This window comes from Armigeres subalbatus, chromosome 2 (assembly GCF_024139115.2).
Source record: "Armigeres subalbatus isolate Guangzhou_Male chromosome 2, GZ_Asu_2, whole genome shotgun sequence".
In the NCBI taxonomy this organism is placed as follows: Eukaryota; Metazoa; Arthropoda; class Insecta; order Diptera; family Culicidae; genus Armigeres; species Armigeres subalbatus.
In genome coordinates, this window is record NC_085140.1 from 389,735,330 (window position 1) to 389,879,508 (window position 144,179).

Here is a 144,179-nt window from a genome sequence, read left to right on the forward strand (position 1 = left end):
GCAATGAGGATTGCATACGGGGTTGTGGTACACACAGAGAAAGAATCTAGAAAGAAGATCCTCGGATCGCGTAATGGATGGCAGATGAGGATTAGCCTTGAAGGAAATTCCCATCTGTATTTGTAGATGACCTAATCCAACAATAGCTCCGAAAATTTTGCCCTGCTATGAGGCAGATTAAATTGGAAGCCGCCGATTAGTTTCGTGAAGCCCAGCAATTGAGTCATACGACAAAAATTAAAAGGGAAAGTTAGCCTAAAAACTTTGGTATTATATAAGCGAACTATTAGAGTGAGGTGAGATAAGACTGAGTACATCAAAGATATATGTTAATGAAATCCAATTTATAGAACTATCGAATTGTCGGAAATTTTTCTTAAAAGTTAATCTAAAGTGCGAGGAGTGAAACACGTATAGGTAAGCCTTTTTGATGCCTACTTGATCCAATGGCAATAAAACTAATATCGTTGCGGGATAGCTTCCCTTCAACGAAGGGTTTTTTTCTTGGGTTTAGGCCCCTAGGGCTTGAGGCTCGGACTGGTATCTTGTCCGGAATCACCGATCTCACCAATATCCGGTGAGTAGATGAGAAGTCCTTCACCGATGAGCAGTGCTGCAGTAGACTCGAGGCTCATCGTTCGAGAGATCGAGCCCATAACTTTGGCAGCATCAGTGTCTCTCGGTCATCTCTCGGTAAGTGGTACTCTCTAAGTGGTACTCTATCTTGACAAACCATCTACCCTTCGGTCGACGCCGACTCAAACAAGGCGTGGTGGGTATCTCTCGTCGTTTCGACCTCAGTGCACGAGAACTCACTACTCTACGGACCGTTCCAACCGGCTCCCATAAGGCATCGTTAGAGAGCGTCACACATCGTGAAAGAGAGTCGCACTTGCTGAAGCCTCAGGATAGATTCTGAACCAAGAGTCTCGCCCTCTCGATTTTCCGCTAACCTGGCGCACCATCATCCATTTATATCTCGGTGAGCCACCGGGGTACCCATCTCAAGACACAGAGAGAGGAACTCACACTAGTTGTCGCCGCTGGACAGTTCCACAGCAGGGTACACCTCCATCGCGACGCTTCGTCACCGATTTTGGGTTGCCGTGAGAGATCGCGTCACAGAGGCCCGTGACAGCGAGACCAACCAATTTGTTGCATGCGGTGCATCACATTTGCAGTTCGATCTGTCGCAACGACGCACAGTGGGACCAATCCCAAAAAAGACGGTCAAAAATGTTAGAAGTGAATAAAATGGTCTAGCAGGCTACATATTATGATATTTCATTGAATGGGTGGTTCATCTTCTCGGCATCACCGACCCGTATGCTAGAGATCCACTACCGGAACGAGAGGTGGGGCACCAGTCGTCGCAAGCACGCTAACGTTCTCAAAGACAACGTGCTTGCACCAACTGGTGCCTCATCAAATATCAATGGCTGGTGCCGCCAGTGTAGAGTTCTATTTCTATGAGCACTTTCACAGGTATTAACTGCTACCTTTAATTACCGATTTCTGCCACCTCACAGCAGTGCTAACGGAAAAATGTATTCCATTATTAGAAATTGTGAACATATAGAATGGATCGTCCCTACACAAACTAAAGCTGTAGAGGCGCAAATCGTTTCTTGATATTACGGTTCATGTGAAAAACTCATGATCTGTTTACAGAGTAAGTATGGAAAATAAGACGTAGGGGTCAAATAAAATACTCTCCCTGCATTGCGACTAAACATGACATGACTTGATAGTTTGTCCTACTTCCTTTAACAATATTTTCAAAATCTCAGAGCGCAAGTGCCTGTAAAAACTCATGATCATATTTAATTTCCCTAATTAAAGTATGCGTAAGACGAGAACAAATTGTACTAGGGGGTCGTACACATATTACATATGCCCTTATGGGGGAGGGTGATCTGTCGTTTTACCTATAAATAAAAAATCATTTGTATGTAAGAAATCTTACATGAAGGGAGGGATGTTGAAAAAAACAGAAATAACGCTTACGTAATAAGTGTACGACCCCTAGACAATTTTCAGCTGATGTCGCACCATTGTATTGGGGCAAATGAGAAGTAGAAGGAGAAGGGAAAACGTATTGTGCGTTGCTTTTTATCAAAATTGATTGGCAAGACCGAAACGACCACTGTCAGTAAAACCGAAATAACTGAGCGGGCGGAGGGTGGCGGAGCCTAATTTCTGCAGGATTGGATTCCTGACAAAAAAATGAAACAACAGTGTGAATTTCATTGATGGGTACCGATGGGTACCTTTTTGAATTTCACAATGAATACAGCAAGAAGATAATACAATAATAATTTCATACATAATAAAGACCGAGTACTTTCTGCGCGATCAAAAATAATTTACGAACGTATATGCGTGGCTTTATTAGTTTTTGGACTACACTTTGTGATGGTGCCAAATATAATAGGTTTGGGTGATGTATACGTTGTGGCCAACATAATGAAGCAGTAAGATAAATGTTAGAAGATTTAACAGAATAAAAAATCGACAACATGCTCAACTTGTATTGACTGTAAAGGTAAGATCCACCCGAATAAAACGACTCAAAACTATGTTAACATCATCGTCAAGTATTCTACTAACAACCCATGACTCAAGTTATCAATTTGGATCATTTTGAAAAAATGGTTTTTGACCGTCTTTTTGAAGATTGGTCCTTCTGTTCGACGTCCAACGTAAAAACAAAGCTTGCAAGTAAGTGATTAGGAGCTTTGAGCTCAAAGTAGAATCCTTCCAAAGATTGTAAACCTCCTTAGACCTAAAATACAATTGTTTCTTCGCGAAAGTGTGATCTGTTTTCATGATTAGTTTTTTTAAAATCTGAGATCTTCGTTCTAATTCTTAGTTCGATTAGCTTCCGTTTGGATGGTCAAAGAATCACGAGTGTTTGAGCCACTTTAGAAAACTCGCCCAAAGATAGGGTCTCAAAGCCGGATCTATAGAAAGCGTCAGCAGTCTCTCTAACCCGGGAGTGGCGCTTAAGCTGCTGTACGTTGTGTGCAGGAGACGAACGTTTCACTTTTATTACACCGATATTATTACCGCAGTAACTCAACAGTTTGGTAGTCGTTGAGAGAAGTCCGTGGAGTAAAATTTCTTGTCTTGCTCAATTTTCAAAGACACGGGCGAACCGGTTTCGATCTCGAATGTCATCCGCTTCCGATTGTGCGTAAGAACTGAAGAACTGACTGAACCGTTGGTTGGTTATGACATCATACAAATTTTCTTTCCTTGCATTCCCTAAACCGAGATTTTTTTGGTGCCCCATAACAAACTTTATTAACATCAATATAAAAGCATGGGGATACAAATTTATAAAAGGGACTCAAACGCAATTCAATTTTCTGACCCGCAGCATCTACCAACATTTGCATCTCGCATTGAAAAATTAAAAAGATAAGTCATTTTGTGCTTTGCTCGTTCGGAATTCGATTCGGAACGGTATCCCTCCTTGATAGTTCAAGGAGATTTCTTCTGACTAACCTTCTACGACAAAAACAACTCACAAACAATCAAGCCGTTTTGCCGTTATGAGATTAAAACAAGGGTTGTTCGGTGCGGGAAAATTGAATCCACCTTCTGGGCGGTGTGGGTCGTTTGGCGATGACACCGATTTCTACTTTGATGGAACCTCTGTATTGACCAGTGGGATGATCTTTCAGAGCCATCAGTACCATAACCGCTTCCGTAATTTGCGGTGCAACGATGAAACCATGCAGACCGTACGAATTTTGTATTTCCACTACTTGCATGAATGAAGTTGTCTTTCGTCCATGCGGTACGTGGCTCGTTAGTTTGAGCACAGCTCATAAGAGACAACTTCATCTTTTATGACTCTTTCCATTTCCTGTTTCATGATAATGAAATAATGATATTTCATGACTTATACTATGTTCGCACAGGGCTTTCTTGGTGGAATCTCTTTCGTCGATAATTTGAATAACGGGTTATACAGTGGGCAATGCGAATGATAAGACATGCTGACTTTTGACAGAAGTTGAGGTTAAAATTAATCCCAATTCCTGCTTAATTTTTCATTCTAAAAAGAACTCGCTTAAAAACTCGACAAGGTATTTTCCAGAATAACCGGAAAACAAACAAATGTACTCAATTGTCATAAGACGAGTTTGTACAATCCCATTTAATTCCACCACTTAATTGTACATTGACAGATACGTATTTCGACCTCAACAGTAAGGTCGTCTTCAGTGTCTCGTACTTGACTCGACTTGTAACAAATGTAACCGAATCAAAGTGAACTGAGCAGATATGAGATTCATGGGAAGTGATGATACTAGACTTCCGGAAGATGGAATTTTCCCGAAATCCTGGACAAGGATTTTCTTAGATTTAAAGAAGTGAAAATCTGGGAGCGGAATTCTTGTAAATCGGAATACCACAAATTTTTGACTTTATTAACTACTAGTCGACCCGGCAGACGTTGTCCTGCATAGTAGGCGGAAATGCGCGTTGTGAACTGCCCATGGGAAATTTCAATACGAATCTTAATTTTAATTTTTCACGATGTACTCAACCTTACTCGTGATTTATGCGTGAGGAAATATCATATAAACCCGTCGGAAACTATAATGAACGTAACTGCTGAAGGAATGAAGAAAATCCATCCAGCCGTTTTCGAGTTATGCGGATACGAACACAGACCATTTCATTTTTTATATATAAGAGAAGATGTATAAGACAAAAACTTCCGGGGAGGATTTCACCAAAAGTCTTTAAAACAACGTACAGATCATATGGTTTAATGTTATCGAAAGCAGAATAATATATCACCGATTTTATGATTATTATTTCTTATACTGTCAATGCTTTCGTGTAAGGGAGATCCCAAAATATGCCATCTGAAAAATCAATATCAACCACTACAGAAGTCCACTCCACAAAACCAATTCACTGTCATAATCGCATCATAATTTATTATCCAAGCAGCGGTAAGTGTCGATAGCACAATGCGAAACCGGCAAAAAGCGGAACCATTACGAGCAGAGAATCCCTTTTTCAACTTTCATTCCGTCGCAGCCATCAGGAGACATCGAGAGCATTTATCCCGTGAACGCGTGTTTACTCCGTAAAAACACTTCAGCCATGGTTTGGGGCCTCTAAAGCCAGCAGCCGAAAAACAACACCCGATCTTACCGGAAACGAACGGTTGCGGCAAAAAAGCCCCCCATCCCGGAAATAGAAAATAGAACGAGGAGCACAAAAGAGGATATACTTTCTATGACCAACGACGACGATGACTGCAAACGGCATAAACACCTCTTCGTCGTCGTCGTCGTCGCCGCCGTTGGGTTAAGCCTTCTTTCCCAGCAGCAAATTGCTATCTATATGGAGTGAAGACCGACTTGCAAGAAAGCGAACCGATCGAACGGAGAATGGAATTTCCGGCTCTCCATGCCCAGATTCAGGCTTTTCTTGAGATGGGTCGGTTTTGATTAGGGGTATGCGATGTGGGATCTTGGCCCTAGAAGGAATACGAGTAACCGTAGATCGAGCAACCAGACTCGGGGGAAATTTGAATGAAAAAAAACTCAGGCATATGTGGGTGGTTCACCGACAAGACATGGGAATTTCGAAAGCCTGTACATCAAATTCAAAACACGTGGACAAAAACGTTTTGACAAAAATCGCAAATAAAATTCGTAGCAAAGGGGTCTTACTCGCCAGGCTCCGCAGGTTTGCAAAAAAAAGGTGTGAAAAGTGGTCGCGTGTCTTTTCAAATGACACTTTTTTCATTTCTTTTTCAAATAGTAACATTAACTATTCCACAAGTTTAAATAACTATTTATTAGTTCTATTTAAATTGAACGTAGATAAAAGTGTATTTCTGGACCTGGGACAAATAGTTAAGTACTACATAAAAATAATACAAAAACAATTGGTGAAAACAATATTATCATTCGCAGCACAATTATGTTTATTGTGAGATACAAATTAATTGCAACAATATATTGATTCATATTACTCGACATCTAACGATTCTTGGATAAAACGACTTTAATTTTGGTACATCAGAAATCCAATCATTCGGAATATCACCTACCGTTAGAGTTAGTAAATGAAATCATGGAAGGCGGATGGGGGTCCTGTGTGTGATAGTACAGAAGATAAATGATTATTTCGAACTAATAGAAATTTATGTGTTCCAGAGCTGATAAATAATATCGCCACTGCTGAAAACTATCTTCGAATGCATGCGGGGATGATGCATGCAGGTGCAGAAGACTGGTAGCGATAAGACGATTTTCCTTCCATTTTGGTTTCGGATTACGTACCACGTTTCAACGCAATTACCGGTAAAATAGGTTCTAAGTGAATGAAAATAGTTAATAATGAATCAAGTTGAGGATGCATGGGAGGTTAAATATATACAGAAGACGAAGGTGTCTGAATCAGTGACCACCTAAATGCGATCTAGCGACAGGTGATACATGTTTGAGTCAAGACGCTTAATTTTCCAGAGGATTTTTCTGAATCCGCTCTTTTTCTTTAACAACAATAACACAGGCTATGCTTGACTTTCTCAAAATTTCGGCTAAATGAGCAAGATTCGATGCGAGCGAGAGAGATCAATTGCAGTAGAACAGTTTCGGGATAAATATTGCAGGTTGAAATGATTATTAAGTTTTATTTGATTTGAAGAATATTTATTGAAATACGTTTTCATACAGTCTCTAAAACAACTGAACCTGATTAGAACTGCCATCCATTCATTTCAGCAGCTCTATAATACATCCGTACAATATTTGAATGCTTACAATGTTTGAATCAATTCTAATATTGTACTGCGTTTGCTTCAATCAAATATTCCATTAAACCCGACTAGTTCTGGCGGATGGATAAAGAGCGCTGGATAGTAGCAATCATCTATATTCATGCGTTTATTTACTGGAAACATCCAATAAATCTGCTCCATATGCGCTCCATTATAGTTTGAAATTTCCATCCCCCCAGTGCAATGAATGCACCATACCGGGCGGCCGTTGGACAGCAGCGAGCTTTTTGGACTTTTTGACGGTAATGGTGGCTGTTTGATCGTAGAACAATTCCAAACCAAACATAAGTGCGATTATTTGGGCCGGCAGGACCCAATTGGTGAGTCTCGGAAAAGGCATTCATCTCTTTATTGCATTCCAGCAAAATCTAGTTATAAGGGTACTGCGCGGCAGCATTGTGTGGAATCATGTGCTTTGACTGTCAAATGTCCAGTTTTGGTTGATTTGCACATTAGGGTGCCTCGAATTGAAGGAGGTGAACACGTTCCCCGGCATGGCGGAGTTGGCTTCCTACTAAGCGCCCAGGCACAATCTGCGCTAATGAAGTGGGAACCTATAAGTGAAAGGATAATCGTTGCCAGATTTAAAACACGGGTCCGAAACCTTACTATAATCCAATGTTATGCGCCAACCGATGCTGCCGATCTTCAAGACAAAGAAGTGGGCTTCTACAGCCAACTCAATGCCGTTGTAGATCGAATTTCGAAGCGTGATATCAAGATCTGTATTCGCGACTTCAATGCGAAGATCGGATCCGACATTCGAACCATGGTGAGAGGGGATCGCTCTTCCCTCATCGACCGGTTCACAAGGTCACGTGGATCTCCTATGACGGCTTTACAGAAAATCAAATGGACCACATCTGCATCAGCCGAAAATGGAAAGAAAGCCTTTTTAATGTACGGAATAAACTTAGTGCCGATATCGCGTCTAATCATCACCTCTTCATCGGCGAAATACGTTTGCGCATTGTGCGGATTCGTCGGCAGGAGGAAAGAGTTGGACGATGGGTCAACACACACACTGGAAGGTGCCACTGTGAAACGTTCCTTCGTTGAAGAACTGGAGACGCGTGCTGCAGATATTCCGGAAGGTGGCAGCGTGGAAGACTAATGGGCCGCCATCAAGAATGCCTGCATCGCCACCAGTGAGAACAATCTGGGCGAACTGCGCACCCAGAGAAAACAATGGATCACCGATGAGACCTGGAGGAAGATGGAGGAGCGAAGAGAAGCCAAAGCCGAGATAGAGCGATCAACAACCAGAGGAGCCAAAGTCAACGATACTCGGCTCTGGAGAAGGAAGTAAAACGCTCGTGTAAAGCGAGCGTGTCTGGACTTTCTGGACGACGAAGGAGAGAGAGCCGCAGAAACTGGGGACATTCGCCTCTTCTACGATATATCACGACGCTCATGCGGGGCGAAGATGAATGCAACGATGCCTGTGAAAGACACGAATGATCCGTTGTTGACCGACCTAACTGATCCGACGTATATCCGACGACGATCCGACGTATAACACGCGTCAATACCGAAGCTCCATCACTGCTAGAGATTCAAACAGCCATCCGAAGCATGAAATCGAATAAAGTTCCAGGGGCCGATCGCATATCATCCGAGATGCTCAAAGCTGACCCTATGACATCCACTCAGCTACTGCATAGTTTATTTCGTAATATCTGAGACACCGCAATTTTTTCGGTCGACTGTATGCAAGGTTTCTTAGTGTAGGTGCCTAAAAAAGGTGACCTGACTGTATGTGATAACTGGCGATGAATTATGTTGCTGTGTACCGTTCTCAAAGCTCTATGCAAAGTTATCCTAGGCCAGATTCAGGAGAAAATTGGTGCGACTCTCCGGCTGCAGCAGCCCGAATTCCTTGCCGAAGATCCTGAGTGGACCATATTGTCACGCTCCGTATCATTTTTGGACAGGTTAACGAATTCCAAGAGTCCCTTTACTTGGTATTCATTGACTACGAAAAAGCTTTCGGAATCTGTGTCAAAAGATCGAAGGTCAAAAGGTCGAAGGACAAAAAGTCGAAAGGACAAAAAGTCGAAGGGTCAAAAGGTCGAAAGGACAAAAGGTCGAATGGACAAAAGGTCGATGGGTCAAAATGTCGAATATGTATCACAACGTCGAAGGTCAAAAGGTCGAAAGAACAAAAAGACAAGAAATGAGATGATAGTTGTGAATAGTGACAAGTGAGCATTGATGAATGAGAAGTGAAAAGTGTGAAGTGAAAAGTAAGAAGTGAAAAAGGAAGAAATAAGAAGTAAAAAGTGATAAGTGAGAAATGTGATGCGAGAAGTGAAGAACGCAGAAGTATAAAGTGAGATGTAAATATTGTAGATCCAATTAAAAACCGAACTGAGCTCTCGCGACAATCGCATTTTCTCCCATTTCCGAACGTCGCGACTGCATCGCGAGTGGTGCGTATGATGGCGCGAGGCTATGGCAGAGATGCGCACTACTCGCGATGCAGTTGCGACATCCGGAAATGGGCGAAAATGCGATTGTCGCGAGAGCTCAGTTCGGTTTTCAACTGGACCTACAATTAGAAGTGGAAAGGAAGAAAGAAGAAAGTAGGAAATATAAATAGTATGAAAGAGAAAGAAAGAAACAAAAAACAGAAGAGGAAAAAAAGTAAAGAAAGAAAGAAGGAGGAAGATGGAAAAAGAAAAAAATAAGGATGGGAAGGAAAGAAGGAAGAAAAAAAATGAAAATAGAAAAAGGGAGAAAAAAGGAAGGAAGAAGAAGGAGAGAAGACAAAATGAAGCAAAACAAAAGAAAGAAGGAGGAAGCAAGTAACAGGAAAAGAGAAGAAAGATGGAAGAAATGAGAAACAAAGAAAAGAGAAATAAGGATTAAAAATAAAATAAGGAAAACCCAAGAAACAATTGTTGTTTGAAGAAATGTCTCTTACAGCTACGCTATTCAGCTGTATGTTTATTTATAATTGATTTATTGCATTTGATACTACTATACCAACCTTGTTCGCCCAAAAATGGAGAATCTATTCAACAACAGTAGTTGTATAAGCATGTTGAAATAAATGTTTAAGCTATCACCTTGCCTCGATTGTTCAACTGCAAAAACAATAAAAGAGCTACAACAACATTAATTAAACGCTTGTTAAGCAAAGCGTATTATCCGAACTAATAAAGCGTTTGTTCAATGTTTTACAAATAAGGCTGTTTGATATACTGTTGATTGTGTAATATAGAAGATTGGAGGAAACTATTATTCAACATTAGTTTGAGAAATAACGTTGGTTTTGGTGGCTATAATACTTCTCAATTGTTGTAAGGAATATCTCAAATAAAGCTTATTACAAGTTTACACAACAAGCATTTTTTTATAAAAATGTTAAAAGAGGACTAATTCTTACGGATAATTTTTATCTTGATATTATTTTATGGCTTTCATGAACTATCGATTTTTCAACTAATTAATTTATAGAACTGTGACTTGTTTTTTAACATCAACTAGCCATTACTACAGCTATCACAATCTCGAACGATGTGAGTCTCGAACCCAGGACCCTTCGATTGACATCCGCCTGCTTATCCGCTGCTCCATGCAATGTCATATAAATCGACCATGTTAAATGTAGTTATAAATTATTTAATAACAAATTAAACAATTTATTGCACAAACATTGAATAAACATCATTTGAACATGTTTATTAAATAGAATGTACATGACAACAATATTGTTGAAAACGTTTGCACAGCAACGTTTATACAAACTCAGATAAGCATCGAATGTAGTTGCCCCGATTGCAGTTTTAGAATCGTTGAATAATGAATTCTGAAACAACCTGCTTCCAATAGTTAATCCGTGCGCGCATCTGTTGCCCATCATTGTCTTAACATCAACAACAAACAGTGCGGTGCAGTAATAAAAAAAAATGAGCAAAAGTATCAAAAGTTAATTTATTGTAGATTTCATTCTTGTTGTGGAGACAATTGAGGCCGGCAGTCTTTTTGAGGTAATTGCACAGGGCCTTCTTCTTCTTCTTCTTCAATGGCTCTACATTCCAACTGGAACTTGGCCTGCTTTTCAACTATTCTATTACCATTTCCTCAGTTATTACTTGAAAACTTTTCTATGCCGGCCATTGCATGAGTATGTATATTGCGTTGCAAGTACAATGGATACACTGTGCCCAGGGAGTCAAGAATGTTTCCGAAAAAATCCAAGACCGGACCGAGAATCGAACTCGCGATCTCCGGATTGACAATTCTACGCCTTTTCTCGCAAGGCTACTGGAGACCCATCATTGCAAAGGGCCCCCACGATTGAATTTTGAGAAGGTTTACAATTTGGTTCTTTATATTGATAAGGTATCGATGTATTGTCTCGCGTTATTCGGTCTGAAAGTATGCTTTTTAGTATAATTTTATAGTATTAAGCAAAAACAAGCTTTATACCAATCGTAGGATCTGGTACAGCTTTGAGTTCTGCGAATGTCGCTGCATTTTCCACTGGTTTGTGTTGTATTTGTAGCGTCCTACACAACAACTCGCTTTAATTTTCGGTGATATGTACCACTCTTTTTAAACTTTTTGAAAGATTTATCCATTTTCACAAAAATTCAATGCACAGTGACATCCGCACAGCCAGATACGACATAATTGATTTTGTCAATAATGATGAATCAACAGCAATTATGTTGTGTTGAACAACATTTGAAAGAACATCACTATAAATAAATAAGTAAGTTATTTTAACAGTTATCATACAGTAAACTTATTTCACAATTAATCAACATGTTTGGTTCAAAGGCTTACAATCTAATATAAGACACATTACTTCATTGAATTGTACAACTTCGGCAGCGGTGTTGAATAACAAATTCTAACAAATGTTATTAAGCATCACATAAACATGTTATTCAATATCAACTTGATTACACAAAATAAGATTTATTTTGGTGGAATAAAATATATTTACAGTGAATAATACAACTGTACTTCACACTGCTAGGGAAATTTTAGAGCAACATTTGTTAAACTTTTATTCGATGCTTTATTCAAATAACAACAAAACAGGGAACTAATGCAGTGAGTTCAATCAGTACAACATTTATTAAACAACTTCTTAAACATGCTTTATTGTTCAACTACCATCGCTTCTATCCAACAATTGTTCAACAAGCTTGTTGATTTATGTCTCTGAATTGTTTCTTGGGAAGAAAGGATGGAAGAAATGCGGAAGAAAGAAGAGAGAAATAAGGAAGAAGGAAGGAATAAAGAAGAAATAAAGAAGAAAGATGGAAGAAATAAGGAACAAAAAAGAGGGAATTAAGGAAAAAACCCAGATTAATCCACCTAGCGGTGATGGTGCCTTTCTCGTTCGTTCAAAAGGTTTAGAAAAATCTAAAATAACACTAATATGTGGATTGGTCTCATTTTTCATATTTGTTTATATGCATAAAAAAAATTCTCGCCAAACGCAATTTGTTGCAAACAAATCGGATGAGCATAAGAGCAAAAAATGGCATTTTATTTTGTAGTTTCGCCATAACTTTTGACCCAATTGTACGATCCGGCCAAGTTTCTATAGGAAACAATGGGACAAGATTCTGCGTCGAATGAAATCTGTTGCGAGCGACATGAGAAGCACACATATTGCACATCAATCACAGTAACTTATATATGACCGGATTCAGTCACAATATGGTTACTGCACTGCAACCAGATTTGTTGAACTTGTGTTGCTTGGGGAATAGATGAAGTCTAAGTGCTAAAAAAGTGAGCTAGACTTTTTTGAACTCTTTTTCTCAATAAATGGTAATTTTAACATAACTTCTAAGCCTATAGTCCGATCTGGCCAATTTTCAATAAGAAACAATGAGACATTCTGCGTCGAATACAATTTAATGCGAGCAAAACGGTTGAGGAAAAGTGCCTAATAAATGAGTGACATTTTTTTTAGCGATTTTCCCATAAAAAACCCAGATTAATCCACCTAGCGGTGATGGTGCCTTTCTCGACCTTCGTAAAATGTGTGTGCTTGAAAAAAGATGAGCTAGTGGCTAGGAGTAAAAAAGACAAATTTCTTTGTCCGTTCTATGAAAATCAGATTATTTATGGCAAAGATATTGTAGATCTAGCAAAGATATTGTAGATATTGTAGTTGAAAACCGAAAATCATATTTTGTCCCATTTCCGGATGTCGCAACTGCATCGCGAGTGGTGCCCGACTATGGCACAGTTGCGCACTACTCGCGATGCAGTTGCAACATCCGGAAATGCGAGAAAATGCGATTTCGCGGGACCTCGGTTCGGTTTTCAGCTTGATCTACAATATGCTAATAAGAATTTCGACATTTTTGTTTCCTTTTCCAATCTTTTTGACGTACATAACCCTGTTTTATTTCACCCAGTCATATATTTTAAGGATATCACTTTTGGATGTTAGTTGAACTGAAGCTCCGACTATACAAAAAGAAAACGAAAATGTCATTCCCATCACGCGAGCGGAGGGCAATATTTGTTATGATATAAATCTCATGACCGTCTTCCCGAGCAACACAAGACGGACACAAATGGTTGCAGCAACTTCAATATGACTAAATCAGGTCACATATGAGTTGCAGTAACTTATGTGAAACATGTGTGCTACTAGGGTTTCTGCCAAACTCCCGTATGAAGTGGGAGAGACAGAGACATCATCTCAGTTCGTCGAGCTGAATCGATTGGTATATAACTCTCCAGGCCTTCTGTAAAAGTTTGGTTTTTGGAGCGAACATACAGCCTTTTCGTATAAAAAGGCTAAAATGGTGTTTCGGCCATAACTTCCGATCCCATAGTCCGATCTAGCCAATTTTCAATAGGAAACAATGGGACAGGATTCTGCGTCGAATGCAATTTGTTGCGAGCAAATCGGTTGAGAATAAGTGCCCGAAAAATGAGTGACATTTCTTACGCAATATTTTTTGTATGAATTTGTATTTTGGCCATAACTCTCGATCCCATAGTCCGATCTGACCAATTTCAAATAGGAAACAATGGGACAGGATTCTGCGTCGAATGCAACTTGTTACGAGCAAATCGGTTGAGGATAAGTGTCCGAAAAATGAGTGACATTTTTTACGCGATATTTTCGTATGAATTTGTATTTTGGTCATAACTTTTGATCCCATAGGCCGATCTGGCCAATTTCAAATAGAAAACAATGGGACAAAATTCTGCGTCGAATGCAACTCGTTGCGAGCAAATCGGTTGAGGATAAGTGCCCGAAAAATGAGTGACATTTTTTACGCGATTTTTTCGTATGAATTTGTATTTTGGCCATAACTTTTGATCCCATAGTCCGATCCGGCCAATTTCAAATAGGAAACAATGGGACAGCATTCTGCGTCGAATGCAACTTGTTGCAAGCAAATCGGTTGAGGATAAGTGTCCGAAAAATGAGTGACATTTTTTACGCGATTTTTTCGTAGGATTTTGTATTTTGGCCATTACTTTCGATCCCATAGTTCGATCTGGCCAATTTTAAATAGGAAACAATGGGACAGGATTCTGCGACGAATGCAACTTGTTGCGAGCAAATCGGTTGAGAATAAGTGCCCGAAAAATGAGTGACATTTTTACGCGATTTTTTTGTATGATTTTGTATTTTGGCCATAACTTTTGATCCCATAATCCGATCTGGCCAATTTCAAATAGGAAACAATGGGACAGGATTCTGCGTCGAATGCAACTTGTTGCGAGCAAATCGGTTGAGGATAAGTGTCCGAAAAATGAGTGACATTTTTTACGCGATTTTTTTGTATGAATTTGTATTTTGGCCATAACTCTCGATCCCATAGTTCGATCTGGCCAATTTCAAATAGGAAACAATGGGACAGGATTCTGCGTCGAATGCAACTTGTTGCGAGCAAATCGGTTGAGGATAAGTGCCCGAAAAATGAGTGACATTTTGTTGAGTAGTTTTGCGCACACACACACACATACACACACACATACACACACACACACACACACACACAGACATCACCTCAATTCGTCGAACTGAGTCGATTGGTATATAACACTATGGGTCTCCGGGCCTTCTATAAAAAGTTTGTTTTTGGAGCGATCATATAGCCTTTACCGTATACTTAGTATACGAGAAAGGCAAAAAGGTATAATTTTCGATCCCATAGTCCGATCTGGCCAATTTCAAATAGAAAACAATGGGATAGGATTCTACGTCGAATGCAACTTGTTGCGAGCAAATCGGTTGAGGATAAGTGCCCGAAAAATGAGTGACATATTTTACGCGATTTTTTCTTATGAATTTGTATTTTGGCCATAACTTTCGATCCCATAGTCCGATCTGGCCAATTTCAAATAGGAAACAATGGGATAGGATTCTGCGTTCAATGCAACTTGTTGCAAGCAAATCGGTTGAGGATAAGTGCCCGAAAAATGAGTGACATATTTTACGCGATTTTTTCTTATGAATTTGTATTTTGGCCATAACTTTCGATCCCATAGTCCGATCTAGCCAATTTCAAATAAGAAACAATGAGACAGGATTCTGCGTCGAATGCATTTTGTTGTGAGCAAATCGGTTAAGGATAAGTGCCCGAAAAATGAGTGACATTTTTTACGCGATTTTTTTGTATGAATTTGTATTTTGGCCATAACTTTCGATCCCATTGTCCGATCTGGCCAATTTCAAATAGGAAACAATGGGACAGAATTCTGCGTCGAATTTCATTTTGTTGCGAGCAAATCGGTTAAGGATAAGTGCCCGAAAAATGAGTGACATTTTTATAGTAGTTTTGCGCACACACACACACACACAGACATCACCTCAATTCGTCGAACTGAGTCGATTGGTATATAACACTATGGGTCTCCGGGCCTTCTATAAAAAGTTTGTTTTTGGAGCGATCATATAGCCTTTACCGTATACTTAGTATACGAGAAAGGCAAAAAAATGGTATAATTATCGATACCATAGTCCGATCTGGCCAATTTTCAATAGGAAACAATGGGACAGGATTCTACGTCGAATGCAACTCGTTACGAGCAAATCGGTTGAGGATAAGTGCCCGAAAAATGAGTGACATTTTTTACGCGATTTTTTCGTATGAATTTGTATTTTGGCCATAACTTTCGATCCCATAGTCCGATCTGGCCAATTTCAAATAGAAAACAATGGGACAGGATTCTGCGTCAAATGCAACTTATTACGAGCAAATCGGTTGAGGATAAGTGCCCGAAAAATGAGTGACATTTTTTACGCGATTTTTTCGTATGAATTTGTATTTTGGCCATAACTTTCGATCCCATAGTCCAATCTAGCCAATTTTAAATAGAAAACAATGGGACAGGATTCTGCGTCGAATGCAACTTGTTGCGAGTAAATCGGTTAAGGATAAGTGCCCGAAAAATGAGTGACATTTTTTGCGTCGTTTTGTGCGCACACACACACACACACACACACACACACACACACACACACACACACACACACAACTGTCAGAACTGCAGCGTAGATGGAGAAGTGACCAGCGAATAAGCGTAGTCTCGGGGGGAAATCCAGTGTGAGTCCAGTGAGCAGTGTTTGGCCTCGGGTCGTCGGGGCGCCAGCGAACCGGAAGTCTTCTGCCAACCGGAATCGTTGGACCGACCTCGGCACTCGAATTGCCAACCTGCTGAAGAAAGAAGAAGGAAGTGCTTCGGGTATGTAGGGCACCGCCAGTGCGGACGTCACCCACCACCGGAACTGTCGGACCACCTCTGCAACCCGAAGACGAAGACGGCGCAATGCGCGAAAGCGTCCCCTGCGATAGCCGCCGGTAGTCAGGGCACCATCAGTGCGAAAGTTTCCTTCACCGGAACTGGTGGACCACCCTCGACGCCGGGGAAGTCAGGAGGATTCGAGTCAGGAAGTTCGGTGCATGACCGTCGAGGGATCGAGAGTGGAGCAGTGGAGCAGTGGATTAGCCAGCCAGTCGGCGAACTAGCCTAAGCTAGGGGCCGGAATTTTAGAAGAAGTGCATGAGCACAGCCCCCCCCGAAGTAGTCGCAGCATCCCGTGGTCCCGGGGGATCGAGGCAAGGAAGATAAGGGACCCGGTTTATCCGGGAGGCACATTTTTAGCAGGTCGGGAGGAGCCCATCCCTGTTCGCCTTCGAGCATAGTGTGGATGCTCGAGGTGTCTGTCGCGCAGATTTTTGATGGCCTTTAACCCTTGTAAAAAAAAAAAAACACACACACACACACACACACACACACACACACACACACACACACACACACACACACACACACACACACACACACACACACACACACACACACACACACACACACACACACACACACACACACAGACATCACCTCAATTCGTCGAACTGAGTCGATTGGTATATAACACTATGGGTCTCCGGGCCTTCTATAAAAAGTTTGTTTTTGGAGCGATCATATAGCCTTTACGTATACTTAATATACGAGAAAGGCAAAAAGAAAGGAGGAAGAAAGAAGGATGAAACAAGGAAGAAAGGTAGATGGAAGAATGAAATAAGAGAGAAGAAAGAATGAAGGGTGAAAGAAAAAAGAAAGAGTAAAAGCAGGAAGAAATAAAAAAGAAAATAGGAAAGAAGGAAGAAAGGAGGAAAAAGATGAAAGAAAGTAGGAGGAAAGAAGAAAAAAGAAGAAAGTTTGAAGGTAGAAAGAATGAAGGAAGGAAGAAAAAGAAAAAAAAGAAAGTAAGAAAAAAGATAAAAGAAAAACGAAAGAAAGGAAGAAAGAAGGAAGAAAGAAGGAAGAAAAACAGGAAACAAAAAGGAAAAAGAGAAGAGAGAGATAGAAGAAAGAGAGAAGAAATAGGGAAGAAGGAGGAAATAAAGAAGAAAGTAAGTAGGAAGAAAGAAGGAAAAAAGAATGAAGAAATAAGGAAGAAAAAATGTGGACAGAAGGAAGACAGATGAAGGAAAAAAGAAAGCAGTTAGAAACGAAAAAAAGGAAAGAAGAAGGAAGAAAGCAGTAAGAAAGAAGAAAGGAGGAAAAAGAGTTGAAGGAAGGAAACATATGAAGTAAGAACGAAAAAAGAAGAAGGAAGAGAATAGAAGGAAAAAGGAAGAAGAAATAAGAAAGAAGGAAAAAAAAGAAAGACCTTTCGTCCTTTCGACCTTTTGTCCTTCGACCTTTTGACGCAGTTTTTTTGTTTCGACTTTTTGTCCCTTCGACCTTTTGACCCTTCGACCTTTTGTCCTTTCGACCTTTTGATCTTCGACCTGTCCTAGAAACATCGAGGCACAGTACGAGGCCTTCCTTTGCAGAGTGCTGCACAATGGGATCTTATTCGACTCCATCCGGGTCGTAGCTGGTGTGAGACAAGGATGTATTCTATCACCGTTACTGTTCCTCATCGTAATCGACGAGATTCAAATCGCGGGCTGCTATGGCAGCCTATAGCCATGGAGCACCTAATTTATTTATTACCAGACTTAGGCCGGAGTGGCCTGTGAAATACATAGAAGTCATTCAGTGCCAATAGTTCGAACGAGCCAGACGTGTGTGCTGAGTCTCATCCCGGATTGTGTTCGGTAGTGTAAAGGCTATTGTGTGGTGCGCTCCTACCTACGGATCTAAGGCGATCGCTGTCGGCGAGGGAAGTAGCTGCTTCTTGCGACGCCAGTGAGGCAGGCTATTGTTACTGCTGCTACCTACAGCAGCAGGGGCAGATAAGTGGCAAGGCTTTTTATTGTTCTCCCTTCTGTTTAATACAGAGTGGGACTGCTAAGAATTCATCAAATTAGTTTTTTTTTCTAATTTGCTATTAGTTTTAAGTTAGTATAAGCAAAATTATCCTTCCACCTTGCAGGGTGAGAATGGAGGCGGAGACTAGGGAAGGCAATGGGCCTGCTAAAGATGGAGCGCGCATTCGATTGTTCCATGCGGCTGGGCCTTGGGTTGTTTACTTTCGGTAGAAAGTAAAAAGCCTAGATTTTTCGGCATTAAACGAGATTTGACACGTCGTTTTCCGAAGCTTGATTTTAATCAGATCAACAGAAACAAATTACGCATCACCGCACCTGCATACAAGGTGGCAAATGAAATTGCTGGCGACAGGGCGTACAATGTTGAATATTTAGCTTATGTGCCCTCGCAGGAGGTAGAGATAGAAGGCGTAATCAACGCAGCGAGCTTGACTTGCAAGGATGTGCTTGCAGAGAAAGGTCGCCTAAAGAATGCCCTGCAATCTACCGTGGATATTCTGGACTGCAAGGAATTGCATTCAACAACCACGGTAGATGGCAAAAAGGTTTATTCCAAGTCAGGCTCGCTTCGGGTGACATTCACCGGTTCGATGCTTCCAAAATATGTCGATATAGAAAATATGTTGTTTCCGGTGCGTCTTTTTGTGCCAAGGGTATTTAACTGTACCAACTGCAAACAACTTGGTCACACTGCCGAGTTTTGTGACAACAAACCACGTTGTGGCTAATGTTCAGAAACATCGGGAGGAGTCCTGCCAGCAACAAGCAACAAAATGTGCTTATTGTAGTTTGAATCCTCCCCATGGTTTGCAAGAATGCCCATGTATACAAAAAGCGCACCCAAAAAGTGAAGCGCTCGTTGGTACAGCGCTCCAAGCAGTCGTATGCGGAAATGGTTAAAGCGCAAGACACATCCGCCACAGCCACTGCATCGACTGCTATTTCAGCCACCGTTCCGTGTAAGTGATGATTATTATGATTCCATATCAATTGACGAATTGGACTCTGACGTAGCCGATGATTCTGCGGAGGTACATGTGCCCGAAAAGAGGAAGCAACCGTCTTCCACGAGATCGAGCCGCAAGAGAAGAAAAATCATCCATAAAGCTTGGCAAAATCTGAAGGCAATGAGGATTTATTTAAAATCCCGAAGCAACCTGTCCCTACTGCTTCTTTTGATCCTAGTTGCAGTAAGACATTCCCGCCATTGCCAAAATCCGATGTTTTTCGAAAAAACATCCGGCTAGGAGAATCAACGAAAGAAAAAAACAAATTCGCACTTCTAGAAAAAGTATTCCGTCCAAGCGAGGATTGATCTCGGACCTTGTGACCGTTTTTTGAACTTGTTCAATATTCTGAATTCATTTAGGCCAATCATTGACCTCTTTATTCCAACAGTTGAAAGTTATCTGAAGCAATTGACTGTTTCATGGCCCCTTCTTGCAGAAATTGTATCTTTCGCTGGATAATACGGCCAATACCGAACATATAATCACTGTGCTGCAGTGGAACGTATGACGAATATAGAACGCCTATTTTCTCTGATTTGTGTGACGATTTCATTTTGAATATTTTGAACACTGGTGAAGTAACTCGAATAGGATCAAATGGTCAACAAAGCCGTATTGATCTGTCTTTATGTTCAAATTCACTACTATCATGATTGCACGTGGAAGGTAATTCAAGATCGCCATGGTAGTGACCATATGCCGACAGTTACCACAATTAAAAGTAGCTATCAACAATCTGAGCCAGTTAATGTTCCGTTCGACCTCACGAAAAACATTGACTGGCAAAAATTTGCATTTGCGGTAAAAATTGGTTTTGAATAAACTTTTCCACCTTTGGATGAATATCGATTCCTTACTGAGTTGATTCAAAAAAGCGCACTTGAAGCTCAGAAACGACGCGTCACAAGTACATCTGTCATAAGAAGACAAGCCACTCCTGGATGGGATGATGAATGTGCTAAGTTGTATTCTGAGAAATCTGATGCCTTCAAGGCCTTCCGTAAACACGGAAGGTCCGAGCTTTTTGAAGAGTATTCTCAAGGCTAAAAAACGTAGCTACTGGTGACGTTTTGTCGAGGGACTATCACGAGAAACCTCAATGACAACACTTTGTAAAATGGCCCGCAACATGCGGAGTCGCATTTCCACCAATGAGAGTGGAGAATACTCCAATCGATGGATATTAAGCTTCGCAAAAAAGGTCTGTCCGGATTCCGTACCAGCAGAACCGCTATTTCCGCTATTTCGAGAATCAGTCACTGATTCTGGTTCTTTGGGTGGACCATTCTCAATGGTGGAACTTTCAATGTCTCTTCTTTCATCGAATAACTCTGCTCCGGGATGCGATAATATCAAATTCAATCTTCTTAAAAACCTCCCAGATATCGCTAAAAGACGATTACTTGACCTGTACAGCTGTTTGATGGAGTACAACATTGTGCCACCTGAATGGCGAGAGGTGAAAGTAATAACTATTCAAAAGCCTGGGAAACCAGCGTCTAATCACAATTCATACCGACCGATTGCCATGCTATCATGCATGAGACAATTATTGGGAAAAAATGATCCTTTCAAGAGTCGACCATTAGGTCGAGCAAAATGCTGTGGCAGTACCACGAATATTTGAATTATTAATTTAAAGTTGTACAAATAGATTAATTCGAATTGAACTACCCCTTGTTTAGAGACCACTCACGTTGATGGTCATTTTTGAATTCACTCACGTGGAAGATTAGAGTTCATAGGTTCATTGGTTCACTTGTTCATGATCTGCATCATGAATTAAATGAGTTCACGATCTATTCCTGACGCCAAAGGTAAAGTCGTTAGCCAAATCAACATGTGCGAGACCGGGCATCGACCTGGGTTCAAGTATCGTTGACCCCAGCTCTGTAAAATAACATTCGGGTTGGGAAGCGAGATGGAAGATCTGGCTCTAAAGGTGGGGACGAAATGGTTTTCTGAATAATAAAAGGATTTGTATTCGGTATGATGATTTTAGATTTTTCGCGAAACCAATCAACTTCGTTGTTTTCGCGTAATTTCCGGCGACGAAGATCTGAAATTTCGCGCCTTGATCTGAGGATCTTAAAACTTGACTCTTTCACTTCGTTCTGGTCTGTGGAAGAGGCGAGAGCGGTCCAAGTTAAGTCCCGCGCCGTGGTTGTGAAGTTCAGGTGTGAACTAGTGAAAGCGTGAAGAAACCTTCGAGTTTTACCTAATTAGATTTTCTTTCCTAATTTCCCTCAAGTAGATAGGCAGAGTAGCTAAAGTAAAGTGCCTAAGTGCGTGCGTGCGACAGTTAAATTAGTGCGTGCGATTGCGTAGAATTTGGATGCGACAGTTAATACTGCTGATATGTGTGTGCTTAATGTGCCAGAGTTAACCCGTCTGTATGACGGCATTTTGAATTCCGTGACAGATCTGTGGCAAGAATTGCGAGGCCCGTCACACCATCTTTTTCTCCAGCGACTGTTTTCGACCCCGCAGTCCAGCTTCAAGGCATTTTCCCGGCGGTTCACGTGGCCGGCCGGAGAGGGCAGCGAACGCTATTTTCCGTGCCCTAGGCAGGGCTAGAGCAACGAGCTGTGGACTAACCGAGAGCAGAAGCCAAGTTAGTCGACCAACGTTCCGGTCGTCAACCGGAAACAGCTGCAAAAAAAGTTTTTCGGATCCGGATTCGAACCAACGACCCCAGCGTGCAAGGCGCGCACGGTAACCCCTACACCACCAAGTGAGCCGACCGCCGCGACAACTACACACGACAGCTAGAAGTCCACCGATGCACGCCCAGGAGGCGTCGATGGCATGAAGCACGACGGCAACGATCGAATAAGCGTTTTTTCAGAGTCCGCAGGAGTTAGACGGCTGCGTGTCGCACACGTGGCGACGGCCAACCGTAGGCGCGCCCGCCGAACCATGAGTACATGCATGTTTTCATAATTCCAAGCGCTTGGTGAAGTTTGCCCTAGCCCGAGTTAAACCGCTAGCGTGGCCACCGTTTCGACAGCCCTACCGCTCGTCTCGTTTATGCGTCGGTAGTCGGCAAAGTTAATTTGCACACCCCCAGTTATCAGTAGTCGCAACGCACGAATTCATCGCACAAGCTAGCTAGATAGAGGGAATTAGAGGAGTAGGCCTATAAGAGTATATAATCGGTAAAGAAGAGAAGAATAGAGGAAATGAAATGAAGAAGGAAATGGTTTTTTCTTTGTGAATGGTCGAAAATAAATGTTTAAACTGAAGCTAGGAAGTGTTTGAACAACTAGTCGAATGAGAGAAATCTAATGAGGTGAAGGGAGAAGGTTTTTTCACGTTTCGGTCGTTTTATTTTATTAGTTTAGGTCCATTTACTGGGATGGTTGGCCCGATTTCAACCACGGACAGCTTTTCATTCGGACGAGGCCGTTCGAAGGGTTTTTGAGTCGAGTTCCGGTGATGATAACGGCCGCGAAGGCAATAATCTTGTCGTCGGCGGAAATCATTAGTCCGAATACGGTTTTTTTTATTAAGCGACGTACAGTCGTAAAGTCCCCACGCTTCCCTGCCAGCCCACTCGTTTCCCTCCCAGTTACCTGGGAAAACTTGAACCCTCCCCTTAAAGGTCTCACAGGTCGGGCAACCCACAATCGCGGTAGATGGTCTCCTTTCGGGAGTGGCGCTTAAGCCATTTTTACTTGAACCCGGGAACTCGTGAGGCTGACGGGTTGCAATGCATTACTCTCAAATACTCAGTTTGGTTTTCAAAAAGGTAAAGGAACAAACGATTGTCTAGCGTTGCTTTCTTCAGATATACAACTAGCCTTTGCGCTCAAGGAGCAGTTGGCTTCAGTATTCTTGGACATTAAGGGCGCTTTTGATTCAGTTTCCATAGAAGTACTGTCAGACAATCTGCACAGTAATGGATTACCCGTTATTTTGAATAATTTCTTGTACAATTTGTTGTCAGAAAAACAAATGAACTTCACACTCGGCACTCTGACAACTTCCAGAAATAGCTACATGGGCCTTCCCCAAGGTTCGTGTTTAAGTCCCTTGCTTTATAATTTCTATGTTTTATTAGGCGAACGAAGAGCAAATATTAGTAAAAATATAATTAATTAGTACCTTAGATTCAGTTAACAAGACTCAAAACCTGTAAAAACACTTCCCGGAAAATTCGGGAAACTAATGTTCATATCCTGGGAATCGGGAATCCCGGGAAATTCCATTTCTCGGGAAATCCTTCCCGAGAATGGAAGCCCTAATACTCAGGGTTCGGAAGAAAATAATTCTAATACGGATTGACCACTTTCACGGATGTTTCGGATCTTCCACGCTTCCTCTTAAATACACACACTTTCAAAAATACATACATGCAATTGAACACCCTTTGGCCCAGTGACATAGTTTCAATATGAGAATGGGTACCCGGGTACCCCGTCACTCACATAAGGGTTAACAGAGCCCAATATCAAACCCCACCAGATCCTAGGCGGGTACCAGGCGTTTGACACACATCCAGGAATGACGAAGGTGTTTTACTTATTTAAACAATTTAAACCGTAAAGAAAGCGGAAATAAGAAATAATTTTTCTTATAATTATTGTCTTCCAAACCACATTCAAACTAGCTGCACCCTAAACGTGGTTCCACCCAGGGAAAGATGATATTGAATAAATCGATGCTTCACACCAGCCGAGCCCTAGCAAGCAGAGTGAAGGTGGCTTGCGCGTTTGTGATTTTGTTTGCATTTAATAAAACTATCGGCGATGCGACCGTCCTTGGCCGCCATAATCCTCTGCAACAGCGAATGCCAACATTCATTGGTGCTGAGAGCGTCCGTTGCTCTTGCATCAGGTAATTCCCTATTAGTTCAAAATGCAATCAATGCGGCTCTGCGGCATTGCACTCCGAGGAGTAATAATGCCCGAACGTTGAAATGGATAATACTTCGATGGTTTGAGCCCGTCAGTGTAGTTCAGTGCGATGCTTGCAGAAGCGCTCAAGTTAGAGAAAGCTGGGATTAAAGTTTTCCTGTGCTGGAATACGTCTTAGTGCTAATAAACTAGACATCACTTGACTATAGGTTTCTGTCTATTTTGAACAGCAGAGAACAACCAACTTTGTTGGCGTAAATATTTATACATGTATGTTGAGGTGTATGTGTGTTGTATGTATGTTGTATTGCTTAAGCTTGTGTATGTATGAGTGTTCGTAGCTCGTGTCTGCGCTAGTATGGGCGAGTGTGTTTTTGGCACATCAGTCACATCAGGGATCAGTCACATTAGGTTTAGTATACCGAGATTGTTGATAACTTTTTCTAAAACTACCGGTTCTTAAGAACCCCTACTAATGATCTGCCAAAACTCCTTTGTAAGTTTGCCAAAAATTATGAATTTTAGAATAGTAAGTAAAAAAATCATAATTACTATTACTGTTTTTAGTGATTACTGTTTTAGTGAAAGACATACTCAAACAATTTCAAAATATTTGGGAAATCTCAATTTAGTTTTATTCACATATTGTATGTATGCCAATGAGCATTCAATTGAACTGTTATTTTAAATAAAATTGTGTCAAACTGATGGAATGTTCAGTTGTTTAAATTCAAAGTATAGTTTTTACATGTTTCCATCACTTTTTACTTTCCGAAAAGAAGATGTATCATCTCTTATTCTATTGCACAGATTAAGTTAGATTCATACTAACTAACATACTACTTGCCCCACTTTCCTTTAAGTGCTTCACTTGGTGGTACATATACAGTTTCGTTTTTGTTTCCAAAGGGTTACTTACCCAACGAACGCCCTGTTCGCTGAGCTTTGGAGCTGATTATCAACGATTAGAATAAATTGCATTGTGTAATATGATAATAAGTATCGTGTAGTGTGCTTCGCATGGTGGCGTGGGTTGATCACGCTGCTATTGTTGGAACTGCGCGCTGAACGGAGGAAGCGAAGCATATTTCATTAGTGATCCACCGTAACCATTTTCCAGGGATTAGCCTAATCTGATATAGTTTCCGTTAGAGGTTTACAACTCATTCACCGAATCTCGCCAGGGTGCAGTGGGCACGGCGACGACGCACGGCAGTGGGTGGTGTTGATGGTCATCATTGGCAAACACCTACCGCTCGCTCTGGTTGGTGCCACGGCCAACCGGCGCGGCGTTGTCCAGTTAGGCTCAAACGTTAAATTGGAGGCCATTAGGACCGTGCCACCACTGAACCCAGTCTGATAGTAATATTACGGTGGTTCAACAATTTCGATTAAATCTCACGGCGAAATGCACAATTTCTGAATTTGGGTTTCCATCGGAACGAAATTGACCGGATGGTCAGCGCGGTATAATTGACGTGTGGATGATTTCATTCATTCTACAGCAATCGGTCGAGTTGTATGGTTTCGTGTATCGAGTATGCAGTGTTACATCAACAGATTGCATTGAAAAAATATTCAAATTGTTAACCCTCATTCAGTATACGTCTGGCGAGAGGGTTTAAAATAAACTTTAAAGCTGCATATCTCCGGCGTTTCTGAACCGATCTGTATAATACTTTCCCAGAATAATAGGATAGGTTCCTTGATTATGACTAGTGACTTAAATTTAAGATTGATCACTTGGTCACGGGGTTATTCCAAATTGTACTGGGTAGGTTTTTTTTACTGGTGAATATTGCCGACTGTATCTTTAGTCGATGCTGTTAATACTGCGATTGGTCAATTCTAGGATGTATAATACCGAACATGTTCTGCTAGGGATTATCCACCCTTCCGGTACCGGCATAAAGGCTATAAAGGACCATATCCCGCGATGGCCAAATTTAAGATAAAAATACAAATATGCCTTTCGACACCTACCGTATTATTTGGCGATCAGGGTTTCTAAATTGACTTCCGGGAATTGATATGACCCAATCTCAATCCGGAATCCAATTGATCCGGAATCAAGTTCCCGTGGACCATTTTTGCGAAAATTCTAAATATGGATTGCGACACATCATATGTTATTATTTTGCAAGCAGGGGCTCGAAAGCGACTTCCTGGAATTTATATGAGCTAACCTGGCTACATTGGCATGGTTTTACTGTATCCGAAATCCGGTCTCGGCGGACCACTTTTGCGAAAAATTCAAATATGGTTTGCGACACATCTAGGGCTTCCATTCTGGGAAACGATTTTCCGATTCCCGGGAAATACACATAAGTTTTGCGAATATTGAACTAAATTATTTTGCCATTTTTCAATCTTTTCTAGACAGGTGAGATGAATATTTTGTTTCAATCGTTTGTTCATTAAGCAGATTCAAAATCAAATTAACATATAAGTATCTGTGATGGAACTTCTTATTGTAAAAATCATTATTTATAAAGAGCTACGAATTCTTACTAGACCGCAGATATTTATTATTTATACATGGGCAATGGGCAGTAAGGGATTTTATAAGTATGCCCTATTATTGTCAGAGGGTTTTCATTAGACCTTCTATTTGGATTCAATTCTAGAACAGACTTATATTCCAAACATTCGTTTTTATTTTAATAAGGCCGTTACAAATATTTAATTACCTTTTTGTCCTATTGGTCTCCGAAAGGTCAAGGATATTAAAATGAAAAAAAATCAAAAAACCCCTCGGATTAGTTAAAGAATGTTTTGGAAATCCTCAAAATTATCCGAATTTTATGTTGCCCCCTCAAAATATTATTTTTTGGCCAAAAAAAATCGAGGCGGGGGGGAGACAAAATAGTTCTTAAATATTTGTATCGGCCTAATTGTCTGAAAGAATATTTCAGAAGCTTTTCCAAATCGTGATAAATTAGTGTTTAATTCTGGGCACATTAGTATGCTTACATATTTATCTTTTTGAACCTTCAAAACCGACAATGTGCATGAGTGCTTGTAATACAAATCAAACAGTAATCCACTCAAACTTGAGCAGAAGGTTGTTCGTAATGAAAAAAAAAATGAGATTCTGAATGGTTGATGTTTGAATCCTTCTGACAACAATAGAACGAAATCTTCCAAAGTCGTCTTTCCTCCCACATCAAGGCAAAATACGGTCATTATGCAAAAGTAGCGCATAGAAGAACTCATCTGAACACTGCTGATCTTACTCAGAGCAGGTGCTAATACTTCGACAACTTATACTATGACATGACGTTCATCATGGAGAAGGAGTTAACACTTTTCAAACTTAACGGAAAAAAGAGAAAAGTGTTCAATAACTCTTTGACCATATGATGGCAATGAGGTCACGACTAATTATTAAAAAAACGATTTTGAATTAGTTCGTATATTTTCGTATTTTCCGGGATCCCGGAAAATCCCGGGAAATTGCGGTTTTATTTCCCGTTTGCCGGGAAGTTGATTTCCGGGAAAATTGGAAGTCCTAACACATCATTTGTCATTATTTTGCGACCGAACAGATCGATAACATTTGGTAAGGTTCATGGCTCGGGAAAGGAAACTCATAATCGGTCAGTTCGAATCATTCCAACGCGAGGGACTTCAAGGCGAGAACTTCGGGCAATAACCGGGAAAATAACAGAGAACAGTGAGCCACGTGCTGGTTTAAAAATGGCACCACCGGAGCTTTCCACCGTCTAAGGCCTAGCGAAGGATCCGATTCGGACTTGTTTCTCGTTCTCCGTGCCCCAAAAAACGTTTCATCGATACCGTCACGAAAAGTGGTTAGGACGAATTAGCTAATGTCTCAGCCGATTTAGGAGATTTTGGTATCAATCGATCAACGAACTTTCTAAGATTTTGCATGACTTTTGTAAACAAATATTGTTTTCTGAATTCCACAGAAATTAAGCGTTTTTTTTTTCAAAACTAATTTCCTTATCTAACAGAGAAAGCTTATTCTGTAGGATACATAGGGTAAGACGGTATAATGCGCCTCACCTGGCCAAAACGCCCCCCTTTGATTTCTAGTAAACTATAACTAACTAAGGGTAAAAATCAGTTGGAACCTATAAATACTTGTAAAACCATCATACTATGTGAATGTGGGATTATTTTTGTATTACATAATGAAAATAATAACAAAATACAAAAAGTTACAGTTTTGATGTAACTTTTAATGTTTGTTTGCTCAATATTCTGGAGCGATTCTAGCATACTGTCCGGAAAACTTGCACTGGAACAATCAGTTGGGCAACAAAATAACCTTTCTCAGTGGTTAATATGATATAAAATTGCTTCCATTTTCAAAAATGTAACGATTTTCGAAAACATGTTTCACTGGCCAAAACGCCCCAGTGTAGGCAGGACAGTATGCCCTTACCAACTGTACACAAGCGCAGCGAGCCTGCAGCAGTTGCTTCAAAATTGTATGGACGATATTGAAATGTAATTCACACCTGCTTAAATGGACTTATGTTGGTTTTTTAATGTCAAGCACATAAGGATTTGTAACCTCTTCATTATGGGATTGATAAAATACTAATTAAGGGTTATGAAACGTGTTTGATTACGGTGGGGCGTATTGCCCAGGCACTTGTTGAAATCCATTTTTTCACGACTTTTCAAAAAAGCTTTATTACGTATTCTCAGTAATATTTTTACATGACTACTCACAGGTAATGGATTTGTGACTTGTTGAACTACCAAATAACACAAAGTTTGCATAAATTAAGTTGAAAAGTAAAAAGTTTTCATAGGTATTGCCTTAGGGGGGGGCATATTATACCGTCTTACCCTACCGTATTTTTTATCAGGAAATGCGTGGCTTAGCAGGAATTTGCCATCCAATGTTTGTTTACACAATAAGGTCCCGAACTGGCGAATTATTAAAAACAATGGGTTAAAAGCGCTAATCTATTGCAAAATTGAATTTCGCCAGGCACTGTCAAAATTAGGTAAACAAACTAATTCTGTATGTGCATCTCAAGCACAGACATCAAAATCATGCAACTTATGGGCTCTAATCGGGGACCTCCTCAGCCGTTGCGGTAAGATACGCGGCTTCAAAGCAAGACCATGCTGAGGGTGGCTGGGTTCGATTCCCGAAGCCATAGACAATTTTCAGATTGGAAATTGCCTCGACTTCCCTGACTAGCCTGACTAGTCCCTGATATACGAATGCAAAAGTGGTAACTTGGCTTAGAAACCTCGCGGTTAATAACAGTGGAAGTGCTTAATGAACACTAAGCTGCGAGGCTGCAATGCCCCAGTGAAGGATGTAATGCCAATGAAGAAGACGGGCTCTAATCCTCAGTTCAATCAAGATTTCTAGGTGGGCGAACACGAGGGCCGCAAAGTATTGTGATGACGATGACGCCGTCCCAGCAGAAAGCGGATCATCGAAAGGCCGTTACCAACAGCAGCAGCGCTCAAGAGAAAGTAGGTGGAGTTACTAAAAATGTATTCTAAATGATGGCATTCAGCCGGAAATCGTCGAGTGACTTTCGGTAAGCAGCAGTATTGAAGAGAGAAAAATTTACGCAAGATTCGGATTAAGATCTGAGGGAAGCTCTCTCGCGATAGAGCACTATTTTCGAACTAAAATGTCTATAACTCGAATTTGGGAAGGAATTTCGCTTATCCCAGCTGACAATCTCTTTAAAATTTATCAAGGAATGTTCCTTGAATATTTTGTGTACCCACCCACTCGGGGCGCACGGCAGGAAAGGAGCGAGAATGATCGATTGTGTATTCCTCCAGGAACTTCTCCAGATATTCCACCAGGAATTCCATCGGAAATCCGCTGGATAATCCTCCAGGAGAGCCTCCCAGTTTTCCAGGAATTCGTCCGGATCATCCAAGAATTCCTTCAGATATTCCTCCAGAAGTTCCTGCTGATATTTCTCCAGGAATTCCTCTGAATATTCCTCAAGGAATTCGCCCTAAAATTCCTTCATATATTCTCCCAGGAATTGCTTCGGAAATTCCTTTAGAAACTACTTCGGATATTCCTCCAGGAATTCCTTTGAATAAAAAAATATTTTAAGCTCTTTAAGTAACTTCGTTTAATTCGAATTATTTCGATATCTTTGCAGATACGTATTTCGACCACAACTGTGTGGTCGTCTTCAGTGTCTCGTACTTGACTCGACTTCATCAAAATATTCCTTCGGATATTTCTCCAAGAATTCGTACGAATATTCGTCCAAGAATTCGTACGAATATTCGTCCAAGAATTCATTCGGACAATTGTCTTATTTGTCTTATATTTCTCCAGAAAATAGTCCGGATATTCCACCAGGAACTTCATCGAATATTCCTCCGGATATTCCTCCAGGAACTCCTCCAGATATTCCACCAAGAATTCCTCCAGACATTCTTCCAGGAAATCTACTGGATATTCCTCCAGGAGTGCCTCCGAATTTTCCAGGAATTTGTCATCCAAGAATTCCTACAGATATTCCTTATTTGTCTTATGTGTCTTATTTGTCTTATTTGTCTTATGTGTCTTATTTGTCTAATTTGTCTTATTTGTTTTATTTGTCTTATTTGTCTTATTTGTTCTATTTGTCTTATTTGTCTTATTTGTCTTATTTGTCTTATTTGTCTTATTTGTCTTATTTGTCTTGGGTTTCGAAAAACCCAGAAAAATGATTACGTAATATGTATCTCTTTCGACCCTTTCATTTAAAACCTTCATACAATATAAAATGTTTTTAATCTTGTATGATATTTTCCAATGTTGTTCCGGAAAACGCATATGTTTCCATCTTCTTAAATCAGCAGGAGTTGGTTTATTTTGATCTTCTTAATCCGTGATTGGTCGACACCGCTGTTTTACTCCCGCCGATCCACTGCACGAGTAATAAATCTCTTCCCTACTGTTGCTAGTCCCTTTCGTTCTCTGGTTACTACAAATTCTCGAGCAATTGTAAACTTAAAATGATGGAATAAATTTGGCTACACTGACGGCTTCATTCTGGAGGGCTTAATCGTGCGATTTTCTCTCTCAAAGAGAGCTGCCATGTGCTTTTTTATCAGAAAACCTTCCCCTCAGACTTTAACGTTTGGTTGCTTTGAGTGATCAGAAAGGTGCATTGTGGACTGAAAATCGGTTCTTTTCAGCAACACCGTTCTATACTAGAGAAGGTAGAGCCGAGACAAATTATCTTCGAAGTGCAAATCATAACCGCTTTGCGACGGCAGAAAGTTAGAGTTGGTAGCAATAAAATCCCTTGTTGGAGGGAGACGCTGCAAACATTTATTCGCATGGATAGCGTCTATCGTGTTTCGGAATAAAATCTTTTTTTGTGTACGCGGTATGAAAATCCCTCTCTTCTGTTATCGCGGCTGGGGCTCTGAAAAGGGCCGTTTTGGGTGGAGCTACGTCCTCGTTCTCGTTCACTTGGAGCTGATGTACTTGGTGATGACTTTGCTTCCATCCGAGACTACATGCTTGGCCAACTCGCCCGGTAGCCGAAGGCTAACGGCGGTCTGAAAATGGTCGCGAAAACCGGACCACGACTTGCCAGTATCCGATTGCCACCAAACCGTTTTCTTGAATGTGCAAATTCTAATTTTTTGGCGTCAGTAGCAGCGCAAGTGCTCGTCGGAGGGAGACACTGCGAAACTTTATTTGCATGGATGGTGTACATTGTGTTTCAGCAGCATTTCACCATCATGGCGTAAGAGGCAGTCATGTGAAGTTTTCTTTCAAGATTCTGATTTTGGTTTCTTTATGTACGTGATTGGAAAAGCGCAATATTGAAATCAAAGCGATTAGCTGAGACGAATTCCCTTCAAAGTGCAAATCATAATTGCTTGACGGCAGAAAGTTGCCGCTGGTAGCAGAATCACAAGCGCAAGTCGGAGGTAGACGCTGCAAAAATTGATTTGCATGAATTGTTGTCTACCGCGTTTCAGCGTCAAATCATCGAAAGGGTGATGTTGACGACAGTAGCAGTCAAGTGAAATTTTCATTTAAGATTGTGAGACGCTGCAAAATTAAAACGCGGTTTACTATTTTCTGTAAACTGAACATCTTTCGGATGCTTTACTCATCTATGTATGCGTCATATAGGCCATAACTGTTGCGAATAGACATCGTTAAATTCCGGTTCTTCATTTTATTGCTCCTACCCAGTCAACACAAGATCGTATATGATGTCACATAAGATGCTAAAGTAGAGGCCATACCCGATCAGGAATCCATTACAAAATTATAACTCAATTCTATCAATGGTTGTTATTTAAAACAACGTGTGTTATAATTAGATAATTCGATAAAAATGTGTCTCCGGCCAGTTTTATTTCATATCAAAATTATAACAACATTAGTTATGTATATTTACACAAAATAATTGCCTACATTTTTTGATATTGGAAAAAAGCGGAGGTAATCACCTCCAGTATAACTTGAATCAATGTTCGATGTTAAGGTCTGAGGGAAGCTCTCTCGCGGTAGAGCGCTATTTTCGTACTAAAATGTCTATAACTCGGAATTGGGAACGAATTTCGCTTATCCCAACTGACAATCTCTTTGAAATTTATCAAGGAATGTTCCTACAAAATTTCATAGACCTACTATTTCCCAAATTTGAATTAAGCTCTAAATACTGAACTATTGTACAACTGAAATTTTCGCTTCTCAGTACCTCTCTCCGATGATTTGAGGCACTAAGGAACCGAATTTCGCAAAACCCAACTAACAAAAGTTTTGAATTTTTCCAACGATCATTTTGATGTAATAAAAAGTATATGTCACCGCAATAAATTTTGCAGGAAGCTCTTTTTACTTCAACCAAGTTTTTTAAATTCCATACAAAAGTTACCATTTCGGGAGAGCAGCCTACAGCATATTTTCTTGTGGCGCACGGCAGGAAAGGAGCGATGAGAGCGGTAGAAAGTCCGTCAACTTTGTATCTAGCGTGACACTAGAAAAAAGCGTATTCCTATTTGTGAACACGAGGATACCAAATATATAAATTGAAATCAAATATAGGAATTCGATGAGATAAACATTCGAAAATAAATAAAACAAATAAGACAAATAGAACAAATAAGCAAAATAAAAGAAATAAGACAAATAAGACAAATAAAGCAAATAAGACAAATAGGACAAATAAGATAAAGAAGACAAATTCCTACGATTCCCTCCAGGTATTCCTCCGGAAGTTCCTCCAGAAGTTACTCCGGAAGTTCCTCCGGGAATTCCTCCAAGAATTCCTCCAGGAAATCCTCCAGAAGTTCCTCCAGGAATTCCTCCTGGATCTCCTTCAGGAATTATTCCAGAAGTTCCTCCAGTAATTACTACGGAAGTTCCTCCAGTAATTCCTCCTGGAAGTCCTCCGGAAGTTTCAACAAAAATTCCTCTGGAAGTTCCTCCAGGAGTTCCTTCGGAAGTTCCTCCAGGAATTCGGAAGTTCCTCCAGGAATTCCTTCGGAAGTTTTTCCAGGAATTCCTTCAGAAGTTCTTCCAGGAATTTCTTCGGAAGTTTCTCCAGGAATTTCTCCGCAAGTTTATCCAGAAATTCTTTGGCAAGATCCTCCAGAAAATCTTTCGGAAGCTACTGCAGAAATTCCTTCGGAATTCCTCCTGGAATTCCTTCGGAAGTTCCTCCAGGAATTCCTTCGGAAGTTTCTCCAGGAATTCCTTCAGAAGTTCTTCCAGGAATTTCTTCGGAAGTTTCTCCAGGAATTTCTCCGCAAGTTTATCCAGAAATTCTTTGGCAAGATCCTCCAGAAATTCTTTCGGAAGTTACTGCAGAAATTCCTTCGGAAGTTCTTCCAGGAATTCCTTCAGAAGTTCCTCCAGAAATTCTTTCGGAAGATCCTCCAGAAATTCTTCCGGAAGTTACTGCAGAAATTCCTTCGGAAGTTTATCCAGAAATTCCTTTGGGAGTTTCTCCCGGAATTCCTTCGGAAGTTTCTCCAGGAATTCCTTCAGAAGTTTCTCCAGGAATTCCTTCGGAAGTTTCTCCAGAAATTCCTTCGGAAGTTTCTCCAGGAATTCCATCGGAAGATTCTCCAGGAATTCCTCCGGAAGTTACTCCAGGAATTCCTCCGAAAGTTCCTCCTGGAATTCCTCCGGAAGTTCCTCCAGTAATTCCTCCGAAAGTTCCTCCTGGAATTCCTTCGGAAGTTCCTCCAGAAATTCGGAAGTTCCTCCAGGAATTTCTTTGGAAGTTTCTCCAGGAATTCCTTCAAAAGTTCTTCCAGGAATTTCTAAGTTTCTCCAGGAATTCCTCCGCAAGTTTATCCAGAAAATCTTTGGCAAGATCCTCCAGAAATTCTTTTGGAAGCTACTGCAGAAATTCCTTCGGAATTCCTCCTGGAATTCCTTCGGAAGTTCCTCCAGGAATTCCTTCGGAAGTTTCTCAAGGAATTCCTTCATAAGTTCTTCCAGGAATTTCTCCGCAAGTTTATCCAGAAATTTTTTGGCAAGATCCTCCAGTAATTCTTTCGGAAGTTACTGCAGAAATTCTTTCGGAAGATCTTCCAGGAATTCCTTCAGAAGTTACTGCAGAAATTCCTTCGGAAGTTTATCCAGAAATTCCTTTGGGAGTTTCTCCCGGAATTCCTTCGAAAGTTTCTCCAGGAATTCCTTCAGAAGTTTCTCCAGGAATTCCTTCGGATGTTTCTCCAGAAATTCCTTCCGAAGTTTCTCCAGGAATGCCTTCGGAAGTTTCTCAAGGAATTCCTTCGGAAGTTTCTCCAGGAATTTCTTCGGAAGTTCCTCAAGGAATTCCTTCGGAAGTTCCTCCAGGGATTCCTTCGGAAGTTCCTCCAGGAATTCCTTCGGAAGTTCCTCCAGGAATTCCTTCGCAAGTTCCTCCAGGAATTCCTTCGGAAGTTCCTCCAGGAATTCCTTCGGAAGTTCCTCCAGGAATTTCTTCGGAAGTTCCTCCAGGAATTCCTTCGGAAGTTCCTCCAGGAATTCCTTCGGAAGTTCCTCCAGGAATTCCTTCGGAAGTTCCTCCAGGAATTCCTTCGGAAGTTCCTCCAGGAATTCCTTCGGAAGTTCCTCCAGGAATTCCTTCGGAAGTTCCTCCAGGAATTCCTTCGGAAGTTCCTCCAGGAATTCCTTCGGAAGTTCCTCCAGGAATTCCTTCGGAAGTTCCTCCAGGAATTCCTTCGGAAGTTCCTCCAGGAATTCCTTCGGAAGTTCCTCCAGGAATTCCTTCGGAAGTTCCTCCAGGAATTCCTTCGGAAGTTCCTCCAGGAATTCCTTCGGAAGTTCCTCCAGGAATTCCTTCGGAAGTTCCTCCAGGAATTCCTTCGGAAGTTCCTCCAGGAATTCCTTCGGAAGTTCCTCCAGGAATTCCTTCGGAAGTTCCTCCAGGAATTCCTTCGGAAGTTCCTCCAGGAATTCCTTCGGAAGTTCCTCCAGGAATTCCTTCAGAGGAACTTCTCAGAGGAATTCCTTCGGAAGTTCCTCCAGGAATTCCTTCGGAGGAGTTCCTCAGGAATTCCTGGAGGAACTCCTGGAGGAACTTCCGCAGAAATTCCTGGAGGAACTTCCAAACGAACTCCTGGAGTAACTTCCGGACGAATTCCTGGAGAAACTTCCGACGGAATTCCTGGAGGAACTTCCGACGGAATTCCTGGAGAAACTTCCGAACGAATTCCTGGAGGAACTTTCGAAGGAATTCTTGGAGGAACTTCCGGAGGAATTCCCGGAGGAACTTCCGGACGAATTCCTGGAAGAACTTTCGGACGAATTCCTGGAGGAACTACCGATGAAATTTCTGGAGGAACTTCCAGAGGAATTCCTAGAGGAACTTCCGCAGAAATTCCTGGAGGAACTTCCGAACGAACTCCTGGAGGAACTTCCGAACGAATTCCTGGAGGAACTTCCGGACGAATTCCTGAAGGAACTTCCGAACGAATTCCTGGAGGAACTTCCGGACGAATTCCTGGAGGAACTTCGGAGGAATTCCTGGAGGAACTTCCGGAGGAATTCCTGGAGGAACTTCCGGAGGAATTCCTGGAGGAACTTCCGGAGGAATTCCTGGAGGAACTTCCGGAGGAATTCCTGGAGGAACTTCCGGAGGAATTCCTGGAGGAACTTCCGGAGGAATTCCTGGAGGAACTTCCGGAGGAATTCCTGGAGGAACTTCCGGAGGAATTCCTGGAGGAACTTCCGGAGGAATTCCTGGAGGAACTTCCGGAGGAATTCCTGGAGAAACTTCCGGAGGAATTCCTGGAGGAACTTCCGGAGGAATTCCTGGAGGAATTCCTGGAGGAACTTCCGGAGGAATTCCTGGAGGAACTTCCGGAGGAATTCCTGGAGGAACTTCCGGAGGAATTCCTGGAGGAACTTCCGGAGGAATTCCTGGAGGAACTTCCGGAGGAATTCCTGGAGGAACTTCCGGAGGAATTCCTGGAGGAACTTCCGGAGGAATTCCTGGAGGAACTTCCGGAGGAATTCCTGGAGGAACTTCCGGAGGAATTCCTGGAGGAACTTCCGGAGGAATTCCTGGAGGAACTTCCGGAGGAATTCCTGGAGGAACTTCCGGAGGAATTCCTGGAGGAACTTCCGGAGGAATTCCTGGAGGAACTTCCGGAGGAATTCCTGGAGGAACTTCCGGAGGAATTCCTGGAGGAACTTCCGGAGGAATTCCTGGAGGAACTTCCGGAGGAATTCCTGGAGGAACTTCCGGAGGAATTCCTGGAGGAACTTCCGGAGGAATTCCTGGAGGAACTTCCGGAGGAATTCCTGGAGGAACTTCCGGAGGAATTCCTGGAGGAACTTCCGGAGGAATTCCTGGAGGAACTTCCGGAGGAATTCCTGGAGGAACTTCCGGAGGAATTCCTGGAGGAACGTCCGGAGGAATTCCTGGAGGAACTTCCGGAGGAATTCCTGGAGGAACTTCCGAGGAATTCCTGGAGGAACTTCCGGAGGAATTCCTGGAGGAACTTCCGGAGGAATTCCTGGAGGAACTTCCGGAGGAATTCCTGGAGGAACTTCCGGAGGAATTCCTGGAGGAACTTCCGGAGGAATTCCTGGAGGAACTTCCGGAGGAATTCCTGGAGGAACTTCGGAAGAATTCCTGGTGGAACTTCCGGAGGAATTCCTGGAGGAACTTCCGGAGGAATTCCTGGAGGAACTTCTGGAGGAATTCCTGGAGGAACTTCCGGAGGAATTCCTGGAGGAACTTCCGGAGGAATTCCTGGAGGAACTTCCGGAGGAATTCCTGGAGGAACTTCGGAGGAATTCCTGGAGGAACTTCCGGAGGAATTCCTGGAGGAACTTCCGGAGGAATTCCTGGAGGAACTTCCGGAGGAATTCCTGGAGGAACTTCCGGAGGAATTCCTGGAGGAACTTCCGGAGGAATTCCTGGAGGAACTTCCGTAGGAATTCCTGGAGGAACTTCCGGAGGAATTCCTGGAGGAACTTCCGGAGGAATTCCTGGAGGAATTCCTGGAGGAGCTTCCGGAGGAATTCCTGGAGGAACTTCCGGAGGAATTCCTGGAGGATTTTCCGAAGGTATTCCTGGAGGAACTTTCGGAGGTATTCCTGGAGGAACTTCCGGAGGAATTTCTGGATAAACTTCCGGAGGAATTTCTGGAGGAACTTCCGGAGGAATTCCTGGAGAAACTTCCGGAGGTATTCCTGGAGGAACTTCCGAAAGAATTCCTGGAGGAACTTCCGGAAGAATTCCTAGAGGAACTTTTGAAAGAATTCCTGGAGGAACTTTCAAAGACAATTCCTGGAGGAACTTTCAAGGAATTACTGGAGGAACTTTCAAGGAATTGCTGGAGGAACTTCCGAACGAATCCCTGGAGAAACTTCCGAAGGATTTCCTGGAGGAGCTTACTTTATGTTTCTTGTTAGTCTTATCTATCTTATTTGTCTTATTTGTCTTATTTGTCTTATTTGTCTTATTTGTCTTATTTGTCTTTTTTGTCTTATTTGTCTTATTTGTCTTATTTGTCTTATTTGTCTTATTTGTCTTATTTGTCTTATTTGTCTTATTTGTCTTATTTGTCTTATTTGTCTTATTTGTCTTTTGTCTTATTTGTCTTATTTGTCTTATTTGTCTTATTTGTCTTATTTGTCTTATTTGTCTTATTTGTCTTATTTGTCTTATTTGTCTTATTTGTCTTATTTGTCTTATTTGTCTTATTTGTCTTATTTGTCTTATTTGTCTTATTTGTCTTATTTGTCTTATTTGTCTTATTTGTCTTATTTGTCTTGTTGTCTTGTTGTCTTATTTGTCTTATTTGTCTTATTTGTCTTATTTGTCTTATTTGTCTTATTTGTCTTATTTGTCTTATTTGTCTTATTTGTCTTATTTGTCTTATTTGTCTTATTTGTCTTATTTGTCTTATTTGTCTTATTTGTCTTATTTGTCTTGTTGTCTTATTTGTCTTATTTGTCTTATTTGTCTTAATTGTCGTATTTGTTTGCATTTGTCTTATTTGTCTTGTCTTATTTGTCTTGTCTTATTTGTCTTATTTGTCTTATTTGTCTTATTTGTCTTGTTGTCTTATTTGTCTTATTTGTCTTATTTGTCTTATTTGTCTTATTTGTCTTATTTGTCTTATTTGTCTTATTTGTCTTATTTGTCTTATTTGTCTCATTTGTCTCTTATTTGTCTTATTTGTCTTTATTTGTCTTATTTGTCTTATTTGTCTTATTTGTCTTATTTGTCTTATTTGTCTTATTTGTCTTGTTGTCTTATTTGTCTTATTTGTCTTATTTGTCTTATTTGTCTTATTTGTCTTGTTGTCTTATTTGTCTTATTTGTCTTATTTGTCTTATTTGTCTTATTGTTGTTGTCTTATTTGTCTTATTTGTCTTATTTGTCTTATTTGTCTTATTTGTCTTATTTGTCTTGTTGTCTTATTTGTCTTATTTGTCTTATTTGTCTTATTTGTCTTATTTGTCTTATTTGTCTTATTTGTCTTATTTGTCTTATTTGTCTTATTTGTCTTATTTGTCTTATTTGTCTTATTTGTCTTATTTGTCTTATTTGTCTTATTTGTCTTATTTGTCTTATTTGTCTTATTTGTCTTATTTGGCTTATTTGTCTTACTTATATACCAGCACCACTGTTATCACCCAAATACTTTTCAAAGCTTGTGTGGAAACCTTGTACAGAAATCCTCCCGCGATATTTCCAATGTTGTTCTAGAAACGGCTCATGTTTTCATTTTCCAATTCCAGGCAATTACCATGAAAGTAGATTTTTGTACCTCATAACCATATCAACGGTTGTTATAATGTTGAAATGCAGGTAACAACCTCTGATATAATTATGTTACGGCTAGAGGGAATTTTGATTTATTTTTTGTTATTTTAACAACTAACCAGCCAATTTTATAACACATTTTGTTACATTATTTTTCTGAAATAAATATCTCCCCTTGTTATAATTTTGTTATGCATTCTTGATCGGGTAAAGGTACTTCCCCATATAACATGTACGTATAACGCCTCCACTTCAGCATCTTATGTTGCATCTTATATGATTTTGTGTTGTCTGGTTACGTTCATCCAAATAGGTATGCTTCCTATTTTTGTAAATTTGTTCATCAGTGGTTTGGGGCGATTCAAATATTACGTTTACTACATTTTGAGATTTCTAGACTCCTCTGTCACGCTTAGTTGTATTCCTAGCATATGTACTGTCTCTAACTTCCGGAGGAATTCCTGGAGGAACTTCCGGAGGAATTCCTGGAGGAACTTCCGGAGGAATTCCTGGAGGAACTTCCGGAGGAATTCCTGGAGGAACTTCCGGAGGAATTCCTGGAGGAACTTCCGGAGGAATTCCTGGAGGAACTTCCGGAGGAATTCCTGGAGGAACTTCCGGAGGAATTCCTGGAGGAACTTCCGGAGGAATTCCTGGAGGAACTTCCGGAGGAATTCCTGGAGGAACTTCCGGAGGAATTCCTGGAGGAACTTCCGGAGGAATTCCTGGAGGAATTCCTGGAGGAATTCCTGGAGGAGCTTCCGGAGGAATTCCTGGAGGAACTTCCGGAGGAATTCCTGGAGGATCTTCCGAAGGTATTCCTGGAGGAACTTCCGGAGGTATTCCTGGAGTAACTTCCGGAGGAATTTCTGGAGAAACTTCCGGAGGAATTTCTGGAGGAACTTCCGGAGGAATACCTGGAGAAACTTCCGGAGGTATTCCTGAAGGAACTTCCGAAGGAATTCCTGGAGGAACTTCCGAAAGAATTCCTGGAGGAACTTCGGAGGGAATTCCTGGAGGAACTTTCAAAGACAATTCCTGGAGGAACTTTCAAGGAATTGCTGGAGGAACTTCCGAACGAATCCCTGGAGAAACTTCCGAAGGATTTCCTGGAGGAGCTTACTTTATGTTTCTTGTTAGTCTTATCTATCTTATTTGTCTTATTTGTCTTATTTGTCCTATTTGTCTTCATTTCATTTCATTTATTTAGTCTACATCTATACAGATGACACTGAATCAACAATTTGACGCCACAATACACGGTTCGAGGCCGCATCTCTCCATCCTCGAATACGCCCCACGCTCGCCAAGTCATTCTGCACCTGGTCTGCCCATCTCGCTCGCTGCGCTCCACGTCGTCTCGTACCTGCCGGATCGGAAGCGAACACCATCTTTGCAGGGTTGCTGTCCGGCATTCTTGCAACATGCCCTGCCCATTGTACCCTTCCGGCTTTAGCTACCTTCTGGATACTGGGTTCGCCGTAGAGCTGGGCGAGCTCATGGTTCATTCTTCGCCGCCACACACCGTCTTCTTGTACACCGCCAAAGATGGTCCTAAGCACCCGTCTCTCGAATACTCCGAGTGCTTGCAAGTCCTCCTCGAGCATTGTCCATGTTTCATGTCCGTAGAGGACTACCGGTCTTATTAACGTCTTGTACATGACACATTTGGTGCGGTGGCGAATCTTTTTCGACCGCAGTTTCTTCTGAAGCCCGTAGTAGGCCCGACTTCCACAGATGATGCGCCTTCGTATTTCACGACTAACGTTGTTGTCAGCCGTTAGCAAGGATCCGAGGTAGACGAATTCCTCGACCACCTCGAAGGTATCCCCGTCTATCGTAACACTGCTTCCCAGGCGGACCCTGTCGCGCTCGGTTCCACCCACAAGCATGTACTTTGTCTTTGACGCATTCACCACCAGTCCAACTTTTGTTGCTTCACGTTTCAGGCGGGTGTACAGTTCTGCCACCTTTGCAAATGTTCGGCCGACAATGTCCATGTCATCCGCGAAGCAAATAAATTGACTGGATCTGTTGAAAATCGTACCCCGGCTGTTACACCCGGCTCTCCGCATGACACCTTCTAGCGCAATGTTGAACAACAGGCACGAAAGTCCATCACCTTGTCTTAGTCCCCGGCGCGATTCGAACGAACTGGAGTGTTCACCCGAGATCTTCACACAGTTTTGCACACCATCCACCGTTGCTTTGATCAGTCTGGTGAGCTTTCCAGGGAAGCTGTTCTCGTCCATAATTTTCCATAGCTCTACGCGGTCTATACTGTCGTATGCCGCCTTGAAATCAACGAACAGATGGTGCGTTGGGACCTGGTATTCACGGCATTTTTGAAGGATTTGCCGTACAGTAAAGATCTGGTCCGTTGTCGAGCGGCCGTCAACGAAGCCGGCTTGATAACTTCCCACGAACTCGTTCACTAATGGTGACAGACGACGGAAGATGATCTGGGATATCACTTTGTAGGCGGCATTAAGGATGGTGATCGCTCGAAAGTTCTCACACTCCAGTTTGTCGCCTTTCTTGTAGATGGGGCATATAACCCCTTCCTTCCACTCCTCCGGTAGCTGTTCGTTTTCCCAGATTCTGACTATCAGTTTGTGCAGGCAAGTGGCCAGCTTTTCCGGGCCCATCTTGATGAGCTCAGCTCCGATACCATCCTTACCAGCTGCTTTATTGGTCTTTAGCTGTTGAATTGCATCCTTAACTTCCCTCAAGGTGGGGGCTGGTTGGCTTCCATCGTCCGCTGAACTGTCGTAGTCATCTCCTCCGCTGCCTTGACTTTCATTGCCTGTACTCTCAGCGCCATTCAGATGTTCCTCGTAGTGCTGCTTCCACCTTTCGATCACCACACGTTCGTCCGTCAAGATGCTCCCATCCTTATCCCGGCACATTTCGGCTCGCGGCACGAAGCCTTTGCGGGATGCGTTGAGCTTCTGATAGAACTTTCGTGTATCTTGAGAACGGCACAGCTGTTCCATCTCCTCGCACTCCGCTTCTTCCAGGCGGCGTTTCTTCTCCTGAAAAAGGCGGGTCTGCTGTCTCCGCTTCCGTCTATAACGTTCCACGTTCTGCCGGGTACCTTGCTGCAGCGCGACCGCCCGCGCTGCGTCCTTCTCCTCCAGAATCTGTCTGCACTCTTCGTCGAACCAATCATTCCGTCGACTTCGACCCATATACCCGACGTTGTTCTCCGCTGCGTCGTTAATGGCTGCTTTGACTGTATTCCAGCAGTCCTCAAGAGGGGCCCCATCGAGCTCACCCTCTTCCGGCAACGCTGCCTCGAGATGCTGCGCGTATGCAGTGGCGACATCAGGTTGCTTCAGTCGCTCTAGGTCGTACCGCGGCGGTCGTCGGTACCGAACATTGTTGATGACGGATAGTTTTGGGCGCAGTTTAACCATCACCAGATAGTGGTCAGAGTCGATGTTAGCGCCACGATATGTCCTGACGTCGATAATGTCGGAGAAGTGCCGTCCATCAATCAGAACGTGGTCGATTTGTGATTCTGTCTGCAGTGGCGATCTCCAGGTGTACCGATACGGGAGGCTGTGTTGGAAGTAGGTGCTACGAATGGCCATATTCTTGGAGGCGGCGAAATCAATTAGTCGTAGGCCGTTTTCGTTCGTCAGCCGGTGAGCGCTGAACTTTCCAATAGTCGGTCTAAACTCCTCCTCTTGGCCAACCTGAGCGTTCAAATCTCCTATGATGATTTTGACGTCGTGGCTTGGGCAGCTGTCGTACTCACGTTCCAGCTGCGCGTAGAATGCGTCCTTATCATCATCAGTGCTTCCGGAGTGTGGGCTATGGACGTTGATTATGCTGAAGTTGAAGAACCGGCCTTTGATCCTCAACCTGCACATTCTTTCATTGATCGGCCACCACCCGATCACGCGCCTTTGCATATCGCCCATCACTATAAAAGCTGTTCCCAGCTCGTGTGTGTTGCCGCAGCTCTGGTAGATGGTATGATTACCTCTAAACGTTCGCACCATTGATCCCTTCCAACAAACCTCCTGCAGCGCTACGATGCCGAACCCACGGTCCTTGAGCACATCGGCGAGTATGCGTGTGCTCCCGATGAAGTTGAGAGATTTGCAGTTCCACGAACCGAGTTTCCAATCGCTAGTCCCTTTTCGTCGCAGTGGTCTTCGCCGATGGTTCCGGTCCGTACTCTCTTGTTGATTGTTCGTTGCTTATGATTTTTTAAAGGCTGGCTTGCAGGGCCTGACACCAAACCCCCTAAATTTCCGGAGGGCCATTCCTCCTTATTTCCGGTGGACCATGGTGCACAGTTTCACTTAGAGTCCCTCGCTGGCACTCGGACGATGATCAGCCGCATGGAGAACATGGAGAACAGACGCTGTTTTGAGCCGATCCTGACATGGAGAACAGACGCTCAATAAGATTTGCACCTCCGGAAGGAGCAAACCCCTTCCCTGTCAGCATACGACCATAGTTCCCACCGGGGTTGGTTACCCGATCTTCCCTAAGGTTGCTCGTATCCCGGCCAGCACCGCGGGGAGGTAGGGATAGGAGTTGCTGGGTAAGAGGCTAAGGACCGCGAGATGGGGTCTATTTTATTCCTTCAGGTACGCGAAGTACCAATGGTACGCTTTACCCAGCATTTGCCGTGCCGTGTCTTATTTGTCTTATTTGTCTTATTTGTCTTATTTGTCTTATTTGTCTTATTTGTCTTATTTGTCTTATTTGTCTTATTTGTCTTATTTGTCTTATTTGTCTTATTTGTCTTATTTGTCTTATTTGTCTTATTTGTCTTATTTGTCTTATTTGTCTTATTTGTCTTATTTGTCTTATTTGTCTTATTTGTCTTATTTGTCTTATTTGTCTTATTTGTCTTATTTGTCTTATTTGTCTTATTTGTCTTATTTGTCTTATTTGTCTTATTTGTCTTATTTGTCTTATTTGTCTTATTTGTCTTATTTGTCTTATTTGTCTTATTTGTCTTATTTGTCTTATTTGTCTTATTTGTCTTATTTGTCTTATTTGTCTTATTTGTCTTATTTGTCTTATTTGTCTTATTTGTCTTATTTGTCTTATTTGTCTTACTTATACCAGCACCACTGTTATCACCCAAATACTTTTCAAAGCTTGTGTGGAAACCTTGTACAGAAATCCTCCCACGATATTTCCAATGTTGTTCTAGAAACGGCTCATGTTTTCATTTTCCAATTCCAGGCAATTACCATGAAAGTAGATTTTTGTACCTCATAACCATATCAACGGTTGTTATAATGTTGAAATGCAGGTAACAACCTCTGATATAATTATGTTACGGCTGGAGGGATTATTTTTATTTATTTCTGTTATTTTAACAACTAAACAGCCAAATTTATAACAAATTTTGTTACAAAATTTACCTGAAATAAATATCTCCCCTTGTTATAATTTTGTTATGCATTCTTGATCGGGTAAAGGTACTTCCCCATATAACATGTACGTATAACGCCTCCACTTCAGCATCTTATGTTGCATCTTATACGATTTTGTGTTGTCTGGTTACGTTCATCCAAATAGGTATGCTTCTTATTTTTGTAAATTTGTTCATCAGTGGTTTGGGGCGATTCAAATATTACGTTTAATACATTTTGAGATTTCTAGACTCCTCTGTCACGCTTAGCTGTATTCCTAGCATATGTACTGTCTCTAAAATCTGTGACATTATTTTTGAACTACCAGTAAATTACTGAAAGATGTGACGAAATTAGCCATTATTTCTGCCTGTTGAGGGATATCAGTTTCATTGATAAACATTGAATCAACTACCTGAGAATACTACGTTCTGACAACAGTAACACGATCAATCGTGCACTAATCAATTCTCTAACCATCGATATTTTTTCAACTTCGCGTTCCAATCGGGCAAGGTGGCATGCCCATCAGTAACACGATGGTTCATGCACTCAGAAGTTCCCATTTAGAAAGAGGAAAGAAAAAATGGAAAAAAAATGAGCAAAGGAGGAAACAGAAGGAAAAAAGAGGAAAAACAAACATAAGGCTACAAAAATAAATAAGAAGGAGTAACTAGGGAAAAAATAAATGATTGAAGAAAAATTTATTTATTTTTTTTATTTATATCTATTTATATCTTCTTTTTGCCTTTCTCGTACAACGAAGTTGTACCGAAAGGCTATCATTTTACTCCGAAAACGAACTTTTTATAGAAGCCTCTGACGAACTGAGCACAAGTCTGTCTATCAGTGTGTATGTGTGTGCACAAAAGCTAAAAAAACATTAGACTTTTCGCATAGTAATATTTAATAAGGGTATGCGATAACACACTTTTTCCTAACGAAACGAAACGAAACGAAATTTAAAATGTCTATGTTGATTCGGATCGAAACGAAACGAAATATAGATTTACTTTCGAGACTTAGAAACGATACGAAATCAAGGTTCATTAATTTCGAAATTTTTCGAAACGAAACGAAATTTTATTTTATTTCCGCGGAATTTTTATTAAATTGGTTTTACATTATGTACGCAATTCTGATTTCACTTTTTCGAATTCAAATAGCTGTTTTGCGACCAATAGAGTTATAATATCAGAAGAGGCAGTCTGTGATAAATCGCCGCATTCTCGCCTCATGTGATTGATCGGCAAAAAGGCAATACCCCAGCATTTGTATTGAGCTACGTCAAAATTAGAAAATGAATGCTTCATTTTTTTATTTAGTGGGATACTCAATTATGTATCCACATCTGCCAGGCGTAAACGCAGATAGAGAACTGATATTACTAGACCAACATTTGAAAAGGGCGTAACAGCCAAAACTTATTTCTTCATATTCGTCCACATATATATATATATATAACATACTTTTCTCATTAGAAGAATCCTGTGCACCTTTCTAAAATGAATAAAGTTATGTATTTCAAATTAAATTTCACAGACCCATAGTCTTATATACAATCAGCTCGACGAATTGAGCTATTGTCTGTGTGTCTTTGGCAGATGAGAACAGTTGTTATGGTCAGTATGAGCTGAAAGCTTTGAGCTTTTAGCAGTTTTAAGGATCTTTCAACCCGTTCTGGTTTTTTTTTTTGCAAATTCCATGCGGAGATCTAGAAATACCCACAAATCTGCCATGTTCCTTACATTTTGTGCAAATAGTCAAAGAAGAGCTTATCTTGATTAACTGTACACATCGTCCCTTGGTAAGCGACTAAATATTTATTGTAAACGAAAATATTTTGAAAACAGGAAGACGAAGACTGTGTTTCAAATCAATCTAACGCAAGATCAATGTGCTACGTTTAATAAGCTTTTACAACACTATCGATTCCGCACTAAATAATTTTGTGCTCTTCGATGCAGACATTAGTTTTATCACTTCGCGTTCTCCAACACTAGCTGGCGTGATCAACATCAACACGGTAGAATGTTTTTACCGAATGTTTTAAAGCATTACTGATCAAACAAATTTCTGCTACGCGAGGAAGATTTTTTTCACTTCGTGTTCTCCCGGACTAGCTGCCGTCCCACGATCGATTCCGCATTCATATTGTGCAAATAGTAAGAAAATATCACCAAATTTAAATTTGAATCTTGGAAACACTGAAGACGTTTTATACAGGAAAACTACATACGTATTTGTCGACTAAGAATGGGGTTATGTAGTAAGCGTTAATAGAAAAATTTGTATAACCTAAAGTTTTGAAAACAATTTAAGGATTTCTTTCAGCGGCGCAGCCAAAATTTTTGATAATATAAGGTCTGATTCAAGTTTAAATTTGTTTCGAAATTCCGCGAAATTCCGTTAAATTTCGTTAGAAGCTTGCTTTTTCTAGCGAAATTTTTGCAATTTTACGAAACGAAACGAAATCAAGAAATCAGATTTCGCCATGCTCAAATTCCGCGAAATTCCGCGGAATTTCGTTTCGAACCACCTGAAACGAAATTTTTCGAAATACCGCATATGCTTAATATTTAACCGATTTTCTCGCAACAAGTTTTATTCGACAGGGTAAAAGAAATAAAGAAAATGGTACATCGAACCATGTAAGGCCCATATAAGATTGGTGTCTTAACTAAATGCAAGAAAGACACCACCAACGCTAGGTGGATTAATCTGGGTTTTTCTAACATGCTACTAAAAAAATCAAAAATTAGAAACAAATCAATAACCTTTTTATTGATTTGTTTCCCGTGGGATGAATATCGTAGCTATGAGATGAAGTCCAGGGGCAGTATCCCTATCTTATGAATTGTTCACCCTGAGAATCTTTCAACCTACCAAATATTGCTCACTCGATGCAATAAGTTTGGTAAAAAATAAGGCCAAAATAACAAGAAAGGTAAGGGAAAACGGATTCAAAGTTCGAAAACAGATGGAATAGCGACAATCACAGTGCCAAAAGGGGAATCTTTTAAGCACGATACAGAGCGATTGAAGTTCCGAATTGTCCAACACTGGATGATAAACAGGTCCTAGCATTGAGACTATAGAAGCAACAACTGTACCGACTCACCAGGCTCGAAAACCAAAAATTGCTCATGGTTAGACTATCGTCATAACAATAATCGGAGCCAGGAAATGCTGAAAATTTAAAATTAAATTATACCGTGTGCACCGCTAAATTGGTTCGTTTTTTTGCCTCCCATGTACCAGTTGAACGAATCGCCGGTCAATGGATTCCAATTCGAGTTCGCTGCACGGTTTATTTTTGCGTTTCGTTTTGTATGCCGTCATGAAAACCTCCATGGAATACGATCAGGAAAAACAATATTTGAATACGGGATTCGTGGAAGCGGTGGCAGTTGAATTTCTGTTTGCCAAAATATACGTATATTAGAAGCACTCTTGAAATTAAGCTCTTTTTGACATTTTTCTTTCCTTTGAGCTTCCTTGAAATTACAAAATTTTGGAAATGAAAATTAATTTTATTGATTCCCTGCTAAATTTCATTCTAAAGGATTGGCAGTTATTTGTTTAAATGTTGCACTGCATTGCATACATTTTCCGACCAAAAAAGGAAGGATGTTCATTTATTTATTACATTTCGCTAATAACGTGTAAAAACTTGTCTTTTCCATATAGCTTCTCGCATAGCGGTTTGGTGCTAAGAACTGAAAAGGTTGGTAGCAGGCTCTTGGAAGCGTTGGCTGAACTCAGCCCTTCGGGCCTTCTATGAAAACTTTTTAACGAGTTCTACCTCGACTGTATCGCATGTTTCAAGCAAATCAGCCATGTTCAGCCTGAAGAATTATATGCTAGGTGGGTGCATAAACACATATATAAAAACAGACACCTTAAATATTCTAACATTATTTATTATAATGAAATTAAAATCCCGAAGTTCACTTAGCGTACAAGAAAGGTAAAACGAACGAATTCAGATTTATTTCGATATATCAGTCTCTTTGAGGTACATTCGCTTCCACCCTGCTTTAAAAGCTGAAGGTGCTGTATGTCTTCACCTCCATGGTATTCAGAGTGCACTTTCCTGCATTTTCATCCATTTCCGATCATGATTTCCATTTTGCACCGATTTCTTCCACATCCGTTCCCACCGATGGCTTCCCGCTTGAAAAACTGTATCCCCAACACTCACCGTCAGCGGAACAAACATCAGAAAAACCAAACACTGTCGCTTTGCTCGCAGCGCACGGTTCGCTTCAGATGCAGCATTCTCAGCAGCGAAGAACGACAATAAAATATGAAAATCGTGTTTGATTTTCCCTTCGATGTCGATTTTTCATCAAAAATGTAAAAATTCGCGCCCGGCAAATCGCTCAGCTATATAAACATACAAATTTGTGTTTACTACCGCTTTTCCCGATTTCCGCATTCGAGGCACTCCGCATTTATGTGGGGTCTGGTGTCGGTGAGAGGTGAGGTGAGATTTTTTGTTGCGCAAATTTTGACGTTCCATTTCGAAACTAGTCGCACTGATGGAGTCGTTTGTGACATCAGTTTCGACATTCTGGCACCAGACTAGAAATAGTTTTTTTTGTCTATTTGGGAAATAGAACGACGAAAGACACGACCTATATATGCACCAAACAAGTAACTTTAACAGCTTTATGCAATTCGGACATCTGGCAAACGAGATGTTTATTAAAAATGAACGATCTGGCAATATGGGCTTAATTGATGCCATACTAATGAATAGTGCACTTTGACTATTGGGTACACTTAGTTTAAAGTGCGGCATATCTTATTGAACATTTTCTTAAAATAATTCTAAAAGTCAGCCTATGAATTTTATTTTAGCGCCCTTACGCCTAAAGCAGCTTATTAAAAAAAATGATCGTAGTGTGCTATGTTAAGAGACGGACATAAACTAGTTTTCACAACGCGCTGGTATTCAACATTTGAATGCCTCCATACGGTTTGAACCAAGATGAATACACCACTAGGTGTTCCAATCTGCCAAATTCACGATTCAGCCATCTTGGATTTTAGTATGGGAGAGCCAGCCGGTTTGTTTTCGTTTTGCACTGAAAATGAATTTTTCACCCCCGCCGTCTTCTCTCCCACAAACTTGACAGGTTGGAGCACCTACTACTATATTCATCTTGGTTTGAACGATATTCCGCTGGTGTTCATTTCATATTGAGCGAATGAAAATAATTTGTGATGTACGTGATACGTCTCTACCGATCGTCACTGGAGCGGCATAGATACCCTTTTCGAATATTGGGGGAGTGAAGCGATTAGATACGTGAATGCCAAAAAGCTGTTTTAGATTCGAGAGTGTTTGGAAGTTTTTACGATTGAATTTTGGCTTTTTTATATTTCACGATATATTTGGGTGTCCTGACAAAATGCGTCCCCAGATTTATCTGTGTGGTACGGACAGGCCTATAATATGAACGAGCAGAGGCGTTGCGTCCGCATGTGCAACCTGTGCACTGCACATGTGGCAATTTAATCCCCAACATTTAAACTCTCAATAGATTTCTTGTCTTTCTAATCCAAACATGTATTTGAATTATGTGCATATAATAGAAGTTTCATGCAAATTTGACTATTAGATATATTAACGGAAAATATGCATGATTTTTTTTATAGGCGGCATGTGATGTGAGGCAACCAAATGCTGCGATGGGGGCGCATTATATTTTTCTCTACGATACCGAACCGACCCACCGACACGACATGTGGTATCAACACTTTCAGCCGAGAATGCTTTGGCATGCATCATACACGCATTATTTTGTATGTGTGGAACATCTGCTCTCATCGCAATCGGCGATGTAGGGGAGAACGATCCAAAATGCACCCCTGGGGCAAAATCGCCTCACTCATAAAATCACTCATGGATTTGTAGTACATTTATGAACGAATATTACCATTACAATTGATAATTAGTTGTCCATCATTGAGCTCCATTGGAAGAATTGAGCAAAATCCCTTCAAATTCACTCAAATTTAACGATTTGCTATTCTTCCACATCCGTAAGATTGTAGCTCAATCCATTAAGAAAAAACAAACAACCATGCGTTTACCATCATTTTACATGCAATTGAGTCATTTTACACTACCATTCGGTCGTTTTACCCCAGGCCTATTTTTGTAACATTTTTAAAATGCGTTAGAAAGTCATGAAAACTTTATTGTTTTGAATAGGAGCTCATTGTGTAATGTAGCTGGGTTTGTAAATTTTCCACCTATACGTTGAAATGGTTGGGTATTTTTGTTTACATGGGCGAAAACATCGAAAAAGCTTAAGGGGTGCATTTTGGACCGTTCTCCCCTATAGGTAGTCAAAGCGTTCTTCGCAAGAAGTGCACGGTTTGGTGTCTATCGAGAACCCCTTCAAACAGCGCATGCGCGATTCGGTAAACAAAATCGAAAGAGAAGAGTAAAGCGCGCGCATTTCTGCTCCCTCAAAGCGTTCCATAACGAAAGTTCCGCGTTGAATAAACACCGCGAAGCAAAAGCGCTTTTGATATTTGATATTGAATTACATGGCCTGTTTACATATCCACTAAACCTGGCGACAATGTACTATCCGATAACACTAGCGCGACATTAGCTCAATTTAAACAGAAATTGTCATCTGCTAATAAGCGTTTGAAATAAAGCCTGTTTACAAATACGATTATTATATTCGACATTGAAGTAGCCGACAATATTAACATATTGCAGGTTGCAGTGGAATGTCAAAATGCATGCAATCTGGCTAGCAAATGTTGAGGAACATCTGAACATCTTGCAACCAGTGTTGTTGGCAATTAAAATAAAAATGTTTTTGAACTTCACAAAACATTTTTTTTTCAGTCTTGGAGAAGTCAAATAAAATCTTTGGTTTTTAGCCACGCTATATTCCAAGAAATGTTCAATTTTCAAAACATTAAAATACTCGTTTAAACAAGACAAATTTCACTTCAAAAGCATATTTTTTTATTGTCGTAGTTATACAATTAAGATCATTCCTGAAAGTCTGGCATCACTGTTTTTGGCGCACTTCGAATAAAAAAGCTCGACGAAAACAAACGCACAGCTTTCAGCTGACGTCTAATCGTCCTTCTCTTTCAAGCTCATAGGAAGGATAGGATTTGACACAAAAAAAGTTGACAGCTCGCTGCTTGTATTTTGGTCGGAAACTTCTTGCAAGATCTTTGCATTTCGCGTTTTGGAAGAAATGTGCAATAATGTAAACAGACATTTCTCGCGTGATTTTTGAAAACATCGTAAGTTCAAATGCGAGACTCTCTTTCATTACGCTCTCTTTTGCTAATATCTAGGCTAGTTTTAAATTTGTTGCAATATTTGCACCTCCGCACACTAGACAAAGCTATTTTCTTCAGATCGGTGCAGATCTTCTTATGAAAATCAAATACCGAAAATGAAACGGGTCAACTTTTTCAAAGAAATTTATTCCTGAAGGTTTTTTTTTTCGATAAATCCAATATATTTGGTTAGGGAGGGGCTAAGTCAAATGTCAATGGTCCACACAAATTTATGAAAATTTTTATGAGGAAATGTCCATGCTAAAAGACGGAAAATTGTTCGACATCTGTCCAGTCCAGAATATTGATCAAAGAAATAAATTGTAAATAAAATAATTATTAATTGAGAAGAGTTAAGGCTATGAACTTCATTGTTTATTGTATAGACTTTATTTTTCTGATATGACATGCTAATTACAAATTATTATTAGTAACTTTGCATGATTGATATAGTCCAATTTCCTTTTTTCTATTTAAAACTTCGTCTCATTTTAAGAAATAACTCAAATTAGAATTGAAAGTGCCAGCTCAACAATTTCTGAATAGATTATTTGTCACATTGGAAACGATTCTGATGATACATTTTTTTTTATTTTACGAACTAGGGTTACTGCTCCTGGACTTCATCTCATAGCTCCGATATTGGTCCTACGAAAAACAAAGCAATGAAAAGGTATTTGATTTGTTTATTATTTTCGTGATTTTTTTTAGCAGTGAGCATGCATGTTAGCAAAAAGAAGCGACAAAATTGGTGCCGTATTTCTTTGTTTCGCGATGAGATGAATATATGTACAGTGAGATTGAAAACGGAACAGTTCTCCTATCACTTTTAAGCTTAGTTTAGTTTGAGTGAATTCAGAAAATAAGAAGTTGCTAAGAACCAGCTAGATGTAACAAAATAAACAAAACTTATTGAGAAACGCGCTGGAAAATGATTCGTTTATCATTTTTGGTACCTTTTATGTGTTTTTCTCGGAATATTAAAAAAGTGCACAGGTTGAAGAATTGACCACGCGACGCCTCTGTGAACAAGCCTAGCATTTCTCTGTCCCTCAGTCCTAGGACAGGATGTGACAATTGAATTGCGACTGCTTTGTTGTTTCCTCAGTCGGTTGCTTGGACGAGGTGGTGACCAGTGCCTCCGATTTTTTTTTTGCAAAATTCGCCGAATAATATATGTAAAAATATCATGTTTTCTCGTTCATTTCTTCCATTATTATTCGTAATAAAAGATACTACGTACTATCTGAAAAAAGTTTTTACATGGAATGAGATGAGTTTTACAGTGAATTGAGTAAAAGTTGGTTAATAATGCTTCAAGTTGAGTGTTTTAAATTAGCATAACCCATGAGAATCATGCATACATAATTTGCAGTCTGTATAAGTTCATTTTACCCGAAAAATAAAAAACTTACTTTTGAATTTTGTGATAAAATTCAATTTAGAGTAGAGTGGGGCAAGAGTGCGCGTGGGGTAAGAGTACGTTTTTGATTTTTTGAAGTAATAAAAAAAGATAAACTAGCAGCACTGCATCAGTTTGACAGGTATTCTGGCCAACTATTATCATGTGTAATTGTAAACGATTTGAATAAACAACAAGGGAGATATGGAGTTAGATAACTTTTTGGTCATTTTGCTAAAAATAATTAGATTTCCGCAACTAGTATTTCATTACCATATATACGTTCAATCAGGTGAACATTATACCATTTCGATAACCTATTGTATACAGTACTTTATGGTACAGAACACCAATCCGGTTGGTTTTCCAAGAAGTCAAAACCATTACTCGAATAATTTTTGGGACTGTGGGGTAAAAGTACGCAGGAACCGGTGGGGCAAGAGTACGCATATGAATCTTCAAGTTATGATTTCAAACCCGTATCTCCGGCCGAAATAAGACTTCTTCCAGAGTGTTAAGATCCACAACTAAGAAAAAAGGGACAGAATTCGAAATTATCACAAGTTTTTAGGACAAGTTGAAGTAATTCGGTGTTAGAAAGGACTTAGCGAACAAAGCACTGAAGCGAAATAATGAAATTGTATTAGGACTTGTTGTACACCTAAACATAGTACGAAAACACAATTTCATCTAAATGATAATTTCATTTAATCAAAAGAAACATTCATAAATTACGCAACGTTTAGCTGAGAGGGGTTGCGAGATGTGTGACGATCCATATAATTTTTAGAGGATTCATACAAATAGTGTAAGATAGGGGGGGAGGGGTGATGAAATAGCCAAATTTTACGTTACGTGATTGGTGGACTTTCTTTAAGGAAAATGCCTTTGTATACGCCACGCGAAACCTGATATATATTTTTACCTCTGTAGTTTTTTGTATATTTAAAAACAATTGTTTTTCGTATGAAAGTGCACATTTTTAGGACCCCCTCCCCCTTTGAGAGTTACGTTATCTTTAAACATTCCCTAATGTATGCTCATTAAATATAAATTAAATGTTATTAACTCTTATTTGTGTTAATATATACTTAAAGCACATGATTGGATAAATGCGTACTCTTACCCCACCCGATGCGCACTTTTACCCCACCGGTGGGGTAAGAGTGCGTTTTTCACTTGTCTTGCAATAAGGGTTCTACTAAAACGAATCTCATTAAATTCAATATTTTTTCCACTGGGTAACATAAAGGAAGAGTGTATGAATCATCGACACAGATTTGATATGCAGAAGCTTGCTTCATAAGGGCCACATGATCGATTGAAAACTAAGTGCGTACTCTTGCCCCACTCTACTCTAATTACCCAGCAACACGGCCCAGTCTCAGTCACATGACAGATCATAGCAGCCATCGTAAAGGATACACATTTGCAGGCAGTCAATCCAAGATTCCTCACTAGTCGCGAGGGTAAGTATCGCGATCATGATGTGTGCTGAATTGAATTGCACTGCACATCTGGCGATCCTACCAGCAGTGTGTATCTCAATAACCAGTTTATAATGGAAGCTGTACCAGAAGCAGTAAACCAGGGGTGGCATTGTGCATCTCGATTCGAACGTAATTCTATCGAGTCGAGCGTGTTTGGCATCACGGGTTTCGATTCGATCTCGAAAACGACTCATCGTTCGAGTATGCTCGAGGAGGTACAAGAATAACGAGATGTTTTGGCATTATGGAAACTCGTTAGCACACTGAAAAACGACTCAAGTCGAATGAAAAACACTCGTCGCCTTTATAGCTTTCGAATGTGGTTCGAGAGTTATTTCTTGCTGAAAGTTTTTAATTATATTTGTTATTATTTCTCTACGGGAAGAGAATAAATGTTTTATTATTGTCTCTTAAGGAAAAGAATGTCATACCGCTTTTTATCGCTATTATCCTTCCAAAATCCTTCAAACGATATCGCCTAAATGCCACCTACCTGTATACCTACTTTTATAGTTTCCAGACAATATACAATCTTTAATCATCCCAAAATCCTCGTAAAAACGACTTCAACTAAAATCGGTTTTTTGAAGTTTTCACGTATTTTTTGACGATTTCGATAAATCGCGTGAAAAATCTATGAGGAAAATCTGCGTAAAAACGTGTATATTCCAAAATCTACGTAAAAATAGATGAGTTAAATAAAAAAAAACGCGCATGAGATGACCCAAGTGCATTTAACCAAAATACATGCAAACATCAAAGTAATTTATTTTCGAATCCTTCTTTAGCTTTAAATTATTTAGCTCAAATTTGGATCTATGGCATAAGCTAGAATAAACATAAAACTTATAATTTGTGTCGTAACAATATCTCAATTTACAAAATATGTCGTATCGGCATAATATTTTAATCGGTGCAATTGCTCAATAAATAATATTGTTTTTTAAAATCATTGAGCACAATTTGCTTGTTTATAAATTAACTGCCAATTCATGCCCTGAAGGATGCCTTTACAACAGGCAACATGCTGCACGCAGATGTAATTACTCTTATTCTCTCTGTTTACTCACATTCGCCATGCGCTGAAGGTTGTCTCTCCAGCGGGTGGCATACTAAACACGGAGACAACTATCTCTTATTCTCTCTGTTTACATTTCGTTTGAAAGAACATACTCGATTGAACTAGTACAGCACCATTCGAAATCTTGTACTGCGACTGAATGAAGTCGAACGAAATAGATAATGCCGCAATTTTTTCGAAACGAATCCAAAAACTCACGAATCGAGTGATTCGATTCGAGATGCGCAATGTCACCCCAGGTCTTTTCCACCTCTCCCTCACCAACGTTCGAGTGCAACGAATGGCGTCAAATAAAAGTTCAATATTCTAAATACTAGCCGTTTCAATTCAATATTCCCAATAATACTTTTTCGCACAGGAGCAGCCCGAAATATTAATGGAATGCTTACCAAAATTCACTTTTTTGAACCAGCAACTTGTTTGAAATAAACTCTTAGCATTAGGTACAATTTTTGCAGGAAAAATACAGGGCGGGATGTTTTCTAGGGTTTATAGGGCTTTTTAGATGTTTAGCCCAATATAAACCGGAATATCGAATCATTTCAACGTGTAGACAGAAAATTTATAAAATTAGCTACATGTCACCAAAGACTTATTATGCCACTATCATCTCCTTCTTAAAAAAACCTAAACTTTCTAAAGCAATTGAAATTTTAAAAAATGAGCGTGGGGTAGAACGCACAAAGGGTGGTGCAAAATAGTACACTTGCATGCGAAATTGATGGTGAACGCATGGGACTCAGTGTTGGTTCGATTCAAATCAAGCGTGAGTTGTTTGTAAACCTTATTTGAATGATCGAAACTTTTACGCTTGAGTTGGAAGAAACATACATTGTAGATTTTCAGTGAAAATCAAAGGATGTTCCCTCATTTTGCGCTGCATCTTGGTAATGGATATCTAATATGATTTGTAATGATAATATTTCATTGGAAATTAACTCTAAAAGATTATATGAGTGATTCTATGAGTTGAGACATTTTTCCCATAGGTGCGTTTTGCACTGTTCTCCCTCACACAGAAAACATATGCAAGAAAATGGGCTAGGAGAACCGAATGAATGCTGTCATCAGAGAAAAAGTGGAATCACAAAATTTTACCACGGCAAGATACAGCCGTAATTAAGTAATTCAAAATAAAATTATGAGCTGATTTGTTTTTGAAAATGATTTATTACATGAGATTAGAAATTCAATAGACCTCAAAAACAGCACGTTTTCCGGGATCAATTCGAGAAAAACGGCACGCTTTGGTAGTAGTAAACAAATAATAAGACTGATTTAGAAAATCGATTTTGCTTCATCACCAGATTGAAATCGATTAGGTACTATTCACTATTCGCCATTTCATCTGATATGTTCCCCCCTAAAAAAAAATCAATGAAAAGGAATTTGATTTGTTTATTATTTTTGTAAATTGTTCAGCAGTGAGTAGGCATGTTAGCTAAAAGAAGCGACGGGATTGATGTTGCATTTCTTTGTTTTGCGATGTTCAGTGAGATGGCAAACGGAACAGTTCCCCTAATTAATAGAGCGGTTAATAAAAATGCTCGTTGAGTGAAAGCTTTTTAGTATTTTTTTCAATATAGGGTTCTCTTTTTGTCAGCGCCTTTGTTGTCAAATGGAACATTTTCTGCAGAACGATTTTGCCACCTCGATGAAATACCAATGCACAATCGTCGAGTAATAGGTTTATTCCAAATAATTGCTTCAAATGGGATACATTTCTGGGTTATCAGCAGTGCAGCGCTTGCCAAAAACACATCACTTGGATTCTGTTTTAACGATTTTCTTTGTTATGTTGAAATTATTATTGTGTAGTCGGATCAGCAGGCTCAACGGGGTCCTCCTTAGCCTAGCGGTAATAAAGCAAGACCATTCTGAGGGTGGGTGGGTTCGATTCCCGGTGTCGGTCTAGGGTCTAGGCAATTTTCGATTTGGATGTATTGCATGTACCATCGTGTACATGCATGATATACGAATGCAAAAATGGTAACTTGGCTTAGAAACCTCGTGGTTAATAACGGTGGAAGTGCTTAATGAACACTAAGCAACGAGGCGGCAAAGTCGCAGTGGGGGATGTAATGCCAATAAGAAGAAGATGAATTAGATCAGCAGGTTGTTTAAATTCCCAGCACAACTTTAAACAGTTAGAAAAGATCTACAATAGTTAAAAACCTATCACATAAACTTCTACTAAAATATTTCAGAAAACATCGAGTACATCCTTTAAAAGCTACAATAAGTGCAGTTCTGACAGATTTTTAAAGGACGACAGATTTTAAGTTTCTTCGAAAAATTCCCTTAAATTATTCGTTAATTTCCTTAAATTTGATATCGATCATTCATTCAGAAATAAGTTAGCGAAATAATCCAAATGTGTGTAGTGAAATCTTTCAAAAATCCTTAATTAAATGTTTCTTGCGTAGATTGTTTCTGTCAAATCATTACTAATCTCTTCGGGTGTATAAATAGAAATTTCTTTAGTTCCTTTAATCATTAATACAGGCATTCCTCCGATGAGGATTCCTGAAAAAAATTGCGTCGAACGAGTTCTTGTGGAATTTCTTATCTAATATGGTCAAGATTCACGCAACTAATTAATTTTAAAATTTTACCAATAACTTAAAGCCTGTCCACGTAAAATTCGGACACTGAGACAATGTCCAACTGATTTGTAGATATTTTATTTCTTTGAACAAGAAGGAAAACCCGCTGAAAGAATAACATAAAGCGGAGAGATTCAACTGTCGTGTAAATTGATCTCCTCAGTGGTTTGTGAAAATTTTAAAAAATCGCATGAGATTATGGGTGTCCGAAATTTAACGTGGACAGGCTTTATATACTAGAATTTCTTTCAAAAATGCTTTCAGGAGTTCGGTCGCAAAATTCATTTAATTTATTTAGCTTACATCTAAACAGATAACACCGAATCGACCATTTGTCGCTGCGCTCCACGCCTTCTTGTGCCTGCCGGATCGAAAGCGAACGCCATTTTTGCAGGGTTGGCTTTTGCTACTTTTTGTTTTACTGAAAAAGTTGTGATTCATCCTTCGCCTCCATACACCGTCTTCTTGCACACCGTCGCAAAATGAAATCTCTTAAAGATGATCTTTTCCATCTAAATAATCTCGGAAAACCTTTCAGAATTCAACCCATCCATTCATCATTCCGGAATTCTTCACGGCATTTCTTCCCAAATTTGTGTAGGAATTCCAAAGAATTCGTTCCAGGAATTCCGGAGAGATGCTTCTAGCTATTTCGGGGAATTTCCTTCTCGAGAAATTCTAGCAGGCGTTTCATACAATTAGTTCCTCGCTTGTATTCTTGGAAATTCATGGATAAATTTCTGGAGGAGTTCCTGCATCAATTGCTGGTGGAATATTCCGACAGGTATTATTGGAGGAATTTCTCTGCGAAATTTACCCAAATATTCCTCCGGAAATTCCTGCATGTATTCCTTCGGGAATTTCTTCAGTAATTCATCGTAACATTTCGTCTGGAATTCTTCCAGAGAATCCTGCGATAGTTTATTTAGCTTTAGCGGAATGGCTTCAGGGATTTCTCCAGCAGTTCCTGAGAAAACTCTTGCAGTACTTGTTTAAGATTCACCCAACTGATTTCTATGAAAATTTCTCCAAAAATATATATTTATTCATTCCACCTGTATTACTGTTGGAGTTCTTAAGTAAATATTTTCTGGTGGATTTCTTTCAAGAATTCCTTCATGAATTCTGTCGCAAAATCGTCGATAAAATTTATCCAGGATTCTCTTTCTACTTTTACTACTTGATTACTTGATAGGCTACTGCTCTTCGATGAACCTACACCGAATGGAGTATCCTTCTCCACTGGACCAATCGCTTCCAGTCGCCCTGAACATTGAGCGCCCTCAGGTCCTCTTCAACTGCAAAAAGTCATCGTGTACGCGGCCTACGACGAAGCATGCGGCCTCTTCCGGGTTCACTACTAAATATTTTCTTCGCTTGACGTTCTTCCGGCATACGATCAACGTGTCCAGCCCACCGTGTTGTATAAGCTTAACAATATCCAGCCCTTAATACACCTGGTACAACTCGAGATTCATGTGACGCCGCCAGATACCGTTCTCCTGTTTACCGCCGAGTATTGTCCGCAGCACCTTACGCTCGAACACTCCGAAAGCTCTCCGATCAGCTTCCTTTAACGTCTATGCTTCATGGCCGTATAAAGCCATCGGAAGAATCATAGTAGTATACAGCGCGAATTTTGTCTTCGTTTGCAGACTACGGGGCTGGTTACGAAGTCTGTAATAAGCCTTAATTGCAGCTGTAATACGCCTTTTCACCTCGCGGGTAACATCATTATCGCCCGTCACTAATGTTACAAGATACACAAATTCTTTTACCACTTCAAATTTTTCACCATTCAACACCATTTCGCTACCACCACCACTAATGAACCCACGTTGATTGCCAGCGACCATGTACTTCGTTTTGGTGGTATTGATCGTGAGTCTAATCCTCGCTGTTTCCCTCTTAAAAGTCACAAAAGCCTCTTCCACGGCACGGCGATCAATCCATTATCGATATCCTCCGCAAATCCCAGAAGCATATGCGATCTTGTGATAATGATACCGCTTCTTTGCACACCAGCTCTCCTAATCGCTCCTTCGAGCGCTCTATTGGACAGTAGATTCAACAGTGCATCACCCTGCTTTAATCCTTCTAAGGTAACAAATGGCGTCATCCGCAACCTTTACACTTCATTTCGATCCGTCCAACGTTAAACGAATCAGCCGTATCAATTTCGCCGGAAAACCATGTTCAAGCATAATTTGCCACAATTCATTCCATTTCACTGAATCGTACACCGCCGTTAAATCAATAAACAGATGATGTGTTTGCAAATTGTACTCCCACTTGGCAGCCACTTCAATTTCATCTGTCAGCAAATTCCCTTCTTGGTCGTTGAACATGACGGGAGATGGCGCTGTTTTTCTCCGCACGCCATTGACAGACTCATAAAACCTCCGCATATCATTCTGCTCCATTTTTTCTTGCGCCTCGCTAATCACTTGTTCTTCATACTCTTTCTTCTTCCTGCGGTGGGTTCATTATTCGGCTGCTCTTGCTTCCTTGTACCGATCACTATTCGATCGAGTACCCGACACCAACATCCGGCTTCTGGCAACGTTCTTCCCGTCTGTCACTCTCTGGCACTACCACTTCTCGTGCAGTTGTGCTCACCACTCCATGGATCGACTCCCATAGATCGTTGATGTTGTCGCTAACGTTGATTGCACTTATCCGTTCGTCGAGCTTCTGGTGGTACTCAGCCGATACTCCTTCCGCCGACAATCGCTGGAAATTGTAACGCATCGTTCGCTATGATCATTCCTCTATATCGTTGACAACCGTGATCGAATTTTACTGACAACGAGGTAGTGATCAGAGTCAATGTTCGGTTTTCTGTCCGCACATCGATAACATCCGGGAAATGGCGCCCATCCACCAGAACATGGTCTATCTGGTTGCAAGTTTCACCATTTGGGTGTCTCCAGGTGTGCTTTCGGATATTCTTTCGTGTAAAATAGGTGCTACTGATGGTCATCCCTCTGACAGCAGCAAAATTCACTAGCCGTAGGCTGTTGTCATTGGTAGCGGAGTGAAGACTCTCCCTACCAATTATGGGATGGTAAAAGTCCTCTTTACCGATCTGAGCGTTCGCGTCTCCGATAAAAATTTTCACGTCATGCTTTGAGCACTCTCCATAGGCTTTATCAAGGCATTCATAAAACGTGTCCTTCACGTCGTTGGATTTATCGTTTGTCGGTGCGTAAACGTTGATTAGGCTGTAATTGAAGAATTTGCCCCGTATCCTCAACACACAGATTCGTTCGCTAATAGGTTTCCACCGCATCACTCGCTTCATCTGCTTGCCTATCACTACGAAACCAACTCCATGCTCTACTTTTGCGCCACCGCTGTGATAGATGTTATATTAGAATGCAGTGTTGGTCGTGGGGTCTACGACTCGGAATTCACGTTCTCCGGATCTGGGCCATCGGACTTCTTGAATAGCGGCCACATTCGCTCCAACTTTCTGCAGTTCGCGAGCAAGAAGGCTCACTCGTCCAGGTTCATATAGGGTCCTGACATTAAAGGTACCGAGTTTCCAATCATAGTCTTTATTTCGTTGCCAGGTCGGTTGCCAAGATTAACGTTCTTTGTTTCTTCTATCTCCATTTTGCGTGGTATTTGAGAGGCTTCAGTAAACTATCTTACCGGGGTCGCGTTACCTACATCGCGCTGGTGGGGCTGCCTCCTTAGGTATAGCTGACGCGATAGACCATTTCGTTTATCAGCCGCTGGGTACCAGGCAGACGATATTTGAGCCGCACCTCGGGGCTGTCCATAAACCACGTAGACTATTGAGGGGGGGGGGAGGGGTTTCAAAAAAGTCTACGTTAGTCTACGAAGGGGGACGGGGGGGGGGTATACTAAAAGTCTACGTAGACTTTTTTATTTAGTTATTTATTTTTGGAAAACAATTTATACAGCAGCTTTGGGCGAAGTTCACTTGTTTGATTTTTTTTTAGATTTTTCCGTTGTTTTGCAAGACTTTACCGAAAGAATCTCTCGAATTTCTCCAGAAAAATCTTATGGATTTCACTGCAGTAATAGTCTGAGCTACGCCTTGAAAATATAACAGGGTAACGAACAACGATAAAATAGAGGCAAAAATCTCTTCGAATCATAACAAGCCATGGAAACAAAACTACCGCACTTGTATACAAGTTGGAAAAAAAACTGATTCGGATAGGTGGTTCCCACCGAGGGGGTTTGATAAAACGTTTTGTTATCGCTCATTTTATGTTGGTGCCATATTTTTTTCGCACAGCTGTGTAAAACAAGTTAAAATGCATTATCAGAATTGGTGCCCCCGCAATTGGGGCTTATTAAAATAAATTTATCATAGGTTGTAGTCTCCCGAATCAGTTCATTATCGTAACAGCTACCGAAAAACGTCTCTCACGGTATGCTACATATCGAGAGTGTATACAGACATGATAAGTAAGAGATTTTCTCATTCTCATTTGGATTCAAACCCTGAAATATAATGATTTCAACAGCAAATTCTTCTGTGTTGAGCAGGAAAATTCTCCAAAACCTTCGAGAAAATTTCAAAATTTCCACTTGGATTACATTGCAGATTCTACTAAAATATCTTTTGATTTTCAGTAGGAACTTCTTTAGAAACTTATATCGCACTTCAAAGGAAAATTCTTTAGAATTTACAAAGGAAGCATTTTGGAATATCCAAGGAGAAGAATTTCTAAAAGACATTTTATGGAACTTGTAAGGAGAATTCTCCAAATTTCTTCGAGAAACCCTTCAAAATTTCCATTGAAGATTTTCTCCGGGAAATTTTTCTTAATTTCGAATTTTTTTTTTGAATTTTTGCGAGGAATTCTTTGGACATACATATAAGCGAAATTCTTCGAAATTTTATTATTAAATTGTAGAAAACTTCCACGAGAAACTATTTGAATTTCTCACCAAAAACTCTTTAAGTTCCCACAAAAAAATATTGCAATTCTTGTAAGAAAGCATCTGCAATTTTCATAAAAATTCATTCGAAATTTTTACGATGAATTCTCACAAATTCAACTGAAATTCTCCATAATTTCCACCGAAAATCATTTGGAAAACTCTTTGGAATGTCCATAGGATTTTCTTTTAATTTCCTCAGGAAATTGCTCTTACATTGCAATAGAAATTTAAAAAGATCGTAGGTAACCATGCTAAAATTCAACGGGAAATCATTCTAAATTTCTTCGGAAAATTACTCGACCTTTTAACGGAAAAACTTTTAGAATTTAGAAAAAAAAAATCTTGGGATTCCAACGAATGATTATTCAGCGGGATATTGAATGGAATTTTCAAGAAAAACATCGGAATTATAACGGAGAAATCTTTGGAGTACTACCTGGAAACTTTAAAAGTTATCAATCGGGAAATTCTACGGAATTTTCACGAAAAACTTATTGTTAGGTAGACTTGACATTCTCGGAATTTCAACACGAAATATTTCGAAATTCTCAAAATTCTTGGGTTTTCTACAAATTTGAACCGACATGAAGAATTATAATTCAGATGCGTGACAGACAAGTAGTGGCGCGCCGATGCAAGTGTCGGTGGCGCACACCTCTAGGAGGAATCAAATTCATCAGAAATTAAATTAATTGGCGAGATTAGGTTTCAGGAGCTATGGATAGAGGATTGAATTTGATTTCGTTTTGAATTTTTAATTGATATTGTGTTGGATTTTGTTATGTTTAAAATTAGAATTTTACTGTAATATTCATAATTGATTTGGAAATGGATTTGTATAGCTGAAATGCTGAAAACGTGGTTGATTTCCAAATTTTTGCAATCACATATGATATTTTGTAAAATTTGAAAAAGTCTACGTAGACTTCAAGGGGGTGGGGGAGGGGTTTCGGAAAAGTCTACGAAAGTCTACTAGGGGGGAGGGGGGTTTGAAAATGTGAAATTTCGGTCTACGTGGTTTGTGGACAGCCCCCTCCTGGTTAACAGACGCTCGAGACGAACCTTCTCACTCTAGCTGATGTCAGAAGGACAACATTGCCCAGGTTGCACTACCAACTAAGTAAACAGCCCTTAGCTGGCGGTCTTTTGTCATTGGACGACCCGTGGAAGTGTGAGATAGGAACTTCTGGAGACCAGCAATCTGTTGGGCGCTCCTTCCTTGATGTCAACCCACCATTTTGCAGCCCTTTCTACTTTCGACTAGTCGACCCGGCAGACGTTGTCCTGCATAGTAGACTAAAATGCGTGTTGTGAACTGCCCACATGCTAAACTTCCATACTATTATTAATTTCAGTTTCGTACGATTTACTCAACCTTACTCGTGATTTTCACATAAGGAAATATCATATAAACCCGTCGGAAACGATAACGAACATATTTGCTGAAGGAATGAAGAAAATCCATCCAGCCGTTTTCGATTTATGTGGATACGAACACAGACCATTACATTTTTATTATATAGAAGAAGATGAATTCTGACTCGATGACAAGATTAACGGAATTCCGGAATTCTTCTGGTAATTAATTTCGAAATTCATCCAGGAACTCCTTCCAGAAGCTCCAGAAAAATTCCTTCCACAGAAATTCCGGAGAGTTCCTTGCAGCAATTCCGGAAAGCTTCTCTCAGAAATTTCGAAAAACTATTCTTGGAAAACTCCGTCCTTGATTTTCAGAAAAAATCCTTTAAATGAAAATTCCCCTTAAGCGAAATACCTATCTGCAGGATTTCTGAAGCATAACTTACTGGAATTCCGATCAATTTCTTCAAAAAACTTCGAAGTATTCAAGAATTCTAGAGATTTCCATCTAGGATATTCTTTTGCAAATTCCTCCTTGATTTTGCCTTTCTCGTATACCGGCTGGAGACCCATAGTGTTATATACCAATCGACTTAGCTCGACGAATTGATGTGCTGGCTGTGTGTGTGTGTGAGTGCGCGCCAAAAGAACAGAATTGATTAATCTGAATTGTTTCAGGAATTCCTTCGAAATTCGCTCCAATTCCTAATTAAATTCCCCAAGAAATTTCTTTGAAAATGTGCCAGAAAATTATTTCAGATATTGCTCCAAAAATTCTTTTCGAAAATTATAACGGGGTGGCCAGTCGCGTTTCCGGTTTATAATTGGATGGCTTATGTGCCACTCCTAGAAGATGACAATCCAACAACTGCCTAATCTGAATGTGTCCGTCGTCACATAACATATGTGTAACTCGGGTAGCAAAAGTTGTACCCTTATAACAGATTGAATGTGTTATATGGAACATCGAAACGTCAAAAGATATAGTATAACAGTATTGAATTAGCGAGGGGTCGCATGATTTTTACTGTTTATCTGATTATTATTCACACCAAAATTAGCTAAATATTTTTTTAGATTACAACGTGGTGGAATAAAATTGAATAGTACTAAACTCGTCTTATGACAGGTAAAATTCCACAAAGAAGGCTTAATAATTGTCTTATTGTTTTACAGTTTTGTAATCCAATTCTTCCATATTGATGGTTTAAGGTCACTCCTGACGGAATCCAAGTTTCAAAGTGCTCGCGTTTTCGGGGGCGCACCACTCGATACGGAAGCAACGCACAGCTGTCATTTTTGTTGATTTAGTTTTGCTGCGTCGCAGCATGCGTGAAAAAATAAAAATGACAGTTGTGCGTTGCTTCCGAATCGAGTGGTGTGCCCCCGAAAACGCGAGCACTTTGAAACTTGGATTCCGTCAGGAGTGACCTTAAAGTGCTTATGTTGATGTAAATAATATCTCTGAATAATAAAAATCTGGGTGGTGCGGATAGAATCGATTTGGTTGTCAAACTGAAGCCAAAATTTTCTATTGTTTCGGAGCCAAACATTGAAGATTGTGGTTATGTTCGTTTCTGATTGAATATTGAGAAGTATTGTTATTATTTGGGAAAAAATAAAAATAAACTTTGTTTGAGTTTTGTATTCTTTGTAACTAATATTGCTTTTTGCATTGAAACTTTTCGTTTCGTCACTGAAACCATTGACACTTGTCTTCAGCGACTGCTTCCGCGATAGAGCATTTGCACATTTTATTCACTCATACATCTATATTGCTGTCAAAATGTGCATTTGACAATTAAATTTTCAGCTAAAAGCTCTATTTTTTGACACCGGTGCACTCACGCAACCAATCGACATCAGTTGTCAAAAAATCAGGAGTACCAACTTAACCACTATCTCCTTGTCGCCGAGTCTGGCGCTGAGTGCTCGGCGCGGAAACCCAAAGGTGGGAATAAAATTTTGGGGCTTATGCGCAATATTCTCACATTATATTTCGAGTGGAAAATTAGTAGGAATGCAACTAAAAAGCATTCGTTACGAAATTTCACGAGATTCAGCAGCTGATTGAAGCATGAATGTATGTAAACAATCGTAAAGTCATGTAGAGTCTAGCGCATTTGTGCGCCCTCATGCAGCGTGGAAAGAGAAAATCGAAGAGCGGGAAATGTTTGACAGCCAAGTAACTGCAAAATAATTTTGTTTATGGGAGTAATTTCAAAATATCCCTCTACTCGCTTGAGCGCAGAAAAGCGTATCCGCATAACTCAAAAACGGCTGGATGGATTTTCTTCATTCCTTCAGCAGATTCGTTGTCGTTTCCGACTGGCTTATATGATATATTTTATTTTGATGTAGGAAACTATCTTTTCGTTTATTTATAGTTCTAGCAATTACTGCTAGAATATCAAGATGGAGATATAGGATATAAATGGAAACGACATGGCGTATGAGGCAGAAGTGGTAACAATATGACTACCAAGCCCACTAGATACAGAAGAAGATGCACATAGTAAAAAACTATACGTTATAAAAATCTAAAATCTTTCTTTCTGCATAGGGGAAACTGGGGTAATACGCACCCCCGGGGCAAAACGACCCTTTGGCATTTTTTAGTACATTTTCGGCAGTTTTTCGATAGTATTTACTACAGAGCATGTAGTTCGGATCTCGAACTACCAACTCAGTAGTAAACATTCTTGAAAATATTCCTGGAACACCGCTAAAAAAGCCAAAAGGTCGTTTTGCCCCGGGGGTGCATATTACCCCAGTTTACCCTAACTATGCGAAAAATGTCAAATAAAAGAATCGAATTTCTGGGTTACTGTGATGATCCCTTCAAAGAGCTTTCCAAGGATTTTCTATTCCACATCTCGATATTTCCATGAATCAACTATTCCTTTCAATATCGACTCATGAAGGTCAGTCACAATCATTATAAAATTATATGATTATTATAAAATTGATAAAAACATAATTATAAGATTAATCTTTTGAAACTCTGTAATTAACTATGGAATATTTTGAACATGAAACTTCGATTTATCATACTACATACACCAAACTTTTGAATGAAGTATTGCAATATTGGATCACAATATCAGTGTTTTGCTGTTTGAACAATAAATGTAATCAATATTTCCCCTTATCGGTACAAATTTGGAAACATTATTACCAGGATATTATCAAGCAATTTGTCAAGTTATTCAAATTAACCTAATGCTTAGTTAAAGCGTACTAAGTAAATTAGTGTTGAAACAGCTTTTCAATTCTCAAAATGGTCAGAAACATCGTTAATATAGTTCATTATTATTCCAAACTAAAACATCTCGCGACGCCGTCCCGCGAGTTTGCTTTCGTATATTTGGTTAATGATTTAGGTTAGAGGATATACATATATTCAACATTACAACATTGCAGAATAAAAGTATTAACAAGAATGACATCTAGTCAATAATAAAACTTTATTTTGAAAACTGTTTGGTTTTTTTTCTCATTTCATTTCGCAACTCATTTTTGAAACTTGAAAACCAACATTGGTGTACCCCTCGCCATCCTTTTGGAAAAACCGAAAACTGCATATTTACAGATTAGTTTCTAATGTATAGTACAGTTTTACACGACATCTTAATGAACACTTTTTAAAAAAAAATTTCAATTTTCTTCAATTCATACACAAACTTATTGAACCGGTTTTAGGATCATTTTCATTTTCGATACTAGTAATCGGTAGAAAAAAAAATTGTTACAAAATCGCCTGAAAATAGCTGTTTTAGATAAAAAAAATATTGATATTGATTTTATATCTTGTCCATTGTTGTGAGAAGCGCAAAAGAGATTTGTTATGGGACATTATCTCCCATATCTCGTTAATGTTTAAAATCTATGCATGCTAAAACTGAATTTCTCCACACATGGGTTGTCCTAGGATAGGATGTGACAACTCAATTCAGACTGCCTTGTTGTTTTTTAGTTGGTTACTCTGACGAGGTGGTCGCCAGTGCAGCCAAAGTAATTTGTTACAAAATCTTCCAAATATCATGTATCAAAACTTGATGTTTTTCTTTCCGTTTCATCCATTATTTATGTAAGAGAAGCGAAAGACTAACAGAAAGAAGTTATCGCTAATGAAAATATGACTTTGAGATCGGAAGTGGCAGAAAGGTGAATCATAACGCATAAAATCAACATATTTAAACCTTTACAACTCTTGAGAATAATTTATACGACGTTTGCAGTTCAATGTAAATTTATTTTTTACCAAAAAACTGGAACACAAACATTTACGTATTTTGCTTAATATCAACTTTACAAACCTGCAACACGGCCAAACTAACAACATGCTGCCCTACGAAAAACGCGCCGCCACCAATCGAAGTAATCGATTGTCATTTTCAACCAATCAGCAACCGGTACGATTGTGACAGCAAATCGGTACGATTTTTACTGACTACTTGGCACATCCTATCCTAGGGGTTGTCTATCCTGACCTTTGTACTCTTTGAAACAAAGTGTTCTAATTTTCTGATCATATGGTATTTGTTTACATTTGAGAATGACAGAACGATGTTCCCGATGCTCGTTATAATAGTTTTGGCCCACCGAAAGGGGGTCAACTTTTTGATGGGGATTTCGTTCGAAGATCCACTTATGTTATGTGCCGTCGTACTTCTTGTTTTCGAGCGGACATAACTAATCCCAATAGATTTCCCAAATAAATTCCTCCGATTTCCGGTCAGAAAACAAAGTCATTCAGGCGGGGGTTTTCTTTATTGGACCAACCCAAAATAGTTACCTCCGTAATCATCTCCGTCCAATACTAGAAAGCAGTGCACAGTCAGAATCGGTCGGACTACCCAGTTAATTCAATAAAATATCCAACAACAAACTACAAACGAACACGAAGCGACATAAGTTCTTTAGCAGGCATTTGATTTTGAACCGGTCTAACGGTTAGATTTTTGACTCCTGGAGGATCTTCCGGAGGAATTCCTAGATGAACATCTGGGGGTAATTCCTGAAGAATGTCGTTCATTTTTTGAAGGATATCGTCAGTAATGGAGTAGAGGGATATATCTGATACGATTTGTGATCAATTGCATCTGTTATACGAAATCTTGGGCAGAAAAACGTGATTTTTATTGTTGGCCTTGGTGCGATTTAACAGAACTCCGGCCAATTGTAGTTAGGGAAAAAATAGATTATGAACAACAGAAAGATTGTCGCAGTCCGGGACATGTATTGCTGGCTGTGATAGGGAAGAAGAATGATCCAAATGATTAGACAGTGCTGTACCCAACATGTTTCGGACAGCAAAACAAACTTTCGACACTCATTTGCTGTTGGTTATATTATGCCTATAACAACTTTCATGATTCTCTTAGATGTGTATAAAATATCCGCAGTACAGTCCGATCAAATTAGTATTCCTCTTCAGTCCGAAGAAAGCTTCCATCATTTTTATTTTCAAAGTTGCGTGCCACACTATCGATGTCTAGTAGCTTGATGGACCTTTTGGAAATGGTAACATTCGTGGCAATCCCTGCCCTTCGTGTTATTCACAAGCAAAAAAAAATTACAGCACGCACGAAATACTGGCACCTTGGGTATTAAAGAGCATTTCACAATATGATTCTGTTTCATAAAACATGTGCATGTATTAAGAAAATAATTTTAGATGAAACCTGGATAAGCCTGTAAGCTACGACGTTAAGCGCTAAACAACTACAGTCCTATGCCAGAGCTCGAGACTAATTTGCCCTGCTTAATTAATATCTAACCCAATACAAAATCCATCTACTAGTGCATATCAGTAGTCATAAACTAGTCAATCCCAACGAAATCATTCCTTGTCACAGCTTTATTAAAAATAAAATAATAAATATTCTAGTTCTCGTAAAAATATCAACTAATTGATTTATTCTTTAAGGTAATAGAAGTTTCTCTACAGTGCTAAATTTAATTCCAATTCAAATTAAATCGATACGAATTGTAAAGCTAGTTTCCGCTTTTAAGGATGCTATATTTAACTGCATGAAACCAAGATGACTATACTACTAGGTGCTCCAATCTGTCAAGTTTATTCATTTTCAGTGCAAAACCGAAAACAAACCCGCTGGCTCTCCCATACTAAAATCCAAGATGGCTGAATCGTAAATTTGGCAGATTGGAACACCTAGTGGTGTATTCGTCTTGCATGCAACATTAGTTTTCTTTCAATCTAGACTTTAGATGCAAACTTCTAATTAAACTTGAAAAAAATAATAATTAAAATACATTTCTACTACTGTTTTACTTTATTTCTTCTTTCCGACAATTTACTTTTACTTTGGAGTTATTCTTAATAATCCCCACTACACCAATGATGGTGCGGCGGTTTGAATTGACCTTTCCCGTCAAAAATTGTATCTCGTTTTATTGTCTCAGTCGATTCTTTGACTAATTTAAGGTCAACTTTCCCAAAGAACCCATATTTTTTGAAGCCCCTAACTATTTTTAAAATCAAAAACGACGCAGCAAAGCTAAATCAACAAAAATGACAGTTGCACAGTTGCACGCGAGCACTTTGAAACTTGGATTCCTTGAGGAGTGTCCTTAAAGTGTCAAACTAATGTAGTTTATAAAACAAAACATTCCTACTACATGACACATAATTAGCGGTCGTATTTCGTATATTTAAACATATATAGGGAAAACATTTTTAATGCTAACAGTGCCATTATCATTCTAGTAGGGTAACCGTACCCTTACTGGAGGTAGCACCAATAGTGGAGGTAGTGGGGTTTGAATGAGTTTTATCGTATTTATACATTTTACGATGGTTTCAGCTGATGCGTCGTGCTTTAAATATCCTGTTGAATGCAACTTACCTTTAGATTTCGCTTGAAAATCTATTGAAACCAATGATTTTTCTTAACAAAATTGACTCCCTTGCACCTATAGTGGTGCAACTATACCAATAGTGGCGATTCTCGTAAGAAACCAATGGATAGCACCACTATGGGAACAAAAATTGATTATTACCCCCACTAAAGGAACAGTGTACCCATAGTGGTGCAAGCAATATTTGGAAATTGTTGATGTTAAATGACATCTATCTTATTTTTATTAGCAAATTTATTAGTTTATCTATCGACTAAGATATTAAAACTGTAAATTTCCCATAATTATCAATTTTTAAAAAATATTTTCTTTTGTGGATCTACTAATACCTCCACTATTGGTACCGTTACCCTACTTATGTTTCTACTAGGAAGATCGAAGAACAGTTACTGTCAATAAGTTCGTTATTTCATTTTGTCAACCACACAGTAGGCCTGCCCGCGTGATTATTTATATCATATCAAGTATCACATTTATAAATACTGTGTTGTGAAATTAACAATGAATAGACGAATCAAGTACAAGGCCAGTACAGTAGAAGCATAGGTACCGTGGATAATCAAATTTCGGACACACTCAAACTTCGGACGCTTCAGTTCGTATGGGAAATTTTCTGAAATATTTCATCGAAATGTTTCGTCAAGCTTGTTCGGAAGGACTAATAGTTTTACCATGTTATAGTATAGTTACATTATAATAAGACATGTTGAGACAATGCGACGAAATGATTAAAATACAGTCTGAGCAGTGAGAATGGCTTTAATGTATTCTCCCTGGAACTGTGTAATCAGGTGTCCGAAATTTGAATCTTTGTGCCCGAAATATGAATCCAGGCTCGCCGGTGTCCGACGTTTGAATCAAACAGAAGCGGGACATTTTCATAAATTGCAAACGTTCTTCGCAATATCTTGTACATATTAAAAACGTAGTTCAAAGATGAAAACTGTACTTAGTGGTTGCAATGGTGATTTAAACGGTGTGATTTAAAATGTGAGTAAACAGGATGATTGTATATCAGAAAGTGCTTAAGCGTCCGAAGTTTGAGTTTGCACGGTACTATAACGCTAGTGGAGCTGTAGTCAGTAAACATTATTTTTCAAATTATGCTCCTATAAGCTGGCTATTTATGATGTACTATGCAGTGGCGTAGCCACGGGGGTGGTTTTGGGTATAAAACCCCCCCCAAAGACAAAATTTTTGGAAGAAAATTTTTTTTTCGAAAAAAAAATGTTCAGAAAACCCCTCCTAGACCAATTTTCTGGCTACGCCACTGGTACTATGATGTAGTTTCATTACACCAACAACATTAATTTGACATTTATAGCACCGGTATTTTGGCTGCTAGGTCTATGGTTCGTGAACTGATCCTCGGTTTATGAATCCAATGCTTTTGCTGGCAGGACAGACAGATGATCTCCCTTACAATAAGGAACCTAATAGCGCATATAATTCCACTTCATTGATAAATGACTAACCGTGATTTCGGAAGCATACGACATGCATTTTCATCCACGCGTGTGCATCTTCCACATCTTAATCCTAATCAAGATCAATAGCCAAATTGCTCATTCATCATGCCCAACGAGTGATCATCAAAATTGGTTTGCTGCTCCAACATCACCTCATAGCACTTTGATGTTCAACTGCCGATTTATCGGCATCTCGCTGTCGTATCCGCGGCCCCACCTCGCCAGCAAGGAGCAACAGCATTCCTAATAATGCGAATAACTTCAGTGCACCGTGAAATCGACGTCGTCCTGACAGCCAGCAGCGTGTGATAGCACACCGGGCTCGTATATATGGTTCACGGCGAGCAAGAGCACATCGGCGACGACAGCGACAAAAAAGGATGACTGACGATGGGAACGTCTTTCCGTTTTCTTATTGTGTGCTGCAAGTTCCATTTTCCGATCGGAAAAGAAAGCCCAGGCGGAAAACGGCACACATGACAATCGCAGGAATGCCCCAATGGTGATGCTCTCTTTTCCGTTTGCGCCGCATAGGGGAGAGAATGGTCTTAAATTCACTCTTGGTGCTGAATGTGCTGTAATGAAGAAAAAAAAATCAAGCTAAAAAAACACCCTACTAAAGTTTAGAAAAAAAACCTAACTTCGCTTGTAGTGCGCTAGTCTAATTAGCTCCTCCAACTTCGATAATTGTAAATGTAGGATATACATTTTTATCATTATTACCTGGAAGTGTTCAAAATATCTGCTCTGAAGCAGATAATATGTTTTATATAAAAATGAGAATTACTTAACCCTTATGCGGCCAACAAAAAAAACACACGTCGATGGCCGACAGGGTACCCGTGTTCCACTAAATTGATATTCTCATAACTTCAACAATTTTCAACCGATTTGGATAATTTTGACAGTTTTGGAAACAGAAACTCATATACTTTTTGCCTATTGTCAAAGTTTACAGCATATGCCCATGGTTATTCAAGAAATCTTTGAAGTAAGGCTTAAGAGTCTACACGCGTAACCAAAGGCCATTCAGCCAGTTTCAAATATGCTACAAGCTCTTTGCGCTTCTTAGAATTGAAGGTGTTTACAGTATATGCTTCGGGTAATGCAAAAATCCCTGAAATGAAGTCTTAGTCATCCGAGACATCCCTGGAGTAAAGCCTAAAGATCTACTCGCGTAACCAAAGGCCTATTATGCAAATTCAAACTCGGAACATGCTCTTTGTGGTACTTAGCATAGAATGCGTTCACAGTATATGTTCCGAGTCATCCAAGAAATCTCTGGAGTAAGGCCTTAAGGTCTACACTCGTAACCATGGGTCTATGGACTTGTCTCAAAAGTGGTACATGCTCTTTGCGCATCTTGAAATCAAATGTGATCACTACATATGTTCTGCGCAATCGAAGAAATCTCTTGGATAAGTCCTCTGGCGCCTTCATTGCATATGTTCATGGTCATCCAAGAAAACCTGGAAAAGGCCTTCAGGTCTACACGCGTATCCAGAGATCTTTTAGATTGTTTCAAAACTGGTACATGCCCTTTGTGGTACATAGAATAGAACGCCTTTATTGCATATGTTCATGGTCATCCAAGAAAACCCTGGAAAAGGCCTTAAGATCTACACGCGTAACAAAAGATCTTTCAGATTTTTTCAAAAGTGTTACATGCCCTTTGTGGTACATAGAATAGATTGCGTCCATTGCATATGTTTATGGTCTTCCAAGAAAATGCTCAAATAGGCCTCAGGATCTTCACACGTAATCTTTCGGATTGTTTCAAAAGTGGCATATGCCCTTTTTGGTACATATAATATACCGCTTTCATTGCATATGTTCATGGGTCTCCAAGAGAACAGCAAGAACTTCACGCGTAACCAGTGTTCCTTCGGCCTAGTTGAATAGTTATACATGCCATTTATAGTACGTAGAACAGAATGCACCCATTTTAAATGTTCATGATCATCCAAGAAAACCCTGAAGTAAGGCATTAGGATCTACACCAGAGATATATCAGCCTGTTTTAAATTTGGTACATGCCTTTGGGGCCCATGAATAAAATGCGTTCATGGCATATGCTAATGGTCATCCTAGAAATTTATGGAGTTAGATTTCTAGGCTTACACGAATATCTAGAGGGTCTTTAAGGTCACTCCTTACGGAATCCAAGTTTCAAAGTGCTCGCGTTTTCGGGGGCACACCACTCGATACGGAAGCAACGCACAACTGTCATTATTATTATTTCACGCATGCTGAGACGCAGCAAAACTAAATCAACAAAAAATACAGTTGTGCGCCGCCTCCGTATCGATTGGTGTGCCCCCGAAAACGCGAGCACTTTGAAACTTGGATTCCTAATTTTAATATGGTACATGATCTTTGCGATATTAGCCCGTTTTTTCCCTCACGTTCTCGGCGTGAAGTTGTATCGTTCCAATTTATTTACATTTTGCATTTCCAAAGCATAGACTTCATATTAGTGATATCAATGAAGTTTGTATACTACCTGGAACCAACAACAACAAGACAACAATAACTACTTGGAATGCTAATATATCAAGATGAGGTTTCACATCTTGTTTATTCTTCAATAACTGTCCAGAGCTAATGACAACAACTTGAACTACTTGAAATGCAAACATATACCAATAGCCTTCCGTTCGTGGGTTGATCTACAGATCATTCCTATATGGAGTTCATAGACTACCTAGTACCATGGCAAAAACAAAAACTACAGCAGACGTTCGATAACTGCAAGTCATTTAACTGCAATTCGATAGTTGCAACAGTTTTACAGCTGCATTGCGCTGCACATTTAGATGCACTTTTCTTGTATTTGACGTTCGATTGACAACCGTTTGACGTCTAGAAGGCGTTGCAGTTATCGAACGGCTACTGTACTAGGAATGCGTATATTCACTCAGATGAGGTTGACCCGATTTTGTCACTCCCAGATTTTGTCTACCCCTGATTTTGCCTAACCCGATTTTATCACGTTTTCGACCCAATTTGCCGCAAACAATAAAGATTTTCATGAAATAACTTTCACTGCCTGTAGCTTATTATGAATCATTTATGAGTACCTGTTGATAAGTTTGTACGTCTCTTCGACAAAAAAATACGGATTCCATTCACGTATTCTGCCTTGCCTTCATTACGGAGCCCACGACAATGAAAATAACTACATAAAATACAAACATATACCAAGAAGGGGTCTCACAACTTGCTTATTTTCAAATAACTGCCTCTATTAAGGAGGTTGATGCATCGACCTTGACTCTATTTCATAGACTACCTGGAGCTCAAGACAACAACAAGAACTACTTGGAATACAAACATATATCAAGATGGGGTCACAAAACTTGTTTATTCTTCGACAACTGCCTCCATTACGGAGATTGATCTAGAGAACTTCGGTGGGGTTTGATCCAACGAAACCAGTACGCTAGACAGGTGTTTTCCCTACTAAACTATGAAGGACCTCCGTCGTCCTCCGCAGCTTAGCGGGTACTGATGAAACCAAATTCACAGCACCGGGCATGTAACCGAACTCTCGCAATACATTCTCAGAACTAACTCTCTCATATATGTTTTTGTACAATGCCAACCAAGTAGGATGAGTATTTAGTGTTATCTGGCTCGTACACACTTGCTTCATCACCAACGGCGTTCGATGAAGTAGGGTTGTGTGAGATTGGGCCAGTCAGATCCCAACTCGACCACATAAGCGAAGAGAGTTCAGTACATTCAAAGTTAATTGCCTATGTTCCGGGTATTGAGCCACCCGGAGTGGAAATTAATTACTATGTCTGAAACTCGATTATGCATATGCACAACATGTAATATATTAAGTTCGGAAAAGGTATTGGAGGAAAACCGATACCTTCCATCCCTCCCAGTTGTTCTTCAATAACTGCATCCGTTACGGAGGTTGATCCACCGACCTTGACTCTATGGAGTTCGTAGACTACCTGGAGTCCACGAAAACAACAAGAGCTACATGGAATACAAACATATACCAAGAAAGGGTCACGCTACTTGTTTATTCTTCGATAACTGCCTCCATTACGGAGATTGATCCGAAGATCTTGACTGTATGGAGTTCGTAGACTACCTGGAACTCACAACAACAACAAGAAATACATGAAATACAAACATATACCAAGAAGGGGTCACGCAACTTGTTTATTCTTCAATAACTGCCTCCATTACGAAGGTTGATCCACAGATCTTGAATCTATGGAGTTCGTAGACTACCTGGAGCCCACGACAACAAGAACTACTTGGAATACAAACATATACCAAGAAGAGGTCACAAAACATGTTTATTCTTCAATAACTGCCTCCATTACGAAGATTGATCCACAGACCTTGACTCTATGGAGTTCGTAGACTACCTGGAACCAATGACAACAAGAACTACTTAGAATACAAACAAATACCATGAAGGCGTGACACAACTTGTTTATTCTTCAATAATTGCCTCCGTTACCAATGTCGAACCCCATACCTTGACTCTATGGAGTTCGTAGACTACCTGGAGTCCTCGACAACAACAAGAACTACTTGGAATACACATATACCAAGAAGGGGTCACGCAACTTGTTTATTCTTCGATAACTGCCTCCATTATGGAGATAGATCCGAAGATATTGACTGTATGGAGTTCGTAGACTACCTGGCACTCACGACAACAACAAGAACTACATGAAATACAAACATATACCAAGAAGGGGTCACACAACTTGTTTTTTTCTTCAATAACTGCCTCCATTACGGAGGTTGATCCACCGACCTTGAATCTATGGAGTTCGTAGACTACCTGGAGCCAACGACAACAACAAGAACTACTTGGAATACAAACATATATCAAGAAGGGGTCACAAAACTTTTTTATTCTTCAAACGCTGCCTTCGTTACCGAGGTCGATCCCCAGACCTTGACTCTATGGAGTTCGTAGACTACCTGGAGTCCTCGACAACAACAAGAACTACTTGGAATATACACATATACCAAGAAGGGGTCACACAGCTTGTTTATTCTTCATTAACTGCCTCCATTACGGAGGTTGAACCACAGACCTTGAATTTTTGTAGTTTGTAGACTACCTGTAACCAATGACAACAACAAGAATTACTTGGAATACAAACAAATACCAAGAAGGGGTCACACAACTTGTTTATTCTTCAATAACTGCCTCCGTTACTGAGGTTGATCCACAGATCTTGACTCTATGGAGTTCGTAGACTACCTGGAGCCCACGACAACAACAAGAACTACTTTGAATACAAACATATACCAAAAAGGGGTCACGCAACTGGTTTATTCTTTGTTAACTGCCTCCATTACGGAGATTGATCCGAAGACCTTGACTGTATGGAGTTCGGAGACTACCTGGAATCAATGACAGCACCAAGAACTACTTGGAATGCAAACATGTTTTAAGAAAAGGTCATTGGATGACCAGGAACATATACTGTGAAAGCATTATATGCTAAGCACCATAAACAGCATGTACCGTTTTAAAATTTACACGATAGACCTTTGGTTACGTTAGCAGACCATAAGATCTTATTCCAGGGATTTTTTGGGTGATTTAGGCCTTACTCCAGGGGTTTTTGGAGACCCAGAATGTATACTGTGAACACCGACTATTCTAAGAAGCGCAATGAGCATGTAATATATTCGAAACTGGTTGATAGTCCTTCGGTTACGTGTGTCTTACTTCAAAGATTTCTTGTATAACCATAGACAAAAGCTGTAAACCTCGACTATGGGCAAAAAGTATATGAGTTTCTGTTTCCAAAACTGTCAAAATTATCTAAATCGGTTGAAAATTGGTAAAGTTATGAAAATATCAATTTAGTGGAACACGGGTACCCTGTCGGCCATCCACGTGGTAAAAAAAATCAGATGCCCCTCCCCACGTCCCTCCTCACTGTATCAACGTGATTTTCTCACAGATGCTACATTTTATGGAGTTCTTAGATGTCACCGAGTTTCAGCTTTCAGCTATTAAAATTCATTGAAATATCACCACTTGAATTTGAAAAAGGAACACGGGTACCCCGTCGGCCGCATAAGGGTTAAGTATTGAAGTATAGAAAAATGTGCTGAATATTTTACCCACCCTCACCTATCTACCTAGCGTGAACGTCATAGTCATTGGCAGGGGGACCGATTTTTTCGCTCGAAGGAGTTCGTTCGATGTTTACCCCTTTTGTTAAGGTGCGGGGCGACATCTTTGCTCGATATTGGAAACGGAAGCAACAGAACGACGCTTGGTACAAAGTAAATTTATACGTATTTGATGCTGAGAGTAAGGGCTTGTTACCAGCTATTTTTCATTAGAGGCTCGTTAGTGCTCGCTAAACATATTGGTATCCAATCGGATTAGCTACGAGTCGTTGTACATATAATCGGCTTTCCAAAACCATTTTTGTTCAGTTGTCTAGGTATTTGAACATTCGACACAGAAACGTGAAAGTTTTTGGTCGAGGGCTCTAATGGATTTTTTACTTGAGTGATATTGTTTCCAAGCCAGTAATTTAAACACATGATTTACCACATAAAAGGAAAATTCCTAATGATTCGGGATCAAAGATCAGCTAAATATTTTTTTGCAATTCCTGATCATAATATTTGGTTTACAGCTCGTTTTTGAGTGATAAAACGGCCTACTTTTCCATACCAACGAAATGGGTGCTTTAATGAACATTATGCAACTCAAATGGGTTGCATAATATTCATTATAACACTCACTTGGGTGCTATAATGAAAAACCAACATCAGAACAGTAGTTACATGACTATATTCTGCTGAATTAGCTTGGGTAAGTGCTCAAATAGTGTATCCTATGTGCCCCGTAATAAATTAAATAGATTGGTGGGCATGACATCAAAAATTTCCTGAGGCAAGTACATCTATCGCTTCACGGCTTATCGAACTATGCAATGTGGAACGGTAACATGGAATCTGATTGTTCTCTGATAATTTATTGGCAAGAATGATCATGTGAAGTAAATTAGACTGTACAATTTTGGTACAGATTTATCAAATTAAAGTCCATTTTTCGTCATTGCAAAAAATAGCGTGTGCAACTCGTTGAAAAACTCGATTTTTTCGGCACTCGTAGTATTTATCCAACTCGGCAAGCCTCATTGGATAAACGTACAACTCGTGCTGAAAAAATCATCTTTTTGAAACTTGTTGCACAAACTACTATTTTTATTCTTCTATTCATACTGAAATGTCATTTCTTATGGAAATTGGGCTTCTACCAATTGAAATCATTAGGTACTTATTTTATTTTTGAAATGGTAAAAATATTTTTTCGGAGCTAAGCAATCCAATGAGCTTTTATTTATTTTGATTATTTTAGCTTTGCTGCGTCGCATGCGTGTAATAATAAAAATGACAGTTGTACGTTGCTTCCGAATCGAATGGGGTCCCCTCAAAAACGCGAGTGATTCCGAGATGCTTGTCCTTAACATTCTAGATGTATGTACTTCAACATTTATGCTTTCGATGCCAACCAAATACTTGAATTCTTATACTGTCTGACCAAATGATTCTCTATATGCCCGCAGAAGTCAGGAAAATGTTCACTTCGAAAGATCCTCTCCGATCAATATCTGCTACACCATATCAAAAAATAAATTTCGAGAATATCGATTTTAGTGTTTTATTTTCAATGACTGAACAGTTTTTTTTTCACAGCGTATATTTTTTTTCGCATAGCCCCATTGATAACCTAAAACTTTCTCGAAAACACCAAAACGGTCGAACAAGTCGTTTTTAAGGTATATTTTTTTGAATATGTTTAAGGTGGACCTTGGATTTCACAGAGAATTGCCCATTTGTATAAAATAATGTAATTTTCTGAGATTTTTTTCTCAGAAGAGATAACAATTCATAAGGAATGACACAGTTGTGGTGCTTAAATGTTCCAATAACTTTGTCTAACAGGATGACATTGCTGATTTTGCTGACAGTGTTTGTTAACGTATTATACATCTCCACACACAGATAAACTTTGAAAAATGTTGTCCTAATTATTTAATGTTTTACACCCAAACAGATTTTCATCTGTACAAGTGCTACGCACGAGTTCTACCTCTCGGCGAAGAACCTAAAAAAACACTGCGAACAAGCGTCAAGCAAGAAAAGGATTTCCCCTTTCGTGACAACCAATCAATACGTGATATATGATCTGTCAGATCGCATACATTTATATTATAGTCTGGCATTTTCGGTTCCGACGACAAAGAAGCACAAGGGTACTGCATTCGGAGTGGTAATCGAAGAAAAACACTCGCATCCTCGGAGACAAAACTACACCCAGATAGGATATTTGATCGTGAAGAATGTTTTCATCAGCTTCGACGACAGTCTGTGGAATTCGTTTCTCTTAGTTTTTTTTGCGACTGGTGAGTGGCACAATGGAAATGACGATGTTTCTCCACGCTGGGTCGAGTATAAATCTTCAGACGCTTCTTAAAGTGTGATGGTGCAGTCCCACATGTCGATAAGCCCGTATAGCATTTAATTTTCGTTTGGCGCCAAATCTTCACTAAAGCTTGGAGGATTTGGCCAGATTTGCGGGCTCATATCACTGTCAAGAAACAATTAGCTGGAACGTTCTGGGACGATAGGTTAGAAATATATCTGCTGTGGAACTAATTCCATTTAGGTCTGAGGCTCCAGCCATTCTATTCGACTTGGTACAAAAACAATATTTATAGAAAGCAATGGAGTGAATGCATTTGATAGAAACCCCAACTTAAGAGATGTTTATAAGCAGCACCATTCCCATTCCCAACGTTTATTACTCATACGACTCATTGCATTCCAGTTGCTTGACTTCAAGTACATGGACAGTAGATTAAAATTGATGTATAAAAAGTACAACATTTGATTGGCTGAGTAATAAACCGGGTACTAGAACAGGATATTCTTCCAAGTATTTACAAGCCTAATTCCAGCTCCTAACTTAGTGTTTGTAATTGGTATATTCATAAAGGTAAGGGTAGGGTATCTCAGGCAGTTAAGGGTATCTTTTTTGCATTCCTCAAATGTCTTTGAATATGTAATAGCTTCTATAAGCTTTCTTCAGTGCGATAGAACATGTAACTACAAAGCAAGATCATGCTGAAAGTGGCTGGTTTTGATTCCTAGTCTGGTCTAGGACACTTTCTCGATTTTCTCGAGTATTTTTTTCTCGTTCAGATATACGGAGCTTTGTTACATGATAAAGAGTTTCTTGATGTCAAAGTTCACTTATCTTGTTTGCCTTCAATCTAATATGACTTAGACGTAAGAAGCCTCGTGATCTGAACAGGCTATTAACCTCATGAAAACAGGCCTTCCTTAGTCGTGCGATAAGATGTGCGGCTACAAAGCAAGACCATGCTGAAGGTAAGTGTGTTCGGTTCCCGGTCCGGTCTAAGAAGTTTCGGGCATAAAAGGGAAATAAGAGTATCATCGCGTTAGCCTTTCTTTTTACAAGAGAGAATGTGTACTGGAGTGTCGGACTCGACCAGTAGTGAAGGTAATACCGACTAAGCTCCCTTGGGCTCCACCCATCATTTCCCCCAGGAACTGCCTCCCAGCGTTGGAGGGATAAGCACACAGGCACTCATCCCGCTAAAGGCTGACTTGGGTGCTCTCTCTAACACACCCTCTGACACACCCTGACACTCTCTCTGACGCACCATATGGGTGCTCATCCTTTACGCACCATGTGAGGCTAACTTGGATGAGCACCCTGCCACCTGGTTCACACTCTAGCACACTAATTTGAGACTCATTTGGGTGCTTACTCTAGCACACCCTGCCTTTCCTCCTGACACACACTCTGACACACCAGGGGGGCAGCAGGGACTTTGTCCAAGGGCTTGACGACCCCTCCCCATGGCCACTGCGAGTTAGACCGGGACCATCGTCCCTAACCCCTAATCCCAAGGCGTCAAGCGACCCGTGCCGTGCTAGGCCTTTAACGGAGCCTGTGGGGTACCTGGGCACCCTCTACAGTAATTGTCCCTTACCGCGTCATGCTGGGCTCTGGCGTGGTGGACCTCTTTTCCCGAGCAACTCGTGGGACCAAAATGGAAAACCAAGTCAATTCTTCAATTAGTGGTAGTAGTGTAGGCGACAACCCCTTCGCAAGAGGTGGGTTGTTCCGGTCTCCGCCTAGGAGGCCAGAGGCAATAGTCGGCAGCTCAGTGCGCAGCGCCAGCGTGGGTCACTCAACCTTCCTCTCGGCTAGAAAAACGCCGGTAGGGGTTATTGGCGGCCCATGGCTTGCGGAGACGATGAACCGCAAACGCGATGGGCTTTCGGCCTTCGAAGTGGCGACGGAACAGCTGGACGCCATCATCGACTTTGCGTCATCGAAGCATAATATCAGCAAGGACCTCAAGAGGAGCCTGCAGAAACTTCGAAAGTCGATGCTGGACGCCAAGCTGGAGAGGGCGGTCGGGACGGCCAAGTGTAAACCCGTGAAATCGGTGGAGTCGAGGTCTACCCAGACTGAGGCCCAAGGATTCGCGGACTCGGGCAAGGTCGAATCGACCGAAGGCGTGCCAGCGAAGACGGTGGTGCCAAAGTCTATCCAGACTGAGGCTCAAATATTTGCGGGTACGTCGGGGGTGACTGTTCCAACGGAGCAGACACAAAAACGGGGGAGACAGTCTCCAGGGGATGAGCTCCCTGGGGGCCGCCCCAAAACGCGGAGGGTTACTACCCCGAACAAGGGTAGTGGGGCTGGGAAGCTGAACCCCGGCCAGGTACCTCCAAAACCGGGGGAGGAAGGACCTGGAAAGGTCCGTCCACTCAGGAAAGACGGTATCAGGTATCACAATTTGGGAGATTTGTGCCATCGCCTTCACAGCCTTTTTCATCACACACCTGACGGAAAAGGAAGTGAAAAAAAGGAAAGGAATGTGGATGGGAGAACAAAGGGAATGTTTGGAAAAGGGCCCTTGAAGAGGGCATACAACGCATTAGCGTACAAGAGCTTATAGCTCCTTACCACAACGGGTTATGAACAACAAAATACTCTGAAGGTTCAGGTTTCTGAAGTCAAATTCACTAAGTAAGTGTTTACCAAATATTTGGAAGCGCAATGGTGCATAGACTGGGCAGTTACATATTACCCAGACAACCAGAATGCATGCATAATTGAATTGTTTTTCTGTTATGCGATGTCTTTGCGCACAAATTTCATCGCATAATAGTCGCGAAAACGCTTTTTACGTACAAAAGTGGAGGCGATATATATGTATTTCTTATCCGACGTTGCACGGTAGTGTATACGATGTGCACGATTTTTAGGCGAGTTTGTTCGTTATACATTGCGATGTAGTTTGTGATAACAATCTATGTTTGACAGATAATTCGATTTCATTTGGGTTTGTTTGCAGGAATATGCGATGTCAACAAATGAAGCTTGAATAAACTCGTAAAATAGCCTACTGTGCGGGAAAAGATATAAATGAAGTGATGAAATTCGCACCACAATGCGATTTTGATGAAATATAGATCGGTAAACGATATTAATCGTGCATTCTTATGCGATGTGTGGTTGTCTGGGTAGATGATAAGAAGTTCCATAATCGGATTCACAACTATCACAAACAGATGATTCAACGCGTTGAATATTTGCCATGTGATAGTTCAGTCGGCAGTGACCTGTCAAGGCCTTGACTAAGACACTGCAATTCTGTTTAGACAGATTAGCTAAATAGCTTGCTACTACCGGAGATGGCTCCCGGATGTACAATTTTGTTTGATGACATGAATCCAGACTACTCCAATGCCATTTGTGCTGAGTGACAGCCCAAGAGTTGATCAAAAGCTTCACCCAACACTTGGATATTGGAATAGCTGGCTCAGGACCAATAAAGTCATGCGATGCTCCATTACGAGCTAACTCATCAGCCAATTCGTTTCCAGCTATGGAAGAATGGCCAGGTACCCATATAAGGTGTAAAGTATTTACTGAGTTCAGTTCCTCAATTTGAGTTCGACATGCGATTACTAACTTCGACCTTGAGTTGGCCGAGGCGAGAGCTTTAATAGCTGCTTGGCTATCTGAACAGAAGTATATTACTTTGCCCATAATGCGTTGCTGCAGTGCAGATTGCACTCCACACATGATGGCAAATATTTCCGCTTGAAAGACAGTGCAGTGTGTACCCAGTGAGTGTGACTGTTCCAATCTCAGCTCACGCGAATAGACGCCTGCACCTGCTCTACCTTCGAGGAGGGAGCCGTCAGTGTAACAAACAATGCTGTCCGACATACTTCTCTCCAAATAGCCAGATGTCCACTCATCCCGCGAGGGGAATTGTGTTGAAAATGTCCCATTAGGAAAACTACTAACGTGTGTGAGATCACTTGGAGCAAGGACAATTTTGTCCCAATTAACCATAAGCGGTAACAACGAAGTGTGTGTAGAACTGCGGTTTACAGGATTCTCTTCCATAAAACCGAGTACCCATAGTCGGTAAGTACAAGAAAATGCTTCTTGTTTGAGATGTATGTGTAGTGGGCCACGTCGAAGAGAACTTCGAGAGCAGCCGTGGGAGTTGAAGAGAACGCACCAGTCATTGCCATTAGGCACATCCTTTGAAGATGGCCTAATTTAGACTGAATTGTCCTCACTTCCCCCTTTTGCCACCACACAAGACATCCATAAGCCAAAATTGGTCGACAACTGTTGTGTAAATCCATTTGATATATTTGGGTTTAGGACCCCAAGTTTTACCAAAGGTTCGTCGGCATTGGCCGAAAGCCATACACGCCTTTTTGATTCTGAACTCAATGTTAGGAGTCCAGGAAAGCTTTGAATCCAAAATTAGACCCACATACTTTACTTGATCAGTTACATTGATTTCAGAACCAAAAAGATGTAATGGACGAATACCATTACGATTACGTTTTTCCGTGAAAAGAACAATAGATGTTTTATTCGGATTGACCGAAAGGCCATATTGGCGACACCAACTTTCAACTACCTGAAGAGCATTTTGCATCAGGTCGAATAAGGTAGTAATGCACAAACCCACTATCAATGTAAGATAGTCGTCGGCAAATCCATAGGTAGGAAAACCGCCATTATTGAGTAACCTCAATAGCGTATCTGCAACGAGATTCCACAAAAGTGGAGATAATACTCCCCTTGAGGGCATCCGCAGACACTTAATTTCCTAATCGCTGCTTGACGTAATGTCGAGTAGAGATGTCGGTTTTTAAGCATCTGGTGAATCCATTTGGTAATAATATTAGGTAGCCCATGACAACGTGCGGCTTCCAATATAGCATCGAAAGACACGTTGTCGAAAGCACCTTCAATATCTAAGAAAGCACCCAAGCACGATTGCTTTTGAGCGAATGCTTTCTCGATATCGTACACCACCTTGTGTAGAAGAGTCACGGTGGACTTTCCAGATTGGTAAGCATGTTGATTAACATGAAGAGGCATGTTTGCCAAACAGTCATCACGAATGTGATGATCGATAATACGTTCTAAGCATTTCATAAGAAATGAGGTCAGACTGATGGGTCTAAAACTCTTCGCTTTTTCATACGAAGCACGTCCTCCTTTTGGGATAAACTTTACAGTGACATCCCGCCAGGATATAGGAATATACCCAGTAGCAAAACTGCATACTAAAAGCTTTTTCAAAACATGTTTGATGTGTTCAAAACCTCTCTGAAGTAGAACGGGATAAATCCCATTCTCCCCTGAAGATTTGTAGGGAGCAAAACTGTTAAGTGCCCATTGAATTGATTCAGTAGTTATGATTCTACGTGCTTGAGCCCAAGACCCATAGCTACATGAAAAGACATCAGGATCATCCGAAGATGTTATATCGACACATCCAGGGAAGTGCGTATCAATTAAGTGCTCTAACGATTCTTCATCAGAAGAAGTGTAGTCGCCATTTGGCTTGCGAATTTCGCCAACTTGGAAATCCTTGGAACAAGAATTTTATTTAATCGACTGGCTTCACTCAAATTGGAAACATTTGCACAAAGATTTTCCAGCCGGATCGTTCAGCAGATCGTAGAGCCTTCTTGTAAGCTTTGCGAGCCAACTTGAAAGAATCCGTCCCTGCTGAATGGCGTATGTTCCAACTCCTTCTGCACTGCTTCCTTAGCTTAGCCAAATCGGAATTCCACCAAGGGGTTCCTCTTGAGGTTTTTACAGAACGTAAAGGGCAAGCTTCTTCGAAAGCTTCCACGATGTGCAACGTTGTAGTATCAACTGCATCATCCAAGTCGGTAGGAGTTTCTATTGAAGGTAGATATCCATGAAATTTGGTAGAGAGCAACTCTGTGTAAAGATCCCAGTTTGTTGAACGGGGATTTCTAAAACGCAAGGTCTGCGAAGTAACATTCAAATGATCAAAGTAGATGTAGCGATGGTCAGATATCGATTCCTCATCTGACACATGCCAATTCGTAAATTCGTGACTGATTCTATTGGAGCAAAGGGTTATGTCTAACACTTCTGCTCTATTAGATACCATAAAGGTTGGGCGATTGCCTATGTTAAGTAAACTAAGTTCGGTACTACTTAAGTATTCCATCAAGCTGGAGCCTCTCAGATTGATATCCGAGCTACCCCAGATGATGTGATGAGCATTAGCATCACTGCCGACAATTAGCGGAAGGCCTTTGGAAGTGCAATATATGACGACTCGTTTGAAAGCATCCGCAGGGGATGGTTCATCATGTGGTAAATAAACCGAACAATAGACGTATTTCCTGACGGGGGTTCCGCCAGTTGCATCAATTGTGACAGCACATACATCTCTGGTTGTTAGTTCAGAGATAAGTGTAGCAACGATAGCATTGTTAACAAGCACACATGCACGCGGCATTGATCGAGAGTTTGCCATTTCTTTACTGAAAGCAGCAAAAACCGGGTTCACTAGGTTACCTAGGTAGAAGCTACCCTTGCGAAAATAGGGTTCCTGCACCAAAGCCACTTGGGATTTGCCATTTTGCATAAGTCTACAAAGATTAATCGTTGCTGTTCTTTTATGCTGAAGATTGATTTGAGCTATCTTAACTGAAGCCATTGCATTGCACAACTTCAGCATTAATATGAACAGCAACGATGAAACCAAATTGGTATCTTATCAAGAAAGTCAAAGACGAAACACAGAGTACAATGTGTATAACGCATAAAGCGAATCCATATAGGTGACAATTTGTTGAAAAACTAAATAAAAACATGCTCATAATCCCACCCTTATTTAACCTCAAGTTGAGATTGAATAAGAGTAGCCGATTATTTCGGAGAAGCAAAAACCAACTACGCCATAGCTCCGGTTAGCGCAGTAAGGGCTAGATACTGTGAAGGGTGCCCTGGTGCTTCACAGGCTCCGTTAGCGGTTAGGTTCTTTTTAGACCCCCCTAACCATTCATTCGTAGGCACGGTAAGCATAAATCCGCATCACACCAAGAATTTGGGGTCACCTGTATGGTGGACTTCTACCACCGGAACAGGCAATCCGTAGCGTTATTCTTAGCCAGATAACTGGCTGCCGACACCACACAGCACAAAAACGGGGGAGACAGTCTCCAGGGGATGAGCTCCCTGGGGGCCGCTCCAAAACGCGGAGGATTACTACCCCGAACAAGGGTAGTGGGGCTGGGAAGCAGAACCCCGGTCAGGTACCTCCAAAACCGGGGGAGGAAGGACCTGGAAAGGTCCGTCCACTCAGGAAAGACGGTGGTAAGGGGTTACGGCAGGCTGAAAGTTCTCAGCCGCACCAGACCAGAGAAATAGAGGGGGATGACGCCTCCTGGACCCTGGTCAAGAACAAGAGGAAACCGAAGACGTCAAGGGCCGAAAGGAAGGCCCAGGCGAATGAGGGTATGCCCTAGTCATCACGGCGGACGAGGCTAAGTACTCGGACGTCTTGCAGGCGATGAGGAGTGGCGTCAAGCTCGGTGAACTCGGCGCCGACGTACGTCGAATAAGACGTACCCGGATGGGCGAGATGATACTCGAGCTGAAGCGGGGCGTCTCGCAAAAGGGCGCCGCCTACAAGAAGTTGGCGGAGGAGGTCCTAGACGAGACGGTCAAGGTGAGGGCACTCACGACGAAGGTGAATCTAAGGGTTAAAGACCTGGACGAGATCACTGAAGTCGAAGAGCTCGTCACGGCACTGCGGCGACAGTGTGAAGTGGAGACGCCCATCGCAGCCGTTCGGCTACGGAAAGGTCCGGCAGGGACGCAGGTAGCATTGGTTCGGCTATCTGCAGCGGACGCCTCCAAGGTAGTCAAGTTAGGGAGCGTCAAGGTGGGATGGTCGGTATGCCCTGTGCGCATATACGAGCAACCCGAAGTTTGCTTCAAGTGCCTGGAACCGGGGCACAAGCAATGGGACTGCAAAGGCCCTGACAGAAGCAATCTCTGCCGACGCTGCGGATTGGAGGGACATAAGGAACAATGCTGCACGAACCCTCCCAATTGTTTGATTTGTTCCAGCAAAGCTGTGAACAGCAAGCACCCCATGGGGGGTTCGATGTGCCCGGCGTTTAAGCGTGCTGCAAAATCAAAGTGCAGGTAACGCAGCTGGCTTGCTCGGCCTCGCCCGAGTGTTTGGTGTGCGTAGATTTAGAGGAAACGGCGGAACACGTGTTGTTCGTGTGCTCACGTTTTCGCGCAATGCGTGACCACATGCTTGCCACATGTGGTCTGGACACTACCCCGGACAACCTAGTTCGGAGGATGTGTAAAGATGAAGTTGGCTGGAACGCCGTTTTATCGGCTATCGCCCAAATCGTCTCGGAGCTACACAGAAGGTGTCGCGTGGACTCAAGGATGGCTAGTTCAGGCGCAAATAAGAGGTGGTCCAAGGGATCGGAGTCGGCTTCATGGTTTGTTGATTGGTAGCCCATGGAAATTTCAGTCATTGAAATGAAATTTTTCAGTCATTCAAAATGGTACAAGTTTTAAAACGAATGAGAGATTGTTTTAATATTCATTTTTTTATTCGTACTGATGTTAAAATTTTTTTTTCGATTGTTAGAGGTAATAATTTAACAACATAGTACGATGTACTAAAATAAAATTAGCATCGCATTTGTTAAAAATATATTTAAGAACTGATGAAATAATATTATTACCCCTGTGGAAGTTAAAGTTTGTAAGACATATTCGTATCGACTTAGAAAAAAATAGAAAAGGGTTAGTTGTTTAAATATGATATGGACTTTTTATTTAGTTTTTTTTCATACTAAACAATTGAATACCAGTACATATGTACTATTTTTACTATGCATTGTGATATTTGCAAAAAAGTGTAATATATCTGCGTTTTTCCTTTTGTTTGTATTTTTCATATTTTACTGTTACACTTCTTTATAAAATATAAGAAAACTCGCAGATACATAGGACACTTTTGCAAATATCACATTATTTACTAAAAGTGAATATGAAAATACTGGTATTGTCTAATATAAAAGTCTCATGAACAAACAGTAATCAATAATATATTATCAAATCTAATCTTTATCTATTTTCTTCTGGGTATATTCAAATATTTTTAAATAAATAATATCTTCCAAAGGGGCAATAATAATATTTCATTAGTTCTTATAATTTTTTTTAACAAATGAGAATTTAATTCATCATACCATGTTGTTCAATTATTTACCCTCCTAACTAATCGAAAATCATTAGGAGGTATTTTTTTATAGCATCAGTACTGCCATTCAGTAAAATTATTTTGAAAAAAATCATCGAATATCATGTCTTTGAGAAAGTGTTTGTATAAAAGGGCATGCGTTTTTCTGTCCATTGCCGATTAAAAGAGCTGCCCGTCTCTGCTCCATCGTATAATCGGCATATGTGAAAAATACCATAAATTTGCCTTTTTTCCACGATTAATCGCCAAAAATCATTTTTTCTAACTGGATCAACGCCACGAACCGTGTATTTTACCAATATCTATGATTTTGAATAATATCCAATAGTAAAAGTGTTGAAAAAGTACAATTACTGATCAAATTTCATTTTTTGGTCTTTCTTTTCAAAATAAGCAAATAAATCATCACAGTAGGCTCTGGAAATTTGAAATTTTTAGCAAGGTTCATCGAAATTAAGTGATAAGCAACTTCTCTGAAGAAATCACACTTTAAAAACGCTGTTAGTCCAAATTGGCGTTTGGGACTTTTATGCGATTATCGCTAAAAATGATGAATATTGATCAAAATGTCGGCATTGATGTATATTGAAACTTCGCTGAAGATACCTATGGTCAATTTCATCATTTCAATGACTGGGAGGTTTATTCCATGTTTGAACCAGGGCTGCCCCAGTGTGCGGTGGTCATGCTCTGTGGTCGAACTCGATCCTTTATCGAACATGTGGCCGCGCGAAGAACAACATGCTATCGTCGTTTTCGCGGCGTCTGTCAACCGGGCGGGTTCCGAGCCCGAGGACGGAAAGGGGTCCTCGTCAAGGCTGGAGCAGGCGTAGGCCTCGCGTCGGCAAGTCTCTCTGTGTGCTGGCTAATAGGCCCTATCGCAGAAAGGTCAATTTGGGGTGCACGCGGCAACATCATTCTTGATACCAGTCGTGCAGAGGGAAGCAGGCGCGAAGTCGACCCTTCCCACCTTCCGAGGACATAGGGCGTGGTAAGGCCACCTGGAAAGCCGGCAACGCGCTGGCACGATACCATGGTGTTCTTCTAAAAAAGCGAGTTACGATGTTCAGTGCTGCAAGGACACGCAGCTAACCTCGAGGGTGCGTTGTGCACTGGCCCCCCTTTGAAGCATTACTTTCTGGTTGTACCGAAGGGACTATGGGCTTGGCGGCAATGGAAACGGTTTAGCGGGTCGGGGATGCAGTCCTGCCTACCTCGGTGATCCCTAACCCCGCACTTCCTGGTCAACCCAGGATGTCTGTTGAGCAGATTCCCCCTCCATTGTTTAGGAAGAAAAAAAAAACACTCTGACACACCATGAGGGACTTACATACATACTTAGGTTCTCACTTCTGACATGCCATGCGAGGCTAATTAGGTACTCACCCTTAACATACCATGTGAGTCTGATTTGGGTGGAATGGTTTCACTGAACTCGCTGGAGTAGCGAAGTTTGGTTCGAGTAGAGAGCTGTGCGGAACCGGAATTCTGCGCTGTCGCTCCAGTAGCATTCTGGTTTCATCGTAGCTCGTACACACCTCTACCATCGCTTGAAGATCCCTAGGTCGCGCTGCTGTTACCATGGCTGCATAATCAACGTTCATATTCTTCTTGGCGATGAAGAACTTCTCCCCCTCGGCCATTGTCGGATTAATAAATCGGAATAACGCAGCGATGTCCCGATAATTAACGGGCTTGGTAGTCATATGGCTACTACTTCTGCCTCATACGCAGGAGGTCGTGGGTTCAATCCCAGGTCCGGTTCCATTCTCCTACATTGTACCTTTCTCTATATTTCTCATGTTCTAGCAATCGCTAGAACTGGAAATGGACTTCCATACCGTTTCCATTACTATTCCTATACCTTAAAACTTGAGTATTCTAACAGTAATCTGCTAGAATTGGAAATGAACTATAGAGCTCGTTTCCTACATCCAATTAGAAATTCCATCAGTTGCTTTCTCCTATCTATCACATTGGCAGCTCGTTAACCAAGACGGACCTCTGCCTCTCGAACCTAACCCAAAAATTCCAACAAATTCCGCATGAGCTCGTGGCAAGTGCAGAGGTATATTCGGCTTGCAGTGGGCGAGTGATTGCATCATCATTTCCTCCCCCTTCCCTACATTGACTTGCATTCTGACGTGGCAGGCGCCAGTATGACCTTACAAATGAGATCACCAGTACTTGTACATTGAAGATGTGTGCTAGTCCCAAGCAAACATCTGTTGGTTCCCTGTGCAAGACCAGCTGATCTGGTCATAATGGAGTAGCAGCAACTACGGGCAGTCCATGAAGCTCAAGCACAAGCTCTCATAACGCAGCGATGTGCCGATGATACTTTGCAAAGGATTCACTCTGACCTTGAAAGCGAAAACTAACTTCCAACCGAAGAATCTGGGCATATCCGCTGGGCAAAAATTCTCGTCTAATCTCATTCTTGAACGCCTGCCAAGAGAACAGCGCACCTTGCGACATGGCCCGTGCATACCAATCCAAAGCGTCATCCTTCGGATTTGGCGAAGGTTTCTACCCGACGTAACGTAGCATCCTTTTCACCTCGAAACTTGAATGGCCAGTTGTGACCTGCCTTCATCATCCGTCGGTCTTCCATCCGCTCTGATGTTGTTGGTCGGATTGATCGTTCTCTCCGCGCTAATCGATCCACCAGGTCAGCGTAAAGGCTGACATTGTTGGTGATGATGTTTCGAAATGTGATGTCGTTAATGTTTTGCACACTAGTTCGACTGCTGTTTAGGTTTTGTCGGTTCGCAACCTCTCCTTGTGTGGGGAAGTCTGTGGATCGCCTTCTTTGACTGATGTTAGCACACAGGTTTTGCAGGTCCCGAACAACAACTCCTCGTCCACGATTGGATGCCAGTGGCGAACTAGTCGCCGTTAATTGATGCTCGTAGTCATTTCCCAAGTCGGTGTTATGTTGAGCATGGTTGTGGGCTTCTTGGGTTTCTCCCACTAATGGTGGAGCTTCTCCGGCAAATCTCCTGCTCTGTGTTTCTCCTGCTCCTGTGGCTGATCTTACCGCTGTTGGGGTGTGGCGGCTACTAACGTGTTGTTGGTGGTTGTCTTCGGCCAATCCAAGCAGGGAGTACGCTTCTTGACCACCTACTTCTCGTTGTTGATTAGCTTGGTCGTGGAGTTCCTTGCCTGTCTCGGCCACTGTCATCGCTTCTTCACTTCTTTTCTCGAATCGCACTAAAGTACTATCCACTTCCTCGAGTAACACTTTGACAAGCGTGCACAAGGTATCCTTAGTGCTGACAAAGGGCGTTGATTATTTGATAATTTCCAATCTGTATCTGTAGTGGAGGAGACGAGAACGCAGTTGGACAATAGCAAAAGTGTCTCTAATCTGCATCACATCATCGACGAGCTTTAGTAACTCTTTTATCCTTGCTTGACAAGTTTCGATATTTGTAGTCGAGCACATTACATGCTCTGAATTTGTATTCGTGGCTTCTTGAAGTGTGTCCTCCTTTGACATTAAGTCCTTCAACTTTTTTACCTTGTTCTATGAGTTGAGGGACCAGGATTGACCACAAAGCGAAGGGCTAGTTCGTAGTCGATCTCCTCATCGGACAGATGCGTCAAGTCCATCTTAACTAGCTTATATTACTTAAAATCCAAACCAACCAATTAAACTCTAATGGTAAGTGAGCTTATCAAATTTATTGGTAATGTGTGGGAAATTTTAGTTGGGCACCAGTGTTGCGAATGCCCGGATCGGAGGAGCGATGTGAAGCATCTACCAAAGTGAATCCGTCACAAAACTGGGGCTAAGAGCACCAACCAAAAACAAAACACAAAAACTTTCATTTTAACACATTATATTGGAAAAGCGTTTCTTATCAACCTACTCCGGGTTCTTGTTTCTCCTAGGCTAATTCGATCATTATCTTAAAACTACAATTTCTGACTCACGGTTTACAGCCCTACGACACTCGACCAACCCCGGATCGCCACCATCTGGCCGAACTGCCTAGAGGTCTTTTCTTCTGTCATCGTTGAGCCGTCCCTGTCACCGCTTACGGATTGGCTTATTGAGCGTAAATTGATCGTCCAGCCAGCCACGTGCCCAATTCTCTGGCCTTCCGTACCGGTGTCGACGGACCGATTGTTCACTCGTTGACGATGATCGCTCTCTCTCTGCACGCGGGACTCTTCCGAGGTGGCACTGATGGTAGATTTCTTTCTGTTCCTCTGTCGTCGCCTTGCGATTCTCGTACGTTGTTCTAACGCGTTCCAAGAACAAAACTGCAAATCAAGACAAAATTTTCAAAACGACTTATCTGCTTTTGTAAACAAATATTCAAACGACGAATAGACGAATCTGATAGCTCTCCCACGCAAACCAACACCATCAACAGGTAGCGGAAACCAAAAAGGCCCAAAAAGGGCTTCTTAAAAGTTTGAACACGAATATGTACATACGGTCCGTCGGATTCTAAATTAGGAATAAACTACTGATGGTTAAAACATATGATAGTCGATTTTTTGACGACTAATTTTTTTTTCTCGTCCACTTACAGATTCTATTGATATAAGTAAAAACCATAAAGCTATAAAACACACAACAGATTCCAAAGCAAACTAATTACCAACATAGGCATCCGCCTCATCGGGAGGTTTTACTTCACCAATAGCTCTGATTTTATCAAATCTTTAGTCATACATAAAAAGCACCCGACCAACATATCCAATTTTCTCGCAATTGTTAAACTTTGTCACAGTTCGTCAGTCACACTGAATCCTATTTGATTCGCCGCTCAAATCAGTGCTTAATTCCAGCAATCCATTCCCTTCAATGATCTCAATAATTTGACTTTCCACAGTTATAGTAAGCAGTCCGATTGGCCACCATAATCTCTCTTGTCCATTCACAGTCTGAGTTCAGCCTTCAGCAGCAAAGCTCAAACAATTCTCATTCCCCGAGTTAATCTTTCACTTTGCCAAAGTGCCAACCGTAATCCTGTAAAATGGCACAAAAATAAAACCAAACGAGCTCCAGCTTGGCTGCCACTACTGGCTGACGCCACTGTGTCATACGACGAATCAAGTCCGGTGCAGCAGCCAGCAGCTCTGGTTGTTCAAATGAGCTCGTTTGTTTTCTAATTGAAACTCAGAGACCCACTACCAGCCAGAGCAGTCCGCCTGTTGGCTGTTTCGAGAGCTGAGGCAATTGAAATAAGAAACGCACATGGAGAAATGGCTCACTAAGAACACCATCGCATCGCCAACCACCGCGCCACAGTCGGTTCGGATGGACAGAATCTGGGCGGAGGAGTGTCTTTCGGAGAGCGTGGATGGAGTGGCTGAGCTGTTGGACGGTGGTCGGTTGGCACTCGTGATTTCTATGTGGCAGCAGGCAAGCGTCGAGTGTGGTGGGTTGTGCAAAAGAAGCAATTTTACAAAACATTTCACACAGATTTAATTTATGGATAATTTATTGCACCTCGACTGTGTAAGCAGCTCGAATGACAAAACACCGCAGCGTGGAATAGGAAGGATGGGTGTGTGGGTGTGTGCGTACGGCTGGGGTATGCGCCGGAGAGTTTTTTCCTTGGTCAACCGTATTGCGGCCATCCCGCCAGTATCATTGTTTTTCATAGCAGTGCTTCTCCAACTAACTTTACTGGAATTGAGTTGTCAGCACACAGTAGGGTTCGGGACCTCAGTTCTAGAGGTTCTGGTTTAAAATGAATAAAGGTTCCGCCAAACACACGCGACGCGATTCTATCGTTTGGCGACTGCGATTCTGTCATGACACCGTTGGTATGGAAGCGTCAATAGCACATTGCCTGCCGCGACCTAACGATAGAATCGCGACGACTAGTTGTGGCAGCTAATGCACGAAAACGGATTTCCGGATAAACTGATACGGCTGATCAAGGCGACGATGGATCGGATGATGTGCGTAGTTTAAGTTTCAGGGGCATATGCGAGTCCCTTAGAAACGCGCAGAGGATTACGGACTACGATTGGACTAGTCATCAACACATCAAAGACGAAGTACATGATAGGAAGAGGTTTAAGAGAGGACAACGTAAGCCACCCACCACAAGTTTGTATTGGTATTGACGAAATCGAGTTCGCCGCCGTACCAAACTGACTATCTACAAAACGCTTATTAGACCGGTAGTTCTCTACGGACTCGAGACCTGGACGATTCTCGAGGAGGACCAGCGCGCACTGGGAGTTTTCGAAAGGAAAGTGCTACGTACCATCTATGGTGGGGTGCATGTGGCGGATGGACAGCACTCCGGTGAAAATGGTTCTCGACAACGATCCGACGGGAACAAGAAGGCGAGGTGCACAGCGAGTAAGGTGGATCGATCAAGTGGAGGACGATTTGTGGACCCTCCGCAGTCTGCGTGGTTGGCGACGTGTAGCCATGGACCGAGTTGAATGGAGAAGACTTCTATGCACTGCACAGGCCACTCCGGCCTTAGTCTGACAATAAATAAATAAATAAATGAGAAGATTGGCCGGCTAAACAACAAAGCCCCTGGGGTTGGGTTTTCAGACTTTCTAGGTGTAAAACAATATCTAATGAAATTTTATTATTTCACTTAAGTGCTTTTGTTAAATCCTTTCTAACACTTGTTATGGATCTTTACTTTTTGGAAGTATTCCAGGTTTGACATCAGAACTTGCAGGTTCACTTGCGTACTCTTGCCCCACCTGTTCCTGCGTACTTTAACGGTTTGACCTATTGGAAAACCAACAAGATTGGTGTTCTGACCAGTGTAGCACACTTGTCACATATCAGTCACTATGACTCATATGCGACCAAATCCAGTCACATTGGAGTTGCTGCAACCAAATCGATCTGAACTGTGCTACTAGGGGCAGCATAAAGTACTATATATAATAGGTTATCGAAATGGTATAAAGTTCACCTGATTGAAAGTATACACCCGATTCTTTTTTTACACGAGGGATACGTTCCGTGTAAAAAAAGTTTCTTGTTCAAAATTTTGAAAATCCATGTAAAAAAAGTTTTATGATTTCTCGAATCATGCAAAATGGAGCAACTTTACAAAAATTTTGCATGGGATTTTTTCAAACACGGCCGTGTAAAAGAAATCCGTGTAAAAACAGAATCGGGTGTATATTAGGGTGCCAATGGAATGTATGGGAAAAATTTGACCATCGAATTTCAAAAACGGGTAGTGCTCAAAAGTTTCATCTCCTCGAAAAAAGTCCCTATGCAAAATTTCAGCTCAATCGAACTTCGTTAAGTGTTTGACCAAAGCGGTCAAAGTTTGACTATTTTGAAACACGAAAATTTCCCAAGGGGGGAAGGGGGAACAGGAAAAATCTGAAACCATATTTTTCCAAATCCAAAAAATGACTTTTTGGGACTTGAAATTTTTGTGGAAAATTTGTTTTGATACTAAATGTCTCAAAAAATGCATGAAACGTCAAGATCTGGTGTTATCTAGAAAAAAATTCTTTGGAAAAAAATGAATTTTCAGGACTTAGATAATTTTTGGGAATTTTTTATACACCAAATGTCTTACAAATGCATGAAACGTCGAGTCAACACCAATCTCGACGTTTCATAAATCATTTGGGAAATTTTCGTGTTTCAAAATAGTCAAACTTTGACCGCTTTGGTCAAACACTTAACGAAGTCCGATTGAGCTGAAATTTTGCATAGGGACTTTTTTCGAGGAGATGAAACTTTTGAGCACTACCCGTTTTTGAAATTCGAAAAGTCGATTTTCATTGGCACCCTAGTATATATGATATTGAAATACTAGTTGAGAGAACACAAATATTTTTAGCTAAACGACCAGATTTTTTTTCATTCCTTTCTTTATTTGTTCAGGCACTCTGTGTTACTTAACCGCTACTGTGCCGAGATCTACTGTGAACCAGAAAATTATCTAACTTCATATCACCTTTGTTGTTTATTCAAATCAGAATACCTGTCAAACTGATGCAGTGCTGCCAATTATTTTTTTAACCTCAAAAAATCGGAAACGTACTCTAACCCCGTGTGTACTCTTACCCCACTCTATTCTACTTCTCGGCGGGGGCTGCCTATCCGATTCTATTTCTTCGAACTTGTATACAAGTTCGATAAACTTTGTTTTCATGGCTTGTAATAATTCGAAACAGTTTTGGCCTTTCTTTTATCGTTGTTCGTTATCTACTGAGAGCGATTTCTGCAAATCGTTCTCCCTTTTTTGACTCTCAAAGTTCCTCGGTAATTTTTATTCTGTCCACAAAGCAGGGGGCTCGTGGAATACTTCCTTCGTATGCATAGGCGTAACTAGAGTCTCGGTCTAGGGGGGGGCATGGCACCAGCTGGTGGGATGTAATTTTCAAAGGCGATTTAAAGCACTGTGCGCATGGATTGCAATAGAAATTGTTTGACTATGTTTATCGCTCATTCGTCCTAGAACTAACATAAAAAAAATCGCGAATAATACAATTGATTTCCAATGATGCTATGATTGCTTTAAAACGCTGTGTCTGTGTCAACTTGTCTTCTCCATTACTAAATGTGGATAAGTGTGTAATCTAAGATTCAAGAATCTTCTTCGAATTATCTATAAATGAAATTCGATATGAGTATATTTCTGAAAGTTTTCAAGCATTTCCATGATTACTTAATGTATAAAGATCTCGATTTTTTGAAACTTGAAATTTTTGAAACTCTTTAGATGTGGAATAAATTCCACGAAATTTTGTCATAATCAATATAAGTATTCATGCAATTCCAAAATGTATGCTATGTGCTGAAATAGTTAAGTACCGATGAACACAAATTTGGAGTCATAAAATTATGAGTCATAAATCAAATTCCAGAATAACATAGGGTTTTTGTAGTTACTGACGTTAGGAAGAGGCTTTATTATAGTTTTCTGAATAGGTGAGAGATTTCTCTGCAAAAATCAAAGAGACTTGAGAAGCAACCAAATCGATCTGAATTGTGCTGCAAAAGAAATGTTTTCTGATACGAACTGGTTTCTAAATCTATTTTTTTATCCTGAAAAACAAATTCTAACTAAAGCAGACACAAAAGAGTTTTCCGATGATCCTTATGAAATCGCCAAAAAATTAAATGGAACAGGATCTTTTGAGGATTATAAAAATATTTCTTTAATGCAATCTCTGTTGTGAGTGCGAAGGTTGCCTAAGTTTTGTCCTAATACTTTCAATGGAATGCGTTGTTGATTTTTCTGTCATTGTAACAAAGATTCTTAAGTTTTATAATTTTATATTTTTCTGTGCCAGAATTATTTGGCGAGAGCAAAAAGCTCCATAGGAATTTGATCAACTGTTTTGCGGCATACCTTGCGATTAACTCGAAGATTTTCGAAAGAATGGTCGTTCGAAATTTCATTGACCGGATTTGTGTACATGTGCTCATTTTGAGTAGTTGCTTCAGTCTTTTTTGAAGCGGATGGTAGTTTAATAGAACAGAAATATTTATATCTTAATACAATTATGTTTTTATGTTTCTGCGACCAGGATACTAGTCAAACAAATGCAGAACAAATTTATTACTTTAAGCTAGCAACTGAATTAGAAGCGGCATTGATTTTAGCTTAAAAATCGAGAAAATGTTCCCGGGGGTCCAACTTAAATATTTCGATGCTTTGCTGAACAAATGGTCATAGATGTGATAACGCAACAAAAAATATGTTTATAGAATTCATAATCAAAATTAAGAAATATGTAGGAAATATGTAAATGAAATAAAACTGACTAAGTTGGAATTACTTTTCAAAATTTTCTGGGGGGGGGGGGCACAAGTAGGTCTGGAGGGGGCCAACCCAACCCCCCCCCCCTTATTTGCGCCAATGTTCGTATGGAGGTAAAACTTCCATTATTTTCAAGCAAATGCGGGCACGTCAGCGAGGAAAGAAGCTCTTTCACAGATGGGTTAAAATTGGATAACTACAGGCTTCGGCGTTTTCAACGTTTTTCATATCGGCTGAAATGCCATTGACATCTGTTAAGCACTCAGCGTATCTTATAACTGGGATAACTTTATCAAAACAAACATTCACAATCACAATGGCTTGGGTTTCTTCTAATTGCTATATTCAAGGAAATGAGAAAGCGATTTCTTTGGCTAATGTGGGCGCTATAGAAAGTGATGTTTATGACCGGAAAAGCATCTTCTATGATTTTTTACGTTACTTCGTCAGGAAACTTTGATCAGCTGGCAGCACAGTAGGACAAATGGGGAGATCGGTTGATGGCTGTATTAAATTCACCAACAGGTGTCAAATCGTCCATGGTTAAAAAAATACAACAAAACTTTATTCGAACCATGTGTCTTCTAATACCCAAAAACTGCTCTTGGACAGCCGATGTGGACTCACAGAAGGCAAGGCTTGTAGCTCAGATTATCAGGACATTGACCATGTCGTGTGGGCGTATGAATATTGAAAAAAAAAAAAATGTTTGTTTGATCCGCTACAGACCTATGAAACATCGCTAACATGCCAACTATGTAAACATTAGCATTGTAATGATTTTAACATCCTAAGTTCTCTTCATCTCTTATTGTATTGTTGTATTCCTTAACTTCGACCAATCCGCAATTTTTTTGGTTTACCAAACCCGTGTATATGAATCATGGAAACTGTGGCACGGCAAATGCTGGGTAAAGCGTACCATTGGTACTTCGCGTACCTGAAGGAATAAAATAGACCCTGTGAAATCACATTGTGCTCCTACTGTCGCCCAGCACACACAACCTGCTTGCTTGGCACTACGAATACGAAAGAGGGCGGCTCTTTGTCGATGCCTGCTACGATGTGCATAAATCAGGGACGTATGGAGGGGTGCATAAATACTATGCGTTTCGTAAATATGATGGGGTTATAAAGCATTCTCTCACATTCCCCTACTTTCCCGGAGAAGGTTGATTCAGTTGAAAACGAATTTAAACCAAATATCGGAGAACCCAGCACATTTGCCGGATCGAACCAGTGACCAAACTTCAATGCTCTTGGAACTCTCCCCTGTGTAAAACACAAACAGTGGTCCTGGGTCGCTCGCATTTTCTCCAACTGTGAGAAATCAGTACCAGTGGCTCCGTCACATTCTCGGATCAGACCATTGAGCAAATTTCAATGCTCCCGGAAATCTTTCCCGTGCAAAACAAAAACATTAGCCCTGGGTCGCTCGCATTTCTCCATCTATGAGAAACCTGAGATGAGATAAGACATCTCGGAGCTGAATGCCCTCACACAAATTATCAACAATCCACGCCACGGGCAGCTCCAGTGTGACCAGATTGTTTAACTAACCGAAAATTAACCAGACGAATAAACTTCAATCAATAATTACCGAATGCTGAGCTGTTCATTTGTACTTCATGATTGCAGTTCTGACTATGATTACAACATTTTTATTATTCATTCTATTTCACGTTGAAATTAATGAAAGAAACGTTTATTCGTGTTTACTTGTTTCTTTAGAAACTGAAGTTGGAAAATCCCCGACTACTAGCAACACCGCGAAAGTAATAACAAAGCACCCACCAGCAAAATAAAGCAACGCTCCGCTTGCCGGCGTCTGTCAAATCTCCCAATCAAAACTGGCCTTTTCTGACAGGCAAATGGTTTCAAAAAGGGACAGTGAGATGTCTTATCTCATCTCAGTGAGAAACCAGCACCAGTGGTTCCGTCACATTTGCCGAATCAAACCATTGAGAGAATTTCAATGCTCTTTCGAGTGCAAAACAAAAATAGTAACCCTGGGTCGCTAGCATTTCTCCACATATGAGAAACCAGAATCAGTGGTTCCATCACATTTGCCAGATCAAACCATTAAGCAAATTTCATTTCTCCCGGAAATCTTTCCCGTGCAAAACAAAAACAGTAGCCCTAGGTCGCTTCCTCTTTCCCAACTGAGAAACCAGCACCAGTGGCTCCGTCACATTTGCCGGATCAAACCATTGAGCAAACTTCATTGCTCCCGGAAATCTTTCCCGTACAAAACAAAAACAGTAGCCCTGGGTCGCTCGCATGTCTCCATCTATGAGAAACCAGCACCAGTGGCTCCGTCACATTTGCCAGATCAAACCATTGAGCAAACTTCGTTGCTCCCGGAAATCTTTCCCGTGCAAAACAAAATGAGCAGTCCTGGGTCGCCCGCATTTTCTCCAATTGTGAGAAACCAGCACCAGTTAATCCGTCACTTTCTCGGATCAAACCATTGAGAAAATGTCAATGCTCTTTCCAGTGCAAAACAAAAACAGTAGCCCTGGACCGCTCGCATTTTCTCCAACTATGAGAAACCAGCACCAGTGGCTTCATCACATTTGCCGGATTGAACCATTAAGCAAATTTCATTGCTCCCGGAAATATTTCCCGTGCAAATCAAAAACAGTAGCCCTAGGTCGCTCGCTTTTTTTCTCCAACTGAGAAACCAGCACCAGTGGCTCCGTCACATTTGCCGGATCAAACCATTGAACGAATTTCATTGCTCCCGGAAATCTTTCCCGTGCAAAACAAAAACAGTAGCCTTGGGTCGCTCGCATTTCTCCATCTATGAGAAACCAGCACCAGTGGCTCCGTCACATTTGCCGGATAAAACCATTGAGCAATTTCCAATGCTCCCGGAAATCTTTCCCGTGCAAAACAAAAACAGTAGCCCTGGGTGCTCGCATTTCTTCATATTTGAGAAACCAGCACCAGTGGCTCCGTCACATTTGCCGGATCAAACCATTGAACGAATTTCATTGCTCCCGGAAATCTTTCCCGTGCAAAACAAAAACAGTAGCCTTGGGTCGCTCGCATTTCTCCATCTATGAGAAACCAGCACCAGTGGCTCCGTCACATTTGCCGGATAAAACCATTGAGCAATTTCCAATGCTCCCGGAAATCTTTCCCGTGCAAAACAAAAACAGTAGCCCTGGGTGCTCGCATTTCTTCATATTTGAGAAACCAGCACCAGTGGCTCCGTCACATTTGCCGGATCAAACCATTGAACGAATTTCATTGCTCCCGGAAATCTTTCCCGTGCAAAACAAAAACAGTAGCCTTGGGTCGCTCGCATTTCTCCATCTATGAGAAACCAGCACCAGTGGCTCCGTCACATTTGCCGGATCAAACCATTGAGTAAATTCCAATGCTCCCGGAAATCTTTCCCGTGCAAAACAAAAACAGTAGCCCTGGGTCGCTCGCATTTCTCCATCTATGAGAAACCAGCACCAGTGGCTCCGTCACATTTGCCGGATCAAACCATTGAGCAAATTTCATTGCTCCCGGAAATCTTTCCCGTGCAAAACAAAAACAGTAGCCCTAGGTCGCTCGCTTTTTCTCCAACTGAGAAACCAGTACCAGTGGCTCCGTCACATTTGCCGGATCAAACCATTGAGTAAATTCCAATGCTCCCGGAAATCTTTCCCGTGCAAAACAAAAACAGTAGCCCTGGGTCGCTCGCATTTCTCCATCTATGAGAAACCAGCACCAGTGGCTCCGTCACATTTGCCGGATAAAACCATTGAGCAATTTCCAATGCTCCCGGAAATCTTTCCCGTGCAAAACAAAAACAGTAGCCCTGGGTGCTCGCATTTCTTCATATTTGAGAAACCAGCACCAGTGACTCCGATACATTTGCCGGATTGAACCAGTGAACAAAATTTGATGCTCCCGGAACTCTCCCCGTGCAAAACAAAACCAGTAGTCCTGGATCACTTGGATTTTCTTCAACTACGAGAAACCAACACCAGTGACTCTGACTCTAGTAATTGTAAAAGCATTAATTATTCCCGTCCGTTAATAACAATTAATATTTCTCGGAATTTTGACATTACGCCCGCCACTTACCTTTTTTGTCAGGCTGGCTGGCCATCTTTCTCAGCCAGGTGAAAGATATCATTAGGTTTTCTGTTGTGTTTTGTGTTCTGCATATTAGAACCTACCTTTTTATAAAATTGTACATTCTTTCCACGTTGAACTATTATTTTCATTAGAACTGTACTTGTGTGTGATGGGCGACAGCAAAAGCGACTTTAAAGCGGTGAAGAAAATGCCGCCTAATAAAGGCGGCTCCTGGCAGGATCGCCATTTGTGAAATCACATTGTGCTCCTACTGTCGCCCAGCACACACAACCTGCTTGCTTGGCAGTACGAATACGAAAGAGGCCGGCTCTTTGTCGATGCCTGCTACGATGTGCATAAATCAGGGACGTATGGAGGGGTGCATAAATACTATGCGTTACGAAAATATGATGGGGTTATAAAGCACCCTCTCACAGACCCCATCTCGCGGTCCTTAGCCTCTTACCCAGCAACTCCTATCCCTACCGCCCCGCGGTGCTGGCCGGGATACGAGCAACCGTAGGGAAGATCGGATAACCAACCCCGGTGGGAACTATGGTCGTATGCGTCTGTGCTCCATGTCAGGATCGGCTCACAACAGCGTCTCTTCGCCATGTTAGGGGCGGCTGATCATCGTCCGAGTGCCACGCGAGGGACTCTAAGTGAAACTGTGCACCATGGTCCACCGAAAATAAGGAGAAATGGTCCTCCGGAAATTTAGGGGGTTTGGTGTGAGGCCCTGCGAGCCAGCCTTTAAAACAACATACGCAACGAACAATCAACAAGAGACTACGGATCGGATCCATCGGCGAAGACCACTGTAACGAAAAGGGACTAGCGATTGGAAACTCGGTTCGTGGAACTGCAAATCTCTCAACTTCATCGGGAGCACACGCATCGCCGATGTGCGCAAGGACCGTGGATTCGGCATCGTAGCGCTGCAGGAGGTTTGTTGGAAGGGATCAATGGTGCGAACGTTTAGAGGTAATCATACCATCTACCAGAGCTGCGGCAACACACACGAGCTGGGAACAGCTTTCATAGTGATGGGCGACATGCAAAGGCGCGTGATCGGGTGGTGGCCGATCAACGAGAGAATGTGCAGGTTGAGGATCAAAGGCCGGTTCTTCAACTTCAGCATAATCAACGTCCATAGCCCACACTCCGGAAGCACTGATGATGATAAGGACGCATTCTACGCGCAGCTGGAACGTGAGTACGATAGCTGCCCAAGCCACGACGTCAAAATCATCATAGGAGATTTGAACGCTCAGGTTGGCCAAGAGGAGGAGTTTAGACCGACTATTGGAAAGCTCAGCGCTCACCGGCTGACGAACGAAAACGGCCTACGACTAATTGATTTCGCCGCCTCCAAGAATATGGCCATTCGTAGCACCTACTTCCAATACAGCCTTCCGTATCGTTACACCTGGAGATCACCTCTGCAGACAGAATCACAAATCGACCACGTTCTGATTGATGGACGGCACTTCGCCGACATTATTGACATCAGGACATATCGTGGCGCTAACATCAACTCTGACCACTATCTGGTGATGGTTAAACTGCGCCCAAAACTATCCGTCATCAACAATGTTCAGTACCGACGACCGCCGCGGTACGATCTGGAGCGATTGAAGCAACCTGATGTTGCCACTGCATACGCGCAGCATCTCGGGGCAACGTTGCCGAAAAGAGGGAGCTTGAAGGAGCCCCTTTTGAGGACTGCTAGAGTACAGTTAAAGCAGCCATAAACGACGCAACGGAGAACAACGTCGGGTATATGGGTCGAAGTCGACGGAACGATTGGTTCGACGAAGAGTGCAGACAGATCCTGGAGGAGAAGGACGCAGCGCGGGCGGTCGCGCTGCAGCAAGGTACCCGGCAGAACGTGGAACGTTATAGACGGAAGCGGAGACAGCAGACCCGCCTTTTTCAGGAGAAGAAACGCCGCCTGGAAGAAGCGGAGTGCGAGGAGATGGAACAGCTGTGCCGTTCTCAAGAAACACGCAAGTTCTATCAGAAGCTCAACGCATCCCGCAAAGGCTTCGTGCCGCGAGCCGAAATGTGCCGGGATAAGGATGGGAGCATCTTGACGGACGAACGTGTGGTGATCGAAAGGTGGAAGCAGCACTACGAGGAACATCTGAATGGCGCTGAGAGTACAGGCAGTGAAAGTCAAGGCAGCGGAGGAGATGACTACGTCAGTTCAGCGGACGATGGAAGCCAACCAGCCCCCACCTTGAGGGAAGTTAAGGATGCCATCCAACAGCTAAAGACCAATAAAGCAGCTGGTAAGGATGGTATCGGAGCTGAGCTCATCAAGATGGGCCCGGAAAAGCTGGCCACTTGCCTGCACAAATTGATAGTCAGAATCTGGGAAACTGAACAGCTACCGGAGGAGTGGAAGGAAGGGTTATATGCCCCATCTACAAGAAAGGCGACAAGCTGGAGTGTGAGAACTTTCGAGCGATCACCATCCTTAATGCCGCCTACAAAGTGATATCCCAGATCATCTTCCGTCGTCTGTCACCATTAGTGAACGAGTTCGTGGGAAGTTATCAAGCCGGCTTCGTTGACGGCCGCTCGACAACGGACCAGATCTTTTCTGTACGGCAAATCCTTCAAAAATGCCGTGAATACCAGGTCCCTACGCATCATCTGTTCGTTGATTTCAAGGCGGCATACGACAGTATAGACCGCGTGGAGCTATGGAAAATTATGGACGAGAACAGCTTCCCTGGGAAGCTTACCAGACTGATCAAAGCAACGGTGGATGGTGTGCAAAACTGTGTGAAGATTTCGGGCGAACACTCCAGTTCGTTCGAATCGCGCCGGGGACTAAGACAAGGTGATGAACTTTCGTGCCTGTTGTTCAACATTGCGCTAGAAGGTGTCATGCGGAGAGCCGGGTGTAACAGCCGGGGTACGATTTTCAACAGATCCAGTTAATTTATTTGTTTCGCGGATGACATGGACATTGTCGGCCGAACATTTGCAAAGGTGGCAGAACTGTACACCCACCTGAAACGTGAAGCAACAAAAGTTGAACTGGTGGTGAATGCGTCAAAGACAAAGTACATGCTTGTGGGCGGAACCGAGCGCGACAGGGCCCGCCTGGGAAGCAGTGTTACGATAGACGGGGATACCTTCGAGGTGGTCGAGGAATTCGTCTACCTCGGATCCTTGCTAACGGCTGATAACATTGTCAGTCGTGAAATACGAAGGCGCATCATCAGTGGAAGTCGGGCCTACTACGGGCTCCAGAAGAAACTGCGGTCAAAAAAGATTCGCCACCGCACCAAATGTGTCATTACAAGACGCTAATAAGACCGGTTGTCCTCTACGGACATGAAACATTGACAATGCTCGAGGAGGACTTGCAAGCACTCAGAGTATTCGAAAGACGGGTGCTTAGGAATCTCGGTTCGTGGAACTGCAATGGGCAGGGCATGTTGCAAGAATGCCGGACAGCAACCCTCCAAAGATGGTGTTCGCTTCCGATCCGGCAGGTACGAGACGACGTTGAGCGCAGCGAGCGAGATGGGCAGACCAGGTGCAGAACGACTTGGCGAGCGTGGGGCGTATTCGAGGATGGAGAGATGCGGCTTCGAACCGTGTATTGTTGCGTCAAATTGTTGATTCAGTGTTATCTGTTTAGATGTAGACTAAATAAATGAAATGAAATGTTTTGAAAAATGTGATTTTGGCTTCGTAAAGCTGCTGGGAAGGACGAGATCCCGGTCGAGCTTCTCAAACACGGAAGTGAGCAGCTGCATCAATAAATCCACCACATTATCCATAAAATATGGGAAGATGAAAAACTGCCTGCCGGATGGCCTCATATGCCCAATCTATAAGAAAGTGCACAGGCTAGAGTGTGCCAATTACAGAGGGATCACCCTTCTGAACTCGACGTACAAAATCCTGTCTCGACTTCCCTGGGCATAAAAGTATCATCGTTCTAGCCTCATGATATACGAATGCAAAAATGGTAACTTGGCTTAGAAACCTCGCAGTTAATAACTGTGGAAGCGCTTAATGAACACTAAGCTGCGAGGCGGCTCTGTCCCAGTGTGGGGATGTAATGCCAGTAAGAAGAAGAAGAAGAAGAAGAAGAAGAAATGAGCTGTGGCAGATGATGTCCGAACATGGTTTTCCGGCGAAACTAATTAGACTGATACGTGCAACACTGGATGGCTCGAAATCAAGTATTCGGATTACAGACGAAGTGTTAACCTCGTTTGTGACCTCCGACGGACTGAAGCAGGGTGATACACTTTCGAAGTTATTGTTCAACATTGCACTCGAGGGCGCTATTAGGAGATCTGGCGTGCAGAGGAACGGCACTATCATCACACGGTAGCATATGCTCCTGGGCTTTGCGGACGACATCGACCTCAGAACACGAACACGCTGGCTCCACGCGGTGGAATCGGACCTGGGGACCCTGAACGTTCGGGGGAAACTGGAGAAACATCGCCCAAGACCGACGATTATGAAGCTGTACCATACGCCAGGCATAGGTGTATCGACGCTGTAGCCAACCAGGTATCCAGGTAGGATTTTAGCTCCGTAACATTTCACGGCAAACGAGCCTTACAAATAAACGATAAAAGCTGCTCAGCTGAAGTTGTTCAGAAGACAATCGCAATATTCGACAAGATGACGTGTAGTTAGAACACTCGGCACCTATCAACGGACAGAACCTTTTAATAACTTCCCTTATAAGTAGTAGGTCGCTACAGATGGGCTACAGCTCTTCGACGAACCTACGCCGAATGGAGTATCCTTCTCCACTAGACTCCGGCAAACGAACAACGTGTCCACCCTACCGTAGTCTGCCGTGTTGTATAAGCTTAACAATATCCAGCCCTTTATACACCTGGTACAACTTGTCGATAATCGATAATATCGATGCATCGTGACTTCCACGATTCAACAAAGTCTCGAAGTGTTGCTTCCACCTGGCAGCCACTTCGGTTTTATCTTTTAGCAAATTCCCTTCCTGGTTGTTGCACATGACGGGAGATGCCGCAGTCTTTCTCCGCACGCCATTGACAGACTCATAAAACCTACGCATATCATTCTTCTCTATTTTTCCTGCGCCTCGCTTATCACTTTTTCTTCATATTATTTCTTCTTCCTGCGGTGGGTTCGTTTTTCGGCTGCTCTTGCTTCCTTGTATCGATCTGATTAGACACCAACATCTGGCTTCTGGCAACGTTCTTCTCGTCTGTCACTCTCTGACACTCCACATCGAACCAACCCGTCCTGGGTTGCCTCTGTGCAGTGCCTGCCACTTCCCGTGCTGTTGTGCTCACTGCTCCATGGATCGACTCCCATAGATCGTTGATGTTGTCGCTAACGTTGTTTGCACTTATACGTTCGTCGAGCTTCTGGCGGTACTCAGCCGATACTCCTTCCGCCGACAATCGCTGGATATTTTAACGCATCGTTCGTTGTGATCTTTCGTTCGATACAGTTGACAACCGTGATCGAATTTGACAACGAGGTAGTGATCAGAGTCAATGTTCGGACCTCTGATTGTCTGCACATCGATAACATCCGAGAAATGGCGCCCATCCACCAGAACATGGTCTATCTGGTTGCAAGTTTCACCATTTGGGTGTCTCCAGGTGTGCTTTCGGATGTTCTTTCGTGCAAAGTAGGTGCTACTGATGGCCATCCCTCTGGCAGCAGCAAAATTTACTAGCCGTAGGCCGTTGTCATTGGTAGCGGAGTGAAAGCTCTCCCTACCGATTATGGGACGAAAAAAGTAGTCTCTACCGACCTGAGCATTAGCGTCTCCGATAACAATTTTCACGTCATGCTTTGGGCACTCTCCATATACTTTATCAAGACATTCATGAAACGTGTCCTTCACGTTGTCGGATTTATCGTTTTCCGGTGCGTAAACGTTCATTAGACAATTGAAGAAATCGCTTCGTATCCTCAACACACAGATTCGTTCGCAAATGGGTTTCCACCGCAGCGCTCGCTTCATCTGCTTGCCCATCACTACGAAACCAACTTCATGCTCTACTCTTCCGCCGCCGCTGTTATAGATGTTATACTTGAATGCAGTGCTGGTCGTGGGGTCCACGGCTCAGAATTCACGTTCTCCGGATCTAGGCCATCGGACTTCTTGAATAGCGGCCACGTTCACTCCAACCTTCTGCAGTTCGCGAGCCAGAAGACTCACTCGTCCATATTAATTTAGGGTCCTGACATTCCAGGTACCGAGTTTCCAATCATGGTCCTTATTTCGTTGTTGGGTCGGTTGCCAGAATAACGTTCTCTTTTTCAGAGACGAGCCAGCCTCGGGCTGAAAGTCTCCTTAATAAAGACACAAAAAAAAACGTTCTCTTTTTCTTCTATCTCCATTTTTCGTGGTATTTGAGAGGCTTCAGTAAGCTACCTTACCGGGGTCGCGTTACCTACTTCGCGCTGGTGGGGCTGCCACCTTAGGTATAGCTGACGCTATACAGCATTTCGTTAATCAGCCGCTGGGTACCAGGGAGACGCTGTTCGTGCCGCAGCTCCTGGTGAACAGACGCTCGAGGCATACCTTCTCACCCTAGCTGATGGTGGTCTTTTGTCATCGGATGACCCGCGGAAGCATGAGATAGGATCTTGTGGAGACCTGAGCTCTTTTGGGCGCTCCTTCCTTGATGTCAACCCACCATTTTGCAGCTCTCCCAAGCTCGTATCTTTCTTAATTTGTATCTTAGTCTTAGTTATTTCTAATCTCGACTGATGGAGAGTGCCTTCTTCCATCTAAGATTGATTAGTCCAAAATAATATCCGTGGTAACGGATGGAAACGATGCCACTCTCGTACGATTGACCAGGCTTGTGCCACCTTCGAATTTGAGCGACGGGCGTTGAACCAACCTTGACAATACACTCGACAAGATTACCAACAATGTTATACATTAAGATCAATTACAGAACTTCGTATCGAGACACAGACATTTTATCTTTTATAGGTTCTTTTTCAGTACCAACAATATTCACTGTGAATTGAGTACACGGCGCGACTTCATAAGTAATCTTTCACACGCCCTTCGGTTGAATAATGAAATAACAGTTACCAGGTACGTTTGCCACGACACTACCCTATTCTAAAAGCAGTGGTCATAGATTCGTAAAACCGAATTAAATGCATGAAAGATTTGGAGCATCCGACCGATGGCACTATAACGATACTGCTTTGTATGCAAATTTTAAGCACAGCAGCACTCCCTCGTTTGATGAGTGAAATATTGCGTGCCTTTCGGAGTGCGCTGAAGCGTGCTGTGCAGCAGCAGTGGAAGCATCTGAGACGATCGACGATGGCGTCTTTCGGTAGCTCTGGTTCAACCAATTCAGGGAGGAGTGCTTAATCCCCCTGAAAGCAGTCGGCAGCTCTTAGCAGCGAAAGTTGAGCGCCAGCAACGGCAGCTTCGACTGGATTAAAATTAAATTCCGAATTTTAATATTCCTTTCCAGTGGGCGTATTTCTGCCCGCCTAGCTGCACTGGCTGGGTGGGTAAGCGGAACGTCCCGAGGTGTGAGATGGAAATCCAATTTAACGTCCCAATACGATGTGGAGAGGAGACAATCATTTGGTTGGAATGATTCTGTTTGGTGTCTCAATGTCTCTCGGTGATGATACCTTAACGCTTCATGCTTTTTGTATGTTCCATGGGGGATTTCTTCGTGTTATGGTTACTTTGTGGTTATTCGCTGGAATCAAATTGAAATTTTATTATGTTTATTCAAGCAGAGCCTTCGAGATTAGAGTATTTTTACAGCGGGCAAGAAAATCCAGCTTAGTAACACTTGAAGCAGCCGTTTCGAATCATTACATTCGTTTCTTCGTCAACAATAATAGTTACAGTGAATATGGTATTCATGATCAAAGGAAGCTTCTTTTGAGCCTGATTTACTCTTTTTGAATAACTTCTCTTCAGATGAGAAATACGTTGAATCTTGTTTAAGGGAATGTCTTTGGAGAATATTTACACAAGTATTACTATTCATTTATGTATTACCACCTTTTTCGCATCCCAACAGATACGAGTTTTTTTAACCTTTTATAGCGCCCAAAATAAGGAAACGTAAAACGAATTATAGAGCGTAAAAAGAGGGAGCGATATTAGAATTTGTGCATAAGAATATAGAGCTCTGTGTCAAATTTTATACGTAGAAAAATGCACAGGATTTTGTTTTTACACGATTTTTTTCGCTCGTATTTTTGTTCGTGTGACTTCAATTTCCCACCAAAAGCTTTGCAACATGTTTCAAAAAATCCTAAATAATTCAAAGAAAAATCACATGGTAATTAATATGCGTTAAGCATTTAAGATGGGGGAAAAATTAAGAAAATGTAAATCGTGTAAAAACAAAATCCAGTGTATGCATTTTTATAGCCTCAAAATACTGTTGTTTTTGCCGTTCTTCTTTTTCTTCTTATTGGCATTACATCTCCCCCACTGGGACAGAGCCGCCTCGTAGCTTAATGTTCTAAGCACTTCCACAGTTATTACTTGCGAGGTTTTTAAACCAAGTTACCATTTTTGCATTCGTATATCATGAGGCTAGCACGATGATACTAGACAATTTCCAATCCGAAAATTGCCTAGACCGGCACCGGGAATCGAACCCAGCCACCTTCAGCATGGTTTTGCTTTGTAGCCGCGCGTCTTACCACACGGCTAAGGAGAGCCCTATAGACATGACATACGATGCAGATAATGAAAACGCAAGCCCTAGTAGATATTTTTCGACACACAAATCACCGGTCGTAAACTTTTAGAAACTTTTTGCGCACAGAAATCGACAGTAGTATTGCTAACACGAGTGAATGAAATCCGTTGTTAATATGCTTAAAGCAGGTAATTCATTAGATGCCACATCAATTTAATTTGATATTTAGTCCCCTTTATTTTGTGAGCTAAAATATGTGTTTTATATTCATATCCTTTGAACGTATGTCATTATCATGAAATCAATATTAAAATGTCTTCCCAGTATAGTTCTGTCATTTGATACGGTTCTATGATGCTATGCATCAAATTTATAGAGAAACATTTCAAATAAATATTATTCTCGGGTCTGTTTTTTTTATCAGACCTTACCATGCGTTGGCGCAGGCTCATCCATCATTCCCAGTTATTACGCATTCCCTCCTACGTAGGTCTCCTTCAGCTGTATCTCTCATGCAACTGTGTCATTGCATTCGCAATTTCCCATCGCACTCATCCACAAAGATCGAGCTATTAAACGAGCATTAGTTCTTCTGCTTGTCTAGGTGACAAACGCAAAAGTTATGAACCCCACACTTTGTCCTCAGTCATTGTCGTCGCCGACAATGTCGCAGGATAAAATGCTGCTGCATATTCAGTGCTCAACGGCAGCAGAGTAGCATTGCGAATGCACGTGACAACTTCTGCACGTTCCCAGCATTGGTTTGTCATCTGTAACTGGAATCACATGCATTCTAACATATCCCCGCTTCCCGCACCTGCTTCCACGAGCTCTTGAGTCCAATTAAATTGTCTACAGCCCACTGCAGCCCCTGCACTACTGCTGAGATGCGCTGCAGCCAAGCCCGAAAGTGCATATGATTTAAGATTATTCGAATTACACTAGGCGTAGACTGTAAATTTCACGTGTGTCAAGATTACACACTGGAGCTTTGCATATCCGAGACGTAATCAAAACGCGGGTGGAATCGGGTGGGAGCGGATCCAATCCGTTTGCCTGGAGAGCCGCTTCCTGTTCATTGTGCTTTGGGTTGATGTATGCGGCAGCATTGGAGACGGGGCGGGATGATTCTACCGATTACCAGCTGAAATTGTTTAATTCCAAGCGTGCACCATAAGGGTATCCGGTATTTGAAGTGAAGAACAACAACTGTCTGCCGTGGAGAGTCCACCAGATTCTATTTTCGATCTCCGATGAAGAATAGAGGGGACTCTACGCAAAACTGCGCACCATGGTCCACCGGAAATAAAGTTACAGGGACTTACACTAAACTTCCCAAATTACCACTCCCCTTTTATTTCCGGTGGACCATGGTGCGCAGTCAGCCTTGAAAAATAAAACAAGCAACGAATAATCAACAAGAGAATGCGAATCGGAACAATCGGCGAAGACTACAGCGATGAAAAGGTGGAAGCTCGGTTCATGGCAAATCTCTCAACTTCATCGGGAGCACACGCATATCCACCGATGTGCTCAAGTAGCGTGGATTCGGCATCGTACCGCTGCAGGAGGTGTGTTGGAAGGGATCAATGGTGCAAACGTTTAAAGGTAATCGTACCATCTACCAGAGCTGGGGCAACACACACGAACTGGAAACAGCTTTTATTGTGTTGGGCGAAAGAGAGAATTGAGAGAATGTGAAGGTTAGTGATCAAAGGTCGGCTCTTCAACTTAAGCATAATCAACGTCCATTGCCCACACTCCAGAAGCGCTGAAGATGATATGGACGCATTCTACGCGAAGCTGGAACGTGAATGCGACAGTTGTCCAAGCCACGACGCCAAAATTATCATATTAGATTTGTACGCTCAGGTTGGCCAGGAGGAAGAGTTCAAACCGACTATTGGGAAGTTGAGCGCCCGAACGAAAACGGTCTACGACTAATTGATTTTGCCGCCTTAAAGCAGCATCTTCTTCTTCGGTACCTGGAGGCAAAATCAAACATCGATCACGTTATGATTTATGTACGGCACTTCTCCGACATCTACGATGTCAGGACGTATCGAGCAACGACAGGTTTGTAAGACGAAGTCGACGGAACGATTGGTTTGACGTGCAGTGCAGACAGATTATGGAGGAGAAGGACGCAACGCGGGGGGTCGCGCTGCAGCAAGGGACAGGCAGAACGTGGAACGCTACAGACAGAAATGGAGTCAGCAGACTCACCTCTTCCAGGAGAAAAAACGTCACATGAATGAGGCGGAGTGTAAGGAGATGGAACAACTTTAACCTTACGCAAGTTCTATTCGCATCCCGCGAATACCTACAACAATGGCGCTGAGAGCACATGCAAGGTCAAGGCAGCGGAGGAGGACACTTCATCAGTTCAGCAAACGGTGGATATCAACTAGCCCCCAACTTGAGAGACGTCAAGGTTATCATACAGCTAAAGACCAATAAAGCAGCTGGTCAGGGATGCTGGGCACTTGCCTGCACAAACTGATTGTCAGAATCTTGGAAACTTAACAGCTACCGGAGGAGTGGAAGGAACGGGTCATATGCCCCACGCAGATAATAACATGTTGTGATTTAAATGCAAATAAACACAATATTGAATTGATCTCACCGTTCTTCATATCGAAACTGTGCTGGCTTTTAAAAGTCTAATTTAGTTTAATATCGAATTATTATTCGTTTGCTGGGATTAGCTCCACGACGTCGTTGAATTTTCAAAACTATTTTCTGTGCAGTAACAAGAAAAGCAACAAGCTGAAGTGCGAGAACTTTCGATCGATCACCATCCTTAGTGCCGCCTACAAAGATCATCTTCCATTGCCGCCAGACAACGGATCAGATCTTTACAGTACGGAGAATCCTTCAAAAATGCCGTGAATATCAGGTCCCAACGCACCATCTGTTCATCAATTTTAGGGCAACATATGATAAAAAAGACCACGTGGAGCTTCCCGGGAAGCTAAAGAGGCTGTTCAAAGCAACGATGGACGGTGTGCAAAATTGTGTGAAGATTTCGGGCGAACACTTCAGATCATTCTAATCCCGGCAAGGTGATGGACCACCTTGGTGTCTATTGTTTAATATTGCGCTAGAAGGTGTCATGCAGAAAGTCGGGTGTAACATCAATTTGTTTTTTCGTGGATAATTTGGTAATTTCCGGATGAACGTATAAAAAGGCGAGAGAACTATACACCCGTCTGAAACGTGAGGGAACAAAAGTTGAACTGGTGGTGAATGCGTCGAACACAAAGCACATACTAATGAGTTGAACCGAGCGCAACAGGTTTCCCCTGGGAAGCAGTGTTACGATAGACGGAGATATCTCCGAGGCGGTCAAAGATTTCGTCAACCTTAGATCCTTGCTGATAATAATGTCAGCCGATAATAATGTCAGTCGGTAGCTAAAGCCGAAAGGGTGCGTTTAGCAGCGCAATTGCAAAAATACCAGACAGCAACCTTGCAAAGATTCGCTTGGGACCCGACAGGTGCAACAAGGCGTGGTACGCAGCGAGCAAGTTTAGCTGACTTGGTACAGAACGACTTTACGAGCGTGGGGTGCATTCGAGAATAAATAGATGTGGCCTTGAAACATCTATTGTGGCGTCCAATTGTTGATTCAGTGTTACCTATTTGGATGTAAGCTACATCTTCTTCTTATTGGCATTACATTCCCACACTGGGACAGAGCCGCCTCGCAGCTTAGTGTTCATTAAGCACTTCCACAGTTATTAACTGCGAGGTTTCTAAGCCAGATTACCATTTTTGCATTCGTATATCATGAGGCTAACACGATGATACTTTTATGCCCAGGGAAGTCGAGACAATTTCTAATCCGAAAATTGCCTAGACCGGCACCGGGAATCGAACCCAGCCACCCTCAGCATGGTTTTGCTTTGTAGCCGCGCATCTTACCGCACGGCTAAGGAGGGCCCGTGCATTTATGTAAGCTACATAAATGAAACGAAATTTCATTCTTACACATCTTATTGAAATCCAGTTCAAGCCAAATCAATTCTCAGTCCAATTAAAGTATAAAAGTATTACAAAATGTTGATTTAAAAAGTGATCTAAGTAAAACCAAATCTTAATCAAACTTGAAGTCCTTCTTTTCGAACCGGAATAAACAAAAAGTGTCCCGTAGCCCTTGTAGCTTCGTAACAAACAAAAAGTACCTCGGAGTACTATTTACTCGCTCCGGAATAAATATAAGTGCCTCAGAGTCCTTCTTGCTACGGAATAAACAAAAAATGCCTCCAAGTTCGTTCTGAAATCAACAAAAAGTGCCTCGGAATCCTAATCGCTTCGGAGGAAACAAAAAGAACCTCGGAGTTCTTCTTGCTCTGGAATAAAGAAAAAGTGCATCAGAATCCTACTCGCTCCGAAATAAACAGAAGGGCGTTGGAATCCTACTGGCTTCAGAACTAGTAAAAAGTGCCTCGGAATTCTACTCGAAAAAACAAAAAGTACCTCGGAGTTCTTCTTGCTCCGGAATAAACAAAAATTGCCTCGGAATCCTACTCGTTCCGGAATAAACAAAAAGTGCCTCGGAGTCCTAATCGCTCCCACCCTTCTTGCTCCGAATATAGAAAAAGTGCATCGGAATTCTACTTGCTCGGAAATGAACAGAAGGGCCTTGGAATCCTACTCGCTTCGGAATTAGTAAAAAGTGCCTCGGAATCCTACTCGTTCCGGAATAAACAAAAAGAACCTCGGAGTTCTTCTTGCTCCGGATAGAGAAAAAGTGCATCGTAATCCTACTCGCTCAGAAATAAACAAAAGGGCCTTGGAGTCCTTCTTGCTCCGGAATAAATAAAAAATGCCTCCAAGTTCATTCCGAAATAAACAAAAAGTGCCTCGGAATCCTATTCTCTCCGGAATAAAAAAAAGTACCTCGGATTCCTACTCGCTCCGAAAAAAACAAAAAAAAAGCTTCGGAATCTTACTCGCTCCGAAATAAATAAAAGGGCCTCGGAATCCTACTCGCTTCGGAATTATAAAAGTGCCTCCAAATCCTACTAAAAAAAAGTATCTCGGAGTCCTTCTTGCTCCGGAATAAACAAAAAATGTCTAGGAATCCTACTGGTTCTGGAATAAACAAAATGTGTCTCGGAGTCCTAATCGCTCCGGAATAAACAAAAACAACCTTGGAGTTCTTCTTACTCCGGATAGAGAAAAAGTGCATCGGAATCCTACTCGCTCCGAAATAAACAGAAGGGCCTTGGAATCCTACTCGCTTCGAAATAAATATAAGTACCTCGGATTCCTACTTGCTCCGAAACAAACAAAAAAAGCTTTGGAATCCTACTCGCTCCGAAATAAACAAAAAGTGCCCCGGATTCCTACTCGCTCCGGAATTAACAAAAAGAATCTCGGAGTTCCTCTTGCTCTGGAATATAGAAAAAGTGCATCGGAATCCTACTCGCTTCGAAATAAACAAAAGGGCCTCGGAGTCCTTCTTGCTCTGGAATAAACAAAAAGTGTCTTGGAATCCTACTGGTTCTGGAATAAACAAAAAGTGCCCCAGAGTCCTACTCGCTCCGGAATAGACAAAAAGAACCTTGGAGTTCTTCGTGCTCTGGAATATAGAAAAAGTGCATCGGAATCCTACTCGCTCCGAAATAAATAGAAGGGCCTTGGAATCCTACCAGCTTCGGAATTAGTAAAAAGTGCCGGAATTAGTAAAGTAAGTGGAAACCTACTCGAAAAAAAAACAAAAATATCTTGGAGTGTTTGCTCCGGAATAAATAAAAAGTGCTTCTAAATCGTACTCGCTTCAGGATAAATAAAAAGGCTTTAGAATCCTAATGGCCCCGGAATAAAAAAATGCATCGCAATCCTATTCGTTTCGGAATAAACCAAAAGTGCCTCAGAGTCCCTTATTGCTCTGGAATAAACAAAAAGTACCTCGAAGTCCTTTTTGCTCCGGAATAAACAAAAATAGTCTCGGAATCCTACACGTTCCGGAATAATTAAAAAGTGCCTCGGAGTCCTAATCGCTCCGGAATAAACAAAAAGAACCTCGGAGTTCTTCTAGCTCCGGATAGAGAAAAAGTTCAACGAAATCCTACTCGCTCCGAACTAAATAAAAGGGCCTCGAAGTCCTTCTTGCTCCGGCATAAACAAAACATGCCTTCAAGTTCATTCCGAAATAAACAAAAAGTGCCTTAGAAACCTATTCTCGCTCCGAAAAAAAAAACAAAAAAACCTTCGGAATCCTACTCACTCCAGAATAAACAAAAAGTGCCCCGGAGTCCTACTCGCTCCGGAATAAACAAAAAGAACCTCGGAGTTCTTCTTGCTCTGGAATATAGAAAAAGTGCATTGGAATCCTAGTCGCTCCGAAATAAACAGAAGGGCCTTGGAATCCTACCAGCTTCGGAATTGGTAAAAAGTGCCTCGGAATCCTACTCGAAAAAACAAAAAGTATCTCGGAGTCCTTCTTGCTCCGGAATAAACAAAAGGTGCCTCGGAATCCTACTCATTCCGGAATAAGCAAAAAGTGCCCCGGAGTCCTACTTGCTCCGTAGTGAACAAAAAGTGTTTCGGAATCGTACTCGCTTCAGAATAAATTAAAAGGCCTTGGAATCCTACTCGCTCCGAAATAAAAAAAAGTGCCTCGAAGTCTTTCTTTCTCTCTTTCTGGAATCAACGAAAAATTCCTTGGACTTTTGCCTAAAACTAAAAAGTAAGGTTTGTAAAGTTAGGTACTGCATGTGTAAATTTAAAAAAAATACAATTTTGTGTTGTTTAACGCGAAAGTTCGTGTATTACATTTACTGTAATCCGGTGATATTTTTTAATTTTTTTTGTAAATATTTCCCTCGTAGGTGAAATAATGGCTTTTTTCAGATTTTTAAAACGAGTACTGCTACATATAGAACGTATAAGGCTGTTGTTCTTGATTATTTGATAATTTTTAACTTATTTTAAAAATCTTTTAGTCGAGTTTTTCGATTTTTCAATTTGGGGTACCTTGATCATCAAATGTTTCGAACATTTATCTATTAAAATTATATTGAAGAAAACCTAACTTAATTCACCGAGTGGTGATACTGCCTTTATCGCATTTAGCCAAGACACCAACCTTATATGGCGTTTATATAGTTCGATGCACCATTTTCTCAATAACTTTTAAACGCAATGGTCGATCGTTATCAAATTCAATAGTGATCAACAAGCCTTTGCCCCCTGTCGAATGCAACTTGTTGTGATAAATTTGGCTAAGGATTACTATATGAAAAATTGTCTTATGTACACACATACACATGGACAATCAGACATTTGCTCAGCTCGTCGAGCTGAGTCGATTGGTATATAACGCTATGGGTCTCCGAGGACTCTATAAAAAGTACGTTTTCGGATTAAAATGATAGCCTTTCGGTACAACTTTATTGTACGGAAGAAACAATAGAAGAATTAACTAAGCTAAATGACGATTACATCGAATTTTTTTATAGAAGGCTCGGAGACCCATAGTGTTATGTAAAGCCTGTCCACGTTGAATCTCGGACACTTGGATAATGTCCATGTGATTTGTCGTCATTTAATGAATTTGGATGAAGGCTGAAAAATTATGATAGCATCATATGACGTGTAGAGATTCATCTGTTATGAAAATGGATCGTGTCAGTGGTTTGTGATTTTATTTTTTAATTCGCGTTGGAAGATGGGTGTCCGAGATTTAACGTGGACAGGCTTTACTAATCGACTCAGCTAAATGAACATAGCAAATGTCTATCTGCTGTGTGTGTACTTATGTGTATGTGTGTAGTAATTCTTATCCGATATCCTCGTAACAATTTGCATTGCATTTTATAACTACCTCATACATTTATTTCAAAAGTTTTGAAGAAAATGCTAAAGTTTTCACTTTTACATCTATATAGCAAGCATCTGTAAACCCCTCAGGTAAGCAAGTTTAGCTGGACTCCCTTAAACTTAGGCGGTTTTGTTCTAAACGTGTACATTTTTTTAGAATTTAAAATATTAGAATTGAAATCCTGAAACTGGCAGCTTCTTAACGTCACTTTTAAAGCTGCATGTCGCATACCAGTAATGTGCCAGCCTTGCGCCAGGAACATAAGCTCTGTCGTAACCCATCAGTAGGATATCCTCCAGCCGGAAAATGCAAGAGTATCTTTCTCCAGTGGAGCGTAAGTTTGTCGGATCTGTCCGTCGTCGGTCGGCATGGCAGTCGAAAATTGAAATCATATGCAAACGGTTTGAGAGCGGTCGGTGAAAATGCGGCAGGCGGTCACAGAGGGACAGAAGCAAGATCATAAAGCAAAACTGCAGCATTTTGCATCTGAGTGACTCCGTCGACTGGTCATCTAGGTGGAAAGGCATTCCAAACCTCTTGCCAGCCAGCATCAGCAGGCAGTAGGTTATAGAGTGTAAGAGCCATGAATAAACGCTGCGTAACGCACATATGATGAGGCTTAGGATTGGACCGACCGGAGCGTTTCAACCCGATTTTACAACCCACACTCAGCTTCAACGACCAAGCGGCCACCGAGCTGAATGGGGTCAACCGAGATAAAATGGATTAATGAATATTCAAAGCAATTAAGTTGTTGTGAAAGATATGACAAGTGATTTTCCACTCCAGTGAAATGTGTAATTATTGTTTTCCAAATGAGAATTGCTGTAGGTGAGGTGTACACGGCTCGATTAGTGACCCTAGTGCTGGCTGACGCTGTTTTGAAACATGAGGCCTCGTCATATCTGGTTAAAATCAGTCTACCAAGCAGGACATGCATGTTGATGTAATTGGACGCAGATTCTCAATTACTGTAATCGTCCATTATCAATGAGTCATTTTGAATGGTCATAGGATGATTTTGGTGATTGTTTGTTGGATTAATTCGCTATAAGATGATATTATTTCCACTAATTCATTATGAAGCTCAATTGATAGATACAATACATTTAAATCTGGTATAAAAAGACATATCTTATCTTACAGTGCGAGATGCTTGTTGTAACGAGGGCCAGATTTGAATGGGAGAAGATGGGATGGTTGAGAATTTTTGTTTCTAATCCCTCATAAAACTATATACAATAAGCATCCTTTTCAGAGGTGAACCAGCCAAGAGCTGAAAGCCTCTTTAATAAAGAAGAAGAAAAAAGCATCCTTTTCCCTAGTTGCTCAAAAATGTTGATACATTCCAAAGTCCTCACATATCGTTGGCCCCGGAGTGACTTTTTGGCTAAATGCAGCTCTAGTTGAGATACGTACAAATATGCATCTTTTCAATTCGTCTGAAATCGTGGGCATTTCTATCTATAGTTAGCTTTTTGGTGTGAATGTGTGGGCGCAACCCTCGACTGCTATCGAAACAAAATGCCCCAGGCCAAAATCGTCAGTTCTATTTTTAAACCACTCGCAATTTCACTGGAGGAGAACGTTCCTCGCTGCATCAATCGTCGACTGAAATTTTCTTCAATAAAGAATTCAATCATTCATCTCAGAGAAAACACCCCGATCATGGATGAGCTCAATTTTCCGGTCATTGCCAACTCCCTCACACAGCTAGGGGCATTTCACAACACAGTCAATATAGAAAAGTATTGTTTTCCCAAAATTGTCATGTTTCTTATTATTTTAATTTGTTCATCGGTTATTGCATCGACTATCAGATGCCAATTTCAACTTCCAGGAACACTAGTTCTGGTGATAATGTGTTTTATCTGATTTATTATATTTTCGTTATTGAATAGAAACAAACACAGCATAACAATTTAGTGCATGTTGGAACGGAAGTTTCGCATGGATTTGACCTTAAGAAACAAATAAATTAACCCAAAATTACTTCCATATGAAAGAATTTATGTCAGGGGCATTGTTGGGAAATGTACAGCAAAACACTTTGATTATGCGATTGTTTACATCTTATCCAGTCAAATTTCATGCACTAAACAAACCGAAACAGTTTGCCAAAAAAAAGGTACGCGACATTTTGACGTAGGACTACGTCTGTCTTTTTTCATATTGGAGCACACTTTACGATTGCGAAAACCGGAGACCGTCACGTAAATATGATAGACTTTGAACGTTAATATCTCAGCCGTTTCTCGTGAGTGACCCGACTGGCACGAGAACCAGCTTTGGATCGAGAAGAATGGAGATAACCCGGCCTTAGTTCGAAAATACATAGTTGGAAAAATCAAAGTAATTGTATATTTAAATATCCTTTTCAACTTCAACATATTATGTACAATATGAAGCAAACATTTACAACACCATAGAACGAGGACTCGTTCCAAGTTTGACACTATTTTAATTTAAAAACAATCGGTTGCCGTATTCGAAAGCTATGACGAAAGCATAGCAAAACTTCGACTAGCGCATCATAATGTTGTGACCATCAAACACCGTTAATGTAAAAACAACTCCAGCAAATCTGTCTTGAATGTAAGGTGAGAAAGAAGAAAAAAATCACAGAGTCATTACAAACTTCCGGCAAGCACGGAATGAATCGAAAAAAAGAAGAACAGAATAGACATGATGAGGAAACTTTTGCGCTGTATCTCCACCAGAGGAGGAAAAATTCTCCTTTTAATAGTTCTTTAACTCTTTCGTCTCCTCCCACTTGGTTCAATTTTCTTCCGCCAGCTCCATCCGACGAATACCGACCTACCTAGTTCTGGTGGCCAACTTCCCGTTGCAGCAACCCAGCGCTAGCGGACCGGCCGCGCTCGGGGGCCAGAGGAAAGGAAAACGAATCATTGCTGCTCGGAACCAGTGCAAAAGAAGGAAATATTTATGATAATGAGAGGCCATCGGTTCTGCCATTTTCCGAAGTTCCAACCCAAGGAATCGTATAGTTGCCGGCTAAAGGGGCCAATGGCGGCCACCAACCAGCTGCTACCAGTTTAAACTTAATGACGATGATCAAGCTGGTAATGAGGCAAAAGCGTAAAAATAATGATCCTGAAATTAAACATTCCGATCTTCCTCCCGGGGCGTTGTCGCTGTTGGCGCGAGTGAGCTGCATTTAGCCAGCCATTCTTCGGCCACCGTGAAAGTTCGTTCATCTCCTTGGGCACAAATGAGTCGGAGGCAGGACACCGCATGGGACATCCTTCGGCTGGGCAACGAAAGTATGATTTTTCTTGCCCTGCTGACCCGGCGTGGGCGGCGCTGCCCATTGCTGTTCTGCCGGCGACTATACATAGTGAGCATTCTTGTAATTTTTTGTAACTGCCCGGAAGTGAGCTGGCAGGAAATAGGAAGAGGACACTTTATTGCGGTAAATTTAGCCGAAATGAAAACATTCCCAATAAAGATGGTGTCCGATTTTAAATCACGCTCTTGTTGGAATGCTTCGGGCTGGCGATGTAAAACCGGCCCGGCCTGGGAACACGATGCCAAACGGAATGTGCTTTATCCGTCGCATTCCATTTCTCAACTGGTGTAACAATTTAGGAAGTCCTGTTTGTGGAGTACAGTAAGAGATATTTATGATTCAACGGTATTATAACAGTATGGATGAATAACAGAACTGTTACTGTGCTAATGATGTTGAAATTCGATGAGATCGTTAAGTTGTAAGGAAAATTAGTATTTAGATTTTAAGATACTTGAACGATGGATTATGTATACAGAAATAGAAAAAAAATGAATCAATTTTTTCGAAAGCTACTAGTAATTTAACACGGATGGAAATTGAGTAAGATTAACGATTAATAAAACACCTATTCCATACTTTCCAAATCCAATCCAAATCCAATCCAAATCCAATCCAAATCCAATCCAAATCCAATCCAAATCCAATCCAAATCCAATCCAAATCCAATCCAAATCCAATCCAAATCCAATCCAAATCCAATCCAAATCCAATCCAAATCCAATCCAAACCAATCCAAACCCAATCCAAACCAATCCAAACCAATCCAAAATCCAACCCAACCAACCCAAATCCAAACCCAATTCCAACCCAAACCAACCCAAATCCAAACCCAACCAATCCAAACCAATCCAAACCAATCCAAACCAATCCAAACCAATCCAAACCAATCCAAACCAATCAAACCAATCCAAACCAATCCAAACCAACCAAACCAATCCAAACCAATCCAAACCAATCCAAATCCAATCCAAACCAATCCAAACCAACCAAACCAATCCAAACCAATCCAAACCAATCCAAACCAATCCAAACCAATCCAAACCAATCCAAACCAATCCAAACCAATCCAAACCAATCCAAACCAATCCAAATCCAACCAAATCCAATCCAAACCAATCAAACCAATCCAAACCAATCCAAACCAATCCAAACCAATCCAAATCCAATCCAAACCAACCAAACCAACCAACCAAACCCAAATCCAACCCAAACCCAACCCAAATCCAACCCAAACCACACCCAAACCAATCCAAACCAACCAAACCAATCCAAACCAATCCAAACCAACCAAACCAATCCAAACCAATCCAAACCAATCCAAACCAATCCAAACCAACCAAACCAATCCAAACCAATCCAAACCAATCCAAACCAATCCAAACCAATCCAAACCAATCCAAACCAATCCAAACCAATCCAAACCAATCCAAACCAATCCAAACCAATCCAAACCAATCCAAACCAATCCAAACCAATCCAACCAATCCAAACCAATCCAAACCAATCCAAACCAATCCAAACCAACCAAACCAATCCAAACCAATCCAAACCAATCAAACCAATCCAAACCAACCAAACCAATCCAAACCAATCCAAACCAATCCAACCAATCCAAACCAATCCAAACCAACCAAACCAATCCAAACCAATCCAAACCAATCCAAACCAATCCAAACCAATCCAAACCAATCCAAACCAATCCAAACCAATCCAAACCAATCCAAATCCAATCCAAACCAATCCAAACCAATCCAAACCAATCCAAACCAATCCAAACCAATCCAAACCAATCCAAACCAATCCAAACCAATCCAAACCAACCAAACCAACCAAACCAATCCAAACCAATCCAAACCAATCCAAACCAATCCAAACCAATCCAAACCAATCCAAACCAATCCAAACCAATCCAAACCAACCAAACCAATCCAAACCAATCCAAACCAATCCAAACCAATCCAAACCAATCCAAACCAACCAAACCAATCCAAACCAATCCAAACCAATCCAAACCAATCCAAACCAATCCAAACCAATCCAAACCAATCCAAACCAACCAAACCAATCCAAACCAATCCAAACCAATCCAAACCAATCCAACCAATCCAAACCAATCCAAACCAATCCAAACCAATCCAAACCAATCCAAACCAATCCAAACCAATCCAAACCAATCCAAACCAACCAAACCAATCCAAACCAATCCAAATCCAATCCAAACCAATCCAAACCAATCCAAACCAATCCAAACCAACCAAACCAATCCAAACCAATCCAAACCAATCCAAACCAATCCAAACCAATCCAAACCAACCAAACCAATCCAAACCAAACCAAACCAAACCAATCCAAACCAACCCAAACCAATCCAAACCAATCCAAACCAATCCAAACCAATCCAAACCAATCCAAACCAACCAAACCAATCCAAACCAACCAAACCAATCCAAACCAACCAAACCAACCAAACCAATCCAAACCAATCCAAACCAATCCAAACCAACCAAACCAATCCAAACCAATCCAAACCAATCCAAACCAATCCAAACCAATCCAAACCAACCAAACCAACCAAACCAATCCAAACCAATCCAAACCAATCCAAACCAATCCAAACCAATCCAAACCAATCCAAACCAACCAAACCAATCCAAACCAATCCAAACCAATCCAAACCAATCCAAACCAATCCAAACCAATCCAAACCAATCCAAACCAACCAAACCAATCCAAACCAATCCAAACCAATCCAAACCAATCCAAACCAATCCAAACCAACCAAACCAATCCAAATCCAATCCAAACCAATCCAAATCCAATCCAAACCAATCCAAACCAATCCAAACCAATCCAAACCAATCCAAACCAACCAAACCAATCCAAATCCAATCCAAACCAATCCAAACCAATCCAAACCAATCCAAATCCAATCCAAACCAACCAAACCAATCCAAACCAATCCAAACCAACCAAACCAACCAAATCAATCCAAACCAATCCAAACCAATCCAAACCAATCCAAACCAATCCAAACCAATCCAAATCCAATCCAAACCAATCCAAACCAATCCAAACCAACCAAACCAATCCAAACCAATCCAAACCAATCCAAACCAATCCAAACCAATCCAAACCAATCCAAACCAACCAAACCAATCCAAACCAATCCAAACCAATCCAAACCAATCCAAACCAATCCAAACCAATCCAAACCAATCCAAACCAATCCAAACCAATCCAAACCAATCCAAACCAATCCAAACCAATCCAAACCAATCCAAACCAATCCAAACCAACCAAACCAATCCAAACCAATCCAAACCAATCCAAACCAATCCAAACCAATCCAAACCAACCAAACCAATCCAAACCAATCCAAACCAATCCAAACCAATCCAAACCAATCCAAACCAATCCAAACCAATCCAAACCAATCCAAACCAATCCAAACCAATCCAAACCAATCCAAACCAATCCAAACCAATCCAAACCAATCAAACCAATCCAAACCAATCCAAACCAACCAAACCAATCCAAACCAATCCAAACCAATCCAAACCAATCCAAACCAATCCAAACCAATCCAAACCAATCCAAACCAATCCAAACCAACCAAACCAATCCAAACCAATCCAAACCAATCCAAACCAATCCAAACCAACCAATCCAATCCAAACCAATCCAAATCCAATCCAAATCCAATCCAAATCCAATCCAAATCCAATCCAAATCCAATCCAAATCCAATCCAAATCCAATCCAAATCCAATCCAAATCCAATCCAAATACAATCCAAATCCAATCCAAATACAATCCAAATCCAATCCAAATCCAATCCAAATCCAATCCAAATCCAATCCAAATCCAATCAAAATCCAATCCAAATCCAAATCCAATCCAAATCATCCTAGAATTCTGTTCTAAGTATTTTTGAGAAATCAATATAAAATTTAATATGCAAATGCTTGCCAATATACCTGACAAGCTGTCTTTCTGAATTTCAGTCTTCAATCAATGTCTTTCCAACAATTTTAGCAGCTAATATTCATCTATTCGAAGAGATTTTATTGAATATAATTAAAAGATGGGTGTTTCTTGTATTTGAAATATTTTGGTTTCAAAGTAACCAAAAGTTTAATTGACGCATTCTTATATCCGAACTGTCGTTTTTGTTTTTCCACTTTGAGGCATATCCATTTAGTTCGTCTTCCGTACACAATTTTGTCGAGCGTTTCGTAATTACCGCATAATCCATTACATGTCAATTAGAGTCGTGGTTGTCAACGTTAGCAACATTGGCATATACATTCTGACGTTGCTGAAAATGCACCGTTGCTAGTCTGCGAGGTTATCGATTCTGATTGTTCCTTTCGCTTAATGCGATACGAGCTTAACCCTGATTATCATCACACAAGGAGAGCATACCGACCGCTGCCGGTGGTGCTGCCAGGGTGGCCTGATGGTGACGTTCATTCGAGTCCCCGCCACAAGCGCAAGCACAGCAATCGAACGATCCGCTCAATTGGATTAGATCCCGTGGCATCTGATTGTATGCACGGCTGCAAATTCCTAAAATGCTCTTGCGGTTGACAAAGTAGGACTTCCATTGCTGGTCCCTGTTTCGAGGGAAAAAAAGCACAAAGTCACCGTCAGCCCTCTCGAAATGTGCATAAATGTTGTTTGGTAGCTGAACTCGAATGGTAACTGTCCATTTTTCCATTAAATAAACTGCGAAAACGAACTGGGGAGCACTGAACCATGTTGACTCCCACATACGATAGGCAAATTCCCAGTAAGCCGAATTACGGTACCCGATCTGAGCGGTAATTGTCGGCCAAGTGGATTTGCAATTATGCGGCTTCAGGTGGAGCAGTGATAACTACGGTTTAGGAAACTTTGATTGGATGTTTGATGCTCTTATGTCATGACCAGGTCGTTGCACGGAAACAGGTCGATGTGAGAGTAGCAAACGCTTCTATAAAACGATGAGATCAATCTGGTTTCGTGGAAGTAGATACATATTGAGATGCATGATTCATTTAGAGAAGCTTCTTAGATGATTTTAGGTGCGCAAATCATGTGTTTTTAAGCACACAAAAAGATTTGATTTCACAAATAAAAAAAAACTTTATGTGTATCTTTACAGAAAGTCTCGTAGGTATTTGACTCAATTTGTGTGCGAAGGTTTTAATTCGCTCAACATACAAATAAGATAATAACACTGAGATTTTGTTTTTCGATGCAAGCCAAGAACTCAATTCCTGCTTATTATTCTTAGTTTTTGGAATACCTAAACATCATAATTCATTCTTGCTATTCTGTATTTGGTCTTTGCAAAGAACATTCAAGCATTGTTCGAGTATGTAGCATAACATACTCGAACAATCCTCTAATAAATATTACATGCGACAACAGAAACCCATTGTAAAAGCGCCGTTCTCCATAGCAAAGAAGCCGTTGTATTTATTCGTAACATATGAACTCGGTGGTCAACATTTCATATTCCATTGCTCGTCGAATGCAAATCTAGGTTCCCAGTATCAATATGCTTTTCCCCTTTTGCCTAGCCTTAGAGAGAGAGAGAACAACTGCTCATGACCTGCGACCCACCCGTCAGCTGAAGAATACCAACGAATCCGGCCAGCGGGGAAAAATATTTTGCAGCAATTTTATTTCGATGCCATGGTAAGGTTTCCAGTTTTGTATTCCGTTTCAGAGCATCAACTCTCGGCATCAGGAAAACCGTCCAAACGGGACAAAAAATCAACATCATACTAATATTGCTCCAACAGCGGAAAAGCAACCGAGACGGGGAAGCTTTCCTATTTTGCCAGGCCAAAGTGGAACTTGTTAAAAGGTTTCCGTGGCTGGTTTTTGTCTCTTTGCAGGTCATTTGTTCAATCGGCTGGAAGCGAGGTTTGCTGAAAGTGAAGAAAAAATAAGCTGACTGACCGACTGCCTTTGCGATGACACAAGAAACTAGCGCTAGCAGGAGTCTATTCTTAATGCAAATTTATTTATTGGCGGGAGCTGGAATTAATTTTCAAAATTTATTTGATTCGCTGCTTATTATTTTACCGGTTATGAAAGTGTGTTGCGGCGAATCGGAAGAGCAAGTTATGGCTGGCTACAAGTTTGGTTATAATTTATTTCATTTTGCTAGAGCTTGTACCAACATTCGATTAAGTTGAAAAGCTTTACGTATAAGATTCAGGAAATATTTTTGCTTATACACATGCTCACCAGCTTATGTTGGTGGAGAAAATAAAAAAAAGGAATTGTATTATATGTTATTGTTATTAGGGACACGGTAGGTATTCCGGCCATGATCGTAGGGACTAAAACCAACGAAAGCAACGTTCATTTACTAGCCATATGAGATCGTTTCTCCTGAGCTTACGGTTTGGTACGGATGAGTTTGGCAAAAAAGTGGCTCTTTTATTGGTTTCAGAAACTATGACGTAAAGAAAAACGCAGACAAAAATAATTACCTTAACCCTATTTGTCCTCATAAACGAGATTTTCAGCCTTAATAATGGTTCATATATTCGGAATAGTAGGGACTATGTCAAAGAACTTGACGACTCCTCCCCAAGCCACTGTGAGTGGTTACACACCTGGATACTTGGTTGACTACAGCGTCGATTCACTACTGCCCTGAAATCGATTCCAATGAGATGGACACCCTGAAGCTTATGACACCATATGGTAATAGTGCTGTTTCTCTGCATGCAAAATCTTCTCATCACGCCCTCGAGTGCAATGTTGAAAAATAATTTTGAAAGTGCATCACCCTATCTCAATCCATCTAATGTCACAAACGAGGTTAACACTTCGTCTGCAATCCGAATATGTTTTTTAGTCTGAGCCATCAAGCGTTGCACGTAATAGCCTAATTATTTTTGCCGGAATACAATGTTCAGCAGACATGAGCTGCCGCGACTCATTTCTTTTCTCTTTGTATTCGCCGACGAAGGACTCCTAAAGCGGGCACAGTTAACAGACTGAATACGCGACACAATATAGTACGCTGAGTTCAGAAGGTTGATCCTTCTGCAATTAACCCACTATAATCTGTCCCCGCTGGTACAAATTGGGCACATGAGACTATACAGCAAGCTGGTAGTCAGTTCATCATCGATTTATGCAGCTGCCGACTTCCAAGTTTGAAAATCCCAACCGGGATCCTGTTTCTTTTGTGTTTTCTACGATACCAAATTACTTTGAAATCGCTTGCATTGGTTCGCTCGCAGTTAGATCGGCTCGTCTTCTTGTTTTTTCGGTTAGTGTAGTGCGAATAGTACGGGGCCAAAGGTGCTGATTGAACGAGATAGCGCCACAATATTTGTAGTAAAGTAAATTTTCTTCTATGGACAAATCACCCGTTCTTACTAACTACGCATCACAGCGATATGTGACCTAGTTGGGAAAGCTACATATATTTTTTAGATTTTTTATACCTTTATTGAATTTTGCAGCTGCTCTAAACAATAAATGAGATCTGATTACAGTTCCATACTAAACTCGAGCTTTACTACAAATTTCTTTATGGCTGCTCTCAACACAGAGTGTACACTCAGAAATAGACCGAACTTGTAATAACATACAAACAAATCATTTTCATATTTTCAACGTTTATACTAACTAGAGTATCGGACTAGTCATCAACACATCGAAGACGAAGTACATGATAGGAAGAGGTTCAAGAGAAGACAATGTGAGCCACCCACCGCGAGTTTGCATCGGTGGTGACGAAATCGAGGTGGTAGAAGAATTTATGTACTTGGGCTCACTGGTGACTGTCGAAAATGATACAAGCAGAGAAATTCGGAGACGCATTGTGGCTGGAAATCGTACGTACTTTGGACTCCGCAGGACGCTCCGATCGAATAGAGTTCGCCGCCTTACCAAAATGACAATCTACAAAACGCTCATTAGACCGGTAGTCCTCTACGGACACGAGACCTGAACGATGCTCGTGGAGGACCGACGCGCACTTGGAGTTTTCGAAAGGAAAGTGCTGCGTACCATCTATGGTGGGGTGCGGATGGCAGACGGTGCGTGGAGGAGGCGAATGAACCACGAGTTGCATCAGCTGTTGGGAGAACCATCCATCGTTCACACCGCGAAAATCGGACGACTGCGGTGGGCCGGGCACGTAGCCAGAATGTCGGACAATAACCCGGTGAAAATGGTTCTCGACAACGATCCGACGGGCACAAGAAGGCGAGGTGCGCAGCGGACAAGGTGGATCGTTCAGGTGGAAGATGACTTGCGGACCCTCCGTAGACTGCGTGGTTGGCGACGTGTAGCCATGGACCGAGCCGAATGGAGAAGACTCTTATATACCGCACAGGCCACTTCGGCCATAGTCTGAATAAATGAACTAACTAGAGTAAAAAAGTAATCTATGCAAGATTAAATCGTTAAACGGCGAGGATACGGAGGTTATACTAATCGAGTTTGTACGCACTAAAACAAACGCGGGAAAACAACAGTTGTCACTGCTGTATATGCAAAGTCAAATTGATATAAATACGCAGCATCGCCAACTCCCGCCTGATAGTGTCAATATCGCAATTCATACCAGCAGGTGTACTAGTGGGGGCTTATTGAAATGATTTGAAAGGGCCTAAAGTGGAATTTTAGCTAGAATGCCACTGATCTTGTCCTATTGTGTGTGTGTGGCGAGCATTGAAAAAAATTGTTTACAAATCCCACCGTATGCAATCCCCCACGTTCGTTTTTATTCATCAAAGCGACATCTGAATTTGTTGAAGCTGCATACGCTAGCAGAGCTTTTTATGCTGGATGTAAGACAAGCTGCAGACCAATAGGCGACTGGAAATATTTCGATCAACCGGTACATTGGGTTACTTTGGAAAACATCATCGGTCCTATTTCTTTCTTCTTCTGAGATGGATTTGTGGCAAGTAGACTATCATGAGAGCCTTGGGAGAATTGCTTATTTGTACCGATTCGATGGATACCCGGCTTGGCAACTACGGTGAAAATCTACGTAGAATCAATGAGACGATCTACGGATCTCAGCTTCTCTCCTAACCAATGAATGTAACCTATCAAACCACATTCCTACAAAGTATCGATGAGCTCAACTTATACGACGTCGTGGACGACCCGATTAACAGATCCAGATCATGTGAAGAAACTTCCTTTTTCAAAGTCCTAGATGAGAGCAATAGTTATATCGCTCCAAAGGGTCCAAAGCGTCGCTCATCAACCGTCCAGCTCTGAACATGTACCACTGAAGAAATCACGGATCAACGTCTCAACCCCGGCACTCACTACCAACACTGGTTGCCGGTCTGCTGCATCAGCCGATTCTGACATAAGTACTGGTGGAACATCTTCTAGACGTTATTGAACGTGGCGAATAATGACGCTGACTCTAACGAGTTGAAGTCCTTTTAATGTGCTCCATTCGAGGCTGACCAAAGTGAAGATGATGTGGTTCGTGTCCTTCAAAGTGACTGTGCCTAAATCTGCCACGAATGAAGTTAGTGCCAGACGAAGATCCGTCCGCTTGAGCCCAACCCAAAAAACGGGTCAGCAGTACGCCTTGTGAATATGGATTAAACAACCAATCCATATTCAACCCTTCTCCGAATCTGGGACGCACATCAACAAGCACTGTGGAACACCCTGAAGCCCTCCATCACAGTCCAGACCCTCCAGCCTTCGCTCATCAGTCGTCCCGGTCCTGGTGTAGGGGTCTTCCAAACTATGCTACCAGACAAATACAAACAGCTTAAGAATGTTATCCGTTCTGATGATGTCTTACCTAACAGCCAACGATTAACAATTGGCCTCCATGATCGATCGTTCTGCACTGACGGGTTTTCTTTCCATCTGGGATGCACAACGTCTATCACTATGGAAGCCCCGAAGCCTCCCAGCACAGTCCAGACCATCCAGCCTGCGCTCATCAGTCATCCCGGTCCTGTGTCTGGGGCAGGTGAAAGGGTCTTCCAGCCTGCGCTCACAGGAAAGTACAGTGATCCTAAGAACTTTGCACGCTCTGATGATGTTCTGTCCTACAGCCTTGTTCTCCACCTCACTTACGGTCAATAAAAATCCAGTATCTCGATCTCATCACTTCTGGAGTGCACAACATTTAGCAATATGGGAGTTCAGAAGCCCCATCACAATCCAGATCGTCCAGCCAGCGCTCATCAGTCGTCCGGTCCTGTGTGTGTATGGGTCAGCCGTTGGGGACTTCCAACCTGTGTTGTCAGGCAAGTACAATCAAACAGCGAGCTCTATTTGCTGTGATGACTTACTTGTTCGTAGCCCAGACAATTGTACTGATCATCAAATCCTAGTTTATTATCAAAGTGTGAGAGGATTACGGACGAAGATTGATGAGTTTTTCGTCGCAGTAATAGATCAGGAGTACGACGTCATCTTTCTGATAGAAACATGGCTGCATGATGTCATCAATTCCGACCAGTTGTTTGGCCAAGAAAATATCGTTTACCGCAAAGATCGTGATTCAAGTATTTCAGGTAAAACACGTGGAGGCGGTGTACTTATCGCTGTGAAGGAAAAACTTAGATCGTCTCAATGCATAAATGTCGTCGACTCTAATGTTGAAAATATGTGGGTTGATGTTGACTGTAACGACAACAAGGTTTGTTTCGGTGTCGTGTATGTCTCTCCAGATTTGGCCAGAAATTGCTGCAATATTGAAAAACACATCAGCTCCATCTCGTCCGTGGTGACATCATCCGATATTTGCGCTACACAGCTTCTGTTTGGTGATTTCTACTTTCCCGATCTTTCTTGGCGCACGGTAGCTGATGGATACCTACGCCTACTCCGAGGCATCTGACTCTGTATCTTTACGTTTATTGACGGTATATGAGTACGCCTCACGTAAAGCAGTTGTATGTAGCTAAAACTGCGTAAATCGTACGCTTGATCTACTCTTTGTAAATGAAGACTCCTTGCCGATTTGTACACTTGTTGAACCACATGATTCCCTGGTACCAATCGATCCATTGCACCCTCCTTTCTTAGCCACTGTACGATACCCAACTCGTATAACGTGCAGAGAGTCAATCGAAGACAAGTAGCTTGATTTTTCGAGAGATAATTACGAGCACCTGAATGCAGCTCTTCAATCCATCTACTGGTCACCGTTGTGTAACACACGGGACGTCAATAAAGCAGCCTGGTTATTCACTTCTACAATTACGGAACTTTTCCCAAATTACGTACATGTCTCTCGCCCAGAGCATAAAATAATCACCTTCACGATGCAACTTCAGGCCGAATATTGACAAACGTCGCATGATTATTCAAAACATAGAATGACTTACTCAGTTTTCATCTTCACATATTCATTCATTTGATTGGTACTGAGAATGGTCACTGCATTTAAAGAAAACATAATTGGCCTTGATTATGTTGACTTTTGGCACTAAAAATGTCCCTCAGTTTAACGTCGGGGTCAGATCTATGTGAGTAATTGTTAAAATTATCATTTAAGTGTTTAGTTTTACAGTAATTTATTAGTTTACGAAATCTAAATAAATACTCACTGACTGATATTTGATCGGAAATTATCAATGTTCAGCCGAATATGAATATGTACGAAGTGAGGGTGACAAAGAAGGCCGATGGGCTTCACCAAAAATATTCGATTATTTAAAGCTCTGCTCGCCCACGTCAGAAACCACCGTGGTCCAACATCCGTATACGACTTCTGAAACGAAAACGAGCTAGTGCTTTGAAGAAATATGCCAACAATAGGAATCCATTCACGAAGGCGGAGTTCGGCATTGCTAGTTCCAATTATAAAAATTATAATCGCATACTATACGGTCAATATGTGGTACGGAAGCAGAAGTCCCGAAAAACAATTTAAAAAGTTTTTAGTCATTCGTCACCGAAAAGCGGAAAAAGTCCGGTTTACCACCAAGCACGTATTTGCAAGAGGAAGTGGCGACAACAAATGAAATAATTTGCAACCTACTTGTCAAACAATTTGCTAGGGCGTTCTCCAGGGCAATTATCAATCCTGATGATATTTCTTGTGCTGTAAGGGATACACCGACAAATGCCATTTTTTTAACATGATCGAATTTGATAATCAGGACGTTCTAAACGCTATTAACAAGTTGAAACAATCGGGCGCCTTAGAACCAAATGGAATTCCTCCAAACGTTCTTGTTGAATGCTATCTGCGGACCACCAAGATCGATCATCAACAATTTATTTTCGCATGGTATTTTTCCCAAGTGCTGGAAGAAATCCATCATGTTCCCAGCTTTCAAGAAGGGGGACAAACGGGATGTTTCGAACTATCGTGGTGTGACTTCACTCAGTGCAGGATCTAAAGTATATGAAATCCTTCTGTGCAATGAACTGTTTCGGGCTGCAAAAATGTACATCTCACCCGACCAACACGGATTAGCAATGGTGGCTCTTCTCGACCTTCTACTCCCTGAGTAGTTAGTACGAATAAGGGCGTCCTTGTGAAGTTTTGCTGTACCTGTTATGAACAACTAGTACATCCCATTCCCTACACTTCTGAAGACACTTTTCTTGCTTTAGAAGTGAATCCTTTTCGTAGTACTAGTCTTCGTAACAAAAAGGGCACCATTACGGAGCATGTGATCTGATCAAATTATTCGTAGTACTACTTAATCAACACCCCCAGCTGGGTGAGGGATAGAGGATGAAGCACACACACACACATCTCACCCGACCAACACGGGTTTTACCCGAGCAGATCAACGTCAACAAGTTTCGTTCAGTTCACCTCGATATGCTTGAAATTTATTGAGAAGGGTGTTCAAGTGGATTCTGATCGACTTGAAATCAGCTTCCGATAAAATCAATTATCAAATCCTGCTGGCCAAACTGGATCGTTTGGGGGTGGGAACGGACGTCGTCAAATGGCTGGAGTCCTACCCAACTGGTCGTCAACTTATCGAATTGTCAAGTCGTCTAGGCGAATAGAAATCTTGAATTAATTTTCCGAATTTCTTCAGAATTCCGCGACCCATGTCTACGCTCATTATACTTCAGTCTAGTTCGATCGGTTTTAGAAACAGCTACCGTGTTTTGGAGTCCTTGCCATCAAGTTTGGATCGACAGGAGTTCAGTACGATTATTAGGAATGGACACTCTCCAGAAACGAAGAAACAATATGAGGACCATCTTTGTTGCTAAAACTCTTCTGGGTGAGATTAATCCTCCCTGGATTCTGGCACAAATCAATTTGTACGTCATCCCTCGGCCTATCAGACAACGGAGCTTCCTTAGACTATAGCAACATTGAACTGATCACGCACAATACGATGGTCAAAATTCATACGCTTCACTGACAACAAATGTACAAATAGTTGTTCAAAATTGACGAAAATCCACTTGCGTGGAGTTTGTCGGACAAGACATCCATCGGCACGAAGTGTATCAAAATCCCTCTAAAGGACAAAAATACCTAGCCCATTTGTTCTTTTAGTAGAAGGAATTACTTGAATTACTGAAGCAAGCTACGCAAGATAGTCGTAAATTGTCGTAGATTGCCTTTCCGGAAAGACACAAATAAAAACTCCTAGAAAAAATAGAAATTTTTCATTAAAAAATTAGAAAACTGCCAATAAAGAAATTTGGTTATGAGCAATAAATACATATAAAAATTCCGCAAGTAATGCAAAATTTCCACAAACAATTTAGAATTTTTCACAAAACAAAACAAAATTACCACTTCTAAAAGCAAAAATAGCAATTATAAAAGAAGAATTTTCTAAAAAAGAAATCAAAATGTTCCAAGGAAAAAATGCAAAATGTCCATAAGTAAAACAATATTAGCAATAAACAATTGTTAAATATGGTGGGTGTGCATATAAACAGCACATGTTTCGAAATGGACAAATTGATATGAAATTCACAAAAAAGAATCCACGTGTCCAAGTGCCAAGTGTCCTCCATCTCCTACTCTCTAGATAGGCGTGATAACCCCTACACAACAAGACCCTTAGGTCCCGTTTGCGGAAAAAAACCCTTGAAGGGCAATAAAAAATATGAAAATTTCCGTAAATAAATATAAAAACACGCCTGCGTAACGGATACAAAGTGATATTATAGAAACTTCCGAAGGAAGGGTAAAAAAACATTGAAACTGAGCATTTTTTCATAGATGACTCGTTCTTTAAAAGCGTTTGAAGTTCATGAAAAATTTGATCAACTTGATTGCCTTTATATTTTTTTCTAATGGAAATTCTCTTATTTTTTATTGCTCTCCATTAATTGTTTTGTGGAAATTTTTTGATTTTATGTGAAAAATAAAAATTATTCTGCGGAAAATTTTGTAATTGTTTATAGCTAATATTAATTTATTTATGGGCAACTGTGGGCAACATTTTTATTACTTTATGGAAAATTCTTCTTTTATAATTTCACTTGTGCTCTTAACTCTTCCGTTACCAACCCCCTTTTTGAAAACGAAAATAAAAATATATTTGGCTGCAACTTTTTTGTTTTTTAATATTTGCTATCGCAACTTTTACCAAAAGAAACTTTAAGTTTTAGAAGTTTCATGGATTTCCAGGATGGGTCATTTGGTTCCAGGGTTATTTCAGATTTAAAATGGGCGTTAGCTTTTGGTCATTTCTCAGAACCCATACTTTGGAAATGATTATTCTAGATATTTTGATTGGAAACGACGCATTAACTATACCAAATTTGATCAGGAATTTGATCAATTCTCGGCCAAATGGGCCTTTTCGCCAAAACGACCCTTGCGGCCGAATGACTTCGGTAAATGAACCATTCGACCAAACGACCCGTTCGGTCAAATGACTTTCGGCTCAATAGTCTGTTTGGTAAATGGTATATTCGGACAAACAACTTTCGGCTTAGTGGCATTCGGCCAAATGGCTTTGACCGAATGTGTTCGAAATGTCCCTTCCCTCCGAGAAATGAGAATGCGGATGCGATCTCTGCACCTGCGGCAGTAATATACGAATGTCGAGCACGTTGTGTGTCAAGTACCGTGAATCTAGATCTGAGTTGACTAAAGCTCTCCGATTTCGGGAAAAACAACTAAAACGCATTAGGAGGATCTTGATTTAAAGTACATGAGCCTTCAGAGTCTGCGTTGTTTCCTCCTGTCTGTAGGTTTTCCTTTGCGTGTGTCTTTTTTTTTTCGTTGGCACGTCTTTTTTGTTTGTTTGTCTATCTTTGCATCTTTTCCTAACGATATTTGTAATCGGTTACCCAAAACTAACTTTATTATAAGTCTTGATAACTGTAATATTGCCAATGTAACAATTAGTGTAAAAAAACAAAAGTTCCGGGTCCGTAACGCCCAATGGCAAATGGGCCTATTAAATAAACGAAAGATTAAAAAACGATACAGTATAGTACGGTCAGAAGAGAAACGTATCCCCAGCAGAAAAAAAAGCTGAAGATTTGATCTCATATGCTCCTGGGCGTCCATCTCATTGGAATCGATTGCAGGGCAGTAGTGTATCGACACTGAAGTCAACCAGGTATCCAGGTATGCTAGGTAAGCTTCACCATTCGCAGTGGCTTGGAAAGGAGTCGTCAAGTCCTTTGACATAGTCCCTACTGTCCCCAATATATGAACCATTATTAAGGCTGAAAATCTCGTTTATGAGGACAAATAAGGTTAAAACAATTATTTTTGTCTGTTTTCTTTCGTCATAGCCTCGAAAATCAATAAAAAACCCAGATTAATCCACCTAGCGGTGATGGTGCCTTTCTCGACCTTCGTAAAATGTGTGCGCTCGGAAAAAGATGAGCTAAATAAAATAAAAAAAATCTCGGTCCGTTTTTGAAAATTGCATTATTTCATGCGAAGATATGCTAATATGACTTTCGACAAAATGGTTCCTTTTCCAATCTTTTAACGATACCTCTGTTTTATTTTTGCCCAGTCATATATTTTAAGGATATCATTCTTGGATGTTGTTGAACTGAATTTTCGACTACTACTAAAAAGGATATATAATTCCCATCGTTTGGTAGATTAAAATAACGCATGGAAATTTCAGGAAACAGCTCACTGAACATATATTCATGTCATCTCTAACAAAGAAATACAGCATCAATCTCGTCTCTTCTTTTTGCTAAAAGCGTGCTCACTGGTGAAAAATCACAAAATAAGAAACAAACCAAATTCCTTTGCATTGCTTTGTTTTTGATGGGATGGAAATAGGAGCTATGGGATGAAGTGCAGACCATTTCTAATATCGACAGAAACATCGAATAATGTAAATTATCCGCATTGTTGGTGTATTGTAACTGATTATCAAGAAATGGTTCTGCACGATTCATAAAAATTCAAATTCAAGGAAAATTGAAATTTGTCTTCAGCAGCAGTCATTCCAGTTCCTCTGCTAAAATATTGAAGAAAAGCTTTATGAAAGGATCGATTAAAACTTATTGTCAATATTTCTGTGGATTAGGTCTTACTTTTAACTCTAATGTATAAATAGTGCAGTGGTAAAGTCAAGGGCTTTCAATCTGAAGATCGTGAGTTCGAAACCCAGATTGTACGTATTATTTTTTTAAATACGTTAATTCCTGAAGATCGTATAATCGTTTCTTTAATGTTTTTATAATCAATCGTTAGAATTAGACGGAATACAGTATTTACTAAAAATGGGAAGAAAAGTACTGGAGAACAGATTACACCGATTCTTTGTTCACAATGGGGATACGTGCCGTGTGAATTAAAAATCTGTATTTTAAATCGTGTAAAAATGCCGTGCAAAATTATCCGTGTAAAAAGTAACCGGGTCTTTGTTAATATGGGGGATGCGTTCCGTGTAAAAATAATCCGAGCTATTTCGAGAAACCGTGCAAAAAAACCGTGTTGTTCAAGAATCCGGTTAAAAAAATCCGTGTGAAAATAATCCGTGTAAATAAAGAATCGAGTGTTTAGTTCTTGAGTAATGTATTAATTTCTGTTTCATTTTGTAGGAGTCCCGCTTTCCGAAGGGGAAAGGTTGAAACCACCACAAAACATATCTTCCTTCCAAGCCCCCTATCCAAATAGGGAGGGTTTCGAAGAGCTTAAGAACCTTCACCGGCCCCAAAAACTTCTGAATACAGATTTTCATGTAGTTTCCGTAGTAGAGAACAGACAGAAATTCATTTTTATGTATATGATTTAATTAGTTGGACAGAATCTTGCCGAAGAATCTGCGCTGCGAGTTACATAACCCTAAGGTAGATCAGACGATTTTGTTTAGAAGTAATTCTAATTCGATGAATAGTACACGATTTATATTCATGTATTTTATTTCATTTGCTTTCGACCATCAGGAATTATTGCATGTAGACAGGACGGTTCTAAAAGTAGAGCTAACTTTATTGAAGGATACTTTTTTTGCCAGATATTATAATATAAGATAAGAGGGCATTATCTTTGTAGAAAAGCACCACCATCGAAAAGTGAAAATGAATCTCTTACAATTTGAATATATCTAATAATACTTAAAGTATGCAATCAGCTGTTTCAAGTGTTTTGGAAATATACTGGATTTCTGCGATTGTAAAGACAATATGCGATTGTAAAGAGTATAAAATAATATATAAACTCAATGCTACATTAGCGAAACAATCGTTAAAACTCATGCTGTGTCAAAATCGGACTAAAGTTATATGTACTAGTATGGGAATGACACTACACATGTGTCAAGTTTTGAATATGTACTAAAATTTTAAATAAAATCTACAGAAAATTTAAAAATACACGGACACCCTATTATTAGCTGTACAGACTGTACAAGTGTTTAGGTGTTATTTTTTGGTATTTTTTCTTATGCAAGGCTAGTGCATATCAATTTCTTATCTTGGCTCCTGCTTGGATTAGCTATTATAGTCTATCATTTTTTCGTGGCGCGCTCATTTTCATACTTGTGAAGTGTACCTCTGAAAACAAAGAAGCATTCTCTTTAAAGAAATATTTTGGTGTACGTTCTCTTTATAGAGATACGCAATATTAGAACACGTACACTATGTGCAGAATAATAGCACTGGAACTGTTTCATACAAAATGCCCTACTTCGACAAGTTGAACTTTTCCCCATACCGATTAGGCTGAATTGAGCAGTGTCTTGTAAATATTTTGAAGTTTACATATATGAATTGATCAAATTTTTCTAACCGCTCATTGAAAAAGTACACACTATTTTAAAAAATAGGCACTATGGTCCAATTGTTCAAAATAATATCAGTTTTATTTTTGAGGTACTGGCCAATTTGACCAGTTTGAATTTTTAATGAGTGGTTATAAAAAATGATCTTGTAAATTTCAACATATTTGTGGTTCTCCAAAATTTCAGCTAGATCGATCATCGAAGAGTAAAGTTACAGTTTGTCAAAGTAGAAAGTAGGTAGTAGCATTATGTATGAAAACGGCCTTCACTGCTATCAATCTGAACATAGGTGTAGGTACTTTCGAGGTATGCCTAATGGTTTGCCACGACTGCATGAAACAAATCTGTCATTGAACTTTCAAATTCTATAGTAGGTATTGTCCATGAATTGGAAGAGCAGGTTAATTAATCTCAAATATTATTAGTTGCTTAGTTTTGAAGTCCTACATTTTGTCCTATACTTTAAAACTAGGGTTATGCTAAGCTATATATTAGAATTAGGGTAAACAAATTCACTCACGATTGTTTCTTTCAATGGTTTTTCCTCCAATATTGTTTGAAGCGTTTTATAGCTTTTAGTTTCCATTTATCTCTTGTTCCATTATTTTTTGTTGTTTCTTGCCTGTAGATGCCTAAAAGTCGAAATGTTTTGTTTTGCATTAATGTTTTGCTATTTTGAATTGGTGTTTTGAAAAAAAAAAAAGAGAACGTATAATTTACCTTTTTTGTTTCCAAGGTTATTCCTTTTTAATTCTGCTCCATTCAAGTTTGCTCTTTGCTTTCGTCGTAACATCCATCAGTCTCTTTGATTATATCATACTAGATCCATCTTTATGTTGTCTGAGGTTTTAACCGAATCCAATCGTTCTATCCATTTATCCAGTCCTTCATTATCGACTCTTTGCCGCTTTTCCCCATCAACGACCTTCTCTTTGGGAGCTAGTTTGGAGAATCTGCGAACGAAACATAAACATAGTTGCTTTTCACTTACATCTTGTTACACGGAACGACATAAAAACACTCTCCTCACGCTTATGTGCTAGTTGCAGCATATTTTCACAGCACTTTTCACGAATTTCCGCTTAATTTTCCGACCGCACTTTTTACA

At 41.1% G+C, this 144,179-nt stretch overlaps 1 protein-coding gene and 1 long non-coding RNA gene across 2 annotated transcripts; one reads left to right on the forward strand and one right to left on the reverse strand.

Annotated features, from left to right (window-relative positions):
* The first annotated feature begins 218 nt into the window (after positions 1–218).
* Positions 219–1,075, forward strand: LOC134217369 (uncharacterized). The gene is made up of 3 exons (XR_009981013.1): positions 219–417; positions 479–577; positions 913–1,075. It is a non-coding gene; the product is annotated as an uncharacterized LOC134217369 (long non-coding RNA).
* Positions 1,076–31,852: 30,777 nt separating this feature from the next.
* On the reverse strand, positions 31,853–92,897 carry LOC134210188 (uncharacterized). The gene is made up of 2 exons (XM_062686216.1): positions 92,652–92,897; positions 31,853–31,945 (listed from the first exon to the last, which is right to left on the reverse strand). The coding sequence occupies exons 1-2, from the start codon at positions 92,895–92,897 to the stop codon at positions 31,853–31,855; spliced, it is 339 nt and encodes a 112-aa protein (XP_062542200.1).
* Between the last annotated feature and the right edge of the window lie 51,282 nt (positions 92,898–144,179).

What these genes read in the sequence shown, in the direction of transcription:
- LOC134210188 (XM_062686216.1), bottom strand. Translation starts at nt 92,897, where the DNA reads ATGGCCGAGGGGGAGAAGTTCTTCATCGCCAAGAAGAATATGAACGTT. An exon ending in ACCCAAATCAGACTCACATG is followed by an intron (nt 31,946 to 92,651) that starts GTATGTTAAGGG and finishes GACCATTTTCAG; the next exon opens with ACCGCCGTTAGCCTTCGGCT.